We start from the raw sequence: 142,820 nt of genomic DNA on the forward strand, positions 1-142,820 counted from the left end.
TGTGTGTGTGTGTGTGTGTGTGTGTGTGTGTGTGTATGTGAGTGTGCCTGTGTGTCAAGTGTGTAAGGACTCTCCCAATAAAGGCTTGTCAAGTTGTTTTGTCTTTCAGGCACTAGAGGCACAGTGGTCATTAAGCTTCTCACAGGTTCATGCAAAACATGGAAACAGGAAAACATTTAGAAAACTACAAAAAATAAAATATAAATACTAAATGCTAGCAGATGTAACATTATATCATGGAAACTAGCCATGTTCTTACTGGGTAACTATAAGATGCACTTAGATAGGATGTGGGTTTGTTGGAATATGTCTGATGTGGTGTGAGGTAGTCAGGGCCTCTAGAGGAATGAGGGCCCTGGCCCCCCCGGGGTGGGTCAGAGTCCTGGGCAGTATCCCACAGGGATAGAAGACAGGGCTCACCAGCAAGTTGGAATGATGGTGTCTACTCAAGGGACTGGGGGAGTCAGAGCCACAACCAGAGCTGATACAGGCAGGCTAGTTGAAGGCAGGAGAGAGCCCACAGGAGGGGTTGGGGCCCTTGAAGCAGGTACACACAGGCCTCAGCCACCCAGGTGACAGGCTCCTGTGATTCTGTGGAGGTAGTGATTTTGTACAAATAAGCAAACGATACCCCCTTTTTAATTCATTTTATTTTCATCTACCGGCAAGTTGTTGTAATGAATACGCAAATCTTCAATGTCTGTGATAGGAATGGAACCCAAAGTTTGTGCACTAAAGAATTTACACAACTTGATTGGTCTAGGGCCACTCATGGACAGATTGACTGACAGCCGTCTCACTCCAAAAAGGATATAAGGGGACTTACAAACATGTATCACTATAGCAAGAGGAAGTGCATCGGGCAGCTAATGTGGGAAATGAGGCGCAGGGAGAAGAAGGGTGGTGTTAATGCCAAGACCATCATTACATAGGTGGCTACCTTGTAGTGGAAGGAGTCTGGCAATTAAGGAAACCAGACGTTGTGATTAGGATTCCATGTCAGTCTGGAACCTTGAAGTGTGCTGGTGTGTTCTCTGAGGGTGGCCAACTTGCATTTGGGGGTTGCCACTCATTGCCTTCAGCAGGGCCTGCTCAGGGGCAACAGGGATAAGGGATGCAAAGGAGCAAAGACCCCATTTTGGGTGAGGAGGAGGGCCTCATCTTGAAGAGGGAGCTCAGAATGGGGAGCAAAGTATTCAATGAGTATATATTGAATGAATGAATGAGTGAATGGACATAGCCCTTCCTCTTTATTAATTCTTAAATAAACTCGCTTCTCTCAATATGCATTATCATTCCCCAGTTCAGGTCACCATCAACTTTCTTTCTTTTTTTAAATTAACCCTCACCTGAGAATATTTTTCCCATTGATTTTTAGAGAGAGTGGATGGGAGACAGGAAGGGGGGAGGGGAAGAGAGAAAAACATCAATGTGAAAGAGACACATCAATTGGTTACCTCCCAACCCACCCCGACTGGGTCAGGGATTGAACCTGCAACCCAGGTATGTGCCCTTGACCAGGAATCGAACCATTCAGTGTGCGGGCTGACATTCTAACCATGGAGAAATGCTGGCCAGGGCATCAGCTTTCATCTAGACTCTACAGCAGCCCCCTCCCACTCACCTCCAGGCTCTGTCCCCTCTTCTCCCCCCACCCCTGCAGTAGGCAGACTGGGTGCTCTTCCTAAGTCCCAAATCAGATCCTGTTCCTCCCTGACCTTAACTCTGTTATTATTATTTTAATACTCACTGGAGGATATTTTTTCCATTGATTTTTAGAGAGAGTGGAAGAGAGAGGGAAATACAGAAAGAAATGTGGATGTGAGAGAAACACTTTGATTGGTTGCCTCCTGCACACGCCCTGACCAGGGCCTGGGATGGGGAGGAGCCTGCAACCTATGTACCTGCCCTTGACCACAATCGAACCTGGGACCCTTCCGTCTGTAGGCCGACGCTCTATTCACTAAGCCAAACCAGCTAGGGCTTTATATATATATTTTAGGGCTTTATATATATATGATTTCAGAGAGGAAGGGAGAGAAACATCAATGATGAGAGAGAATCACTGATCAGCTGCTTCTTGCACGACCCCAACTGGTGATCGAGTCTGCAACCTGGGCACATGCCCTTAACTGGAATCGAACCTGGGACCCTTCAATCCACAGACCGATGCTCTATCCACTGAGCCAAACCGTCTAGGGCTCTGACCTTAACTCTGGAGTGCTGCTTGCTACCCTCACCATCATACTTAAACCCCTTTTTGTGGCCCATGAGGTCTCAGGTGATCTGCCCCTGAGACCTCTGCAACCTCACCTCTCATTTCTCCCCTCTCCTCTACTTCTACTGGCTTCCTGACATTTTGATAAGGCCTGAAAAAATAGCCAAACCACTGAACTTCCAACCTTTTAAACAGTAGCTAAGTCAGATGTCCAATAGTTATCCCCAACTCTCACCTCATCCTCACCCATTTCTAATCCCCACCCAGCCTCAATTTGGGTTCAAGGCTGGGGAAGGAGGGATGGGCAGGGGGTGCAGAGGGCTTATGTATTGTAGTAATAATAATTTTAAATGTATGCTTTACACTCTGTGCATCAAAATATCAAGATTTGTAAGCGCCATACCTAACTATCTTCTGTCTTTCTGGGCATGTGCACTGGTCTAGAAGTTTCTTGCCCACAGAAGGCAGGAGGGCAGGGTGAGGAGGCAAGCCAAAGTCTAAGCCCGCTGTGTTGACCATGAGGGCCTGCCCTGGACCTGATGGGTAATTATAGCTCCCGAAGGCCCTGGACCGCCTCTCTCCACCCTGTACTGGTAATGACAGCCCAGCTTGTGCTGGCTCAGCTGACTTAGCTGCAGGGACCCATGGTGGAGGCACCTGGGAGGAGACTTGTAGCCATTCTGTGGGGCCGGCTTCCCTTTTGCACACACCAAATGTGTGTGTGTGTGTGTGTGTGTGTGTGTGTGTGTGTGTGTGTGTGTGTCTGGGGCAGTCTCTGGGAACACACTTGGCCAGTTCAGGACTGGCCCCACAGGCTCCTGGGGATGTTACCAGATTCTCTTTTCCTTCTCCGGGTCCAGCACCAGGCTCTAATTCTGAAGCAGTAGGGCCACCACTAGGTGGCTCCACACAAGCTGCACCTCCTGCCTTCTGCCATCCGCCTGGAGTCAAAGCTCTGGGTCAACTGGGACACACCTACCTTTTCTTGGATCCTTAATGGGAGGAACTTGGGAGAGGAGGGTTGGTCCCTTAGTCCAGTGAATGGCTGTGTGCTGAATGTATTGATGGGTATAGATGGTGTCAACATACACATTTCTCTCTGTGTGGCATTGGTTAATCCTGGGGACTCTGCTCTGGGGAATTCCATGGAGGGACCAGGCCTCCAGCTGCTGTGGTGGTTGACAGGACCTACAAGAGTTATCAGCAGTCAGATAGGCCTCAGTGCCAAGCAGTGGAGTCTGTCCCTCTCCCCTTCCCCAGGGAGGGATCACAGGTGAATGGAGAAGGCATGGGTTAGGCAGGCTGAGGAGACCTCTGTTTAAAGGGAAGGCCTGCACCCACCTGCCCTTCCATTCATTCAGTACCTTCCACCCAGTGCAGATATATTTTGCCATCTGTTCTGAAGAGACATTCCCTTGGGACGGAGGTGATAGGAAGACAAGTCTAGCCTGTTTGGAGGAGCCATTGGCCAGTGATGTCACTTAGGGACAGCATGAAAGTAGGGCTTCATTTGCTATGCTCCTAGCCATGCTAGGGTCAAAGGTGGCCATCCATACCTGATCTTGAGCTTGAGGAGGTGCTCTAGGATTGGGACTAGACAGGTAGCGCCTCCTACCAGAAGCCTTTCCCTCCCTGGACAAGGTTGCTGTGTGGGTCTCTGTTCTCCTGCTAGTTTTCCCCACTACATAGAGCTTCTTTGATATTCATGGCCCCCGAATCCCCACCAGGGCCTCAACTGTCCCCAACGAATGTTTGTGGAATGAATGTATGAATGGACGAACACAGTAGAGTGATTACCAGAAGGGAGGTGTGGCTTTGTTTACACAATGGATTTGGGGAAAAGGAGTGTAACATGGCTGTTCAAGGTGGCTGTTAGTTCATTCAGTGACACACAACTGGTGTGTTTAGTGAGGTCTGCTGGAGGCCACAGTAGTAAGGGGTGTTCATGCATTCATTCATTTCTTCCTTCCTTCCCTCCCTCCTTCCTTCCCTCCCTCCTTCCTTCCCTCCTTCCTTCCCTCTTTCCTTCCTTCATGTATTTTTGTTTCCCACTCCCTGTTGAGGTCCTGGGTAACAGGCTCTTTGCTAGAGCTGGAGACACAGTGATGAACAGGACAGAGGCAGCTCCCCTCCCCGGGAAGGGAAAGTGGTGAAGGAAGTAGATATGGATGATGCCAGGTGGCATTCATGAAAGTCATCCATGAGGAGCTATGGGGTCTATGTGGGAACCTGGCTCAGGCTGGGCCCACAGAAGGCTTTCAGAGGAAACAAGCTTTTGGGAGAGAAATGTTCTAGGCAGGAAGAATGACATGGAAGGCCAAGGAACTTTGAAATGCCCAGGGTGCCGGAGCATCGAGTTTGAGGTTGCACGTGATAAGAGAGGCCATCAGGGCTGAATAAAGGGCATTGATAGCCTTGGTGAGATCTGTGCCCATTCTGGGGGCAGGGACACCTTTGAGGGGTTCTATATAAGGAAATGACATGATCAGAATCACACTGTTAATATAGCACTCTGTTTGTGGAGCGCAGAAAGGACAGAGGGAGTTAAGTCGGAGCTGTAGGCCAGCGTGGATGACCCAGGTGAGAGATGGTGGTGTCCTGAATTTGGGCTATGACTACAGGAATGGCAAGCAGTGAATGGATTGGGATCCTCCAGGGAAGAGCTACAATATGGGAATGTGGTGGGGGAGAAGATGGAAATAACTGTGAGATGTTGATTTCATGTCCCAAGGTAAGGAAAATGCTGGAGCAGAAGCATTTTGGGTGGTGTTGAGTAGGATATGGGGAGATAATGAGGTTGCCTATTGAGTGGCCACAGAGAAAGGCTATGTGGGTCTGCAATGGGCCTGGGCTGGAGATTCATAACCAAGAGTCATGGATTTACAGGGGTCCAGTACCCTGTGTTGGGCATGAAGGAATGTCAAGTATAGTGCGTGGAATGATGGCCCCTAAAAAGATATGCCCATGTCCTAATACCTAGTCTCTGTGAATGTGACCTTATTTGGAAAAGGGACTTAGCAGATATAATTAAGTGAAGGATCATGTGATGCGATTATTCTCATTACCCCATGGGCCCTAAATCCAATGAAAAGTATCTTTATAAGAGAAGAGGGGGTACAGACACTGAGGAATGAATGGAGTCCAGGACTCTGAGGCCCTGTGGAGGCCTTAGTCAGACCTTTGACAACTGCTATGTGGAACGAGGCATTAAGGAGACACCCATCCCTCCACGTAGGCAGCAAATTTTTATTTGTGGTAGGGGCTGGGGATATGCTGATGGACAAAACCACATATAACTATGTACTCCTGCAGCTCCCAGACCAGTGGTAGTGGGGTAAATATTAATCAATCATTCAACTACATAAAGGGTGGCAAGTCTTACAAAGCACACAGGGCATAAGCAGCTATTCTAGGAGGTTCTGATCTGGTCAGGGAAGTGAGGAAAATCCCTCTGAGGGGATCAGAAAGATTCAGTAAGGAAGGAGGGAAAAGTTTCTAGACAGAAAGAACAGTATAGCCAAGGCCTGGGAGTGGGTGGGGGAAGAATGGCCATTACAGGGACTGGAGGAAGGACAGTGTAGCTAGAGAAGTGGGAAAGGGCCAAAACACTTTTAGGGTTGTTCGAAAGGGCGGTGCAATTTACTAAGCTGAGAGCAACTGGTTCAAGCCTGCATTTTGAGGACATCACTGTTGCAGCAGTGTGGAGGGGAGGTGGGAGGAAACAATAATGGAGGGGGGCGGCCCGCTAAGACACTGTTACAATCATCCAAGTGAGAGAGGATGGGCAGAAAGGGATGGATTAGAGAGACATAATTTAGGTGGTAGGATTGAATGGATGTGGGGTATGGAAGGATAGGGTCTGGAGGTGAGGCAGAAGGCATGACTCCCAGGCTTCCGGTTAGGTAACCGATGGGAGAGGTGTGGCTCCATCAGTGAAGCAGGGAATATGAGAGGTGTGGAGGGGCAGAGGAGAGAGCATGAGCCCAGTGTTGGACATTTTGCCATTGAGGTGCCTGGGGACACTCAAGTGGAGATATAGACCCTGCAGTCAGTTATATGAGTCTGGAGCTCAGGAGTCAGGGCAAGGGTAGAGAGACATTTGTGCCACCTGTGTATAGGAAGAAACTATAGACAGAGAAGAGGAAAAGAGAGCCCTGTAGGCCTGAGCGTTGAGGAGCCCCTCCTTTACTGACTAATGGGGAGAAGTGGAGAGGAGGATGTGCTTGGGGGTAAGAAGCCTGGGCAGAGGTGGCCAAAGAGGATGGTGGGAACCAGGCGACATGAGTGTTCCAGGGAGGCAGTGGTCAGATGTTGCTGGCATGTCAGACACCACTGGGGGCTTTGACAGATGAGGACTTAAAAGTAGTTATTGAATTTAGGGACTTGTAGGTTACAGAGAATGTTCTGAGACCTGGTTTGGTGTGGTGAGGGTGTTGAGGGGTGGGAGAGAGGTGAGGATGAGGAGACAAAGGGCTCTTTCAGAGAAATTTGCTGTGATTGAGGAGAGAGACACTGTAGCAGTTGGTGGGTTTGAATGAGGGTTTTTTTTTCCCCCCATAGTACAGGCTTGAACATATTTATAGGTCAAGGGAAGGATCCAGTTGAGAGGGGGAGCAAGATCCTCAGGGCAAGCTCCTGAGAAGGAGAGGATGGAAGGATCTGGGCAGAGGGAGCGTGGCCTAACAGGATGCAGCAGATGCAGGAAGGTTTCTGTTTGGCTGAGCTGAGCTCTGGCAAGAGGCTGACTCAGGCCAGAACAGCGGCTCGTTCTGTATTTTATGTGCTTTGTGTGTACTTGTGTGTGTGCCCTTGCCTTCCCCAGACCTGGGCTGCCAGCTTGGACAGTGTGTCACAGGGAACATCCCCAGGGCGCCTGGGCAAAGGCTGCGCCCCTCCCACTCTGGGCGAGCTCCCTGATGAGATTCTCAGATGAGTTTCCCCTCATTCATGACCGGGGAGGTTTATAGAGCAGGCGTGGGAACCAGGGCCTCCTCCAGCCCAGGCTGAGGTTTGCTGCGTCCCTGCCTTCATTCCTGCCCGGACTGGACGGGCTGAAGGAGGCATCCGCTGTTTTTGGCCTGTGTAGTATGGAAGGGTTTGGGCAAACCGAGGGTTGGCCCCAGTGTACCCACACCTACCCTCCCTCTTCCCCGTTAACCCATCACCTACACACACATCAGGAGGAGTGCCTAACCCAGGAGCGGGGGACAGTCTGAAACCCTTTGGGAGCATGGCCCTGGGGGTGGGCACCAGGTCCCTAGTCTTCTTTGCGGCCTTCTCCCCTGGTCTGTCCCTTCCCCTGATACCCCGCTCCGGCCCCAGGTGACATTCCCACCTCACCCCACCCCTCCCGTACACCTGCCAGTGGTGAGGATGGGCAGGGGCCATAGGAGAGCTGTGTCCCCTGCAGGACCTCCAAAAGGAAACGGGCACACTGAGGCCAGGGGAGTGAGCCAGCATCCAGGGACGCCCCCCACAGCACGGGGCCGGGATGGGTCGTGGGCCCCGCTGCAGCCGCCCTGGGGCTGGGGAGGCGGGAGGCGGAACCCCCACGTGGAAGTCGCCAGAAGGTTGCGGGCGCGGAGTACGTGCGGTGGACGGAGGGCGGCATGAAGGACGCGCAGCCGGCTCCCGCTGCCCAAGGCCCGCTCCCGTCTCCCGTCTCCCGTCTCCCGGCTCCCGGTTCCCGGCTCCGAGCGGTCCGGCGGCCGGGCTGCGCGGGGGGCGCTGGCGGCGGCGACCCTCGGCCGAGAGCCTCCGGGCGCGGAGCCAGGGGCCGGGCGGGCTCGGGGCGGGAGGTGGGGACGTGGCAGCGGCTCAAGCGGGCGGAGCCGGGCCGGCGGCCGGGGAGGCGGAGCCGTCGGGAGGAGGCGCCGAGCGGGCCGGGAGCCGCCGCGGGAGGTTCTAGAAACGCCGGGAGCGGCGCGTGTCCAGGTGAGCGCAGTGCCTGCCCGGCCCGGGCCCGCCTCACGCCCCCCGCCGCGGGGCTGGGGCGCAGGCCGGGGTCGCGGGGCCGTGCGTCCTGCCCCCGCGGGGCCGGGGGTCCCGTTGCCTCTGCGCGTTCGCAGCGCAGCCCCGCGCCCTCCGCCCTGTGTCTACACCCGTCTGGGTTCCTGTCCGCCGCCTGCGTCTCCTCCCCGGGCTCGGGGTGGTGAGGTCAGCGCGCCCTTCCTGCTGTCCCCTCGGCGGCCGGCCGGGCGGGGAGCTTGGCCGCCCTGCGCTGTCAGGCTCCCGGGAAGGGGCGGCCTGGCCGAGGCTGCCTGAAGTTGGTCCCCGTGGGGACGCTTCTCGGTAGTGAGGGCCATCTTCCTCCCTGCAAAGGGCAAAGGCTGGAGTCTGTGCCCTGACCCGCCGGCTTGGTGCTCATTAAAAGACGGGCTGTTGTATAAGAAAGTTGTGTGTGTTTTCTCCCCCCTCCAGACATCTCTTTAGAATGTTTTTCCTCAACAGCTGCGGGAACCTGTGATAACTACCTAACTCAACAAACGGACCCTTCTGTGTCAGAAACGGTAAGGAGCTGCTAGCCCAGGGGCAGACCAGCTGGGCTGGAAGACTGGGAAGTCCAGGCCCAGAGCAGTGTGGTGAGCGCTGTGCTGGGAGGGAGCACCGGCTGCGGGTAGTTGGTAGAGGACGGGATGCTTCAGGTCAGAGGGCTTCCTGGAGGAGGTAACTTATTAAAGGGAATGGTCAGATGAAGGCTGAATATACCATAGGATAACCTGGACAGAGGAAGAGCCTGTGTGAGGGAGCAGCCCCCGGCAAGGTGATGGGGGAAGAGACACTTGGGGGTAGCTGCCCATGGACCCCGTGCCTCGCACTAAGCCTTGGAGGGTGCTCAGTGAGCCCTTGCAACAGGAGAGTGGACCAGGGCAACAGGGGCGGACCCCTGGCCTCTGCATTCCAATCGGACGTCTTTAAGATGCTATAGAACAGCAGAGTCCCTTCCAAGGCTGAGATCTGTGCCTTCTGCTGGAGAGTGACACCTCAGGCTTGCGTTTCTTGATGGAAACCATCGGAAGCCTGGCAGCCTCAGTCCTTCTGCAGGAGATTCCTGGCCCTGAGAACGAGGGATGGGGAATGCCACTTGGTAGCTTAGGGCTTGCTCAAGTGTCTCAGAGTTTGCAGAGATCCCCTGTTCACCTCAGCATTTATAGAATGTTTTTGCAAGCTGTTGCTTCTTCTCAGCCCGTGCCACATCTGGGGCAATAGATTCCATAGTTTAGTTCTCTATGAAATGAACCAAGATGTCCTCTGGCTTGTGCTTAAACTACTCCTGAAGTGTCCAGGGTGCAGTGCTCTCACTGTGGTTCTGGGCCTCAGGGCTCAGCTTCTTTTTTCACCTCTTCTACTCACCAGATCTTTGGGCTGTGAATCCTTTTCTTGTAGTGCCTCCTTATTCTCAGACGGCCAAGCGTGTCCACTATGTGGCCCTGCCAAGGAAGCCACGTAGCAAGGATGGAGTGAGTTGGCTGGGGGCCTCATCCCAGAGATGCTGTCATACTGGGCCACCGTAGGTCTCAGCAGGCAGACATGGTGATGACTAGTCTGTGGCTTCTGATAGGCCCCTCTACCCTGTTGCAGGCTCTGAAATGGGATGCCCAGGAGAGTATTTACTTTGCTGGTTTAGCCTGGCCATAGCTGATCTCTGTTTATTCCTTGAGTACATCCTGTGTGCTTGGCTTCTGCTTAGAACATGCCTGGGGCCGGAAAGAGAGTGGTGGAGGAGGAGGTGGCAGCACTATTCTTGCCCATGGGTAGCTCATAATCTCTCTGAGATTGTTGCTTCACGCTGGCAGCTGGCCATGTGCCAGGGGAGGAGCCCAGAAGGAGTGCTTATCAGAAGGAGAGACTGCGAGGGTGCAGCCCTGAGGAATGAGTGGGGTGAGGGAATCTGGGATCTACTCATTTCCTGAGAGAGCCTCACTTTTTGATTCTGCCCTCCTACATTATTGGGAGGGTGTGAGGCCCATTTGTGGCCACGTTGGCTGATAGTGTGCATTGGGCTGGTGGGTGTGTCCCTGGATCCTGGGATCTGTCAAGAGTTTAATTTTATGCAGATGGGGTTGGCAGGAAATGCTGTGATGCAGGCACGTGCAGCTGGATCCAGAAAGTTGCTCAAATCTAGCAATTTGGACTTTAGAAGTGCTCCAGGCTGGGACACCAGCCTGTTCTAGAGCTGAGAGGGCTGGTTGGTGGCTCCTGTGGCCTTGGGTTTGTGCTGGGGACGTGGAATGAGGGATATAGTTTTTATTCTTAGAGCAGAAGGGAATGAAAAATATAGCCTAGACTTCTTGGAGCTGTGGAAGAGAGTTTTTAAGTGGTATCACTGCAACGCAGAGGATTAAGTTAAATGTTTGGGTAGTGACTACTCCGGCTCAGGTAGGATCCGTCTGAGCCTGATCACAGACCAGCCACTGATCTAACCCTTTCAGCAAGTGCTTGCTAGAATATAGCCTATTTTGTACCCAGAACTCCTGAGGGCCAGGGTGTGGCCAAGATCCTTAGGCCTTGTACTTGTAGGAACTTGGAGTGAGCAGGTCTGAGGCATAGAAATACATGAGCTCCTAGAGTATTGGCCCAGTGCCCTACCTTTTGCCAGAGAACTTCCCTTCCTTGGTGAGATATAGAGCCAGTAATTGACCAGTTCCAGGGTTATTCCCTGTTGGCTAGTGTGCTGCATTACCCCTAACTCCCCTCTTTCCTAAACGAATGTTTCCTCTCTTTTAGTACTCCTGGGACCTGGAGATTGCCCAATTTTTGCCTTGTTTTCATCTTCACTGATCCCTAGACTGGACCTTCTTCCTCTCCAGGGATCAGCTGGACAGCTGGCTGATTCAGGTCTACTGATGTTCCTGCAGTACCCTTGATGCTGATGACTGGTATAAATTGTGCCTGGTGCTGCTGGGCTGCCCACTGACCTCTGTCATCTCATTCAATCTTCACAACAGCCCTGTGAAATGTAGGTCCTAACATGATCACCATTATATAGATGGGAAACCTGAGGCTGAGAGACCCGTAACATTATGGTCACAAAGCCAGGAAGTCATGGTGGAGCTGAGATTTAACTTGGGCTGTCTGGCCCCAGGATGGGTGTGCCTGCCTACTGGACTATGCTGCCTTGCCCTGAGCTGGGCTGGCTGGTCATTTGTGATGGGTGTCTAGGGCAGGGGTGTCTATCCCCTGCACTCAGGGCACCAGGTTCCTGTCTTTTGGGTCCATGTTACTGTCTGTCACAGATGTCATGAAGTTGCTTTGTGGGTCACAATAAAGTCCTTGACCAGAGCAGGCCTGCTGTACCAGGGCTAAGTGTGGCTCCCCTTTTTGCAAGGCCCTTGTGCTGTAAGCCAACAGATGTTACTGAGGAGGATTGAATGGCAGCAGTAGCTAGTGAAAAATATGTTTTGGGTTTGAGTCTCAGCTCTGCCAGTGATTTCCTGTAGCATGCCAGATGTGCAGGAAATGCTTAGCCTCAGTTATCTATCTACTAGAGGCCCGATACACGAAATTCGTGCATGGGGGTGGGGGAGGGTGGGGGAGGGGAGGTCCCTCAGCCCTGCCTGCACCCTCTCACAATCTGGGACCCTTCACTCCTAACTGCCCGCCTGCTTGCTCCTTACCGCCCACCTGCTCGCTCCTTACCACCTGTCTGCTCGCTCCTTACCGCTTGGCTCACCACTCCTTAGCGCTGCTGTGGAGGCAGGAGAGGCCGGCTTCTGGCTGAGCGGCGCTCCTGCTGTGGAAGTGCACTGACCACCAGGGGGCGGCTCCTGAACCGAGCGTCTGCCCCCTTGTGGTCAGTGCACATCATAGTGACCAGTCATTCTGATTGTTCCGCCATAAGGGTTGCTGGGCTTTTATATATATAGATAGCTGAAATGGAGATGATAATCTTGTTTACAAGATTTGGGTGAGGATTAGAAGGTAGAGATGAAAGTTTTTGGAAATAAATATAGTGGTTATCTTAGCCTAGTTCCCAGAAACCAGCCCGAGGCAGAGCTTAAGTGCTGAATGCTTCATTGGAAGGTGCACTTGCAGGGCAGCCAGAGTGAGGGAAAGGCAACTGAGGCAGCAAAGGATGGGAAGCAAATTCAGGATGGTGCTTTAGCAAGCTACCCAGTCTGCACAGAATGGCACCAGTTGTTCAGCCATGTGGGCCATCTCTGGGCGAGCTCTACAGAAAGTCCACGTGGCAGAACAGTTTCTCAGTGGAGGCCTGGAGAGGAAATTCATCTGCTGACCTCCTCTGTCTTCTGCCCTTCACTGGTCAGAGCTGTCTCATGAGGAGTTAACTCCCTCTGCTCCTGGGGTGCACTACCAGGGCCCTCCAGCAGCCACTGGGAAGGTGGATGTGGCATGTCATTGGAGTCCCAAAGTAGTGGGAAGAGCCAGAGATTTGGAGCCTGACAGTCTCCTCCACTTGGTCAGAGGCGAGTCAGTGGTCCAGGAGCTAGGTGAGGCCAAGAGAGTTTGAGACAGTATGTCAGGTGCATCCAATACAGTGGCATGTGGATTGTGTCCTTGTGTGGAGTTCCTTCTTGGGAGTTAGTCTCACCTAGACTGCCAAGTCTCTGCCAAGATAGTGACTGAATAACCAACTGGGCTTTTGCAGGTTGATTTTTACAGCCTTCTCTGCTGCTTCACTGCCTGTTTACTGACGCAGGAGACGGTGGTGTTGATGCTTCCCAAGTGGGAAGTACGCACCTGCATGTTCATGGACGGGATAGAGAAAGTGTAAAGATAGATAGAGATGAACACCTAGGCTTCATTAGGTTCTCTGTGAAGGACAGTATTTTTCCTGTGAGGTAGTAGTTGAAGGTATGAAACCTGGAGTCATGAGATGGGGCTGGAGAAGGCAGTGGGGCCAAGTCACACAGAGTTCAAAAGGCTCTTATGGCTGAGGAGTTTAGACTTTATCCTGAGAGAGCCTTTGGAGGGCTCTTGGGGAGACTGAGACCAAAGGAGGGGCTGCAGTAAATCATGCTGGCTGCTTTGTAGAGCAGAGGTGGGTGGGAGGCCAGATGAGATGAGAAAGCAGTGCAGGCCGGGGCCAGCGTGGCAGCAGTGGGGATGGCTCAGACTAGGTGATGACTGAGGCATGGCATCAGGTAAGGAGAGTAGGATGCCTCCCATCCTTCCCTCGGGTGCCAGTGACAGCAGCTCGTGGGCCTGGCGGGGTCTGCTGGAACCTCTGCACAAGTCTAGGTTGAGCACGCCTGTCCTCTTGACTTTTCCATCCCGGAGCTGGGAGGCAGAGCCACTGGGGGGAGCCCTGTTCAGGCAGGTTTGGCTCCTTTACAGAAGACAGGCAGCCTCTTGTTCAGTGCCAAGCAAGACCTGTTCTCAGCAAACCCATGTTCTGTCTCTAGGCTGTTAAATATATTGTTAGAAGGCAAGCTGTTGCATTTGGGCTGCAGCTGAGAGCTTGGCAGAGGTTTCTGCCTGATGAGGTAAGGGGAGAAGCTAAGGACGCTCGCTGCTGGTTTGCAGCTGGAAACATCTTTCCACAGCCATTTGGCCAGGTTGTAAATGTCCTTTCCAAAGAGAAGGCATGTTGGGGACTCTGATTGTATGTCTTGGAATTGCCTTGTGCTTACAAGCAGTGCCAGTCATCTGGTGGGTGGATCACTGTCACTGAGGTGTTGGCAGGACTTGGAGTACCTCCCTGTGGGGGTCCAAACTTGGGTTGCCAGTTTGGAGTCCATTGGAGAGGGCCTGCTTTGTTTTCTTTTCATTTTAAGCATATTAGAAAATATGTTTCAAATTTCCCTAGAGCTCCTTGTAGAAAGTTTAGGTAATACAAATAAGCATAAAGAGGAAGATAAAAGTATTTCTCCAAGATACAATTAGGTTTATGACTTTCTTCTTGCATATATATGTGTATATTTATAAATTTACATATGTATGCGCGCACGCACACACACACACATTTTTCCTTGTAAAATGAAATCATAGAGTACATATGTTTGGGAGCCTGCTTTTCTCACTTAACAGTATGCTTTGATCTTCACTCCATGCTAATATGCATATGGTATCCATTCTTATGCAATCCACAACAATGCATTGTAGGGAAGAAATGCACAGTCTTCTGTTGTGGTAGTTTCCTAACTTGAACAAATCTGCGGTGAAGTATTATTTGTTGAGTACCTGATATGGGCCAGACATGGTTCTAAACTCGGGATGCAGCTCAAATAAAACTCAATGTTGGTTTTCTGTTCTGGCTCAGCGCCACTTTGTTTTTCATAAAAAGAGGTTTCACATTGCCCATTTCCAGGCCAACATGGATTTCTGAGGGTACCTGGGAGGGCTTCCAGCAGCCCTGGACACGTGGTGGGGGCACAGGGCAGGCACACAAACTCCTACCTACTCTGTCCCAAGTAAGCTCTGAGTACAAGTATGAGATGGGATGGGCTGGCATGTGGGTGGTTGGCCTTGCCCACACTGTGGGACACAGCCTGTCTTGGATGTTGCTTCCTCCCAGCCTGACCCTTTTTGTACAAAGCCTTTAGTGTCCAGGGGCCTAAGACCAGGAGAGATGGTGGGGCTCCAGGGTACCCATGCCTGCGGTGGCAGTGTTGATTGTAGCAGATCGGGGGCGTCTCGCTCTCTGGGCCAGCAGAGTCGTTGTCCCCCTCCTCCATCAGAGCAGGACTTTGCAGGCTCTTGGGAAGCTATTTCCCAGAACCCTATCTGATATTCTTTGGAGCTCTGCCTCCAGGCTGGGATTTGTGGATGGGCTCAGTCTAAGCCAGGCAATACATTCCAGAGAAATGACAGTTGGTATTTACATAATGAAGGAACCTGGGTGCTTCTTCCTATGTGCTGTAAAGCATGAACCATGGACAGTATCACCAGGGCGGTTTGAAAAGAATGGAGAAGCTTCTCCCTCCCTTGAACTTGTGCAGCTGTCAACACACAGGGGAGAAGCGCCGGGGTCCCTCACTTCCAACCGTGTCTGGTCTGGTCTCCTACAAACATACAGAACGTGCTCTCCTGAGCTAGTCAAGCCTCTTGAGAGATAAGGGACAGACACCACGCCTGTGGAAAGGACTTGTGTAAGCAACAAGAAAGGCCTTCTGGAATCCTGGGGCGGAGATGCAGTATGGCAAGCCTGGGTGCAGACCTGTGGCTGCAACAGGAGGACCCGGACCCCACCTCACAGCTAGCCAGTCCTGCTCCCCTTCTCTCTGTGATTTGCTTTCCTCTGCTGCCCTCACATGATGTGCCCCTTAGCATAATACTCCCTACCCGACTGCAGATTCTGGGCTGAAAGCTCTTGTCCCGTGTATCTCTGGGCCCCCAACATGTAGGGCACTGATGGGCGTGCTGCTGGCTCTGTAGACATTGGGCAGGGACATGAACAAATGACATCATTTACTTCTCTCCTCTTTCTGATACAAGAACCCGTTTGGGGGTGGGGGTTGTGGTTGAACTTCTTGGAGCCTAGCCTGGAGCTGTAGTGGAATGGAATGTCTTCTGAAAAGGTGAGGTGAGGAATGGTGGGTGTGATGAACTAACATTAGTCAGCTCAGACTTAGAGATGTTCGATGAGGCTTACATTTTGGAGGGGAAGCATTTTTTTGTTGTTAATTGTCACCCGAGGATATTTTTTCCATTGATTTTTAGAGAGAGTGGAAGTGGGGGAAGAGACATAGAGAGAAACATCGATGTGAGAGAGACACATTGATTGGTTGCCTCCTGCATGTGCCCCAAGTGGTGCTGGGGATCAAGGCTGCAACCCAGGTACGTGCCCGAGACCAAAATTTCTTCTGAAAAGGTGAAGTGAGGAATGTGTAGACGATCTAACCACTGAGAAAACTGGGTAGGGCAGGGCAGGGAGGGAGCATTTGTATCTTCTTTATTTTCCTTGTTTGCTTTAAGTAAATTTCCTGTTGGGCTTGGCCGAAATAGAGCAGGAAGAGGAGGGACTGGCAGTTGGAATTTACATAATGTATGCTCAGATGGGTGCTGGTCCTCTGTCATGCCTGGGTGTCCCAATTATGCCCCAATTAATTGATTATCTGTCTAGACTTAGTGGGACAAACGCAGGTGACCAGGAGTCAGCAATAACGGCCTATCCCCTGGTACTTCAATGTCTAGACAGCTGAGCCGAACCGGAACACATGACACACAAGACAGAATTAGTATGCAATCACACGGGGTTTATTTACCTATTTCTAGTGGGTCCTAGGCTCCAGCAAAGGCCACCCGGCGATGCACGCTGAAGGACAGACGACGAAAACAGAGACAGGCAGGCGGCTGCAGTTGGTTCAGGCTCACACAGCAGAGCAATCGGGCTTGTCTCTTGGAGCGACGTGGAGTTCTCCTCTTATCGGGCAGGAGACCTCAACTGAAGATGGTCTCAGGGTTATATAGACCATGGTAAACAACTTGTGTCCTTATCAGTGTGGGCCAGACGCTGTGCCTTATGCTGGGAGCAGGGCGTTTACACTTTAAGGGCTCAGAGCTTTTACATCAAGATAGTGGGGTGTTCATTAATTTTGGAAGTTACAGAGTATTGGGGGTTTCCATACAGCAAACATTCCATACAATAATTATTTCATACATTAGAGGGGTTCCATTATTATAACACTGGGGCTGCGTGGCTGAGCTCCAAACCGAGTCCGAAGCTGCTGTGGTGTACTTAGGTCCACTGCCCGTGGGGCTTGCCCCAGGTTGTGCCTGCTGCCTTCAGAGCTGGTGTGGCTGTTCTGGGCTGATGAGGAGGTAGCAGCTGGCCTCTTACCCAAATCAGCAGCACAGCCCAGCACAGCCCAGCACAGCCCAGCACAGCCCAGCACAGCCTAGCACAGCCCAGCACAGCCTGGGGCTTTGGTCCTCTGTGGCTGGTCTGTTTTTGTCTCCGGTGTGCCTAGTTCAGTGCCTGGCATATGTGAGTTTTTAATAAATATTTGTGAATGGTGCCTTGCCAGTGAGGACAGCATCTGCCAAGAGTGCCTGGTCCCAGACTGCTCTCGCCGTGGCCAGGTACAGACTGGCAGGGGTCAGTTTTTATTCCTCTTCTGGCCAGCCATCAGCTGTACGCTTCATTTTGGGTGTGGGTCCCTGGAGTAATATTCTGTCAGTGTCTTTTTCTGTCATCGTCTCTCCTCTGATGTCATTCCTCTGTGGGCAGGGGCTGCGTGTTAAACTTGGGTCCCCAGCACCTGGCACTGTCTTGGTACATGAGTTGGAAGGAAAGACAGAAATAGATAAGCAGTCTGTGAAACAAGAAGGTGTGGGCCAGAATCTCAGACTCACAGATTGTTAGAACCAGAGGTGACTGTGCCCCATGCAGTTTAGCTTTCCCGTATTGCCGATGGCTGCCAGGAACCAAGAGGGCAGAGTCTCTCCCAAGGGCATGTGGCCCTGGTTTACCCCCTGATGGTCCTGAGTATCCTTAGCTACTGTGTGCTAATCAGGGTTTTTGCATGTTTGAATGTGTATGTGTGCAGTGCACATGTGTATGTGTCTCCTCACCTAATTTTTTTTTTTTTTTTTTTTTTTTTTTACTGTTGATCCAATGCCTGTCACTGAATACCTTGCAGACACTACCCTTTGTGACCATGAAACTCCAGGGGTCTGTGTTGCTGGTGGCCTGGTTTGGTGTCCTGGGCTGTGTGCAGGCTGAATTCTTCACCTCTATCGGTATGTGCCAACAGGACTACCACCTACCTGAGCAATATTTGGCTCAAGTGCCAGGGTGAGATGGCCTCACCCACTGGCTTTGACCAGTTCTAGGGAGAGTGGGACTTTCAGAGTTGCCACTTCCTCTCTGAGGCCTGATGGCCTGGTTGTCCGGGAGCCAGCTGTCTCAGCTGGGCCCCCTCCCAGGGAAGCGTAGGCTCCTCCTGGGCTGCCTGGTCTTCCTATCTCTCTCCCAGACCAGAGAATGGTTCTGAGCAGAGAACATTCTGAGGCTGGTGGATCCAGCTCTTCTCCTTCTGGCCTAAAGACTCAGAGCTTGTTTCTATGTGATGAAGCCTCCAGGATGTCCATGCTCCAGTGACATGACCCATCTGTGTGATGGTGAAAGAATGAGATTTGGGGTTTCTTTCCTAAGGCACCCCCAGTGCATCTACCTCACATCCCCTAGGGCCACACCTCTCTTCCTGAAGCTGGGGCCCAGGACCATGTGAGTGCCTAGGTCTCCTTTAAGTCCAAGTCCCCATGAGAGCTGACCTGCTCGTGGCCCAGGGACTTGCCTCTGTGAGGATGTTCTATGCCCCAAGGAAGGGGACTGGACGTCTCTCAGCCATTTCTCACTGGCCCTTTCTCCTCTCCCTTGCAGGGCACATGACAGACCTGATTTATGCAGAGAAGGACCTGGTCCAGTCTCTGAAGGAGTACATCCTTGTGGAGGAAGCCAAGCTCTCCAAGATTAAGAGGTGTCCAATGTCCCAGGTCCCCACAACTACCCTGAGTCAGCCCTCCTGCCTCCCAGGGGGTGCCCATAAGAGGAAGCCAGGCGGTTACTTCATGCCAGTCCTCCAGGGTGGCTCTAGTGGGCTGAGGACTCTGCTTTTTCCTTTCTATTTAAGAGTATCTTTGTATACCTTGGGGTCCTCAGATTTTATCTAGATTAAGGGGCTGGAAGGATTGTGGGGAGTTATGTATTCATTTTTTTTGTTGTTGTTAATCCTCACTGGAGGATGTTTTTCCATTGATTTTTAGAGACAGTGGAAGGGAGAGGGAGTGACAGAGGGAGAAACATCGATGTGAGAGAGACACATCAATTGGTTGCCTCCCTCACATGCCCAAACTGGGGCCAGGGATGGAGCCTGCAACTGATAACCTAGGTACATGCCCTTGACTGGAATTGAACCTGGGACCCTTCATTCTGCAGGTTGACGCTCTATCCACTGAGTCAAATCAGCTAGGGCTTCATTTAAAAATATATACATAATTTTTTTTATTGATTTCAGAGAGGAAAGGAGAGGGAGAGAGAAAGAGAGAGAAACATCGATCAACTGTCTCCTACATGCCCCCTACTGGGGATTGAGCCTGCAACCCAGGCATGTGCTCTGACTGGGAATCAAACTGTGACCTCCTGGTTCATAGGTCAGTGCTCAACCACTGAGCCACACTGGCTGGGCTGTATTCATTTTTTATTGCCTCTTGATGAAAAGCATCCTAAATCTCACCAGGAAAATTACCACAGGTCAAGACCCGTGTGGGTGGGTGGGTGTGTTAATCTTCCTTTTCCTCTGGTTCCACAGCTGGGCCAGCAAAATGGAAGCCCTGACCAGCAAGTCGGCTGCTGACCCCGAGGGCTACCTGGCCCACCCTGTGAATGCCTACAAACTGGTAAAGAGGCTGAACACAGAGTGGTCCACGCTGGAGGACCTTGTCCTGCAGGACTCGGCTGCAGGTGAGGGGCAGTGAGCAGGTGCTTGGGTGAGCAGGCATGTTCGTGTGCTCGCGCCTGGGGAGTGTGTGTCTGAACGTGTCCTGGGACTGGGTGTGGGTGGGCATGTGCAGTGTGTGAACATGTACCCTGTCATCTCACGACGCTCTTCACCTCTGCGGGACCTGGCAATTGGGTGTCTTTGTTTTTTTTATATGTACTAGTAATCAGTTCCTGCCTTTTCCTAGTGTTTTCACTTCTCTTTTTGGGTAGGATTTTTTTTCTAATTATACTTTAGTAATACATTTTTATAAAAAAGTTGGGAAATACACAAACCATCACATAAGGAAATTATATTTCTTAATCCAATTGCCTAGTGATAAGCACTCAAATTCCAGTGTTTTTACACATGCATATACTTGAAAAAAAAAAAAAAAGGAGCCATACATACTAGTATATGCCAGGGATGCAAGCTCACTTGCTCTGAAGGAACAAATGATCTAAAAGAAGTGAGTCAGGGGTCAGGGGGCTGGGGCCAGCTCAAGCCTCATCTAAATTCATTCCCATTCATATCTTTTATTTTGTTTTTTAACTTTTCCTTCTTCATTTGTATTTTTAGATATGAAACATATCTTTTGACGGATTTGTGACATAAGATTATACTGTTTTCCTGAATTTTGCAGCTTCTCTATATGTCCTTTAAATGTTCTTCTGAAACATCATTTTAATGGCTGGGCAGTAATGTGTCATACTGATGTTGTGTAAACTGGTCAAGTCAGTGGACGTGCACTGTTTCCAAATCATCAGCTGTCTTGCACATACATCTTTAGTCATTTTCTTAGGATTCATTCCTACAAGTGGTATTTGCAGGTCCATGAACTTCTTTAAAGCTTTAACTGTGCTTTGTGCTTTCACTGTGATAGAACTTTCTCTGCTTTAACATTTTCCTCTCCACAGGAGATGGTGGGGTGGGCTCTCCTGCCTCCCAGCCCTGGACTCAGCCTCTAGGACTCTGCCTCTTCTCCCTGAGTTGGGAATGCTGATTAACTTCAGTCTACTTGTTTCTCTGGCTGAGGCATTTCAGTCCATGTGGCCAGACTGGGTTGGGCTTGGCTGGAGGCAGGGTGGCCTCTGGGGAGAGATTGGTGAGCTCAGCCGGGTTGGAGCCGTGCCCAGTGAGCTCACTGCTTCCAGAAGCTGTGGCTGCCTTTCCCAGACCCCTGCCTCCCAGCCTGGGCCTGTAGCTCAGAACTGACTGTTCCTCTGCACTGTGGAAGATTAAGCCTGCTTAGATGACCACCTGCTCGGATGACCTCCTGTCTGCTTGGATGACCTCCCACTCTCCATTCTTGTTTTCCATGCCCCACCCCCACCATCAGCATCTGTTTTCTTTGGAAAATCTTATAATTACCTGGAGGAGACAAGATAGTTATAGAGTGATAGGTTCTTTTCACCTCTACCTTTCAGAGTTCCTGCCCCTGAAATGAGGGGGCATGTTGACAGTGTGGCTTTTTTGGGGGGTATTTTTTCCTTTTACTAGATTATAAACTAGTGTCCCTGACCGTGCAGTCACGAGGAAGACAGCATTGCAGCTTCCTGGCCCTGGGTCCCCAGGCAAGGCTAGGAGTGGATGTTTGAGCCTGAGGCTGTGAGAGTAGATGGCTATGGGTGCTGCTGCTTTGGGGAAGAGGCTGGGAAGAAATGGCTTTGGAGTTCCCCTCCCAGTTTCAGGTCACAGGCAGAATTGCAACCCTGCACGAAGGGTCTTCCTCCTGCTGGAGTCCTGAGGTTGCAAGAGGTGCAGATCTTGCTTTACAGTGAGGGCTTGCAGTCCCAGAACAGCCTCCTTGGGGTACTTCTGAGGTCAGGAGCTCTCCCAGCCTCCAGGCTGTGGTCTTGAGCACTACAGTTGGGGAGCTCCTGCCCTGTGGTCACAGCAGGTCTGGGCGTGGGGGAGTACCCTAGAGAGCATAGCAAGGCCCAGGGTGGTCTCGGAACCATGCTGGGCTGGTGCAGCCTCACCGGCCTGGCCTGCCTACATGATACCTGGTCCCTCATCCAGGGGGTGCAGATAGTACCATGCCTCTAGGACTGTCCTCATCATTTTTCTGGATGATAAGAGCCAGTGGTCAGTCATGAGTGGTCAGTTGGGCTCCCTAGTAGACCTCCTATATTCCTGGATCCAGGTTTTCCATGTGATTCATTTTCCCCTGAGTTGCCAGCAAGGCCTCCCTGATTCCCCTCTTAGTTGCCCGCTCTGGCCTCCATCTCTCCGTGTCCAGTGGTCTGACTGAGTGCTCTGGAGCCAAGACTCCCCCATGTCAACCAATGTATGAGGCCATCTTTCTGTTCAGTTCCAAATGAACAGCACTACAGTGAGGAGCAAGAAAGGAGAGGTCTCCATGGACTGGAGCCTTTGGGAGGGCTTCCTGGTGGAAGGGAAATAGCCTTTGATGGAGGAGTAGGGAAATGGCAGAGACCCTCCAGTGAGTACCTTTCTGGTCCCCGGTGGAATTCTGCCCCTGGATCAAGGGTAACTTCTTGTTCTCACTCTCTCACTTGGAAGGTTTTATCGCGAACCTCTCAGTACAGCGGCAGTTCTTCCCCACTGACGAGGACGAAACGGGAGCCGCCAAGGCCCTGATGAGGCTTCAGGACACATACAAGCTGGACCCAGACACGATTTCCAAAGGGGAACTCCCAGGTAACTCGCCACTCTGGGCTTTGCCTGTCCGGTCCAGCCTGTGATTCTGCTACGGTGTCTGGGCCGGGTTGGAGCCACTGCCCGCTTGTGGTCTCTCCTCCCAGATGGACCGTCACCTCTGGCGGTGAGCCTCTCTTGGGTTTCCAGTTGGTGCCAGTCTCCCCTTCCCGTGGAAGCCGTCTCCCCAGAGCCCTGGCTCACAGCCTCCCTCCCTGTATTGGCCCGTTCCTCTCCTTCTGTACCTCAGAGAAAGCTGAGGCTGCTGCCCACACCCACTTCTGCCCCCTCCCTTTGATTTCTTATTGCTCAAGACTGATGTCTTGACTCCCAGACCTGTGTCCCACGTGCCCTCAGTTGTGGTTCTGTCCCTTTCATTCTGTGTGTACCGCTCTGAGCTCTGCCTACCCCTGAGCTCACACGCAGCTCTGTTCTAGCTCATCTTACTAATCTTCCCTCAGGATCCAAGGCCCTTCTGAGTGTCTACTGCTGATCTAGTTCTTTTCCCTCCTAGTGAAGCTGCTGAACAGACATCTAGTTTCTCTCCACTTCCTTGATTCCCATGCCCTCCTGAACGCACAAAGTTTGGCCTTCCCATCCCCCCTCCTGTCCACCAATCCTGTAGCTGTAAGGTCACCAGTGGCCAGTCAGCCTGTAAAACCAGAGGACAGCTTTCAGGCATAATGTTCTTTAACTTTTCTGCGCCATGTGAAACACCGATTGCCTCTTTCTTCCTGATATTCTCCCTTCCTTTGGATTCTGGGACACTGATCTCTGCCCTTTCTCTTTTGTCCTCTATGTTCATAACCTGTTCTCTCTCTCTCTCTCTCTCTCTCTCTCTCTCTCTCTCTCTCTCTGTCTCTCTCTCTCTCCCCCCCCCCCCTCGCTTCCCCCTCCCCCCTCAAGGCCTCTTTCCCACTGATTGCTCCAGTGTATTTATAAGAAGATATAGAAGATATATTGGGTTTGGGGGGGCATTAAAGGCCAATAATCCCAGGATTCAGTTAGACTCCATTAAACCTTGGATGCCACCTCACCCAGGGGGACCCTGGAGGAGGTACGAGCACAGGAATCATGGTTTGTGGGAGAAGGAGGCTCTCTATTGTTGGGTGGTCAAGGCCTAGAGCCCTAGTACTGAGGAGTCTGTGAACCAGCATGTTGGGGTGTAGGCTTCTCCTTAGACACCGAGGCCACAAGACCAGAGAGAAGGCAGTTCATGGCACCTGTGAGAAGGATTGATGAGAAGAGGGAGCCACCCAGGCATTGATCTTCACATGTCCCAAACTAAAATCTTCATCCTTTTTACAGCTGTCTACCCCTCTCCCTCACCCTTTATCTCAGCAAAAAGCACCTCCATCCAGACCTCGAGAGTATCATGCTAAGTGAAATAAGTCAGTCAGAGAAAGACAAGTATCACATGATCTCACTCATATGTGGAATCTAATCAACAAAATAAACTGATGAATGGAGTGGGTCCAGAGATAGGGAAGCATGGAAGAGAGTGTGGAATCTCAGAGGGAAGGTGGGGGAGGGTGGGTGGGAGATAAGCAACCAAAGATCGTGTATTCATATATGCATAACCCATGGATGCAGACAGTGGGATGGTGAGGGCCTAGGGTAGGGTGTGTGGGTGGGCTGGATGGGGTCGATGGGAAAAAAGGAAACATATGTAATACATTCAACAATAAAGACTAAAAAAAAAGAAAAAAGAGCCAGTTTTCTCCCATCAAAAAAAAAGCACCTCCATCCATTGGCTGCCAAAGCCAGAATCTAAGGCCTGTAGGTTCCACCTCCCTAATATTTTCTGTACTTGGAGGCCCTGACTTCAGCCTCTGATCACTTCTTTCTCAATTGTATTGTTGAAGTACCATTGTGACTTGTGTATCTCCAGCTCACTCCTACGCGTGGTCAATTCAGGGCTAAACCTAAATTCCTCCTACGTGTGGTGTTTGAGGTCCTGAAGGGCCTTATCTCTCTGGCCTCCTTGCCCATTGACTGTACTAAGCTTCCTCACCACTCAGCTCCTTTGTTCACCCCATGCCCTCTGCAGGAACACCTTTACCCACATCAGCAGGGCTCCATGCCTGATTGCCCTCAGTGCTCAGTCAGCTCAGCTGGCACTCCAGGGAACACTCTCTAGGGAGCACTTTGCAGGGGGTAGATTTGAGTTGGCTTCTGGGGAAGATGCTGAGTATCTGTGAATCATTTGTTACATTCTTGGCATCTGTGAGACATGTTGCTAAAAGCTATAGATAATTATAATCCTAGGGATCATAGGAGATAACTTCATACGTAATTTCTTTGAATTCTTGGCACAAATCCTCTAAAATCGATGCTATTATCTCTATTTAGAGTTAAGAGGACTAAGACTCGGAGAGGCTAAGTAACTTGTCCATAGTCACACGGCAGGTGGGTGCCAGAGTGAAACCCACCCTGTCCCTGACCCAGAGCACCAGCCCTCTCAGCTGTGTTATACTGCCTCCATCAATGCGGCTTCCTGGGCCTACAGAGCCAGAGGAGCTCTGTGGAGGTCCGTGGAGCGTGGACAGGGGCTCAAGGAACCGCCTGCCCTAACACAGAGGCTCTGGCCTGCCTACTAGCTCCATCTTGTATTTACTGTCCCCAACTTCCTATTCCACATTGTTCCTGAGCCACCAGGGCGAGCAGGCTCTGGTCTCTGAAGCAACCAACCCTTTGCAGCAGGGGTCTCATTCCATGCAGAGCCCCATCTTGGACATCAGGCAGAAAGAGCCCACTAAGAGGCGGCTCTTCCATGTCATCCGTGTCCCAGTTACTGTTAGCAGGGTTGTAGGGAAGCTCCTTGTTTTCCAGGGTGGGGACGGGGGCCTGTAGGTTCCACCTCCCTAATATTTTCTGTACTTGGAGGCCCTGACTTCAGCCTCTGATCACTTCTTTCTCAATTGTATTGTTGAAGTACCATTGTGACTTGTATATCTCCAGCTCACTCCTACGCGTGGTCAATTCAGGGCTAAACCTAAATTCCTCCTACGTGTGGTGTTTGAGGTCCTGCAGGGCCTTATCTCTCTGGCCTCCTTGCCCATTGACTGTACTAAGCTTCCTCACCACTCAGCTCCTTTGTTCACCCCATGCCCTCTGCAGGAACACCTTTACCCACATCAGCAGGGCTCCATGTCTGATTGCCCTCAGCGCTCAGTCAGCTCAGCTGGCACTCCAGGGAGCAAGCTCCTTCTTGCTCTCCATAGGACCTGCTTTCATTGTTCTCTAAGGAACCACCCACAGACCCTCCCACCTTGCTCCCACCTTAAAGCCTGCATCTCCCCATGGCTAACACACCACATCTTCTTCATTTTAAACTATTTTCATGGTCACTTTCCAGGGCTCAGCCCACAGTGGATGACCTGTGGTCACAGGACCTGCTGAAATGATGCTCAGCAAGTTCCCTGCCACCTAACGGCCAAAGCTGGCACTGCAGCCTTGGCTCTTGGCCTCCCTTAGTGTCTGTCTCATGGCTCCTGCTCCTTCTTTTTCTTTTACCTCTTAGGTCCCGGTGTTATTCTTTCTCTGTCCTTTCTGTATAGGTGCACCCTGGGGATCTGGTCCTAGCTACCTTCTCTACTCTTTCTCAAACTCTTCCTGGAAGCAGTTATCCTCATCCATGGCTTTAGATGCCACCTAAGTTCTGTTTTTTATATTCAACTAATTTTTTTTACTCTCCAGACTCACACGTCCAGCTGCCCAGCAGATACCTTCTGTGTGGCTCACAGGACATTCATGCTCTCCTGAAAACTACTTCTTGGTGGGTTTCCTGGGGTCCTCTGTAGCAAAAGCCCCTTCCCACTGGGGAGAAGGGGAGTCTGAGGCTAGGATTTGGGCTGTGAACCCCAACCCAAGGTAGGGCCAGCCTGGCTGTGCTCACTGTAGCAATGGCCCTTTGAGGTGTGTGGTCTGAAGCCCTGGTAAGGCTCTGCTGGGATGATGCCCCCGGCCAGCGGCCTGGGCTTCCTCGATGTGGCAATCTCTGTCCCTAACACAGAGGCTTTTTGGTGCCTGACTGTTTGCCTGTCCTGCTGCAGGAACCAAGTATCAGGCAGTGATGAGTGCAGACGACTGCTTTGGGATGGGCCGCTCAGCCTACAACGAAGGGGACTATTACCACACGGTGCTGTGGATGGAGCAGGTGCTGAAGCAGCTGGATGCTGGGGAGGACGCCGTCACCACCAAGGCCCAGGTGCTGGACTACCTGAGCTACGCTGTCTTCCAGTTGGGCGACCTGCGCCGCGCCCTGGAGCTCACCCGCCGCCTGCTCTCCCTTGGTAAGAAGGTTCTAGGGGAAGGTCAGATTGGGGTGGGCAGCTCGCAGAACTGGTAACTCTACTGGCCACTACCTGGCCATCTCCTAGGGTTGAACCTGTCCACTGACAGTGACTAATGCCTCACTGCTTTTGGACCCAGCCCAGCTACCAGCTAGCTCCTTAACCATCTCAGTTCTGTTTAGGGAATCCTCCTTCATTTTAGGAATCCGGTGCTGCTATTATGTGCACCTGCTATTATGCATGATGGAGGTTTCATTGTGGTTTGAGAGTAAGCTGTACTCCAGGGTTGCTGCAGTGACAATGACCTGACCCTATAGTTAGAGGCCTGAGGCCTAACTGGTGGACTTGCCATGGCATTAGTGTTTTATGTGTCTTGTACTATGGGACTGAAGGAGATCAAAAGCACTGTTTTTGCCCTGGCTGGTGTGGCTTAGTGGTTAGAGGGTTGGCCCACAGACCAAAGGGTCACAGGTTCAATTCCTGGTACCTGGTTGCAGGTTGATCCCCGGCTCCATTTGGGGCGTGTGTGAGAGGCAACCAGTCGATGTGTCTCTCTCACATAGTTTCTCTCTTTCTTTCTCCCCCCCGCCCCCCACCTCTCTCCTCTTCTTCCCCTCCCTCTCTCCCTTCACTCTAAAAATCAATGGAAAAAATATCCTGGGGTGAGGACTAACTTAACTAACTAAATAAAGCATCCTTTTAGTAACATGTGGGAACATCATAGTCTGGAATTTCACAGACCAGCAAAGACTTTCTTATGCTGATGCTTTTCACGAGTCTGATGTCAACTAGCATAGGAGTGTCCAGCAAGACTGCTGTGGGAAGAGAGCTTTGTAGATTCTGTCATGTTAGTAAGAGCCTCGGTCAGAGAGTCAGGAGACCTTTGGGCTTGAGTTTCCTCGTCCGAGGAGGGGCACAGTAATCCTGCCACGCGTGCGCCTCGTAGTGTCACGTAGCTATTCTTCTTGCCAGTATTTCAGCCTGCCTTCTAGCTGTGCCAGCATGTGATATGGTCACCAGGGATGGATGCACTCTAGGGGACAGATGTCACTGGCACACAGCCAAGTCAGGAGAGGAGGCAGGACTCTGGACCTGTGTGCTTGGGACCTCCAGGGAGGCCTGAGAGGACAGCCCCCTCGATGGCCAGCCAAGTGTGCCCCCTTTTTGCTTCTTTCTCGTCACTGACCAGAGCAGAGAGGACATCTGTTGGATTTTCTGCTCTGACTCGCGAACCCTGGTGAGGTGCTGTGGAAGGCAGGATACTGCATGCGAGTGAGCTGCTGGGAGAGACGCTGCTTATAAAATAATTTCTCTAAATGACCTAACAGATGTTTGTGGTTTCCTTTTCCTTCTTGTTCTTTGCCTTTTCTAGACCCGAGCCATGACCGAGCTGGAGGGAATCTGCGTTACTTTGAACAGTTGCTGGAGGAAGAAAGAGGAAAAATGGCATCAAATCAGACAGAAGCTGGGCAAGTGCCCCAGGACAGTATCTACGAGAGGCCTGTGGACTACCTGCCCGAGAGGGACGTCTACGAGAGCCTCTGTCGTGGGGAGGGCGTCAAACTGGTGAGACACGTGGGTGGGTCAGGGGCCCAGGCTGTGGACCCGGGCTTTGGCTCTGGACAGGCAGATTTGGGGAGGAAGTTTCTCTATGGGTTATTTTTCAGCATCTTCCCTAGTTCTTTGTGGTATCTGCTGAGGGTGATGTGTGGTCGTTCTTTGAGATATAGGACAGGAGACTTTCTCCCCTCATATCTCAGGTAGATTTTCAATCCTCTAAGGTATTACTGAGCTTCCCTCCCACCCCAACATGCCCAGTTTCTGTTGGGAAGAAAACCCTGAATGTGGACGTTGCTCAGGCCCCAAGGAAAGTCCTGGTCTTTGTAGTAGAGTCAGGACAGTTGCTGGAACTCGGCAGTTGCTAGAATTTGGTGTCAGTATCACTGGCCTTGAGAGCCCTGGATCCCAGTGCTTCCTTAGAGAGGCTCAGGTGTGGGCAGTCTGGGCCTTTTCCAGGCCTGAGTGCCTCGCTCCCACTGGCCCTGCCTCCTGGAAAGGCTCCCCATGCCCCAGCCCTTTAAACCTACTCACATCTCTGTGAAAAAGGTCAGGGGTCACCCTGTGCCACAGAACTTGGGAAAGAAGAAACATTGCCTGATGTTTGGGGTATCATTTTATGCCCAGCAAGCTGTGGAGTTTTGTTTTCTTCTGTGGTGAGGTGGGAGGGAGCCGCTGCTGAACACAGGGTGTGAGACCAGTGTCTGCAGCCAGCCAGCCTGGAACAGGGACTAGGACTCACTCAGCTCAGGGCTGTTGCTCTGTGCTCCCCAGACACCCAAGAGGCAGAAGAGGCTTTTCTGTAGGTACCACGATGGCAACAGGACGCCACAGCTGCTCATCGCCCCCTTCAAAGAGGAGGACGAGTGGGACAGCCCGCACATCGTCAGATATTACGACGTCATGTCTGACGAGGAAATCCAGAGGATCAAGGACATCGCAAAACCCAAAGTAGGTGTCTCTGCAGGTCCTTCTTGGGTCAGTCATTCCTGGTACCGTGGGGCAGTTGGTCGCTTACCCAGCTGGCCTTGGCCGGTGTCCAGCATGAGTCCGCTGTGGGGGTGCTGAGGTGCTGCAGACTCAGTGTGACCTTGTGGGTCCAGTGGGGAAGAAGATTGAGGAACCGATGTGGACAGCCAGGTCAGCTGAGCAGAGCACAGCTGCTAGGATAGAAGGGCACCCAGGGGCCAGGGCAGGCGCACAGTGAGGAGTGTCAGCTTACCTGACACTTCCGTGTGTGTGGGTGAGATTTTAGGAGGTGCTGCCTGGCTGGGTCCTGTGGAGCTCCTGATCGGGACTGCATAGGAGAAGAGTGATCATTTTTACAATATTGAGTCCTCTCACCTAAGAGCCTTCTGGGTGTCCTCACTGATTCATATCTCTTACCGTTGTCTTCATAAAGCCCTGCATATTTCTTCTTACGTTTATTCCTAGGTATTTTTCTTGTTACTGTAACTTCACTTTGTTTCTTCGTTGTTATATTTTTACTGGTTGCATTGTTATATTAGTTTACGATGATATGCTAAACTGTTGATTATAAAGTATATTTCATAGTAATAGCTAATTATTGACCGAGTTCTTGAGTGTGACAGGCCTTGTCCTAAGTGCTTAGGTCTGTTAAGCAGGCTGTGTCCTTATGTTCCTCTTCCCCACGCGGAAACTGAGACTTGTGCAGGTCACAGCTTGTCACTGAACTTACTCCTTATTCCTCTTTTGGTCTTCAGCTGATTCTCTTGGGTTGTTCAGATAGTCGTATCACCTGCAACTTAGAAAAATTTTGTCTTCTTCTTAATATTTATAGTTCTTTTGTTTTTAATGCCTTAGTGAGCTGCCCAGAACTTGTGGAGCATTGAAATAAGAGGCATCCTTGTCTTGTAACTAACTGGAAATTCTTCTGGTATTTCACTGCTAAGTATGCAGTTGGCTATTAGTTTTGTATATGTGTCATCATATGATAAAGTTACTTTTCTATTTCTAGTTCATAAAAGATTTGCTTCCATTTGACATCTTTCTAAGAGAACTGCTTGCTGCCATATCCCCACCGCTCCCCTGTCACTGGTGATGAGCAGGGAGGACTTAGCTGGACCCGCTATTGCTCTGCTCCTAATAGAATCGTAGTGGCCAAGAGGAAACCTAGGTTCCTGCCCCGCGCCCTGGACCTCATCTTGGAGTGACCTTGATTTGGGGTACTAGCATCAGTTGTATCATTGATGTGGCCGAGGGAGGGTCTAGCTCTAGCCAGTATGCGTGGAGAAGGGGGACCAGGACCTCCTCCCAACCCCCCTCAGCACTCCCCGCATCAGCTCCAAAGCCCTCCAAGGAAGTAAAACACTTTCCCGGTTGCCGGGTGAAAGCGGCACTGCTCTGTCAGAATCTCCTGAGAAATTCCTCACATGTTCCTTAGACCCAGGCAGTGAAACGTGTGTGTGTGTGTGTGTGTGGAACAGGGTGCACACATGCACGTGTGTGGCAGGCAGGGGCAGTGGAGGGGATGTTGAGAAAACTTGTCTTTGAACAGAAGCCATGTGAAGAGCCACACATGCTGACCGCTCCTTTTCCGGAGCCTGTGAGGGACAGATGCTATGCCGGCTTTGAAGTGGGGCCGACGAGCTTCACTTGGCCTGTGGGGAATGCTTGGCAGCTGCCTGGGAGTCCCCAGTCTGTTTTCAAAATAGCCCTGTCTGTCCTGGGGAGCAGAGCACAGCTGTCCAGGTCTCCTGTGGGTGTCAGGCCAGCAGGGAGGCTCCGATGCTTGGATGGGGTCTAGCTGCCCCCACAGTTGTCATCAGGGAGGAGCCGTAGGCAAGCGCTCAGGGAAGCCCTCCGCCCGGGTGCACTGGCCGTCTTACCAGAACATGCTAGGGCAGCAGAGCGTCCAGGTTGGTTGATCGCACCTCCTGACCACCGCTGGTCCATCTGCTCCTCTCCATCCCTTCTGCTACCCTTGCCCAGACTACCAGCATCTCTTGCCCTCACTTCTGCCTTGACTTCCCCTCTGGCCTCCTTGTTCCCACTGTGGTTCCTCCTTACTCAACTTTGCACTTGGTGTCCACAGGGATGCTTCTTACATTCAGGCTGTGAGTGTCCCTACCCTGTATGAAAGCTGTCCCTGTTTGTTATTTGCCACAAGGTCACATCTAGACCCAGCCACCCCGCCCCCCCACACACACTTGCCTCTTTAGCCTATTCTCTTATGTCTAACTTATAACCCACAGACATAGTGCCACACCCATTTTCATCCCTGGCCCTCTGCATTGCCGTTCCTTCCTCCTTCCTGTAATGCTCCCCACTTGGCTAGCTCCCACTGACATTAAGCATGCCCCCTCCCAGCTCTTCCATGCTGTGCTGGAACTACCCAGCTAGTTTTCTGCCTTCCTCACTTGACTGAGTCGTATGAGGGCAGGGGCCACGTGTTAGTTACCCAGCATAGTGCCAAGCATGTAGTAGGCACTCATGAGGTGTTTATTGCGATTAAGGGGAAGTTGGGGTGGGATATCTGGGTCTGTGGTCCCACCCATGTGAGTTCAGTAGAACAGTCTACAGCTGAAGCACTGGGGGCTGGCTGTGGGCAGCAGGTCCTTCCTGGAGTGTATCGCTGCACCTGTCTATGGAGACTGGGGAGAGGTGCGGTAGGTGAGGGCTGTGCGTGTATGTGAAGTGTACATGTGTGTATGTGAGGTGGCTGGCTTCCAGGCAGCAGTTACCTTATGTCTCAATTTTATCATCTGACCTTTTGAGACTTTACCTAAGGGAGTGGAATCCGTGCCTCCTGTATGTGCTTCTGCAGCAGCAGGAGCCAGTGTAAGCTGGGGTAGCAGGAGACAGTTTAGGTAGGTTTCTTGGCAGAGGAGGCCACTGAGGTTCAGCAAAACTGTGGGCTTGACCAGGTTGAGAGGAGCAGGCTGAGACGCAGGGATGCTGGCACAGTCTGAATGGCAGGAGCAGCCACGTGCAGGCTATGCTTAGGCAGGGGTGGTACGTAGGCCTGGTGAGAAAGGGGGCTGTCTGGGAGGATGGATGGATGGACAAGCCTACTCCATAGGCATAACTCTGCAGACAGCACCAACTTGAGTGAAAACAAAAGTGGGTGGGGATGGAGCAGGTCAGTGGCCAGAGACTGACAGCAGAGCAGAAATGTGGAAGCTCCAGACGACTTCACTGGCCTGGCTTCAGGATCATGGGGCCTCGGCTAGAGCCATTGCCTGCAGAGCTGCTTCCCTCACTGGCCAGACTGGCAGATCTGGTCCCAGTCTCTCGAGGAAAACACTCAAGGCAAAGAAGGATAAGTCTGTCCTCTCTTTCTGCCTTCCAGCTTGCACGAGCCACTGTTCGTGATCCCAAGACAGGCGTCCTCACTGTTGCCAGCTACAGGGTTTCCAAAAGGTCAGCAAAGGTGATGTGGCAGGGTGACTGTTCAAGCCCCAACTCCAGGGCCTCCCAGGCCCTACCCAGGGATTCCTTGAAGGAGGGTGGCTTGGCTTGTCCTACCTGTCCTACCTCCCCCGCTTAGAGCACTCACGCACGCTGCCTCTGGGGAGAGTGTGCAGGACCTCATCCAGGCCTGGCTTCCCTTCCTCTCTTTCTCGCCCTCTTTTGCCTTAGCTCCTGGCTGGAGGAGGACGATGATCCCGTTGTGGCTCGAGTGAACCGTCGGATGCAGCACATCACAGGGCTAACAGTAAAGACTGCAGAATTGTTGCAGGTATGGCTGGTCCCTGGGATCTGGGATTGGGTGGGGGTATTCCTGGATACAGGGGCTCCCAAGGTGCCCAGGGCCAGGCTGAGGGAGGCCTGTCCAATAAACTGTATGATTGCATAATGCTGTGAATATGGAGTGACGTCACATTGGGAAGCCAGAATTAAGCATGCCTGCGGCATTCAGCAGTTAACATTCAGCAAATATCGATTGTCTTCTATGTGCCTAGGAGCTAGAGGTCAGTGGTGGGCCTGGCAGGCCCATTCATGTCTTCTTGAATACAGAAGCTGAAACCCTGAGTTGTTCCAGGGACACCTCTAAGAGAGAGAGCTATAAATACCCTCAGAGGGCATGGGGCTGAGCCCGGTCAAAGGTTCTCGGAGGTAAAGTGCTCTGTGGTATACTGATAGAAGTGAGCAGCCTGGACCAGTTGGCTGGTGAAGGTGGAGTGCTTTTCTCTAAGTGCCCGCTGTGGAGCCCTGGCTCCCTGCCCATTGCAAAGGTGATTGTGAAGACACGTGGCAGCACTTAGCTGGAAAGTTTTGGGTGAAGCTCCTAATAATGAAACCTCAGTCTATTGAGTTCAGGTCAGCACTGGCCATCTTCTGAACATCGGAACTTGTGGGTTCTCTTGTATAGTGATGGCCTGAGACACTGTCCGAGAAATTTCACTGGCATTTTTCTCAAATCTCCTGCATCTGTTTGGCCAGAGTTTCTACATGTTTAAGGATCTCACTCTTCACTTGTAGGCTTGACATTTGGGTCTGATCAGTCAGAGAGCTTATTAGAATATTTAACTGAAGATTATTTGGAAAAGATTCTCTGAACTTGTGCCTGGACACACCCAAGCAAATTTATTCTCTCTCTCTCTTTCTCTCTCTCTCTCTATCTCTATCTCTATCTCTATCTCTATCTCTATCTCTCTCGGCAATTAGAAAAACAAATTTGAATGTCATCTTCATGGATATGTATGAAATCAACCATAGTTCTTAAATATATTTTTATTGATTTTAGAGAGAGAGGAAAAGAGGGGGGAGAGAGATCAATGTGAAAGAGAAACATCGATCAGTTGCCTCCCATACACATCCTGACTGGGGACCGAACCCACAACCTGGCCATGTGCCGTGACCAGGAATTGAACTGTCAGCCTTTTGGTGTACAGGGCGACACAACCAACTGAGCCACCCAGCCAGGGCCAGGCGGCATGTTTGTTTGCTTTGTTTTTTAGTGCTGTCTTGGCATTTCCTTTGCCAGCCAGCAGTGTTGCAAGCTTTGATCCTACATGGTCTGGGGGACAGGAACCTGGGCTTCAGCATCTATCTCTAAGTGCTTATTCCACGGGGACCACCTGCAGTGTGATAAATGCACAGCAGGGTCTCTGTGGAATGCTGCAGGCTTCTGGAAAGGAGCTGGTTCCTCTGCTACTTGTTGACATTTTTTTCAGCTGTAGTTGAGTGTTTGCTATTGAGGTTTTGGTGTTAATTGGATGAGGGCCAAATGGAGGAAGAGAGGCTACACTGCTAGAATTCTCTGAGATTGAAGACACTTCTAACTCAATGTCTCAGCCTCACCAAAAAAAAAAGGGATTTCTAACTTTAAAAAAAATTGATTTCAGAAAGGAAGGGAGAGGGAGAGAGAGAGACAGAAACATCAGTGATGAGAGAGAACCCTTGATCGGCTGCCTCCTGTACACCCCACACTGAGAATTGAGCCTGCAACCCAGGCATGTGCCCTGACCGGGAATTGAACCGTGACCTCCTGGTTCATAAGTTGACATTCAACCAGTGACTGAGCCATGCCTGCTGGGCTCTAACTTTTTTTTTTTTTTGTCTTCACTCTGATCTCTGCATCATAAAAACCCTGATCTTTCAAATGACTGACTCTCTAAAGGTTCAAAAGACTACCTCCTCACAGGAATCAGTTTTGATGTGCAGTTTCTTGTTATTAAAGGTATGAGTCTGGGGACCGGATTTTGCCCAGACCGTGAATCTGATTGCTGCAAATCCAGAAGTTTCCATGACACTTGCACTATTTGGGAATAGTATTAGGTAGTGTAGGTACAATAGCTGCAGCACCATGATCAAATGTGGTTCCCCAACTGTTAAAAGATAAGCCAGCCAAAGCAATGCAGCTTCTCTCCCTCCCTGGGATGCGAACACGTAAGCACTCCACCCAACAAGTGCAAGTGTTGGGAAATCAGTCCTGCTCCACAGCTCCAGCGACAAGCGTGATGGAATTTTCCCACATGCAGTGGCACGGTGATCACAGTCACGTTTAAAATTTTCTCTTAAGTTCTCAACAAGTGTGGATCCACAGAAAAAGCATGTGTACTGTCACTTCATCAACTGCTCTAGCATTTCCCTCCTTAGAGGCACCTCTAGCCTTCGGGCCACCTGTTGACTCAGCCTCCTGCACCAACAACAGGATTTCCAGGTGTTTAGGGTATGGGGATCTTGAAGGCTGAAGCAGTGGATGACAGCATTTTTTCATCCCCTGATTCTTCATATCAAAGTTTTTATTTTTGTGGAGACCGAAAAATCATGCTGCCCAAATTCTGCACTTCATTCCATTAGACAGATATTGTTTATGCTCCAAACGGACGATTCTCTCTTGTAAAGTCCACCCTCCCGGCCCTCCCCCAGGTCTAAGGGTCTCCGTTGTTGCTAACTGTGCAGCATTTTTCACCTGACGGTTGAAATCGCCGAGAAGAATACACTAAAAGTACCAATTTTCTGAGGACTGATAACTGAGCCCACAGGTTTTTTGGGTTTCAGCAAGACACAGTAGCCAAGTGTTCCCAGATGGACTTGGATGGTGCCACTTGATCGATCAGCTTTCAAAATGAACATATCCTGAAGCTAAAATAACTGTTGTGATTTAGGACTTACATTGTGCTGATAAACTATTCACAAAGACATTTACTGTTTCTAATCCCAGTAATGACACCTGGTGGTTGCTGCAGCGAGGTGGCTCAGGTTCTGTTCCAGGCCCAAGCTCCTGCAGGGGGCACCGAGGTCCGGCAGCAGCTCTGGCCACCTGCAGCTGGCTACCCATGTCCTGCTGCTTCACTTGGAGGCAAAGTACTCCATGCAGTGGACAGCTGCGGGATGGAGGAATTCGTCCCTCCGTGGGCATGGTGACAGACGTGGCAGGAGCAGCGCCAGGCACTGAGAAGCTCCCAAACTAGTATTAAAAAAAAGAAATCCCAATCCTGAGTTTGTTGTTGGCTTTCCTCTGAATTACCTTTTCATTATCTCCCAAAGAGGGCTTGGGCCGGGGCCTGTCTCAAGGGCTCCCTCTGCTGCCATCTGCGTGTCCCTGCAGGGCAGGAGCTTCTCCACAGTGGCCACATGCAGGTGGCCCATGTTCTGTTTGGGAAACCACATTTGTGCTGCAGCCTTACTCTCCCTCTAGCGGTAGACATGTTTGCAGCCTTTACTCTGCCCGTGCTGGCCGGGCATAGTTACCTTCTACGTTAGAGAGGCTGGACTTGTGGGTTCTGGTTTTGGGGGTTCAGGTGGTTCTAGTTGTTACCTGGGAAGATAGTACCCCTGGGGACATGGGCTGCTTTGGGCTGTTCATGTTGCTGATGAGGTCCAACGTTGTTATTTCCCACCAGGTTGCTAATTACGGAATGGGAGGACAGTACGAGCCACACTTTGACTTCTCTAGGGTAAGGCCCAAATCACCGGTGCTTTCAGAGGGACCTGTTCCAGCTGGTTTGAGAAGGCTGGAGCTTCTAGAAGCACTTCAGCCTCCGCATCAGGCTCTCCGCCACCCATCACCACCTCCCCACTCCTCCTCCTCCCCCCCCCCCCCCTCCGCCTCACCAGGGCCAACTCTTTGTTACTGGAGAAGCCCAAGTCTGGAACCAGGGGCCTGCAGAGCCCTGGCTGCTTCCCCTGGGATGTGGGGGGTGTTCTTCCTGCCCATCCCTGTCATTCTCTGCCCTGACTGTCCAGCAGAGGACCTCACTAGGTCTCTGTGAAAGCTGATCCTGCCCCCTCCCCCATGCCCTCCCAGGGTTTACCAGCAGCCTTGGCCCATGGTCCAGGCTGATTGGTGGAATGCACACTTACTACCTTCCCCGACCCTTTTAGCCCCAGTGGGGGAGGTGGGCGGTGAAGTCAGTTGCAAACTTGGGTGAAAGTTGTTGTTTGTTGCAGCGACCTTTTGACAGCGGCCTCAAAACAGAGGGGAATAGGTTAGCGACGTTTCTTAACTATGTAAGTATCGGGTCCAGGCCCGCCTGTTTACTCTCACTTAATTTTATAGAACGATGAGCAAGATGTTTTCAAGCATTTAGGGACGGGGAACCGTGTGGCCACATTCTTAAACTACGTGAGTATGATGTGTGTGGTGTGTGAGCCTTAAGAGGAGTCTGGGTCCAAAAAGCTCTTAATATCCACTCCTGTCAGGGCTGATACCACCAGCGTTGCTCAGTGGCTCGGCCCTTCTTGGCTGGAGTAGAGAGTTGGCCTTTGTTTCCATCTATGGGAACCCCCCTGACCCCCAGGACCTTCACATCCCTGGCTTCTTTTTTTTTGGTTTGTTAATCTTCACCTGAGTATATTTTTCCATTGATTTTTAGAGAGAGGGAAAGACAGAGAGAAACATAGATGTGAGAGAAAAACATTGATTGGTTGCCTCCTGCATAAGCTCCAACCAGGGCCCAGGCCAGGGAGGAGCCTGCAACCAAGGTGTGTGCCCTTGACCGGAATCGAACCTGGGACCCTTTGATCCGTAGGTCAACGCTCTATCCACTGAGCCAAACTGGCTAGGGCCCTGGCTCCTTTTTTGATGGGCCAAGTGCTAGTCTGGAATTTTGGGGTAGCTGCCCCCAAAAGTTCTCCCCTTGGCAGCAGAGTGAGGAAGTAGCTGTGAAGTGCTTAGGTGAAAGCTGCCTTTGTTTCCCCAAACTTGGTGTCCTGTCTCCCACAGGCTACTTGCACTCCAGCCTCAGGCCATTGGGTTTTCCTCACATGAGCAACAGTTTCCTGCCCCCTCTGCTGAGAGGGCTGGCCCTAAAGAGGCATAGAAGCTGTCAAGAAATTCAGAGACAGATGCCTGTGTCCATATTTCCCTCTGGTTTCTCATTTAAGTTTTTATTGTGTGGCTTTTATGTGCTGGGGACTGCCATGAACACGCTGGTGAGCAGGACAAGTGTGGTCTCTTGTAAGGCTGACGGTCTAATAATACAAGGCTTACCTTAAACAGAGGAGAGGTAATGGTTTCATTGCCATGGTGACAAGTGCTTTGAAGACAGCAGCTCAGGGTTGGTGCTCAGAGAAGCCTCCCTTGGGAAGTAACATGTCAATATTGAGACTTGAAGGTTGAGTGGAAAATAGTTGGTGGAACTTGGTTTCTGGCAGAGGAGAGAGGGTGTGGAGACCTGGAAGAGGGAAGGAGCATGGGATGTTGGAAAAATAGAAAAAGCCTGGTGGCTTGGAGACATCAATTGATAGTGGCTAGAGCGGTGGTTCTCAACCTTTCCAATGCCGCGACCCTTTAATACAGTTCCTCATGTTGTGTGACCCCCAACCATAAAATTATTTTCATTGCCACTTCATAACTGTAATTTTGCTACTGTTATGAATCGTAATGTAAATATCTGTGTTTTCCGATGGTCATAGGCGATCCTGCTAGTGGTTCTCAATCTGTGGGTTGCGACCCACAGGTTGAAAACCACTGCTGTAGAGCCTAAGACCATCGGAAAACACAGATATTTACATTACGATTCATAACAGTAGCAAAATTACAGTTATGAAGTGGCAATGAAAATAATTTTATGGTTGGGGGTCACACAACATGAGGAACTGTATTAAAGGGTCGTGGCATTGGAAAGGTTGAGAACCACTGGGCTAGAGGGAGAGGCTGGTGAGATTGACAGGGCCTCCGGGTTCTAGAAAAGAGTCTGGATTTGATCCCCAGGGCTGTTACCATCAGGGGTTTTCATGTTATTCATTTCCCCTGTCTGTTGAGTGCCCTTCAGTCTTGTCTGGTATGTGTCCTGTGGAAATATTTATTAGCTGCAAATGCTATTACATTACAGGCAAAAACTTGAAGTGAGAGAGCCAGATGAGAAAGAAGTGGTGCTTTGGGCGTGAGTTGAGGCACACTTTGTGGGCATGAGTGCAGGCTCCCTTCCATGAAATTTGTGTTCTGGTCAGTTTGAGGTCTCACCATGGGAGAAAGCAGGGCCTCTGGAGAGACAATGCCCTACCTTCCCACCCAGTGGCCCGGGGAAGGTGCATGTCTAACTAGAGCAAGTTTTAGAGTCAGAGGCCACAGTGGGGGCCGCAGATGGTGTTGGAAGCATCAGGGAGCTCCTGGTCAGGGTAGCTCATGGGTATAGTGGCTTAGGCAAGGCCCAGGCCTAATGGGGATGCAAGGGGTGGAGGTCAGGCAGGCATTTTCTGAGATTTAGATTGTTACCCTCTGAGGACAGCTGGGATATGAGACTCCCCTACAGCTCTTGCGTGCCCATGGCATTGATACTGTCCTGATGAACCATACAGATTAAGCAGGGTTTAGGGAAAAGCTTTTCTTAGCTGAAGGGCTGGCCGTGGAGCAGAGCCTCCAAACTGTGTTGCTCATGTCTAGAGGAGGCTGATCTGCATACCTTGTCATGTCCTTTGTGGCTCAGTTGCTCTGAAATCCTTGGGTAGAAGGTCCAAGCTCTATGCCTTGTATCCCCAGATGAGCGATGTAGAAGCTGGTGGTGCCACCGTCTTTCCTGATCTGGGGGCTGCAATTTGGCCTAAGAAGGTAAGTTCTGGTTCTTATGGCTCTGATGTTGAAGCTGGGTTTTATGTTCCCCAGTCCCATTCTTTGGCCTGCTTGACTCTCACTGGGAGGGGCCTTATCCCCTTCTTGCCTAAACTCTGATCTTGTGGTCTCAGTTTCCATCTGGGGAGAAGGGATAGGGAGGGAGGTCCCTTAGGGGCAGGTAGGTTTGCAGGCATCCACTCCTGCCCCGTGAAGGGTAGGTGCTTTCTGGGGAACTTTTCTCTCTCATTGGAGTCCCAGAGCCCTGTCCCCCTGTGCACGGGAAAGAGAGGGTGTTTCTGCTCAGGGAGGGGCTTTGGGGTGCTCAGAGTCAGGTTCTCCAGCCCAGTCTCTAAGAATGTTGTCTCATAGGCTGTTTCTTTTTCCCAGGGCACAGCAGTATTCTGGTACAACCTCTTGCGGAGTGGGGAAGGTGACTACCGAACGAGACACGCTGCTTGCCCCGTGCTTGTGGGCTGCAAGTGGGGTGAGTGGCTTAAGGAGTGGTGCTGGTCTTGGTGGCCTCGGCGGGCTTTAGTGTTCGTCCTTAGACTCTGAGCTGGGAGACAACTGCTGCCAGATTTTCACAAAGCCATACTGTCCTCCTTTTTGAGTCCCCCCCTCCCCTATTATATCAAGAATACATTAGAGGAACTTACAATACAAGGCATGTCTTGGGCAGAAGCAGGAGCAAGGGTGTTTTTTAAAAAATTTTTTTTTATCCTGCTAACTGATAGTCCCACCCAACCATTCAGCTGGGTATGTACCAAAACAACTATTTGAAGTCACTCTCAGAGATGCCAAGAGAGCCGAGGGAGCCCTGAGAAAGAATAGCTAGACAAGCATCAGAGGTCCAGGATGGCTCCCCAGAGCGATGGACTCTGACAAGGGTTGAGAGTGGGCCCTGGGGGACAACTGGAATCAAAGAGGGGAAGGGGTGTCCCAGGCAAGCAAGGCATGCGGAGCAAGGCACAGGCTAAAATCAGCACCACAGGTGTGGGAACTGGCTTCCTTTGTCACGTGGATAAGGGGAGGCCTATGGCACAGGGACCAAGAGATGAGGCTGGAGTCTGGGACCAAACTGCAGAGGCTGAAGCTTGAGCAAGCAGCTGTGGTGAGCCATGGAGAGGCTTGAACCAGCGGGTAACAGGAAGTGATCAGAAAGAGATGAGTTTATAGCCCTCCTGGGGAGTTTTAGAGATAAATAGTGATAGGTTCACAGAAAATTGAGCAAATGAAAATGAAAATTGAGGCAGTTGCTGACCAGGGGGGGGGAAAAGTTGTACGAGAAAGGAAATATAAGCATAATCTATTAGGTGGCTCATGTGTGAGCAATATTTACATGCCATAACAATGTAAATACTGAATATTAATGTAACTAAAACCTGTGATTTAATTATATTAAGTATATAGGAGGTAATAAGTATGTGTTTTAGAGGTAATATAAAAGAATTCTAAAATCAAAAGTCAAGAAATAGCACTATAACCATGTTATTTAGGAAAATGAGGATAAATATCAGAAGACAAATGAGGAAGTTGAATGTCTAATGGAAGGGGGGATTGGTAGTGGGAAGGGGTAGGAAGAAGATTGCTGTTTATAATTATAAGCTTTGTAGACAATTTGATTTTTAAAAAATATGTTTTTACTGATTTCAGAGGGAGAGAAAGAGAAAACATCAATGATGAAAGAGAATCATTGATCAGTTGCCTCCTGCACACCCCCCACTGGGAATTGAGTTTGCAACCTGGGCATGTGTCCTGACTAGGGATCAAACCATGACCTCCTGGTTCATAGGTCCCTGCTCAACCACTGAGCCACGCCAGCTGAGCAACAATTTGATTCTTTTAAACGAAGTACCTATATTACCTTACGGTAACATATTTAAAATGCTCTACGAATTCTGTAGTGCACTGGAATAAATTTGTTGTATTCATTGTGAAAGAGACTGTGTTGACGAATAAAATCATGGTTCATGCGAATTTGAGACACAGCTTTAGCTGATCACTTGGCTACCCCCAGCACCCATATGGGATCCGCTGGCACACAGCTCCTGATGTTGACTTCCAGGCCCTCCACCATCTTGACAGGCTTCCTCTCCCTCTTCTCTTACCTCTCAGTTCCTACCCACCAATTTCCAATAATATCAACTTGGCTGGGATCCTTATCACACACCAGGGTGTTTCATGCCTTGATGTCTTTCTCAGCCTGTTCTCACTTCCTGCACCCTCTTGATATGGGAACCATCATGGTCTGTCCATTTCTTCCCTGGATAACTCCTATTCAGCTTCATGCCCAGCTCTGTGGTCTCTTCTTCCCTCATATGGTTAGATGCCCTTTGGCTCTGTTTCTATGGCAACCTTACATGTAACTTCTGTCACTGACAGACTTTTGTACAATGATCTGTTTATACACATGTCTTCCTCACTAGCTCCTGAGTAACTTGAGACCTGAGACCATGTCATACATCTGAATCGCGGGTCCAGTGTAGGATTCATCCTGAAGGAGTCATTAATTTGGGGGGCTGCTCCAACCAACAGGATTGTAACATGGTTTTTATCTGTTCACAGTTTCCAATAAGTGGTTCCATGAACGAGGACAGGAGTTCTTGAGGCCATGTGGATCAACAGAAGTTGACTGACATCCTTTTCTGCCCGTCCTCTTCCTGGTCCCACAGCCTTTTGTCTTCAAGTTCAACGTGACAAACACCTTTGTATGTCCCAGCCCCTGTCAGGCGGGTCTTTGGAGAAGTGAATGTTTGTTTGGAGCAGACCAAGAGGATAGGGGAAGGTCCTGGGTGACCTCAGTCCCGAGCCTTTCTGGTCAGCTTGTTCTATCTCGGGTCAGAGCGGCTGCAGCAGAGTCAGGCTGCCTGGCGCCTCGCAAGGTGCCTTTGTACCTCAGATGCTTTAGGTGTGAGATGTTTCAGTGAACCAAAGTTCTGATACCTTGTTTACATGTTTGTTTTTATGCATTTCTATTAAGGTGGCTTTAACAAAAAAAAATAAAATGTCCCTGCCAGAAGCCTTAAAGAGCCTTATTTGGAGTATTTTTTAAGACATGGGAGCTTTTATCAAGTTCACTATTTCCTATGCCTCTCCTCTGTGGAAGCAGAATCTGGGTAATAAGTACTTTAGTGGCAAAACCCTGACCTTGAGTACTAGATCTGGTGTCAACACTTACAACTCCTCCACACTTCAGCGTCCTTTCTGGAAACTGAGAGAAATCATCTCTCTTGGTCTCCCAGAGAGCATAGAGGTCATGTATGTTCATAACTGTGATGCTGTTTATTTTTAAATTTTGAGATATATACACAAAATTGTTCGTGACTCACAGATGTACAGTTTAAAAATATGAAGGTAGTAAACACAAGCACCCATGCCACCACCACCCAGATAATTTTCAAACCCACACCCCAGGATCTCCCTGTGAGCCCCTTCTGGGTCATGTACCTTGGTGGTAACCATATTCTAATGATTTGTGGGAGTCATTTCTTTGCTTTTCTTTGTAGTTTTACTATCTGTGTCTGCTTCTCTAAATAAGCAGTCATTTTCTTTTCCTGGACTTTGAACTTTTTAAAAACAGAATCAGTACGTGTGTGTGTGTATTTATATATTTATACACTAGAGGCCCAGTGCACGAAATTCGTGCATGGGAGGGTGTGTCCCTCAGCCCAGCCTGCACCCTCTCCAATCTGGGACCCCTCGAGGGATGTTCAACTGCCCTTTTAGGCTCGATTCCAGTAGGATTGGGCCTAAATGGGCAGTCGGCATCTCTCTCACAATCCAGGACTGCTGGCTCCCAACTGCTCGCCTGCCTGCCTTCCTCATTGCCCCTAACTGCTTCTGCCTGCCAGCCTGATCACCCCCTAACCACTCCCCTGCCAGTCTGATTGCCCCTAACTGCCCTCCCCTGCAGGCCTGGTCACCCCTAACTGCCCTCCCCTGCAGGCCTGGTCACCCCTAACTGCCCTCCCCTGCAGGCCTGGTCACCCCTAACTGCCCTCCCCTGCAGGCCTGGTCCCTCCCAACTGCCCTTCCCTGCAGGCCTGGTCACCCCCAACTTCCCTCCTCTGCCGGCCTGGTCACCCCTAATTGCCCTCCTCTGCAGGCTTGATCACCCCCAACTGCTCTCCCTTGCAGGCCTGGTCCCTCCCAACTGCCCTCCCTTGCTGGCCTGATCGCCCACAACTGCCCTCCCTTGCAGACCTGGTTCCTCCCAACTGCCCTCCCCTCCTGGCCATCGTGGTGGTCATCTTGTGGTGGTCATCTTGTGTCCACATGGGGACAGCCATCTTGTGTGTTGGAGTGATAGTCAATTTGCATATTACTCTTTTATTAGATAGGATAGAGGCCAGGTGCATGGGTGGGGGCCGGCTGGTTTGCCCTGAAGGGTGTCCCGGATCAGGGTGGGGGTTCCCTTGGGGTGTGGGATGGCCTGGGCGAGGGGCCTGTGGTGGTTTGCAGGCCGGCCACGCCCCCCGGTGACCCAAGCAGAGGTCCTGGTATCTGGGATTTATTTCTCTTCTATAATAGAAACTTTGTAGCCTTGAGTGGAGGCTAAGGTAGGCCAGGAAGCTTGGCTTCCTCCATCACCGGGGGCAACCCAAGCCTCCTGCTCTCTCCAGCTCCATGGCTGCTGCCATTTTTGTTGGGATTTATCTTCTATAATTGAAACTTTGTAGCCTTGAGTGGAGTCTAGAGCCGGCCAGGGTGTGCGGGAAGCTTGGCTTCCTCCATTGCCAGGGAAACCCAAGCCTCCTGCTCGCTCCGTGGCTGCAGCCATCTTGATTGGGTTAATTTGCATACTTGCTCCTGATTGGCTGGTAGGCGTGGCTTGTGGGTGTAGTTGAGATACAGTCAATTTGCATATTACTCTTTTATTAGATAGGATATTTTGGTGTTTGGCTTTCTTCATTCAATGGTTGGTTTTAAGATTCATCCATGTTGTTATAGTCTGTTTTAATTTGATTCTTTTTTCATAGCTACTATATCTTTTTTCATGCTGTTGAGCATCTTTACCATTATGACTCTGAACTCTGTTTCAGATAAATTTCTTATCTCTGTTTCATTTATCTTTTCTTCTGGAGAATTCTCTAGTTCTTTCATTTGGGGATTGTTTCTCCAAAACAATCCCTACCTTCACCACACTATCATCTGTGTCCATGGGTTATGCATATATGTATATATGTACGTTTCCCATTTAATATCTCCCCACCCATCTCCCCACCCCTGCCTTCCCTCTGAGATTCAACAGTCTGTTTCATGCTTCTGTGTCTCTGCATCTATTTTGTTCATTAGATTCCACATATGAGTGAGATCATGTGATACTTGTCTTTCTCTGACTGGCTTATTTTGCTTAGCATAATGCTTCCCAAGTCCCTCTAAGCTACAAACGGAGGTATGTGCCCCTGACCGGAATTGAACCCGCAACCCTTCAGTCTAAGGGCTGATGCTCCATCCACTGAGCCAAACCAGCCAAGGCCATTCGTTATTTTTATTTTTATTTTTTATTTTTTTATTTTTTAATATATTTTATTGATTTTTAACAGAGAGGAAGAGAGAGGGATAGAGAGTTAGAAACATCGATGAGAGAGAGACATCGATCAGCTGCCTCCTGCACGCCCCCTACTGGGGATGTGCCCGCAATCCAGGTACATGCCCTTGACCGGAATCGAACCTGGGACCCTTGAGTCCGCAGGCCGACGCTCTATCCACTGAGCCAAACCGGTTTCGGCCATTCGTTATTTTTAATAGGTTCTAATTCTCTGTGGAATTTATTTCTTGCTTTCTCCATGTTTTTCTTGAACTAATGAATCAGTTATTTAAAACTTCTTGTCTAATAACTTCATGATTTATATTATCTGTAGATCTCCTTCTATTGTTGTTTTTTCCTTAGTTTCTGGTCATTTGGTCTGTTGATATGCCTGGTAATTTTTTATTGAATGCTGGACACTGTGTATGACAAATTGTATTAGCTTAGGATGGTGATAACCTCCTAAACAAAGGGTTCACCATTTCCTCTACTAGATAGAGGTGGGATTGATCACCTTAATCCAAATCAAAAGCCTGAGCCAACTTAATTAAGGCTGGGTTGCAGTTTTCTTAAGACTCTACCTCTGGTTTACCCTTATTTTCCTCTTTACAGGTAATGTCCCCCAGGGGTTTTCTAGTTGAAAGCCTAAAATGTTCACTGGATCTTTCCTCTCACACCCCACCCCCAAGTAGTTCTGCAGCTCTAATCCTTGTATCCTGAGTATCTAGACACTGTCCCCAAAATTCATTTTTTTATTCAAAGGTTTTCTGCTTAGCTTCTTGACCTTCCATTCTGCACAGCTTCAGAATTCAGAAAATATCTTAGTGAGTAAACAGGCTGAGTGGTTGACTAAGCTCTTCAACCCTCTCTCCTATTTAATATTCTAACCAACTACAGTCTAATTTTTATCTTTCACTGCCGCTTGAGACTGCCAGGGTTTCTCTGCCTCTTGGCAGTTGCTCATTGCTTGAGTCCTTTATCTAGGTCCTCCGTCTCCTACCCCATGCCTAGACTCAGAAAATGATCTAAGAATAAAAGAGGCTACAGACTTTTGGCTCATCAACCCAAGATTCATATTCCCCAGAAGCTTGATGCACAAGCCTTTTTTACTAGTACTTCAAACAGACTTCTCAGAGATTTTATTGAGCTTTTATGGTTGTTTTTTATTGGTCTACCTTAAGCAATTCTGTTTTAGCTAGGAGTCTTGTTCATTTGAGTTTTAAATTTTTTTTCATGTGAAAAATAGATACAGAAAATCTTGTGTTTAATATCTTCCTTAGTTATCTGGTATAACATGTTCACCATTCATCTTGGATATTTCCTGCATTAAGCATGGTGTGTTGGTGCCTGCATATGTGTTGGTGCCTGCATATCCAGTGTGCTCCTGGAAACAAGCACAGAATAACCTTAGAGATAGGGCAATGTTTTCAGTAATCTTTATTAACCAACTTAGCATATTCAATATGGCACCAGAGTTGAGCATTTCAGTATGCTTTCGGTAGTGTACCAGGGATGTTACAGTCTGTTCCGAATTCACAACAACTCTTTAGAATAGGTGATGAAAAAGCTGAATGTCAGAAAGATTAAGCAATGTACCTGAGGTCATATAAGGTCTCATTGCTGTTTAGTGAAAGACCTAGGAATCAAACCTGGGTCTGGCAGTTTCTCAAAGCCTTTGCTCTAAAAAAGTAATTTATATTTTCATTAATTCAGTAGTTATTAAAGATCAGATGTGGATGCAATGATGATAAAATATTACCTTTACCTTTGAATAATTCAGAGTGATGAAAGAAATTCATAAATAGATTTGTGAAATGTGAGAGATCTAATAATTGAGGAACTAATGCTTGAATAAGAGAGAGGGTCTGGAATTTTGCACTATAGTAGACAACATTAGATCTGGGTCTTGAAGCATAAATAGAAATTTGCTTTCCCTGCTATCCCAGTTTAAAATGCATGCACACCCCACCCTGGGGATCAAGCCCTCAACCTGGGAATGTGCCCTAATGGGGAACTGTGACCGCCTGGTTCATAGGTCAGTGCTCAACCACTGAGCCACACCAGCTGGGCTATTTTGAATTTTTAGCTGAAGAAGTTACTTTCTATTAATACATGTGATTACAAAAAGCAGCCTTTTCAAAAGTCTGATGACTTAAAATCTGGTGTCATGTTCCATTTGAAGTAGTTTTAAGCAGCATATGGTATCAATAATTCATTGTATAAAATCAGAATTGAGTTTGGATCCTCTAAAACTGATTCACAAATTTTTCTTAATTCAATCTTACCCAAATTTGGAAGTGTTAGATAGTACAAGGATCTCCAGGTCTGGGTGATTCTTACTAAATCCTATTCTGGCTATATGAACTTGACCCTGACTCTAACCACAACTGTTAAGTTTAGCCAATGCAAAGAAGAAATCAACATGTAAGTAAACAAATAATGTCTGTAAGCAATGGCTAAGCCTTCCTTCAAGGAGACAGAGCTTTGGATGTGAATCCAGTCTGCTTTACTTGCTCAAAGTAAATGAAACTACCTAATGACAATCACAACTTGTTCTTTTAAATATGTTTTTCTAAATTGATTTCAGAGAGAGAACGGGAGAGGGAGGGAGGGATAGAAACATTAATGAGAGAGAATTTTTTATTGGCTGCCTCCTGCACCCCCCCTACTGGGGATGGAGCCTGCAACCTAGGTATGTGCCCTGACTGGAATGCAACCATGACCTCCGGGTTCATAGGTTCACACTGAACCACACACTGTGTGTGGGCACAACTTATTAAATAGAACACACCAAGCAGCAAACCCTTTGAGTTTGGTAACAGAAGTGGTCTAGGGAACTTTTTAAAAACAGTACCAGCCACAGCAGCATCCTACAAAAGTTTCAGTAAACTGAAGTTAATTAAACACTGTTTAAGATCTCACTTGATCAAGAGAAGTAAATTTTGAAAAACTTGATGAGTTTGCTTCTAAGAAAGCCAGGAAAATAAAATTTATAGTAAGTTTTATTTTTTGTTATAATGTTTAAACTTAAAAATAATAAGAATTTTGCCCAGCCAACGTGGCTCACTGGTTGAGTACTGACCTATGAACCAGGAGGTCATGGTTCGATTCCCTGTCAGGGCACATGCCCAAGTTTCCGCCTCCATCCATCCCCAGTAGCCGGTGTGCAGGAGGCAGCCAACCAATAATTCTCTCGCCTCATGGATGTTTCCCTCTTTCTCTCCCTTCCTCTATGAAATAAAAAATACATATATATTTAAAAAATAATATGAATTTTAATATACCAACTTTTCAACTTTAAAATATTTCAAACATTTACTATTTTGGGAACATTAACTATTTAAAAATACACAAAAATATGTATATAAAGGGCACGTTTCCTTTTGTCTCAGGCTGTGATGTGGCTTGGCACAACATTGCTCTTAAATTTTCAAACTTGGCATCTAAACCCTAACATTAAACTTGCCAGATTTAGCAAATAAAAATACAAGACAACCAGTTACACTTCAATTTCACATAAACAGCAAATACTTCGGCTTGTGATAGTACTAAAACTTTTTTCACTGCTTACCCCACTGCAAATTTAACTGGCACCCCATATATTATCCGGCAACGCTAAACATGAACCTACGTACTAGAGAAAGCTGCCTGCCTCTGTCCAGTTTCACTCTTCCACCCACGCAGCCCGGTCCCTCCGGCCAGCGATCAAGCAGCTGCGAGGCAGCCGCCCACGTGGGCAGTCACGTGGCTCCCGACGCACGCTGAGCACGTGCGGCATGTCCAAGCCGCACCAGCTCTGGACCGCGCATGCTCCCCCCTGCCCCCGACCGGTGGTGCACAGCTGGTGGAGGAGAGCACCCTCCGCTCCACCGAACTCGTCCCCGCCTCGGGGACCTCGGCTTGCTGCTGCCTCTGCTTCCGGTGAGTCACAGTCTCTGCCCTCAGGCCCTTCAGGCTGACCAAATGCCGCCTGGTCCTTTCAGGCCTTTCATGGTCCACGTGAAGGATCCGTGTTCTCAGTCCCCTCAGGATTGCAAGGCTCAACAGTTCTCCCTCAGTTGACCTGTAGATTCAATACAACTGCAATGAAAATGTAAGCACACACAAAAAGTAGTTGTAGTTGTATACACTAGCAATGAATAGCTGAAAACAAAAGAAATTAAAAAGATAATTCCATTTAAAATAGCATCAAAAGGAAAAAATGTAATCAAGAAAGTACAAGACTTATATACTGAAGATCAATGTAAGAAACTGAAGGCTTAAATTTAAAAGACTTCCCATGTATATGTGTTGGAAGATATTGTTAAAATTGCAATACTCCTCCCCCCGCCCCCCTCCCCCAGATCCACAAATTCAGTGCAGTATCAATCAAAATGTCCAATGGCCTTTTATTTCATAAACAGCTGATCCTAAAATTCATAGGGAATTGCATGGAAACACAAATCATCATGCTTCAACATGAATGAGTTTGAAATATTATGCTAAGTGAAAAAAAGCTAGACATAAAGACTACACATTGTATGATTCCATTTTTATGAATTACCCAGAAGAGGCAGATCCATAGAGACAGAAAGAGGACCAGTGGTTGCCAGGGGTGTGAGGAAGGGGAAATGAGTGGTGACTGCTTAATGAGAACAGGGTTTCCTTCTGAGTTGATGGAAATGTTCTGGATGGAACTAGATCATGGTGGTGGCTGCACAACATTATGAGTTTACTGAATGCCGCTGAAGTGTACACTTTCAAAATGGTTAAAAGAATAAATGTTATTTATATTTTACCACAATAAAAACATCTCATCACAATTTTGTTTGTAGAAATCAATAAGCTTAATATGGAAAACTAAAAAAGCAAAGATAGCTGAAACAAATTTGATAAAACAACAAAGTTGGAGATCAGAAAAAGACCTATATATCCTACAGTCAATTTATTTCAACAATGTTTCAAAGGCATTTCAATGGGAAAAAAAATGTGTTTATTAAGTGGTGCTTGAAAAACAGGTCATCCATGAGGAAAAAAAATGAGCCTCAGTCCTTTACCTCACTATATGAAAAAATAGCTCAAATTTTATCATAGACATAAATGTAAAATCTAAAATTATAAAATTTCTGTAGGGAAATATAGGAGAAAATCTTTGTGATCTTTAAGCAAAGATTTCTTAGATATAACACAAAAATCATTATCCCTAATAAAATGGGTATATACTTGGAGAAGATACATGTAAAACACATCCTATATAATAAAAGCCTAATATGCAAATTGTCCCCTTGACCAGGAGTTCAACCAGGGGGTGGGGCCAACCGGCCAACCACGGGAAGGGAGGCCCCAGCCAGTGGTGACAGCAGACAGCCAGGGGAAGAGAGGCCCCAGCCAGCAGCCAACAGCCGCTCGGGACCCTACCCATGCACGAATTTTGTGCACTGGGCCCCTCGTATATGATAAAAACCTGCATCCAGAATATGTGGAGAATTTTATAAGCTCAATAATAAGAAAATAAACAATGTAATTCTTAAATGGGTAGAATAATTGAATAGACATGTCACCAAAGAAAACATGCAGAAGGCAAATAAGCCCTTTAATCACCAAGAAAAAATGGAAATTAAAACCATGAGATACCAGTATACACCTATAATGCCTTAAATAAAAAATAAAATAACAAGTGCTGGCAAGGATGTAGGGGGACTAGAATTCTCATATGATGCTTGCAGGAATGTAAAGTCATTTCGAGAAGTTTGGGCAGTTTAAAAAATAAATATACAAACAGTTATATGACCCAATAATCCTGCTTATTGGTATTTTCCTAAAAGATGAAAATTATGTTCAGATAAAAACCTGCATGCAAATATTTATAGTGGCTTTATTCATAATCATTAAAAACTGGAAACAATGTATATGTCCTAAAACTAGTGAATGAATATATAAATGATAGTACATCCTTAAATGAAGTATTAGTAATTCATTAATTAAAAGAAACAAACTCCTGATACAACATGGGTAAATATCAAATTCATTAGGATATGCAAAACATGCCAGATTCAAAAGGACACATTCTGTATGCTCCATTTATTTATTATTTATTTATTTTCATTTTAAAATAATTTTTATTTTTCAATTACAGTTGACATACATATTATATCAGTTTCAGGTGTACACCCCAGTGATTGGACATTACATAATTTACTAAGTGAGCATCCCAATAAATCCCACATCCATCTGACTCCATACATAGTTATTAAATTATTATTGACTATATTCCCTATGCTGTACTTTACATCCCCAAGACTGTTCTGTTAACAACCAACTTGTACTTCTTAAACCCTTCATCTTTTTTACCCATCCCCACTTCCCCCCTACTCCCTATCAGGCAACCGCCAAAATGCTCTCTGTGTTTATGAGTCTGTTTCTGTTTTGCTTGTTTGTTTATTTTGTTTTTAAAATTTAATTGTTGATAGGTATTTATTACCATTTTATTGTTCATGTTTTTAATCTTTTTTTTTTTTTCCTTCTTAAAGAAGATCCTTTAACATTTCTTTAATACTGGTTCAAGTGATGATGAACTTCTTTAGCTTTTTCTTGTCTGGGAAGCTCTTGATCTGTCCTTTGATTCTAAATGATAGCTTTGCTGAGTAATCTTGGTTGTGTCCTTGCTTTTCACCACTTTGAATATTTTTTGCCAATCCCTTCTGGCTTCCAGAATTTTTGTTGAGAAATCAGCTGACAGTGTTAAGGGAGCTCCCTCACGGTAATTAACTGCTTTTCTCTTGCTGCTTTTAAGATTCTTTATCTTTAGCCTTTGTATTTTAATTATTATGTGATTTGGTGTGGGCCTCTCTGGGTTCATTTTGTTTGAGACTCTGCATTTCCTGGACTTGTATGTTTACTTCCTTCATCAGGTTAGGGAAGTTTTACTTCATTATTTTTTCAAATAGTTTCTCAGTTTCTTTGCGCTCTCTTCTTCCAGCACTCCATCATGTGAATGTTGGTACACTTGAAGTTGTCCCAGAGGCTCCTTATGCTGTCCTCCTTTTCTTGGGTTCTTCTTTCTTTTTGCTATTCTGATTGGGTGCTTTTTGCTTCCTTATATTCAAACTAGAGGCCTGGTCCACAAATTTGTGCACGGGTGGGGTCCCTCCACCTGGCTAGCGATTGGGGCCAATCAAGGCTGTCTTGCCCAGTCCTGATAGGGGCTGATTGGGGCTAATCAGGGCTGGTGGCCAGGGAGGGCTCCAGGGCGTGTCCAGCCCCATCTCACCCAATTGGCCAGACCCCAGCAGCAAGCTAACCTACCGGTCAGAGCATCTGCCCCCTGGTGGTCAGTGCACATCATAGCAACCGGTCAGTTGACCGCTCGGTCAGGCACTTAGCATATTAGGCTTTTATATATATAGATTGCTGATTTGACTGTCATCTAACTCTACTGTTGATTCACTATAAACAATTCTTCATTTCAGTTATTGTAACCTTCATTACTGACTGGTCTTTTTTATGCTGTTGATGTTCTCCTTAAGTTCACTGAGCATCCTTATAACCACTGCTTTGAACTCTTCATCTAGTCGATTGTCTACATTTTGTTTAGTTCTTTTTCTGCAGTTTTGTTCTGTTCTTTCATTTGGGGCCTATTTCTATGTATCCTCACTTTGGCAGCCTCCCTGTGCTTGTTTCTATGTATTAGGTAGAGCTGCCATGCCTCACCCACCTTCTCCTACTGCTAACAACTTACACAACCATGCTATATATTTTTTTAACTAAGAAATTAACATTGGTATATTATTACCTTAAGATCCAGACTTTATTCAGATTTCAGCAACTTTTCTACTAATGTCCTTTTTCTGTACCAGGATCTAATCCAAGATACACAGTATCCTTAGTCATCATGTCTTTTCATATATTCTTTCCTTGTTTTCAATAGCTTTAACAATTTTAAAGAGTACCAGTCATATATTTTATGGGCCACCAACTTAGGTTTGTCTGATGTTTTCTTATGATGAGACTAAAGTTAAGGGTTTTAGAGAAGAATATGCACTTCTTGTTAAATCATTTTAGATGCACATGACATCAACATGACTTATGGATGTAAACCTTGATGAGTTGGTCAAGGTCAGCACATAACTTTTGGTATATTGTGTTTTCATTGAAATTCAATTAAAAATACTTTCTCATTTCCTTTATGACTTCCACATTGACGCACGAGTTATTTATGTTGCTTTAATTACCAAATGTTTTGGGGGTTTCCAGATATCATTCTTTTGTTTGTTTTTAATTCTAATTTTATTCTTTTGTGGTCAGAGAACATAGTTTTTATGATTTTGGTCCTAAGTGTTCTTGATGATTGGTTTATGGCAAAGAATATGGTATACCTGGTGAATATTTCATGTAGACTTTAAAATAATGTGTATTTTGCTGTTGTTGGGGTGAATGTACTATAAATATAAATGTCAACCAGGTAAAGTTTATTTAGATTTTCTATATCCTTATTTTCTATTTGTTCTATCAATTATTGAATGTTGAAGTCTAACTATAATTATGGATCTTTCTGTTTCTACTCGGCTATGTCAGTTTTGGCTTCATGTGTTTTGAAACTTTTGTTAGGTGCATACATTATTAGGATTGTTATGTATTCTTGGTTAATTTGCCCCTTTATTATCATGTAATGTCCCTCTTATACCTGGTAATATTTCTTGTCCTGAATTCTATTTGTCTAATATTAATATAGCCACTCCAGCTTTCTTTTGATTTATGTTTTATTTTATTTTAAAAAATATATTTGTATTGATTTCAGAGAAGAAGAGGGGGAAAGAGAGAGAGAAAGAAAGAAACATCAGTGATGAGAGAGATTCATTGGTTGGCTGCCTCCTGCACGCTCCCCACTGGGGATCAAGCCCGCAACCCAGGAATGTGCCCTGATGGGGAATCACAGTTTTTATAGGGCAGATCTGTTTGTGGTGAATGATCAGCTTTTATTTATCTGAAAATATATTTCAGACGTTTGGTTTCCAGTCCAGGACATAAGGAGCTTAGAAGTTGTCATTCCATCCTAACAATGAGTAAAAAATCACTGAACTAACTGAAAAATCAACTCTTTTTTAGATCCATCAGAGAAATGAGGTCACAGGGCAGAACTCTTTACCATAAATTGGAGAGACAGGTAGATAGAATCACAACTTACTGGAGCAGAAACCCACCTCTGTGGAAATGAGTACTGGGATAAAATATTAAAAACACTTGAACTGCGATTATCAAATTGTTGAAGACTCGGTGTGAATAAGTTTGAGAGTTTAAAACTCAAAGGGATCCCAGTCATCAGAAGGCTTCTACACTTTTATGAGTTTTGCTTTCAGGAACTCTACCAATTTCCACAGTAAGGATCACAGAAAAATCTTCTCATGGATTCAGCAGGTGTAAAGAAAAAGAAACCGTTTTGAATTAGGCCAGAGCATTCTATCCTTAACTAGAGGCCCAGTGCACGAAATTCGTGCACGGGGTGGTGTCCCTCAGCCCAGCCTGCACCCTCTCCAATCTGGGACCCCTTGAGGGATGTCCGACTGCCCATTTAGGCCAGATCCCTCTCACAATCCAGGACTGCTAGCTCCTAACTGCTCGCCTGCCTGCCTTCCTGATTGCCCCTAACTGCTTCTGCCTGCGAGCCTGATCACCCCCTAACCACTCCCCTGCCAGCCTGATTGATGCCAAAGTGCTCCCCTGCCAGCCTGTTTGCCCCTAACTGCCCTCCCCTGCAGGCCTGGTCACCCCTAACTGCCCTCCCCTGCAGGCCTGGTCCCTCCCAACTGCCCTTCCCTGCAGGCCCGGTCACCCCCAACTTCCCTCCTCTGCTGGCCTGGTCACCCCTAACTTCCCTCCCCTGCAGGCCTGGTACCCCCCAACTACTCTCCCCTGCAGGCATGTGTCCCCTGCAACTGCCCTTCCCTGCAGACCCAGTCACCCCCAACTTCCCTACTCTGCCAGCCTGGTCACCCCTAACTGCCCTCCCCTGCAGGCTTGATCGCCCCCAACTGCCTTCCCTTGCAGGCCTGGTTCCTCCCAACTGCCCTCCCCTTCTGGCCATCTTGTGGTAGCCACCTTGTGTCCACATGGGGGCAGGATCTTTGACCACATGGGGGCAGTCATCTTGTGTGTTGGAGTGATGGTAAATTTGCATATTATTCTTTTATTAGATAGGATAGAGGCCTGGTGCATGGGTGGGGGCCAGCTGGTTTGCCCTGAAGGGTGTCCCGGATCAGGGTGGGGGTTCCCTTGGCGCGTGGGGGGCCTGGGCGAGAGGCCTGTGGTGGTTTGCTGGCTGGCCACGCCCCCAGGCGCCCCAAGTGGAGGCCCTGGTATCTGGGATTTTTTTATCTTCTACAATTGAAACTTTGTAGCCTGGAGCAGAGCCAAGCCTTCTGCTCAGTCTGTGGCAGCAGCCATTTCTGTTGGGATTTATTTATCTTCTATTATTGAAACTTTGTAGCCTGGAGTGGAGGCCTAGGCTGGCCTGGGCTGCGGAAGCTTGGCTTCCTCCATCGCCAGGGGCAACCCTACCCTCCTGCTCTCTCCAGCTCTGTGGCTGCCGCCATTTTTGCTGGGATTTATTTATCTTCTATCATTGAAACTTTGTTGCATTGAGTGGAGGCCTAGGCCGGCAAGGGCAGGCGGAAAGCTTGGCTTCCTCCATTGCTGGGGAAACCCAAGCTTCCCTCCTGCTCTCCGTGGCCGCAGCCATCTTGGTTGGGTTTATTTGCATATTCCCTCCTGATTGGCTTGTGGGCATGGCTTGTGGGTGTAGCGGAGGTATGGTCAATTTGCATATTACTCTTATTAGATAGGATAAGTCCTGCCCTTAGAAGAAACTATTTTATCAGAGCATAGCATGCTGAGATATTAGTAAAGCCTAACCAATCTGGGGAAAGGGAAATACCCAACTCCAGCCCCCTCTAGCCAACCTCTCCCACTCAGGGAAAAACTGAGTAATTGGTGAAGTTCACAGTCCGGGGGCACGGGTTCACCAAAAGAGTTGAGATCAGTCATCTATACTAATAAAAGGGTAATATGCTAATTAGACCAGAAATCTTCCGGATGTCCTTCTGGACAAAGCCATGGTGATGGGGGCTGAGACAGAGGAGGTTAGGGGCAATCAGGCTGGCAGGGGAGAGCAGTTAGGGGTGATCAGGCTGGCAGGGGAGCAGTTAGGGGCAGGCAGGCTGGCAGGCAGGCAGGCAGGCAGGTGAGTTTAGGAGCCAGTGGTCCTGGATTGCGAGAGGGATGTCTGACTGCCGGTTTAGGGATTGGGCCTAAACTGGCAGTCGGACATCCCCCAGGGTGTCCCAGATTAGAGAGGGTGCAGGCCAGGTTGAGGACACCCCCCTGCCCCGGTTCACAACTTTCATGCACCGGGCCTCTAGTAGGACTATAAAATGCTTCCACTCTCTCCACACCTTCCTACTATATTACTAAATGCCTACTAACCAGAGTTCCTTTACTCAATACATTACATCCTCCTTTTAACAGTCATACTGAAAGGAAAAAACACAATTTAAATAGACATAGCAAACATCAAAATTAGACCCTGATATGGCAGGAATGTTGGAATTTGAAACCATAATTTTATTTTATTTTTTCTTACTTATTTCTTTTTTTAATAAATCTTTATTGATAAGATTATTACAGTTGTCCCTCTTTTTTCCCCTCATAGCTCTCCTCCACCCAATTCCCACCCCACCCCATGCCCTTACCCCTGCCCCACTGTCCTCATCCATAGGTGTACAATTTTTGTCCAGTCTCTTCCTGCACCCCCCACAACCCTTTCCCCCCAAGGATTGTCAGTCCACTCCCTTCCTATGCCCCTGATTCTATTATATTCATCAGTTTATTCTGTTCATCAAATTTTTTATTCACTTGGTTTTTAGATTCACTTGTTGATAGATATGTATTTGTTGTTCATAATTTTTATCTTTACCTTTTTCTTCTTCCTCTTCTTAAAGAATACCTTTCAGCATTTCATATAATATTGGTTTGGCGGTGATGAACTCCTTTAGCTTTTTCTTATCTGTGAAGCTCTTTATCTGACCTTCAATTCTGAATGATAGCTTTGCTGGGTAGAGTAATCTTGGTTGTAGGTTCTTACTGTTCATCACTTTGAATATTTCTTGCCACTCCCTTCTGGCCTGCATAGTTTCTGTTGAGAAATCAGCTGACAGTCGTATGGGTACTCCCTTGTAGGTAACTAACCGTTTTTCTCTTGCTGCTTTTAATATTCTCTCTTTGTCTTTTGCTCTTGGCATTTTAATTATGATGTGTCTTGATGTAGTCCTCTTTGGATTCCTTTTGTTTGGGGTTCTCTGCACTTCCTGGACTTGTAAGTCTATTTCTTTCACCAGGTGGGGGAAATTTTCTGTCATTATTTCTTCAAATAGGTTTTCAGTGTCTTGCTCTCTCTCTTCTTCTGGCACCCCCATAATTCGGATGTTGGTACACTTGAAGTTGTCCCAGAGGCTCCTTACACTATCTTCATATTTTTGGATTCTGTTTTCTTTTTGCTTTTCCAGTTGGGTGTTTTTTACTTCTTTGTATTTCAAATCTTTGACTTGATTCTTGTGATCCTCTAGTCTGCTGTTGGATCTCTGTATATTATTTTTTATTTCAGTCAGTGTATGCTTAATTTCTAGTTGGTCCTTTTTTATATCCTCAAGGGTCTCACTAAATTTATCGGCGGTTTCTAGAAAATTCTTGAAAAACCTTATAACCATGGTTTTGAACTCTATATCCAGTCATTTGCTTTCCTCCATTTCTTTCATTTGTGATCTGTTTGTCTCCACATTTTGGTTGTTTCCCTGAGTTGATAGAGTGGCTTTGTGTGCTAGGTGTCCTATAGGACCCAGTGGCTCAGCCTTCCCAGTTACCTGAGGTGGACACTCTTGGTGCACCCCTTTGTGGGCTGTGTGCACAGTCTTCTTGTAGTTAAGCCTTGATTGTTGTTGGTATCACTGGGAGGAATTGACCTCCAGGCCAATTGGCTGTGAGGGTCAGCTGTGTCTATGCTGGGAGAACTCCTGTGCTGGAGACACCCTTATGAGATAAGACTTGCTTCAGTGGGGCTTTGGTGCTCACTGAGTCTGCCCCTGAGTGTGTCCCTTATGGATCTGAGGAGTTGTAATCTGGATGGTCCCACTCTGACCCCTGGGTACACTGGCTCTTGGATCTCCAAGGAAGTGCTAATTTAGCCTCTGCCTGAGGCCACCCAGCAGGAGCTGCAGAGAGATCTGCAGATTCCTCTTCTTTGTTTGGGGTTTGGAGGTGCCTAGATGAGGCCCATCTGAGAAGCAGTGCAAGCTGCTGTGGGGCCTTGGGCCTTCTTTTGGATGTTCTGGGTCTCTCTGACTCAGCTGCAGTTTGTTAGGTAATTTTAGATTTCAAAGGACCAGGCCATTCATATGCAAAAGCCTCTGCGCACAGCTTGGGTGGGGCGGGGTCTCAGGGCGGAGTAAACAGCCATAGCTGATCCTCAGCCCTGCCCTAAGAGGCCCCTGGGTCTCAGTGTCCCTTGGTAATCGCTGCAAGCACCTCTGAGAGAAAGCCGCCCTTGAGTTCCGCCTGCTGCCAGACAATTCAGTTTCTCCCCCTATGAGTCCTGGTCCCCAGAGTCTCATGGAACTGGAGTTCAGAGCAGTTGGGAGCATGGCTGATTGAAAGACAGCCATGTACTCAGTTGCCAGCCCTTTCCACGCGCTTGTGCCTCCGTACCTCTGCACTTTACTTCTGCAGCTCCTCTGAGTCTCAGTGTTCGTTTCTCTTTCCTTCTAGTTGTAGAATTTCCACTCAGCCAGCCTTCCTGTGGTTCTGGGTGATGTCCATTTTGTCCCCTGGTTGTAGTTTTGAAATGGTTGTGCGAGGCAGCAAGTTCTGGTGTTTACCTATGCTGCCAACTTGGTTTTTCTTCAAAACCATAATTTTAAAGCAATTATAATTAATATGCTAAGAGCCCTAATGGAAAAAGTGGACAATATGCAAGAATAAATGGGCAATGTAAGCAGGGAGATGGAAACTCAAAAAATCAAAAGAAAATGCTGAAAATAAAATAATATTGTAACATTAATGAATATCTTTGATAGGCTTATCAGAATACTAGACATAGACAAGGAAAGAAACAGAGAGTTTGAGATTATTTCAGTAGAGCCCTGGCTGGTGTGGCTCAGTTGGTTGGAACCTTGTCCTATACACCAAAAGGCCACGGGTTTGATTCCCAGTCAGAGCACATACCCAGGTTGTGGGTTTGCTCTTCAGTCCAGGCATGTGTAGGAGGCAGCCAATTGATGTTCCTCACCTCTCTCTCTCTCTCTCTCTTTCTTTTATTCTCTCTCTCCCCCTCCCTCTATCCCTCTCTTTCTCTAAAAATCAATAAAATAAGATAAAAATTAAAAAAAGAAAATATTTCACCCTAGCTGGTTTGGTTCAGTGGATAGAGCATCGGCCTGCAGACCAAAAGGTCCTGGATTTGATTCCGGTCAAGGGCTTGTACCGTGGTTGCAGGTTCCTCCATGGCCCAGGCCCTGGTCAGGGAGCATGCAGGAGGCAACCAATGGATGTGTTTCTCTCACATTGATGTTTCTCTGCCTTTCCCTCTCTCTCCCTAAAAATCAATGAAAAAATAACCTCTGGTGAGGATTAACAATAACAACAAACAAACAAGATAAATACCAAAAAACTAATAGTCATATCATAACCAAACTGCAGAAAATCAAAGATAAAAAAAAAATAAAAGAAAGAAGCCAGAGGAAAAAGAGTACCTTACTGTGACATAGCATAGTGTTACTTGAAAGTAGACTTGATTACAAACTTTAGGGCAACCACAAAGAAAAGTTCTTAAAAAGGTAGTTTATCAATTATACCGCAATAAAGCTATAAACAAAAGTATAATTAATATGCTAAGAAAGAAAAGAAAATAGAATTATTTAAAATAGGTACGTGCTGCCATACTCTTCATTGGTACGTACCTGTCAGCAGAAGTAAAGGTATTTGCCTTGCTGCCTGGCTCCCAAGTATGCTTTGTGTTCTGCCAGGACCCCTGATTTTGGGGGCTCACCTTATTTCTAACAATTTGGGGGCTTGTCTGGGATTCTGTTTGTTGTTATGGGGGCAATTGGACCTCTCTCCTGAGGAGGTGTGCCTGGTGAGGAGACAGCTATTACCTCCCAGGCTGACTATGAGCTTGGGATCAAGAGTTAGCCAGCAATGCAGTAAAGGGCCCAAGCAAGCAAGAATCGTGGCAATCAGGTAACCTCATGCATGAGCCAAGGTGAATTGGACTTAGTACTACTTTGGTGATTGGGTATTCTCGGAGGTCAGGTATATGTGACTGGGATGTGTCTTGGACATGAAGCGAGTGAGTTCTTATCTGCAGTTCCGTTCTCCTGTGAGGGAAGTGGCTAGAGAGAGACGAAGCGGATCTTGGAGAGTGTGAGAAATCTCCAATATGGGGGATTGAGCATAGTGCAGGAAATCTCCATTATGGGGGGAATTGAGCACAATTCAAGAAATACCATTATGGGAGGTTGAGTACACAGTCACAAAGGACTTTCTGAGGATGAGAAACAAAATTTCTAGGCCTAGGGGAATGGTTTCCCCAAATAGTCCATTGGGAGAATGCTGAGGTTCTGGGGAAGGGCAGTCCCCAAATCAGGGACAGAAGACTTTGCTCTGCTTGGGTGGTGTTCCTATGAAGAGCATTCTGTGGTGTCTGTGGGTCATGCACGCCTATATAAGAGTATTTCTGTTGATGTTATGTGTCTCTTTGTTGGTTGGTTTAATTTGTTTAAAGATGGGGCATGTCTCACTTTGGGGAAAGCCCAGTTATGTGGCAAGGCTGAACATGTGTCAAAGATGCAGAAACATCTCAGCAGCTGACGAGAATTCTTAATTTGGGGGACTCTTCCTGCTTTCTCTCTTAGGGCATCAGAAACTCTTAGCTAGTGAGATTTTTGTTTGTATGTATGTAATGTAATTTTGGTTACTGATTTATTTTTCTTATTTTCTATATTTCGGGGGACCTAGTTTGACATGGCAAAGTAGGGATTATAGGGGGAGTAAGCAATGCAGGTTAGGGTGGGACTCCATTGCTTGGGCAACAAGGTTAATGTTTCCATGATGGAGGGCAGTTCTTGAATGAGAATCCAAGGTTGACTCCCAGGTCCCAGGGTTGTGCAATTCCCAGATTTTTGCTCCTAACACTGGGAGGAGCAGATTTGCAGAAGTACCCTCCAGCAGGCTATAAAATAGCAGTGGGGGGCCACTCCCACTTTGTAAAGAAGAATAAGCCTGTGAGTAATCCATTACAAAACTTGTCAAGATAATGCCTTGGGTAATAATAATTGGCTTTAAAATCTCAAAGTTGTTAAGAATATATTGCTAATCTGAGGAATGTTAACTACTTACATGTCACCTAAAGATAAAGTTTCTAAGGGTTAAGAGTTCTAATTGGAAAGAAATTATGGTTTTGTGTCATTTTTAAGGAAAAAGTGGGTTCTGAAAGTTGTAAGGTTTGTGAGGAACTGTAATGTTTGTAAAGAGAAATGTTGAGAGGAAGTTATATAAATGACACATTCCAGTAAGCCAGGATAAGTAGAATAGGGAAACTGAGATGGTTAAATGGCAATTTGGAGCTACCTAGTAAATCCCATCTTCCCTAAACCAAGCACCCTTAAGAGTAAATGATTTGCATTTTGCCTCCCTAACCAGAGGGCAAATAGTTTCTTAATTTGTCTGCTCTAATTCTTATCTTTGCCTCTCTGTGTGTAATGTGTTTCTTTTTTCTCTTACTGCCTTCAAGATTTTGTCTTCAGTTTTCAGCAGTATGAATGTGATGCGTTTAGGCATAATTGGTGGGGAGATGTTTGTCATATTTGTGATTTCTGAGCTTCTTGTATCTCCAATTTATATTTTTCATTATTTTCTGAAAATTCTTGGCTAACCTGTCTTTAAATGTTTCTTCTGTTTCTTTAATTGTATTTCCTCCTTCTGGGATTCTAATTACACATATGTTAAACCATTTGTTATTGTCTGACAGCTTCTGGATACTCGCTGTTCTGGGTTTTATTCACACACCTTTTTCTTCTCTTTCACTCGGAGTAATTTATGTTACCCTACCTTCAAGATCCCTCATTCTTTTCTTGGATGTGTTGAATCTAAAATGATCCTATCAAAGGCATTCTTCAGCTCTCTTAGTATATATTTTTATTTCTAGAATTTCTGCTTGATTATTTCTTTTTTAAAAAAATATGTTTTATTCATTTTTTACAGAGAGGAAGGGAGAGGGATAGAGAGTTAGAAACATCAATGAGAGAGAAGCATCAATCAGCTGCCTCCTGCACACTCCATACTGGGGATGTGCCCGTAACCAAGGTACATGCCCTTGACCGGAATTGAACCCGGGACCCTTCAGTCCCCAGGCTGACGCTCTATCCACTGAGCCAAACCGGCTAGGGCTTGATTATTTCTTAGGTTTCCATATTTCTGCTGAAATTCCCCATCTGTTAATATATGTCATCCATATTTTTTTCACTTAAGCCTTTAACTTATTTGCCATAGATATATTAAATTCCCTGTCAGATCATTCCAATATCTGGCTTTTCCCTGATTCTGTTTCAGATAATTATTTTGTCTCTTATCTTAGCAGTGCTTTATTTTCTTGCTTTTTTTATCTTTTTGGTGTGTCTTGTAATTTTTATTACATACTTAACCTTATTTGTAATATATTGTGTAGATCATGATATAAATAGGATTTATTTTTCTGGAAGTGTGCACAATTCTTCTTCTCCTAAGCCATTAATGTGGAGAATTGAGTCAATTTAGTTAGCCAAACTGGGTTTTTGTTTTGTTTGTATGCTGCCTTCAGTGTACCTCCTCCAGCTTCAAAACATTTTGCTTAGGGTAGAGGCTGAGTTTCCAGAAGTTAAAAAAAAAAAAAAATTCCAAGCCTTAACCGGTTTGGCTCAGTGGATAGAGCGTAAGCCTGAGGAATGAAGGGTCCTGGATTTGATTCTGGTCAAGGACACATGCCCGGATTGTAGGCTCGATCCCTATTGGGGTGGTGGCGGGGGGTCGCATGCTAGAGGCAGCCAATCAATGATTCTATCTCATCATTGATGTTTCTATCTCTCTCTCCCTCTCCCTTCCTCTGTAAAATCAATAAAAATATATTTAAAAAATTAAAAAATAATAATATTCCTGGTCCACCTGCAGCTTGGAGACTGCCAAGGGCATCTGCACCTCAGATTTTCTTGATTCACTCTTGCTCCTCCCAAGCAGTAATCTTCTGCTGCCTGGTACTCATGCTTGCTCGTGGTGGATACCAGGGAGGAGCCTTTGTTGTCCTGGTACAACTTCAGTCTTAGACAAGCTGAAAACTCTGTTAGTAATGTCAGGGAATAATCTGGCTCCAGATCTTTAAAAGTGTTCTACCACTGTGAGAAGGCATAATGCTCTCTTCTGCCCCAAACCCACCAAAGATAAAAGGAAGAATATGACTATCATAGAGAGGAGAGTCAGGATGATTGAGAAAGCCAGTAGGATAGAGGACCAGTCTTTCTTGTGAGAACTCAGTGAAGTTCTATGGAGAAAAGCAGGTGAGAGGTGTGAATTTCCCTTGTTGGGGACTCCCGAGAGTCCCATACTCTCACATAGCCCATACTTCAGCTTTAGAAATTTGTTTAAAAATTTTATGTGTGCCCTACCTAGCCGGTTTTGCTCAGTGGATAGAGCATCAGCTTGTGGGTTCGATTCTGGTCAAGGGCATGTACCTTGATTGTAGGCTCCTCCCTGGCCCAGGCTCTGGCTGGGGCTAGTGCAGGAGGCAACCAATCGATGTGTTTCTCTTTGTCTTTCCCTCTCTCTTCCACTCTTCCTAAGAGTCTATGGGAAAATATCCTAGAGTGAGGATTAACAACAAAAAAATGTGCATTTTTCTTACCTGCTTCTGTGTTGCCCAGTGTTTCTTTTGTCTTCTGCCACAGGTGAATCTGTGCTCATGTTCTATCTCTCTTTGGTGACACCTGTCTTTCCTTAGATTTCATACTTTTTGATTGCCTGCCCTCAGATCTCTGATGGGAGGAAAAGATACAATTTTGTAGTTTGTCTGGCTATTATTATTGTTGTTGCAAGATGTGATTAATACTCTTCCCAGATTTCTACATCCTGGAATTAGTTCTTCTTTGTGTTTTAAGAAATTTTGTTGTAATCCATCCATATGTGTTTAATATGCAGCATGACAATTGATGTTTCCTTTTATTTATTTACAGTTTTGATTTCCTCTTTGACCTACAATTATTTAGATAGTGACTTTTTAAAAAATTTTAAGGTATTTGAAATTTTTATTTAACCTCTTGATCTTTATTATTATTATTACTAGTGGCCTGGTGTACAAAATTCATGCGGCGGGGTGAGTGTCCCTCAACCCGGCCTGCACCCTCTCCAATCTGGGACCCCTCGGGGGATGTCTGACTGCCGGTTTAGGCCCGATCCCTGTGAGATCGGGCCTAAACCGGCAGTCAGACATCCCTCTCACAATCTGGGACCGCTGGCTCCTAACCGCTCACCTGCCTGCCTGCCTGATCACCCCTAACTACCCCCCTGCCAGCCTGATCGCCCCCAACTTCCTCCCTGCCAGCCTGATCTCCCCCAACTGCCCCCCCCCCACTGGCCTGCTCACCCCCAACTACCCCCCCCTGCCGGCCTGCTTGCCCTCAACTGCCCCCCCTGCTGTCCTGTTCACCCCTACTGCCCCCCCTGCTGGCCTGCTCGCCCCCAACCGCCCCCCCCCTGCTGGCCTGCTTGCCCCCAACTACCCCCCCTGCCAGCCTGCTCGCCCCAAACTGCCCCCCCCCCCGCTGGCCTGTTCACCCCCACTGACCCCCCTGCCTGCCTGGTTGCCCCTAACTGCCCCCCCTACTGGCCTGCTTGCCCCCAAATGCCCCCCCGCCGGCCTGCTCACCCCAACTGCCCCTCCCTGCTGCCTGCTAACCCCCAACTGCTCCCTCCGCTGGCCTGCTCGCCCCTAACTGTCTCTGCCTCGGCCCCGCCACCATGGCTTGTCTGGAAGGTCTCCTGGCAAGTCTGCCAGTCTAATTAGCATATTACCCTTTTATTAGTATAGATTATAGCATTATAGTCAAAGAACATGGATAATTAAATTTCCACTCAATTTTGTTGAGGTTGTTTTTATGGCTTTTTGACCAGAATGTATATTCGGTATTTATGGGACATAGTGTTTCATATCTCTATAAAACCAAGTTTATTAATTATTGATAATAGTCAAGTTCTCTATATCCTTGTTTGCTTGATCTGTTAAAGATGGAAAAATATGTTAAATATATTCATTATAATGGTTTTGCCAATTTTTTCTTGAATTACCTTTCTTCCTGGTTGTCTTAGTTATTTTGTGAGCTGTTATTCAGCCCAAAATATTTATGAATGTCTTCATTTTGGAATATCATTAAAAAATAACCCTATGATTTCATTTATGAAGTGCTCACCTTCTCCTGTCTATGGAAGACAGGGAAGTCCAATCCCTACACTGTGTCCAACCTGGTGCTTCTTTTGCCCACTTGCCAAAGTGGGGCTTCTCATTAATAGGAATGGAGATGAAGGTTTAACCCAGATATCATCAGCATTACACTGTTCCACTATTATGAGTTTGCAATACCTGTTCTGCATCACTCCATTTTGCTAATACATCTCCTTTGCTTGGACTTTTCTGAAAACATTACTTGTACAAAGTTTTTGTGTGTGCAGCAGGTGCTTGAGAAGATTTGAGATATCAAAGGTGTTTTATGCCCTCTTAACTTTATCTGTCATGAGGACTTTCTTTTTCATGTGTTTGGTAATGTTTTCTGCTACCAACCTCTCCATTATGCATATTTTTCTACTCTTTGGCAAACTTTGATCCAAACAAATAGGATAAATTCAACCTAGAACTAAGCTGGCCAATGCAATAGCCAGTAACCATATATAGCTATTTAATTAAATATGACTTAAATATGAGTTAAAAGGAAAAAATGTAATTGCCTTAATATTTCAAGTACTCCATAACCACACATGGCTAGTTGCTTCTATATTGGACAGTGCAGATATATAACATTCTCATCATCACAGAAAATTGTACTGAAATTATTTGTATAGAATAATACTGCCAAATTCCAGCAGGACCATCCAGGTGTATGTATGTAGGTATTCCAGTGCAAGTTTAAGTTCTTCATTGCCATTTGTGAAGTAGATGTACCTCTTTTTTATTTCAGTTGTGTCCATCTGGTAAGTATTAGATTAGACAAACATGTACAACACAACACATTATTATGTAAAGAAGTCCCCTTCTTTTAAAGTGTGGCCCTTTTAGGCCTGTCATAATAAGAATATAAACCCATTTCTGAATGTCTTTCATTTAATGGCAGATCACTTAGCTCTGAAAGGATACAGCAGAAGCTTTTCTTACCTCTTTTAAGAGCCTGATGAAGTGCTCGCCTCCTCAGTCTCTGGAGGTAGAGGCAGGAAGTCTCAGAGTTGAGAAGGCCTTCTGAGATACTATAGTCTTTGTCATTTCACACCTTAACCTCAAAGGAAGTCCTTTTTTCTGGGATGGAGCACTTCAGTTTCCAAAATTCTGAAGTCATTATAGAGTGGGTGTAGGGAGTTGAGGATGATACTTTGGTCTGAACTTTTTGGGTAACCTTAGGAGTAGATCTATGGAAATCAGGGTTTTTTCACACCACCCCCAGGATTTCACTTCCTGCAGATGTGGTACCTCTAACCATCTCGGCCTAGGCCTTTGGACCATGCCCTGGGAGGGCCCTCCTCTCTACCTTGAACTCCTTTTGTGCCCTTCCAGTGGAAATCTGGTGGGTAGGCTCTTTCATCTCTTACTTGGTTAACTGAAGTGGGAATTAGGATTATTACTCCTGTGGGTAAAAGACATTTTGCTCCATGTTGGAGAAAGAGGTAGATAATAGTTTCATCTGCCTCTAATACCCATGGGTGTGGATAGAACCACTGCTCTGATGTAGACCTCTCCCTCTACCCATGGTCCTTTTGCAGCTCCTATTTTGTTTTGACTTCTACTCACTCCTTTTTCTGACCCTCACCCTTCTAGCCACTGCCCTAGGCTCAAGTTTTGCTGTGGAGGACAATCTCTCAAAGTCAGGGCAAAGAGCCTAGGGGTTAGAGGTGATGCTGAGAGGCAAGGTAAGGACATGGGAGAAGCACACAGACTGTCTGAATGCAGGTACATGCCTGCCAGGACTGGACCTTTCATGTATGGCCTTCCTTCCTTTCTGTCTTTGAACTTCTTTCACAGAGGAGCCCTTACCATCTGACCCCTTGACTGTCCAGTACCTTCTGCCTGCCCTCTGTCTCCTACTTGTGGTCATTCAGCTGTGCTTTAGGAGAAATGGCCCATGCACCTACCGTCAGGGGCCAGAGAGGTCCATGAGTATGGCAGCAAGACCTAGGCAGAGACATGGCAGGTGAGCAGAGACATGTGGAGTCAAGTCATCTGTGGTCCAGAGGATCCCCTGCAGAGGGAGCAGGCTCTAAACTTTAGCCTTTGTTTAGCCAACTCCTAATGATTTCATTAAATTTTTTTATTTTTTGTTAATCCTCACCTGAGGGTATGTTTTCCATTGATTTTCAGAGAGAGTGAACTATAGCAGCTGGGATTTGAACCTGAAACCCAGGTACATGCCCTTGACCTGGAATTGAACCCACGACCCTTTGTGTGTGGGCCAACGCTCTATCCACTTCAGCCAGGGTGTAAAATTTATTTTTTTAATTGCCCAAATGATGCATGAATACATTCTCTTCTTGTAACATCTTACATTCTCGTAGCATCTTACAAGCATATGCTCTTCCTGTAAAAATAAAAAAAAAAAATAAAAAATGAGAGAGAGAGAGGGAAAAGAAACTTATTTAGTCTTAAAATCGTGAAATTATAAAGCTAAGTAAAGTGCCCTTTGACTGCCTTGCCTGATCCCAATCCTCTCTCCTAGTTCACACAAGTAGTCACAGTTCTCAAGTAGGTATGTATCTTTCCAGATCTTTTTCTATACATTTACTTATTGACCCTATTTATCTATAGAAAATAGGTAGGATTATTTTGTGCTTTTCAGTTTTTCTTTTTCATAAAGATATACTAATCACTCTGCAGTTATAAACAGTGACATCTCTTAGAGATCTCTCCATATTGGTTCAAAGGAACCATGTGCATTTTGAAATTGCTACACAATATACTCTAGCATGAATACACCTCAGTTTATTTATTCATCTCTGGTTGATGAACATGTCATCTCCCAAATTTCATTATTGCAAATAGGCTGCAATGAATATTATTGCATATACTTCATTAATCACAGGATCAAGGATCTTGCTTAGGTAGGTACAAGAAATTACAGATTCATAAGTATATTTATTTACATTTGAATCTGTCAGCTTGAACTGTAGAGAGAAGTTGGACCCACTAACAGCCACTGACATTATTACACATCCACTAACAGCCTGTCGAAACCACTGTCTTGATACTATCAAGTGTTATATACAGAATTTCTGACTGTTGCATTTCTCAAGTTCCTTAGTGATGCTAAATATCTTTTTATATAGCTATTGGGCATTTTTGTTTTTTCTTCTGTTCATTACCTATTCATGTCCTTTTCTTTAAGTTGTTAAGGTTTACTTGTTAATTTTTTATAATCTTTATGCTCTGGATATTAATTGTTGGCCTGTTATAAATGTTTTCTCCCAGTGTCTCACTTGTATTTTATAATATATTTTATTGTACCAAAGAATTTTATTTTGATGGAATGAAATGATCATTTTTTTAAATGATCAATTTTTAAAATGACTTAATTTTTTGTATCTTATTTAAAAAGACTTCCAGATGGTGGTGGGGAGTTGTTGTCACATGTGCGGTGGGCACGCCCTGCAACTGTAGCCTGGCCATGGCAAGGCAACTCTCCTGGGAGCAGAGCATTTTCTCAGTTGGCATCAACAGCATTTTATATCAGTGTGGCATTTATTGGTCTGAAACCTTTACTCGAGTGCAGAAATATGGTCTCACCTTGCTTGTAATTACTGATCCTGAGCTCATGAAATAGCTAAATATGTGGTGGAACAACTAAAAGACTGGTTATACCAGTGTTTAGTTCAGAAACTGGTGGTAGTCATCTCCAGTATTGAAAGTGATGAGGTCCTTGACAGATGACAATTTGATACTGAGTGTGACAAGACTGCCAAAGATGAGCATACACTCAGAGAAAAGTCTCAAAAAGCTATCCAAGATGAAATTCGCTCAGTGATCAAACAGATCACAGCAACCGTGACATTTCTGCCCCTGTTGGAAGTTTCTTGTTCACTTGATCTGCTGATCTATACAGACAAAGATTGGTTGTACCTGAAAAGTGTGAAGAGTCAGGACCACAGTTCATTAACAATTGTGAGCAAGTCTGTCTGCATTCCTTCTCTACTACAATCCACAAAGTAAACAGCATGGTGGCCTGCAAACGCCTGTCCAAGACTGGCTATGAGGCCAGAACAATAATGAAACTCTCAGATGTGTTTCCTGAAACCAAATCAACTATAGCTCATGTTTTATTCCATGATTAATTTTTAGATGCGGAAAACTTAACATCATACTTTACTGAATTGTACATAATTGTTCCGTTTTTTGGTACCTGATTAACTTTCCATAGGGTTGACATAATTTTTTACACACGTTCAAAAGGGAAGCAGCAGATTACATCAGCACTGTAACGTCAATTCCTTTAAAGGTGGTATCTGTAGATGGAAAACTTTTTGCTATAAAGCTTAATTGCCTTCCTAAATCAGACCTTTTTTCTTTTATTATAAAATTTTTTAAAATATATTTTTATTGATTTTAGAGAGGAAGGGAGAGGGATAGAGAGATAGAAACATCAATGATGACAGAGAATCATTGATCAGCTGCCTCCTGCATGCCCCCTACTGGGGATCAAGCCCACAACCCAGGCATATGCCCTTGGCCAGAATCAAACCTGGGACCCTTCAGTCTGCAGGCCGACGATCTATCCACTGAGCCAAACCGGCTAGGGCCTAAATCAGACCTTTTAGTCAAGTAGCTTGACTCGAAATATAGGTAAATATGAAACACAGCAAAAGAAGTCTGAATATCCAGAATCTTTGTTTAGGTCCTAAAGTAATTGATATCCACAATCACAAAATATTTCTATGGTCCTTTTGCCATTTATTTCATTTGTATAGTTTCCATACTAAAAAAAAAAAAAAATCCCTCTGATTATTTTATTTTAATGTATATAATTTACACTTACAAAGCTATTTCTGTGACTATTTACATTCCAGTGATGTAGAACTACTAAAAATAAACTTTTGTGTTAATGTGGAAAAAAATAAAAATAAAAAGACTTCCAGTCTCCCCCAAGGTCAGAAACATTATATTTTCTACTATATTTACTCTTTATATTTAGGACTTTAATATATCTGAATTTATTTTTGTGAATGGTATAAGGAGGGATTAGTTCTGTTTTTCCTCTTAGGTGTTAACTGTGTGGAAACTTTGTTGAATACCTCCCCAGTTCTTGTTTTTGCTCTTCTCTTGCTAACAGTATTCTGAATTTTCCAGTTGTGTGGTTTGTATGGGATTGCTCTTACCCTCACCTCTTAAAGTGGATCCTGCTTGGTTTAAGACAATCAATACATCCCATCCTCTGGCTACAAGGCTTGAATGGTTCAGATGGGTAAATGACCCTTTAGGGCCAATGATGCATGAAGTAATGCTTGTTGGGAGCTTCTGAGAGTTTTTTTGGTGTTTTGTGGTTTATTTGTTTTTTTAACTGTTGTCTCAGTTGCCACTGACAAATCATCTTACTCCCACAAAGGAACCTAGTCTTAGGATGAACTAGTACAGTGGAAGGCAAAGAAGAGAGAGCAACAGAAATTAGGTTCTTATTGACATCACTGATCTGGGGATCGATCGTGTTATAAAATCCAACCTACATTTCTTTTACATAAGCCAGTACGTTTTTGTATAGTTGAGTTGAGTTTTATTTTACTTAAAGTAAAAGTAGCCAGTGTTTCTCAGTGGTTAGAGCATTAGCCCGTGAACAGAAGGGTTATAGGTTCGATTCCCTGTCAAGGGTGCGTGCCTGAGTTGCAGGTTCCATCGCTGGCAGATTGGGGGGCATGCAGGAGACAACCGATCAATGTGTCTCTCTCACATTGATGTTCCTCCCTCTCTCTCTCTCTCTCCTCCCTTCTCTCCCTCCCTTCACTCTCTTTAAAAATCAATGAAAAAAATATCCTTGAGTGACATTTAACAACAACAAAAAACACGAAACAAAACAAAAAACTAAAAAGTATTTCTAACCAATTTAATGACAGTTGTCTCAATATTGTTTGCTAAAAGATTCATCTGTTTCATACTGATATGAAACACAACTTGTGGTCGGCTCATCCTACTCACTAAAAGACCCAGAATAAACATGAACAGAAAATTACAAGAATCTACAGCTAGGTGAGGATAGGTTTCCCAAAATACTGGCAACATGAAATTTCAACACCTAGAATATACATATTAGGCATGTGTGATACAGCTTACTGAGAGCAGAATTATTGTCTTATTGGTCATGCTGACATGGGTGAGACTGTAAAGGCAGTGAGTCTCTCTGGGCTCTTCTGACCTGGTGGACATCTCACTCTATGCAGACTGCCAAGTCTGTTGAACTTGGGGGTTGCCTTTGTGAAAAAGCAAGAAAGGCAATAGGAAGCCACAACCCCCACATGTCCTCATCTCACAAATATCCTTTGTATCCTAATTATTAACTACCTCAGGAGTAAATAAAAATAAAAGCAAACTTCGAGAGAGTTCAAGTCAGCATTTTCACCTGTCCCTTTATTTCACTCCATAAATCTCATAAGTATACGAGTCTGTTTTAGGATTCTTTGTCTGGCTTATTGATTTATTGTTTATGTACTAGTACCATACTGTTTTAATTCCTGCTGTTTTATAACATTTAAAACAAGTTTTTATTGATTTTCAGAGAGAGGGGAAGGAAGAGAAAGAGAGAAACATCAATGTGAGAGAGAAACATCAAACGGCTGCCTCCTATACACATCCTAACTGGGAACTGAACCTGCAACTTGGGTATGTTCCTCAACCGGGAATCAAACCAGTGATGTTTTGGTGCATGGATGATGCTCAACCAGTTGAGCCACTCTGGCCAGGATCTGTTTTATAACATACTAGGGACCCAGTGCACGAAATTAGTGCACGCGGGGCAGGTGGTTCCTTCAGTCCAGCCTTCACCCTCTCCCTTGGGGGATCTCTGACTGCTGGTTTAGGCCTGATCCCACAGGGACTGGGCCTAAACTGGCTGTAAGACATCCCTCTTGCAATCTGGGAAATCTGGGACCGCTGGCTCCTAACCGCTCACCTGTCTGCCTACCTGATCGCCCCTAACTGCATCTCCCTGCCTGCCTGATCACCCCTAACTGCCCTCCCCTGCCGGCCTGATCTCACCCCCAACTGCTCTCCCCTGCCAGCCTGATCTCACCCCCAGCTGCCCCTGCCTGCCTGATCACCCCCAACTGCTCTCCCCTGCCAGCCTGATCTCACCCCCAGCTGCCCCTGCCTGCCTGATCACCCCTAACTGCCTTCCCCTGCCAGCCTGATCTTACCCCCAATGGCCCTCCCCTGCCGGCCTGATCTTGCCCCCAACTGCCCTCCCCTGCTGCTCTGGTTGCCCCCAACTTCCCTCCTCTACTGGCCTGATCTCACCCCCAACTGCCCTCCCCTGCCAGCTTGATCTCACCCCCAATGGCCCTCCCCCACCAGCCTGGTTGCCCCCAACTGCCTTCCCCTGCCAGCCTGATCTCGCCCCCAATGGCCCTCCCCTACCAGCCTGATCTCACCCCGAACTGCCCTCCCCTACTGGCCTGATCTCACCTACAACTGCTCTCCCCTGCCAGCCTGATTGCCCCTAACTGCCTCTGCCTGCCTGATCGCCCCCAACTGCCCTCTCCTGCCGGCCTGATCTCACCCCCAACTGCTCTCCCCTGCAGGCCTGATCTCGCCCCCAACTGCCCTCCCCTGCCAGCCTGATCTCACCCCCAGCTGCCCCTGCCTGCCTGATCACCCCCAACTGCTCTCCCCTGCCAGCCTGATCTCACCCCGAACTGCCCTCCCCTACTGGCCTGATCTCACCTACAACTGCTCTCCCCTGCCAGCCTGATTGCCCCTAACTGCCTCTGCCTGCCTGATCGCCCCCAACTGCCCTCTCCTGCCGGCCTGATCTCACCCCCAACTGCTCTCCCCTGCAGGCCTGATCTCGCCCCCAACTGCCCTCCCCTGCCGGCCTGATCTCGCCCTCAATGGCCCTCCCCTGTCAGCCTGATCTTGCCCCCAACTGCCCTCTCTGCCTCGGCCCCCACCACCATGGCTTTGTCTGGAAGGAAATCGAACATCTGGAAGATGGCTGGTGGACCCGGTCTAATTAGCATATAATCTTTTTATTAGTATAGATAGATTATATAGGATAGGATTGCTTAAAGGGGGGGTGCCTTTTTCAGCAGGAGGAGATGCTCTTGGCAGACAAAAATATATAATCCCTATATTTGGACTGATAGACAGCCATATGCACTATGCTGCCAACTGGTCATTAAAAAAATTGAACTGCTTTCTTACACCTTACACCAAATAGCTGTTGCCCTTAAAACCCCTCCTCAGCCCCCACCTTAGGTTCTGCCTTCACCCAGATTAGGTTCTGATTGGTCGGTTTCTATGCCAGTCATTGTCAAAAGCTCCACCTCCTAGGCAGCCATTGGCTCCTCACAGTTCACCCAGATTTGGTTCTGATTGGTCAGCTTCTATGCCAGTCAGCATCTCTGGGCCTATCTCTGGGCCTGATCAGAGAGGCCGGGCTGATCAGCAGCCCCAGCAGAGGCCTGGAGAGAAAGAGAGGCATGGCTGCTGGCCAGGCCCTGAGAGAAAGAGAGTCAAGGGCTGATCAACAGCTGCCACAGAGGCTATGGATGAGATCCTGCTTCTCTTTCCAGGCCTCTCTCCGGCCTGATCTGCAACCCCCTTGGCAGTTAGTGCTGGGTCACTGCGCCTGCAGTGGCGGCAGTCAGTGCTGCATCACCACAGCAACCCAGCACTGACTGCAGGACTGACTTCCAGTCAGTCAAGCCTTCGGACCCTGGGTGGGCTTTTTGTTGTTTGTTTTTAATTTTTTTTTGCATTTTAATTTCTTTATTGGTTAAGGTATTACATATGTGTCCTCATCCCCCCATTACCTTCCCAACCTCCCCCTCCCCCTCTCATGCCCTCACCCCTCTAGTGTCTGTGTCCATTGGTTAGGCTTATATGCATGCAAACAAGTCCTTTGGTTGATCTCTCCCCCTTACCCCAACCCTCCCCTACCTTCCCTCTGAGGTTTGACAGTCTGATCGATGCTTCCCTGTCTCTGGATCTGTTTTTGTTCATCAGTTTATGTTGTTAATTATTTCCCATAGATGAGTGAGATCATGTGATATTTATCTTTCTTTGACTGACTTATTTCACTTAGCATAATGCTCTCCAGTTCCATCCATGCTGTTGCAAATGGTAGGAATTCCTTCTTTTTTACCGCAGCATAGTATTCCATTGTGTAGATATACCACAGTTTTTTAATCCACTCATCTGCTGATGGGCACTTAGGCTGTTTCCAAATATTAGCTATGGTAAATTGTGCTGCTATGAACATAGCGGTGCATATATCCTTTCTGATGGGTGTTTCTAGCTTCTTGGGATATATTCCTAGAAGTGGGATTACTGGGTCAAATGTGAGTTACATTTTTAGTTTTTTTGGGAAACTCCATACTGTTCTCCACAGTGGCTGCACCAGTCTGCATTCCCACCAGCAGTGCAGAGGGTTCCTTTTTCTCCGCATCCTCGCCAGCACTTGTCATTTGTTGATTTGTTGATGATAGCTATTCTGACAGGTGTGAGATGGTACCACATTGTCGTTTTGATTTGCATCTCTCGAATAATTAGTGACTTTGAGCATGTTTTCATATGTTTCTTGGCCTTCCTTCTGTTATCTTTCGAAAAGTTTCTATTTAGGTCCATTGCCCATTTTTTGATTGGATTGTTTATCTTCCTTTTGTTAAGTTGTATGAGCTGCCTGTAAATGTTGGAGATTAAACCCTTATCAATGATAACATTGGCAAATATGTTCTCTCATGTAGTGGGCTTTCTTGTTGTTTTGTTGATGGTTTCCTTTGCTGTGCAAAAGCTTTTTATTTTGATGTAGTCCCATTTGTTTATTTTCTCTTTAATTTCCATTGCCCTATGAGCAGTATCAGTGAAGAAATTCCTTCGCCATATGTCTGAGATTTTGCTGCCTGTGGATTCCTCTAGTATTTTTATGGTTTCCCTCTTATGTTTAAGTCTTTTATCCATTTTGAGTTTATTTTTGTGTATGGTGTAAGTTGGTGGTCTAGTTTCATTTTTTTGCATGTATCTGTCCAATTTTCCCAACACCATTTATAGAAGAGACTGTCTTGACTCCATTGTATGTTCATGCCTCCTTTGTCAAATATTAATTGAGCATAGTGGTTTGGGTCGATATCTGGGTTCTCTATTCTATTCCATTGGTCTATATGTCTGTTCTTGTGCCAGTACCAGGCTGTTTTGAGAACAGTGGCCTTGTAATACAGCTTGAAATCTGGTATTGAGATCCCACCTACTTGTTCTTATTTCTCAGGATTGCTGTGGCTATTCGGGGTCTTTTTTTATTTCAGATGAATTTTTGGAGAGTTCTTTCTAGGTCTATGAAATATGCCATTGGTATTTTAATGGGGATTGCATTGAATCTATAGATTGCTTTGGGTAGTATGGACATTTTGATCATGTCGATTCTACCAATCCATGAACACGGTATGTTCTTCCATCTGTTTATGTCTTCCTCTATCTCTTTTTTCAGTGTCCTGTAGTTTTTTTCATATAGGTCATTTACCTCCTTAGTTAAGTTTATTCCTAGGTATCTTAATTTTTTTGGTGCAATGGTAAATGGGATTGCTTTTTTAGTCTCTCTTTCTGTAAGTTCATTATTGGTGTATAGAAATGCCATAGATTTCTTGGTGTTAATTTTGTATCCTGCTACATTGCCAAATTCATTTATTAAGTCTAATAGCTTTTTGATGGAGTCTTTAGGGTTTTCTATGTACAGTATCATGTCATCTGCGAATAAGGACAGTTTTACTTCTTCTTTTCCAATTTGGATGCCTTTTATTTCTTCTTGTCTGATCACAATGGCTAGTACTTCCAGTACTATGTTGAACAGGAGTGGTGAGAGTGGGCATCCCTGTCTTGTTCCTGTTCTTAGGGGAAATGGTTTTAGTTTTTGTCCATTAAGTGTGATGCTGGCTGTGGGTTTGTCATATATGGCTTTTATTATGTTGAGGTATGATGCTTCTGTTCCCACCTTGCTGAGAGTTTTTATCAAGAAAGGGTGTTGGATTTTGTCAAATGCTTTTTCTGCATCAATTGATATGACTGTGATTTTTATCCCTCAATTTGTTTATGTGATTTATCATGTTTATTGATTTGCAGATATTGCACCATCCTTGTATCCCCAGGATAAATCCTGCTTGGTCATGGTGTATGATCTTTCTGATGTACTGTTGGATCCGATTTGTTAGAATTTTGTTGAGGATTTTGGCATCTATGTTCATGAGGGATATTGGCCTATAATTCTCTTTCATTGTGTTGTCTTTATCTGGTTTTGGTATTAGGGTGATGCTGGCTTCATAGAAAGAGCTTGGAAGTGTTCCTTCCTCTTGAATTTTTTGGAATAGTCTGAGAAGGATAGGTTTTAGTTCTTCCTTGAATGTTTGGTTAAACTCCCCTGTGAAGCCATCTGGCCCCGGGCTTTTGTTTGCTGGGAGCTTTTTGATGACTGCTTCAATTTCTTCCATAGTTATCGGCCTATTGAGATTTTTAGAATCTTCTTGATTGAGTTTTGGAAGGTTGTATTTTTCTAGGAATATGTCCATTTCCTCCAGGTTGTCCAGTTTGTTGGAATAGATTTGTTCATAGTATTATTTTAACAATCCTTTGTATTTCTGTGGGATCTGTTGTTATTTTGCCTCTATCATTTCTGATTTTGTTTATTTGGGTCCTTTCTCTTTGCTTCTTGGTGAGCCTGCCTAGAGGTTCATCAATCTTGTTTATCCTTTCAAAGAACCAGCTCTTAGTTTCATTGATCTTTTGTATCGTTTTTTGGTCTCTGTTATTTATTTCTGTTTTAATCTTTATTATCTCCTTCTTTCTGCTCACTCTGGGCTTTTCTTGTTGCTCTCTTTCTAATTCTTTGAGTTCTAGAGTTAGATGATTTACTACCATTTTTACTTGTTTTTTTGAGGTAGGCCTATAGAGCTATAAACTTCCCTCTCAGGACTGCTTTCATTGTGTCCCATAGATTTTGGATTGTTGTGTTTTTATTGTCATTAGTTTCCAGGATGTTTTTAATTTATTCCTTGATCTCATTGGTAACCCAAACAATATTTTAATAGAATGCTATTCAGCTTCCAAGTGTTTGAGTGTTTTGGATTGTTTTTATTGTAGTTTATTTCTAATATTATGCCATTGTGGTCTGAGAAGATGCTTGGTATGATTTCAGTCTTCTTGAATTTGGGGAGACTTTGCTTGTGACCCAATATGTGGCCTACTTTTGAAAATGTCCCATGTGCACTTGAGAAGAACTTATATTCCGCAGCTTTGGGGTGAAATGTTCTGAATATGTAAATTAAGTCCATCTGATCTAGTGAGTCATTTAGGATTGCTGTTTCTTTGCTGATTTTTTGTCTAGAGGATTTATCCAGTGATGTCAGTGGTGTATTAAAGTCTCCTACTATGATTGTATTGTTGTCGATCTCTCCCTTGATATCTTCCAGGAGTTTTTTATGTATTTGGGTGCTCCTGCATTGGGTGCATATATGTTTACCAGGGTTATATCCTCTTGTTGTATCGATCCCTTTAGTATTATGAAGTGGCCTTCCTTATCTCTTGTATGGCCTTCACTTTGAGGTATATTTTGTCAGATATAACTATTGCTACCCCAGCTTTTTTTTCATTTCCATTTGCCTGAAAGATATTTTTCCATCCCTTCACTTTCAGTCTGTGTGAGTCCCTTGTTCTAAGGTGGGTCTCTTGTAGACAGCATGTATATATATGGGTCATGTTATTTTATCTATTCAGCTACTTGATGTCTTTTGATTGGAGCATTTAGTCCATTTACATTTAAAGTTATTATTGAAAGGTACTTTTTTTGTAGCCATTTTTATTTTTTGAGCTTGTGTTCCTTCTTACCTTTTTATTTCTCCTTTTTACAGCATTCCCTTTAGCATTTCTTGCATTGCTGGCTTGGTAGTGATAAACTCCCTTAGCCTTTTTTTTGTCTCCAAAGCTCCTGATTTCCCCATCAATTTTGATTGATAGTCTTGCTGGATAGAGTATTCTTGGATTCAGTACCTTGCTTTCCATCACTTTGTATATCTCCTTACATTCCCTCCTAGCTTGATATGTTTCTGTTGAGAAATCATTTGATAATCTGATGGGGGATCCTTTGTAAGTAACTCTCTCGCAGCCTTTAAGATTCTCTTTGTTGTTAATATTTGCCATTGTAATTATGACGTGTCTTGGTGTGGGTCTTTTGAGATTCATCTTGCTTGGGATTCTCTGTACTTGTGTAACTTTTTTCTCCCCATATCAGGGAATTTTTCGGTCATTATTTCTTCAAATAAATTTTCTAATCCTTGCTGCTCTTCTTGTCCTTCTGGCAGCCCTATTATACGTATGTTACTTCATTTTGCATTGTCCCAAAGCTCCCTTAGGCTCTCCTCCTGCTTTTTAATTTTTTTCTCCAGTTGCTGTTCAGATTGGGCTTGTTTCTGTACTTTATCTTCTAACTCACTAATTTGGTCCTCTGCTTCTTCTAGTCTACTGTTGAAGCCTTCCATGGTGTTTTTGATCGTAGCTATATCATTTTTCATTTCTTCCTGATTTTTGCATAGGTTGTTGATTTTCTCATCCATCCGGTGTATGAACTGTATGACCATTACTCTGAATTCTTTTTCTGTCACGTTGCATGCTTCCATTTCACTAATTTCCTTCTTGGCGATTCCTCCTTTTCTTTCCTCTGGGGGTTGTTTCGTTGTCTCCCCATTCTGACTATCACCAGAAGGTTCAAATGTTGAGTTGCGGGGGCCTGGGCCATGTGCAGTGGGAGTTTTGCACCCCCAAAGTGTCACTGAAGAGCTCTGACACCAAGATGTAGAGCTGCTGTGGGTTGGTGGGAGCCACACTCGCCCTGGGTCAGAGTCACAGGCACTTAGTGTGGCCTTGTGTGCGCACCTAAAATCTGGAACCTTGCCTGTGCCACGCTGAAACAGAAAACCTGTTGGCGTGTGCCAAAAATCAAAGTCCCCTAGTGCAGTGGTCGGCAAACTCATTAGTCAACAGAGCGGCAAACCACAGCTCGCGAGCCGCATGTGGCTCGTGAGCCGCAGTTTGCCGACCACTGCCCAAGTGCGTGTCAGGAGTCAAAGGCTCCCTGTGTCCATGCCGAGAATTGAGTATCAGAGTCTCTGTTGCTTGGTGCAGCCTCGCGCCGAGACTCAGGGTCCGTGTGTGTGCATGCACCAAGAATTGGAGTCGCTGGCTCTTAGTGTGAATGTACTGGGAATCAGGGATCCCAGGCACATGCAGTGAGAAACAGAGTCTAGTCACTGGTGCTCACTGGTGCCTCTCGCATGGAGATTCAGGTTCCCTGATCTGCTTGGGAGACCGGGTTGCACAGTCGCACTGTGTCGGCAGGAGGTCCACTCCTGCTCTGCGGAAAACAGCCTTCTGTGTGTGCATGCCCTGAATCAAAGTCAGGTGGCACTGCTGCCCAGTGTGGGTGTGGGGTCTGGTCACGTGGGTGTGCACTGCGGGAAACAAACTCCCCATGTCCATGTACCCAGGCTCGAATTCAGTGCTGCCCTCTGTGTGGGCACGGTGTCTGGTCATGGGAAACAAACTCCCCGGGTTCGCGTCCCCAGGCTCAACTTCAGCACTGTCTCCCTGTGTGGGCATGGGATCTGGTTGTGGAAAACAATCTCCCCAAGGTCACGCACCTAGGCTCAAATTTAGCACAGCCTCCCTGCCTGGGTGTGGAGCCTGGTCGCGGGAAACAAACTTCCCGTGGCCGCACACCGAGGCTCAAATTCAGGTAGAGCTGCCGCTGCTGTGTGTGGGCAGAAAGCCTGATTGTGCGGCTGGGGTCTGGCAGTTCCTATGCCACTGCCGTAGGGCCAGCGGGAAGGGGGATTGGCTTTGTGACTCACAGAAATCGCGGCTGGGGTGCCTGGAGTCTTGGTGTCTCTGGGTCTGCAACTGTGGTCGCAGGTCTTTTACCCCAGTGGCTGTAGGGTCCCGGTTTGCTACTGAGACCAGACTGGGTGATGGCGAGGCTAGGATCCTAGTCTCAAGCAGTTCTGTTCTTCCCCCTGGGTTTTTATATATTAGGATTTTGATATTACATAGGGAAAATCTTCCACCATAACTCTTTTTCAAAAAAACCTTTAATATTCTTCCATATGAATTTTAGAATTAATTTCTGAGGATTCATGAGAAGTTCTATAGGAATTTTTATTTTTATTGAATTGGGATATAATTTATTGACTAACTGGAGGAGAAATGACTTTTGTGGTATTTGGGAAAGCTGCTGATTTTGTTTGTTGACTTGTTTCTGGTTACATTATTCATCACCTGGTATTTTGTGTAGAGAGTCTCACTTCATCAAAAGGTAATATAGTCCTGTGACTAATTAAGAACACAGATTCTGAATTCAGACCATTTGGGTATAAATTCTGGCTCTGCCATGTACTTTACTTGAATGAGTTAAGATAGGTAAAGCGTCTCATAAAGCAAGCAATAATAACAATCATCATCATCATCATCGATTTACAAATTACAACTTTATCTTTTTTTAATCCCCATAGCTATTGGGACTTCAGTACAGTATTGAATAATAGCGCAATTAACAGGTATTTTTGTCTTGTTTCTGACTTTAGTGGAGTTTCTTCTAATGTTTTAATATTAAAATATATTTGCTATATATTTTTGGCATAATCCTTAATTGTCCTAGTATACAAAGAGCTCACTGAAACAATGAATGAAGACTAAGCGCTAAGCACTAGGATAACCTGCTCACAGTTCATTGGGCATAAAAAAGCAGAGCCACAGAGAAAGAGACTCTTGCAGGCCCTGTCTTCCTCTCTTGGTGAGTCCCATGCTTGGAAGGGGCATGGCAGAGATGTGCTTGAACTCCGCAGCAATGGAGAAGTCTCTGGCCTGCCTGTGCAAGCGCATATGCGGAGGTGTATACATGTGTGTGTGGGTGCACATGTGTGCTCAGGCTGGACCTGGTCCCTGCAGCAGCAGCCCTTTGGGGGACCGTCTGGCTGTCCTTTCTGCATTTGGGGGGAATGGGTTTATGTATTTGGGGGGAATGGGCTGTATCTCTTTTGGAGCCCAGCCTGTATTAAAGTATACACTGAGTGGCCAGATTATTATGATCTCTGAACGCATAATAATCTGGCCACTCAGTGTACTTCTCTTGAGTACCTTATTCTATTTGATATCAAGGATACTATAAATCGTGCACCTGATCAGTTTTCCCCTTTGCACTGGCTGATAGAAAGCTCAGGGCAAATAGGTGGTTGATCTCCAGCAAAAGTCTAGAATACTTTTGGTACCCGTTTGAGATACAAATACACTGAGTGGTCAGATTATTATGCATTCAGAGATCATAATAATCTGGCCACTCAGTGTATATTAAAAAAAGAAAAACTTCTTGATTGTTTAAAAAGAGGCACTCTAGGTGATGACTGAAGCATCAGACCTGTGGTTTCCTTAACAGGAAGTGATTTAGATGCTGAAAGCTAATTTTAGATGAGTTGATATGGGGATTTCAAAGAATGTCTCAGGGGTGCTTTAATGCTCATGGCTCAAACCCATGTTCCTCTCACTACAAGAAATTAGCAACTTCCCATTGTCCTTGTCCCTGTCTAGCTGGGTGAGCTCATGCCCAGCTGAGCAGAGTTCTCGGGTAGAAAGCCAGGGTTGGTTTTCTTTAGATTCCAGGCTGCCTAAATCATTATTTTTGACCTTGAATTCCAGGCAGACTCTTGTGACTCAGCATAGGCTGGCTGTAGACCAGGCTTACACAGGGCCTTATTCCTGGTGAGGACTGCCAAGTAGCTCCAAGGATCCTGTCAGGACAGAGCCATCCACCCCAACCCAGCCGATGCCTGGGCCAGAGACAAGATGAGGCTTCTGGGCAAGAGAAGTGTTATCTTAGATGGCAGGCACTTAGGTGGGGTGTCTTCTCCATGTCAGCCCCTTCCCAAGCCTCTTAGAAGGGAAGACACTCAGACCTATTCTGTGTGCTAGAGATCCCATCACTGCTTCTGCCCTGAAGGTTGGGGCTCCCACTGGTAGCAGCAGACACAAAAGCTGCAGAGGAATAGGCACAGAACTTTCAGAGTCTGGTCTTCCTGAGCTGAAGCCCCACTGGTTGGCATCCTCAGAGCTGAGTGGTTTCTATCTCTGCCAAGACCTGCTCACCTCCACAGGGGCCTACAAAGCCCATTTTCATCTGCTGTCCTGTCCCCTAGAGCTTCCATAGCAGCCCCTGTAGCAGAGAATGCTGCCCCCCATTCTCAAAGAAGAAGCTGGGCCTTGCCCCACTAAGAGAGATGGCCCAGGGTTACAGTTAGTACAGGCAGCTCCATACTACTGATGGGATGCCCAGCATTGAAGGAAGGAGCTCTGTATGTCTGATCCAGGCAGCAGCTGGCCATGAGCCCCTACCATAAACTTTGGGCCTCTGGAAAGCTGAGGAAAACATAATTGAGGTCTCTGCCAGTGCCTAGTCTACCTCTTGCCTTGCTTTAAGGTGAAGTGTAGCCTGGGAGATGAGGCCAGGCCTCTAGGTCTTGTTGGGTAGTTAAGAGGAGACACTTCTTGCCCTGGAAACGATGTAGACAGACATTTCCAGGGGCAAACGGAAGACAGCTTCCTCTTTGGTCAATCAGTTCCCTGAAGAGGACCAAGCAGTTCCCTGAAGAGGACCAAGCAGGGCAGCCTGGAATCCAAAGAAAACCAAGGCTGGACTCAGATCCAGAGAGGAGAGCATTCTCACAGAAGTTCCAGTGTTTGCAGCCTAATGACATAGTGTTAGATGGTGTGAGCTAAGTCCTGCTTTGAGAGTTCCATAGAATGTGTCTTTGACCTATTTTCAAGGGCTGTGGTGGCAGGAGGAATTTTTGGCTACATCATAAAGAGTTTTGTGGCCACCTCTGATAGACCCAGCTCAGGAAGTTGTAATTTTCCACAATTAGGTTATTAGTCACCAAAATAATCCCTGCCCCCAGATCCTGGTTCCTGTGCTGCAGCAGGCTGACAGAGGTTGTCAGTGCGGCACCAACTCCTCAGGTTAGGCCTCAGCAGCAGGCCAGAGCCCTGGAGGACTTCAATGCTCAGGTAGGGCCTTCTGTGTGCCTGCCATGTTCGTAGAGCCTCTGAGCCCCATTCCAAGACTTAGTGCTTTGTCCTCCCCAGGAGGCCTAATTTGGGCAAGAAATCCCTTAAGATTTAAATGAAGGAATGTGGGTGGAGAGTAGCTCCTAGAAAATCCACTCAAGGTAAGACCAGGTACTCTACGGTATCAATAACGCTGAGGGCGCAGTCCATGACTTTCTGGGTCATTTTTATTTTAAGGTAAGAGAAAGTTTTAAGCCAAATGAATACATTAATAGAGGTATTTCATAAAGCACTTTCAGGAAACCAACAAGACCCAGAGCTCCTCACTCATTAGAAAGATGGGGGATCACTCCCAGATCCCCAGGATGGGCTTCACTCAGGGAGACAGCATTAGGTGCAGCCCACCCCTCTGTGGCGATTTTACCTAGTTAGTCCCCCTTCCACACTCCTGGGTTGTCTCAACCCAGCTCCTGGTCCCAGCAGGGTTCCCTGAGGAGCACCCTGCTCCTGGAGCTCATGGAGCACTTCCAGGCTTAGGGCCGAGAGAGCTGGCCCTGACCTGGGCCCAAAGCCATGGGAACAGGCATGTACCTCAGTTGCCAGCCGGTGGCATTTATCTAAATGGAAAGGGCCTCTCCTCCCGCAGCCTACAGCTGTCTCCCGCTTGGCCTCTGTGATGATCTCTCAGTCAAGGCAAGTGTGTGGTGGACAAGAACACAGGGAAGCAAGAGCTGCAACTTTTGAAGCAGCAGGATGGCTTGGAACTAGAGCAGCCTTGGGCAAACTACAGCCCGCGGGCCGGATCCGGCTGTTCTATCCGGTTCTCTTGCTCTCCCCTCGGCTCCTTTACTTTGAATTTATATTAGTTCACACAAACACTCCATCCATGCTTTTGTTCCGGCCTTCCGGTCCAGTTTAAGAACCCATTGTGGCCCTCAAGTCAAAAAGTTTGCCCACCCCTGGACTAAAGGACCTGGACTTCTTCTGGTCTTATTCCTATCAGAAGCAGTCGCAAAGTGGCCACAGGTGATTGTTTGTTTGAAAATAATCTCTCTTTTTCTGAATCCTGAACACTGCCTTGATTCTGGAGGGACCAAGGATAGGCCAATGTCCCAGAAATTTTGGAATCTCCAAGGGCCCTTTACACAACCCACCACCCACCCTACCCAGGCCCCTGGTGCTGATGTGGGTCAGAGGAGGGATCTGAGAAATAATAGCCTCCAAGATTTGGATTGTCTTCTCAGGGTGTACAGTCTTCTCAAGGTACAAAAGTCAGGAAAAGCGTGGCTTGCTACATATGGGGAAGGGGAAGTAGCAAATGAGCAGGCACTGCATTGAGGGCAGGTTTAGAGGAAGGCTTGTCAGGTGAATGGTGGTTCATGGTCAAGCTACGGAGAAGAAATCAAGAGGACTATTAGGTAGGAATTAGGTGGCCACTCTGCCCTTAGAAAAACGGGAGTATGAGTTCACAGGGAAGTGACTATTAAATAACACAGGTGGGCAAGCCCCAGGCATTACTGTAACCTTCTTTCACAGATTCCTTTTCACAGTGTTTCTCATACCCCTCCCCACTCCTTAAATAATGGTGCTGACCACAGTTGATGTCTTTTGAGGTGACTCAGGGTCTCTGCTGAGGCTGGCAGTTGTGCATTGAGTCTAGGCAAGAAGCAGCTGCAGTGGGAGGTGGGACCAGCCTTGAATGGGCAAAGGACTACAAGTCAATCTGTTTTCGGATACTTTGCCTTATTCTTTCTGAGAGACTGATCATTGGAGTCCAAGAGAACTGGCTCCAATTCCTGACTCTGCTGCCTATTTGTAAGACCTTAGACCAGTAGTCGGCAAACTGCGAGCCGCCGTTTGCCGCTCTGTTGACTAATGAGTTTGCTGACCACTGGGATAGGGGCTTAATCACAAGGAACAACAACAGCCTGTAATTATTGGAATCGAGAGTCTAGGTCAGTGGTCGGCAAACTCATTAGTCAACAGAGCGGCAAACCGCGGCTCACGAGCCGCAGTTTGCCAACCACTGCCTTAGACAGTTTCCTAACTCCTCATTTTGCCCCTGTTTATTTGTTCATTAGTTCATTCATCCATTCACTGAACATATATTGCCTGAGCATCTTCTATGTAACAGGTACTAGTTTGGGTACTTGGGAGTCATCAGTAGAGGAAACAGAGAAGTATTTCTGCCTTCAGAGATGTGTATCATAGCATGAGAGGCACAAAATAAACAAGCCTGATAATGTGTTAGAAGGTGATCAGTGCTGTAGGAAAAAAATAGAACAAGGTAAAGGGGATTTGGGATGCTGGGAGTGGTGGTAGAAAGGGCTGTAGTCTTAAAGATGGTGGACAGGGCAGATCTCTTTGAGAAAATAACATCTGAGCAGAGACTTGAAAATGGTGAAGGAATTAGGGAAGAGCTAGTGCAAAGGCCCTGAGGCTGGTGTGTTCAAGGAACAGCGAGGGGGTTGGCATGGCTGGAGTGGCATGAGTGAGTGGGGAATGGCATAGGAAGAAGTCAGGTGATGGAAAGATGAAGGGACAGATGGTATTGAGCCTTGTAGGCCATCATAGACCATTTTGTTCTGGTAAAATGCAGAGCCACTGGAGAGTTTTGAATAGAGCCGCATGATCTCACCTAGATGGCAACAGGATCACCCTGGCTGCTGAGTTGAGAACAGACCCCACAGCAGGGCACAGGTAGAAACAGGGAGATTAGCTAGATATGTCCACTGATGTATCTTCCAGGCAGAAGATAAGCGTGGCTTGACTCACCGTGAGTGCAGTGGAGGTGGTGAGTAATGGATTCTGGTTATATTTTGAAAGCAAAGCTATTAGGATTTGCAGGTGGATTAGATGTGGAGTATGAGAGAGAGAGAGAGAGAGAGAGAGAGAGAGAGAGAGAGAGAGAGAGAGAGAGAGAGAGAGAGAACCAGTGTAAATCATGACTTCAAGGGTTTTGCTCTGGACAGCTGGAAAAGAAGACTTGACATCACTTGAGATAAGGAAAGCTATGGATGGGGCAGGTTTGAAGGGGAAGATCAGAAGTTCACTTTGGAAATGTAAAGTGAGATAATATTTACTTCCCAGGGCTGAAGTGAAAACTAATTAAGATCATATATGAAAGTGCTTCAGACTAACACATAACTAGTGCTCAGTAAGTGTCACTTCCCTTTTCCTCTCTCATACAGGTGGGTGAAGTGTAAGCAACTGGAAGTTGTCCAAACCAATTCAACTAATTGCCTTTCTGTAGAAATAAGCCAATCAGATGCCAAAACAGTCTCCTCACAGGAGGTTTTCTCACCCTTCAGAAAACTTTCACTGTTGCTAAAAGGGTCTTTCGGTTTGTCAAAGGTTTCTCCCCATTGTTGACACACTGGGGTGATATGAGTTTCTGCATTAGTGGCACCTGGGGCCCAGGCAGCCTGTCATCTGTGTCGCCCTTTCATGGAAGTCATTCTGTAGGTGTCAGGGGAGCAGCAGGCAGGACCTCCCCATAACAATGAGATTAAGGGAAGGAGTTTCTCCCCAAGCTACACTTTTTAGTTAGCTGATCCCTCAGCAATGCACATTTACAGTCACTAATGGAATGTCTGATGAAGTGGACTGGTCATAAAATTCTAGGGAACTCCGTCCTTGGCTCCACTCCACTTTCTAGCTATGACACATTTAGGTAAGTCACTTAACTTTTCTGATTCCCTCATTGAATGGAGGTCCTAACAGTATGTGTATATCATAGCACTGTTTGAGGATTAGAAGGTATAACACATGGGACCTGGCATGAGGTCACTTCCACGAGAATGTAAGCTCCCTGGGGAAGCTGTTTTCTCAGAACCTATAGCATGCCTGGTACACAGAGAAGCTCAGTAAATATTTATTAAAGGATTTTTTAAACCCTAGCTGGTTTGGCTCAGTGGATAGAGCGTCGGCATGTGGACTGAAGGTCCCGGGTTCGATTCCGGTCAAGTGCACATGCCTGGGTTGCGGGCTCAATCCTCAATAGGAAGTGTGCAGGAGGCAGCTGATCAGTGATTCTCTCTCATCATTCATGTTTCTATCTTTCTCTCCCTCTGCCTTCCTCTCTGAAATTAATTAAAAAATATGTATCTATTAAAAAAGAAAAACTTACTGATTGTTTAAATAATTTCATGGTTAAGTCTTATTCTTACCTAAACAGTCAAACGTAGTGCCTTGACCAAAAAAGAAGAAAAAAAAAGAAGTTAGCTGTTATAACATTAGTTCACAACCTCCTCTGAGCACCTTGAATCATTTGACTCAATAAAATTGCTGGAATGTGGCACATTACAAATGCAGAATGAACGAAACAAAAAAGGTTATAACAGGTATAATAAGAAGTTTTTTCACAAAGTGTGTAAATGTGTATGGTGGAGGAAAGAGAGGTGCCTGAAGGATGCTAACCAAAGGGTACTCTGTATATGGGATGCTTTGTACTTTACTTGGTTGGATTTTTAACAATAAACATCATTCTTAAGACAATAGAGTAATTAGAGTAAAGACTCTGAAATGTTCGAGTAAGATTTGTGTAGAGCCTGTGTGATGGATCAGCTTTCGTGTGAGATGATTTTAGTGGTTGCATTGCTTCATCTGAGGGAAAGCCTGGCCCTGCTGTAACCATAATGAGACAGGCCAAGCAGGGGCATGTGAGAAGGTGACAGCTTAGGAAAATAGATAACCTTCCTCAGAAGTGCCCAAACTTCCTTCTTACCCTGAAGTTGTTGGCTACCGAGACCCAGAGCGCTGCTCACTCTTAGGGAGTCCCTTTGCTCCAGGCAGAAATGTAGGAAAAACCCTTTTTTATTATGCATCTATATACTAGTTGATGGTGGGAGGGCTCCAGGTAAGTATGGGACATCTTTGACAGCGCCAGGATAACAAAATCTTTGTGTCTAGAAGTTCTTTAGGGCTGCCAACAGGACTGGCATATGCGAGAACAGTGATCTCATCCTTATTCTAAGTTCTGGAGATTTGGCTTGTGAGCACTTGCCAGTGTGGGCATTAGCAAATGAATACCAAATGCACAGGCTTCATTGGCCTGTGAAATATAGGACAAGAGAAAGACTTAAGTTTCCACGAGTTCTCTCAAGAAAGCTATCAGATTGTGCAAAGCAGAGCCTTGGGGTCCTCTAGATTAGGAGCCCTGGCATTGTCCTGATCCAACAATATTTCCCCGGGGTTAATTCTTAAGAGCCCAGAGCAGTTCAGTTCTTGAAAAGTTATACAATTCTCATAATCTCTGGCCCTTGGAGTCCCACTGCAGGATGCTCAGGGGCGAGGGGCAACATCACTGAATGGCTCACAGAAACCCTCCCGTCCCCAGCAAGCGACTTAGTTGTGCAGATGGCAGTGAGTTTTGGCAGCGGACCACTTTTGCCCCAACACTGACTGCCCACACGGCACCTGATGTTGCCATTTATGCAGCAACTATCCTTGCTTCTGTTTCTGCCCCCTTCCTCTTGACACCCAGCCCTCCTGCTTTGCTATCTTTGGGGCTTAGATGCTGAGTGAGGAAGAAAGCTCTCCTCTGTGGTGAGCAGTGGTGTGAGTAGGTGGTGAGCCATGAGCCTCTGCTGAGTCCTCCTACTGGCAGCCTTCCCTTCACCACCATCCCCACCCTGGCCTGGTGTTGCTAACCTCTCACTCTCCTCTGCTCTCCCATGGCCAGGAGCTCAGAAGCTATTCCAGGCAAAGAGGATGCTAGTTTGAATGCCTGATGACCAACATGCTACAGCCTCAGGGGGCATTACTCTGGGTGTCATCCTGGATCATAGTCAGGTTAAGGTGCTGTGGCAGGTAGTCAGTGGGCAAGCAGGTATGGCATTCACCCCTCAAAGTTCTGGCAGTTCCAAATATGGAAGGGTAGTTGCTGTGTCTAATTCCTCATGTGACTAGAATCAGGGGGCCCTGGAAGTGAGGACAGAGCCCAGCTGGATCAGGCCCCAGAACTCCCTCTCCATCTGTCCCCACTTCCTCCTGGACATTTCCAATTCTGTCCAAGGGCATTTGGCAGAGGCCTTCAAGAGCCCAGGTCAGCTGAGAAGCAGAGTGTGAGAAAGTTGAGGCAAGGAGCTTCCATCTGCCTCTCTCCTGTGCTCCATCCTGTGTCCTCTATTTCCTGTGACCCCACCGCCCAGTTCAGGCCATCATCCTGGCAGGACAATTATAATAACCTTCTCGCTGATCCCCCTACTGACACATTTGTCTGGCACAGTAGCCTAAGTCATCTTTTAAAAATGTAAACTCAGCCCTCGCTGGTTTGGTTCAGTGGATAGAATGTCAGCCTGCGGACTGAAGGGTCCTGGGTTTGATTCCATTCAAGGGCACATGCCTGGGTTGTCGGCTTGATCAGGTAGGGGACGTCCAGGAGGCAGCCGATCAATGATTCTCTCTCATCATAGATGTTTCTTTCGCTTTCTCTTTCTCTCCCTTCCTCTCTGAAATCAATAAAAACATATTTTTTTTTAAAATAATAAAAAATAAAAATGTAAATCCAGCTCCTTCTTATCAGTCAAGTCTCAATCCAATGTCACCTCCTCAGAAAGACTCGAGTTGATCACTTCCATGTCTCCATGCCATCATCTGTTTTATTATCTCCATTGTTCTGATCTCTGACATTATCTGGAGAACCCTTTTGTTTACTGATTTACTGTTTGTCTCCCCCACTAGAACGTAAGCATCAAGAGGGCAGAGAATGCCTGGCCAGTGTGGCTCAGTGATTGAGCATCAATGTATGAATCAGGAGATCATGGTTCATTCTCGATCAGGGCATGTGCCCGGGTTGCAGTCTTGATCCCCAGTAGGGAGTGTGCAGGAGGCAGTTGTTCAATGATTCTCTCTCATCATTGACATGTCTATCTCTCTCTCCCTCTCCCTTCAATTTTTCCCTCTGAAATCAATTTTTAAAAATCCGTATTTTTTATTTTTTTTAAAGAAGGTAGAGAATATGTCTTGAATCAATCCATTCATCTATCTATCCATTCTTCACAAGAACTCACTGGGCTGAGTGGAGAAGAGACAGCCTCTCCTTGGTGGTGAACAAGCACGAGACTACTATGACCAGGGGAGATGGGGCAAGGGCCTCTTGGCAGGATGGCAGCCAGCCAGTAGGCCGTGTCTCTTTAAAAGCAGCAGGAAACCAGGCTCTGCGATAAGAAGCATGACTGCCAGTGTTGATAAAGGTGGGGAGAGGGCCAGAGGGTAGAGAGGTGAGGCTGCTCCGTGGGGATGCCCAGGCCTCTGTGGCTGGCCAGGCAGCGCCACATGCTTCCTGTGGGGAACAAGGAGAGGAGATCCCCTCTGCAAAGGCCCTGAAGCTGGGGCTGCCCCAGATGCCTCACCCTGGTCCTCACTGGGCTGGCTGCTGTCCCTGTCTGCTATTCACGGACACTTGTGCTCTTGGCCCTGGCTTCCTGTGCTCCTCTGTGTTTTAGTCTCTCTGTTGGTAAAATGGCTCCACCACTCTGGTGGTTGTGAAGAGTCTTGGAATGTCCAGAGGAGGGACTCTGGAAATGGGGGGCTGGAGGCTCAAGGGGGAGTGAGGCTCCCTCTGGAAGACTGAGACATGAGGTATGAGAGCCAGGCAGTGGGTGGAGGATAAGCCAGCCAAGGCTCAAGCTCAGGGTGTGAGGCAGGCATGGGGCAGACACTTGGAGGCCCAGGCCTAGCTAATCTCCTGATGCTGAATAACAAACACCTGGCATTCCTCTCAGTGTCTTATCCTGACTAGTTCCTGCCAAGTGGCAGGGAGGGTGATGGAAGAGCACCTGGCAAGGAGTCTTGAGATGAAGATTCAAGTCTCATCTCTGCCAGTGTGGCTGTGTAGCTGGGGTTAAGTTATCGTATTTTTCTGTGTATAAGACACCCCCATGTATAAGACGCGCCTCATTTTTCCAACCCAAAATTAAGAAATTGATATTTTAAACATTTTGCTGGTTTTCCTGTTAAGGCCTTCTTTTTTGGCATCTTTAGGAGTTGTTCTTCCTGTTTTCTCCACTGTCTGATCATACACTCAGTGGGAGGAGGTCCAAATTGTCTCTCCGCAGCTCTATTTCTATGTTCTTTTGCATAGCTGATTGTATTTAGTTTGAATTTTGCAGAGTAAGACAATCATGATATTTATCTTTTTATTTTTTGACATCTTTATGGGCTCAGAACATTGGGTCCTGGTTGCATCTGCGCACTCTCCACCTCCACCTCCAATTATGGCATCAGTGGACGTCATTAACAATAAGGCTCATGATTGGAGGAAGCCTGTTTGACCAGGTATGGGCAGCTACGCACCCTCTCGCAGCTCCCTCCTCGGCTGACTTCCGTGTATAAGACGCCACTCAGATTTTCAGTCTAACAATTTTAGAAAAAAAAAATAGCATCTTATACACAGAAAAATACAGTACTTCTCTGCTCAGAGCTCCAGTTACACCATCTGTGAAAGAGAGGGTCATGGTCTTTCTCTCACATGGTTGCGGTGAGGATTGAAGAAATGAAGTCATTCAGTGATTCTATGGGTTTCAGCACCTACTCCTACCAGGGCCTCCTCTGAGGTGGGGATAGTAAAGGATCAGTGGACACAAGTGAAGGAAGCCAGAAAACCGCTGTCCTGACTCAGTGGCTTGCCCCACCCTGGCCTCTGGCCCAGATTCTCGAGGCCTTAGTCAAGGGGTGGGGGTCAAAACTGGGGTTTCCCTGCAGGTCCCATGGGGCAGAAGCATTATAGTTCTCTGTAAAGTCTTCGAAACAGCAGGATATGGCCCTGCTGGAGAAGAGCTTGGCACTGCCAGAATGGAGGGGTGGAACAGTTGGACCCGCCCCCTGGGGAAACCCAGGCATGAGCTGGCACCTGGACCTGAGCACAGTTTCGGTCCACCCTGCCCCAGCAAGGCTCTGGGGAAAGCTCCGAAAAAGGGGCTGAGGTGATCTGCAGGCCAAGGGCTGCTCTCACCTGAACCCTGCTCAGCATCCAGCCTGTCCAAAGACACCAGCTCCAGTGCCTGAACTATCCAGGCCTGTTCCATGCACCCTGAAGCTGTTTACCCAGAGGACCTGGGTACCTGAGAATAGCAGAGTGAGGCCCTTTTCTGGGCTTACATGTCACAATAGGACTGAGGCTTAAGCTAAAGCAATAAAATCTTTTTTTTTAATTTTAATTTTTAATTGATTTCAGAGAGGAAAGGAGAGGGAGAGAGAAAATGTCAATGATGAGAGAGAATCATTGATCGGCTGCTTCCCGCACATCCCCTACTGGGGAATCAAGCCTGAAACCTGGGCATGTGCCCTGACTGGAAATCGAACTGTGACCTCCTGGTTCATAGGTTGATGTTCAATCACTGAGCCACCAGCAATAAAATCTTAATGGGTGATTTCTAAGCACTAGGCTTATGACACATTTGGCCAGGAGCTGGTTTTGCGCATGGCATTTTGAAGGTAGTGGGTTAATGCTATGATGTGCAGCTCAGACCCCCACTTATGAATGAAGGTTTTATTCTACCAGCTGCTAGGAGAGCTACCAGAAGACAGCCTCAGCTGCAAGCCCTCTTTGGGACTTGCACCTACTGAAGAACATTGACTTGTGAAAGATCACACCTGCTTCCATCTAGGGCAGGGGTGGGGAATGTCCAGTCCTCGGACAATATAAGGCCCGTGAAATCATTTGGTCTGGCCCTGCCAAGGAATTAGGGGTGAGTTAATTAAATGTTTGACCAAATATAGTAGGCTAATTTTTAAGTTGATAATTTTGTATGGCCCGAGAATGATGTTATAAATATCCAAATGGCTCTTAGCAGAAAACAGGTTCCCCACCCCTGATCTAGGGAGTTCACATCTAGTGATTGAAAGTGTGAGGGCATAATAGGCATGGCTCCCTACTCCATTGTGGTGACACTCTGAAGAACCATCACAGGAGAGCTCTTTGGGCTCAGCGGGAACCTTTGTTGGAACTGCATGGCAGCTCAACCTCTCTCTAATCCTGCTTCCAGCCTCTCTTTTCCATAGGTGTTGATCCCAAGAGCTCTTCCGAATAAAGGTCCTGCATACCAACCTTTGACTCGGAGTCTGCTCACAGCACCTAATTTATAGTGTTTGGTTCCAGGAGTGATTTTTTTTAAAAAAGGAGATGCTAAGATAAGATTTTGGAGCTAGATTACGTGTCTGGCTGCCAGTGAGGACCCAGCCCTTCCCAGTTGACAGGTGAAGCACAGACAGCCTCTGGCACAAGGTAGTAGTGCAATTATAACTTTCACTCCTGTTGGAAGAAAATGCATTAGCTGGTGCAGTTTACCAGGTGTTTGAGAAACATGGGCGGAATTAGTACTCTAAGGACAATGAAATTGGGTAATTATTGCTAAGCCTGATGACCCTCAGGAAAAGATAATGAAAAGGTTAGAGTGATTAATTTTCAATTACAAGCTAAGGATGAAAGCCCTAGGTCTCTGTGGTTCTTAAAAAGAGCTCTCATCTCTTGCAGTGGAAGACAAGGAAAAAGCTGAGAACCAAGGTCAAAGTAGTGAACTCCAAAGAAGGTTAAACTCCAACCAAGACAAGTCTTCTGTGCCAAGGTCAGGGCCCTAGTTGGGAAAGAATGAGACCCTCACACATGGGGTCTCTTTTGCACCTGAAAATCTTGAGTCATCAGATTCCACAATCCTCTGAGCCTACGTAAGTGGCCCATTCATCCCTATTAAGAGCTAGGAACTCTAACTCTTGCCTAACTAAAGATGATGCAAAGTCCTCTGTCTTGCAAAACATATTTTCTCTTCCTCCCAGGATCTGTTCCCACCCCCACTCTTGGCCACTAAGCCAGTAACTAAAGTTAAGTCACAGCATAGCCTGGCCATAGATGTGCTGGACCTGCTAAGGGAGAAAAAGCTCATTACCTCAAAATGAATGCAGGAGCTAGCCCACAAGTGGGAGCAGGAGTTGGGAAAATATATAGAGGACTGGATTCTGGATCAAGAGGGTCAAACAGAAATTTGGATAAAAGAGTTTATGGATATGGGATCACTCTCCAAGGTTATAGTGTTTAAAACTGTGGCAAGGACCCAGGAGATGGTGCAAATACACCATTATAATGGCGCCTAGAAGCATCCTATATAATAAAAGAGTAATATGCAAATTAACCATCACTCAGCTACAACCACAAGCCACGCCCACAAGCCACGCCCACAAGCCAATCAGGAGTGAATATGCAAATAAACCCAACCAAGATGGCTATGGCCACAGAGAGCAGGAGGGAGGCTTGGGTTTCCCTGGCGATGGAGGAAGCCAAGCTTTCCACCTGCCCTTGCGGGCCTAGGCCTCCACTCAAGGCTACAAAGTTTCAATGATAGAAGATACATAAACCCAAACAGAAATGGTGGCAGCCACGAAGCTGGAAAGAGCAGGAGGCTGGGGTTGCCCCCGGTGATGGAGGAAGCCAAGCTTTCCACACACCCTGGCCAGCCCAGGCCTCTGCTTAAGGCTAACAAAGTTTCAATCATAGAAGAAACATAAATCGCGGCCACCATGGAGCAAGCAGACGGCTTGGCTCCGCTCCAGGCTACAAAGTTTCAATTGTAGAAGATAAATAAACCCTAGATACCAGGGCCTCTGCTTGGGTCGCCAGGGGGTGTGGCTGGCCTGCAAACCACCACAGGCCCCTCGCCCAGGCCGCCTCACACCCCAAGGGAACCCCCACCCTGATCCGGGACACCCTTCAGGGCAAACCAACTGGCCCCCACCCTTGCACCAGGCCTCTATCCTATCTAATAAAAGAGTAATATGCAGATTGACCATCACTCCAATACACAAGATGGCTGCCCCCATGTGGTCAAAGATCCTGCCCCCATGTGGACACAAGATGGCCACCACAAGATGGCCAGCAAGGGAGGGCAGTTGGGAGGGACCAGGCCTGCAAGGGAGGGCAGTTGTGGGCGATCAAGCCTGCAGGGGAGGGCAGTTAGGGGTGACCAAGCCGGCAGAGGAGGGAAGTTGGGGGGGGACCCAGGCCTGCAGGGGAGAGCAGTTGGGGGGGACCAGGCCTGCAGGGGAGGGCAGTCAGGGGTGACCAGGCCTGCAGGGGAGGGCAGTTGGGCAGGACCAGGCCTGCAGGGGAGGGCAGTCAGGGGTGACCAGGCCTGCAGGGGAGGGCAGTTGGGCAGGACCAGGCCTGCAGGGGAGGGCAGTTAGGGGTGACCAGGCCTGCAGGGGAGGGCAGTTAGGGGCAAACAGGCTGGCAGGGGAGCAGTTAGGCATCAATCAGGCTGGCATGGGAGTGGTTAGGGGGTGATCAGGCTGGCAGGCAGAAGCAATTAGGGGCAATCAGGAAGGCAGGCAGGCGAGCAGTTGGGAGCCAGCAGTCCTGGATTGTGAGAGGGATGTCCGACTGCCCGTTTAGGCCGGTGGGATCGGGCCTAAACGGGCAGTCGGACATCCCTCGAGGGGTCCCAGATTGGAGAGGGTGCAGGCTGGGCTGAGGGACACCCTCCTCCCCCGTGCACGAATTTCATGCACCGGGCCTCTAGTGGAAACATAAGTGAGATGTGCCAGGATTGCTGTGGCAGACTTTGCAGGAAGCAGGTGTACAGAAGTAGATATATTAAGCAAGGTTGGAAAACTCACCCAAGGGCCCAGAAGATACCAAAATAATAAGGAATGTGCTGGAAAGAAGGGCACCAGCATTACTAAGAAGTAAAGTTGTGGTTGTCCTCTGTAGGTCAGGCAGTGGTGTAAGTAGCTCTGCCAGGTGAATCTTCAGACCTTGAGGTTTTTAAAGGTATCAGTAGTGGGAAAATACGTTGTGTCCCTAGGTGTGGCCTGTAGCTACCCTAGTGGACAGCCCGGCGTTAGTATCTGCATTGGAGAATTATACTTACCTTTTGAAAACAGCTCCTGTTATACTACTGAACGTTAGTGGAGCTGGAGGGCCTGATTGAGTGACCATGCCACTAGAACTACTTGTGATGGGTTTGTTTTGTCAGACCTACTAAGCCATTAGGTCAGGTGGGCTTAGCAACAACCTATTATAAGATGGAATCAAGTGTGAGCAGGATTGGAGGGCACAAGTAAGCTGCACAAACAAGTAACACAGAACCTATGTAATCACTTCCATGGCACTAGAGCCTCTCCCCTGTCTCACACCTATGACAATGTGTGTGATCCCCAAGGACCAGCTAATGGAGGAGGTTCACAAACAGGTCACATCAATATGTGAGTCAAGCCAAAAATAGTAACTATACTACCGCCCCACTCAGGAGTGACCTGGAAAGTGAGGAAAAATCTAACAGGCTAGAACTTCAGGTGGTATACCTGGCCATTGACTTTATATGGAGAGGTAGTCTGAAGTTAAAATACATGTGGACTCATGGGCAGCGGTAAATGGCTTGGCTGGTCAGGGACCTGGAAGGAGAAAGACTAGAAGACCTGGGACAAGAAAGTCTAGGATACAGACACGTGATGGAAAAATGTTAGTGGCGTGAAGTATGGAAAGCTTCATATTGCATGTTAATGCCTACTAGGAAGCATACTGCAAGGGAAGAAGTACAGTAATGGGGTAGACATAAGGACTCTTCCAGTTGATACTATCCAGCTTCTGTCATTGTAATCCCAGTGCTGGCGCAATGGGTAAGTAAATGTAGTAGCTAATGAGGGCAAGGATGGAGGCTATGTAAGCCCAATACCATGGACTCTTAACCACAGTTCATCTAGTTACTGCCACTCATCTGTCTAGACTTGCAGCCACAGAGACCAATCTTGAGCTCCACAAACAACACTGTGCCTCTTGGAGGTCAACAGGTCACTTGGTTGCCAATTGACTCCATTGACCCTCTTACACCCTGGAAGGGCCAGTGATTCATTTTGACAAAAATAAATACACATTCCAGGTATGGGGTTGCCTTTTGTATCTGCTGACATTAGCCAAATCACTATCCGAGGGCTTTCAGAATTTTTGATTCACTAGCATGAGATCTCATAGAATATCTTGTCAAGCCAAGGGATTCACCTTACATCAAAGAGTATGGAGGAGTAAGTCTATGACGGGTCATAGCACATACTGCACCATCCAGGAGCTGTCAGCCTTCAACAGCTGTGTCATCTTGGAAATGGTGCTTTATGAGGATAATGAGCCATCATCCTGAACACAGTTCTCACTGCAAGTCAAAGACCCATATATGGAACCATGTCCCAATAGGTATTATGCAAAGGTCTGAGAACCAAGAGATAGAAGCAGGAATGGCCCCTTTTACCATGGCCCCCAGTGACCACCTTGGGGAATTTATGCTTCCCATCTCTGTGGCTCTGGACTCTGTGGATTTAGAGATCCTTCCACTGGGGGCCACTGTGAGAGTTCTATTAAACTACAAGACTGCTGCCAGGGCACTTTGACCTCCTGTGGCCGGGGACCGGCAGAAAAGAAGAGTAGTCACCAGCTTAGCAGGGGCACATGAGCCTGACATCAGAGGAGGTAAGGCTACTGCTACACAGTGCTACACAATGAGAGCCACTTGGCTGCCTCTTTAGTACCCCCTCCCCCAATTTTGGCAATAAAGGGACAAATGCAGCAACCCCAGGCTGAAATGGAATCAGACCAGGAAATAGACCCCTCAGGGACTGGGTCATGCCACCAGAGAAGCCACCAGGATGAGCGTATGTGCTAACCAAGGGGGAAGGAGAATCTGGAATAGATAGAGGAAGAGGTGAGTACCAGTTGCTGCCCTGAGATCAGCTACAACAGTCCATCTCACCAAGTTTCCTGCTGGAAGAGAAGCACTAGTAGAGGGTTATTCGCCCCGCTTAGGAGTGCTGCTGGAACACAGCTGTCTGGGGATTTTCTTGGTTGAAAATACTTGTCATGGCTCCTTCCAGGGACAGCCTACGTCTAATTACGGGTCAACATGAAGGAATAAAGGCCAGGACCTTTCAGACCCTCAGATATTTGGGCCCTGGAGGTATGGGGGTTAGGAGAAAAACTGGCCAATTGGAGCTTAGCATCCTCTGGTAACCACAGAAGCACAGGACTGCAGCCTCAGCCTGGCACTGTCCACATTGTGCCCACAGAGACTGGACTCACAGTGATCCCTAAGAAGACCTTTTCCAGGACAAGCAGGCCCCTGGACCTGCTTGGTGGCCCCAGGAGGGATATGGGGCAGCCTTTCCCTACCCCACAAGGCTGGGAAGGGGAAGCGAGGACAGGGGATTGGACTGCTTTTGAGTCTGGCTTTAAGCACAGTGAGGGCCTGCTCCCTTCTTGGAGACTATGGTGTAGGGGCAATTATTGCCCTAGAAAGAGTCCCTCTAAAGCACAGTGCCAAGAGGGAGAAACTCCATAAGCCTCTGGGCTGAGCTCAGAACAGTACTGCCACTTTCCACCCTGACCATAGCAGCTGTGTCTTTGTCCCCGCCAAGGACTCCAAGTCTGTCTGTCCATCTATGTCTCTCAATCTGTCACTGCCACTGCCACTGTTTCCGGCTGGTTGCTGTTCCTTCCAAGCTCTGTCTGAATTTATCTGTCAGTGCCAGGTATTCTGTCAGTGTCTGTCTATCTGATATGATCAAGAGCCCTGAGCTGTGTCTGTTTGTCTGTCATTGTCATGGGCCAACCTCTCTGCCTCTGACTTGTGGACCTTTGGACTGGCTGACTCTAAGGAAAGATGCTCCTTCCCACTGTGGGGGTTCATGATAACTAGAGGACCCAGGATCAGGCCATTCCTGGTGTTTTTTTTTTTTTTTAATAAATCTTTATTCAGATTATTACAATTATTTCTCCTTTTTCCCCCCATAGCTCCCCTCCACCCAGTTCCCACCCCACCTTCTGCCCTTACCTCCCCACCACTGTCCTCATCCATAGGTGTATGATTTTTGTCCAGTCAGTTCATGAACCCCCCCCAAACCCCTTTCCCCCTGAGAATTGCCAGTCCACTCCCTTTCTATGCCCCTGATTCTATTATATTCACCAGATTATTCTGTTCCTCAGGTTTTTAATTCACTTGATTTTTAGGTTCACTTGTTGATAGATATGTATTTGTTGTTCATAATTTTTCTCTTTACTTTTTTCTTCTTCCTCTTCTTTAAGAATACCTTTCAGCATTTCATATAATACTGGTTTGGTGGTGATGAACTCCTTTAGCTTTTTCTTATCTGTGAAGCTCTTTATCTGCCCTTCAATTCTGAATGATAGCTTTGCTGGGTAGAGTAATCTTGGTTGTAGGTTCTTGCTATTCATCACATTGAAAATTTCTTGCCACTCCCGTCTGGCCTGCATAGTTTCTGTTGAGAAATCAGCTGACAGTCGTATGGGTGCTCCCTTGTAGGTAATTAACTTTTTCTCTTGCTGCTTTTAATATTCTCTCTTTGTCTTTTGCTCTTGGCATTTTAATTATGATGTGTCTTGGTGTGGTCCTCTTTGGATTCCTTTTGTTTGGGGTTCTGTGGGCTTCCTGGACTTGTAAGTCTATTTCTTTCACCAGGTGGGGGAAGTTTTCGGTCATTATTTCTTCAAACAGGTTTTCAGTATCTTGCTCTCTCTCTTCTTCTGGCACCCCCATAATTCTGATGTTGGTACGCTTGAAGTTGTCCCAGAGTCTTCTTACACTATCTTCAACTTTTTGGATTTTTTTTTTTGCTTTTTGCTTTTTCGGTTGAGTGTTTTTTGCTTCTTTGTGTTTCAATTCTTTGACTTGATTTTTGTGTTCCTCTTGTCTGTTTTTGGGTCTCTGTATAATATTTTTTATTTCAGTCAGTGTATGTTTAATTTCTAGTTGGTCCTTTTTCATATCTTCGAGGGTCTCGTTATATTTATCGGCCTTTTCTAGGATATTCTTAAAAAGCCTTATAACCGTGGTTTTGAATTCTATATCCAGTCGTTTGTTTTCCTCCATTTCTTTCATTTGTGATCTGATTCTTTGATGCCGCATTTTCACTCTTCCCTGAGTTGGTAAGGTAGATTTGTGTGCTAGGTTTCCAATATGGCCCAGTGGGTCTGCCTCCCCAGTTAACCTGAGGTGGACACTCTTGGTGCGCCCCTTTGTGGACTGTGTGTACAGCCTTGTTGTAATTAAGTCTTGATTGTTGTTGGTATCACTGGGAAGAATTGACCTCCAGGCCAGTTGGCTGTAAGGATCAGCTGTGTCTATGCTGGGAGAAGTTCGGTGCTGGAGACAGCCTTATAGGATTAGACTTGCCAAATTGCAATAGCCTCTTTGCTCAGCTTGGATGGGGCGGAGTCTCAGTCTTGGCTTCCTGTCAGCCTTACCCTTGCGCGCACGTGCGCGCCTTCAGACCTCCACCTTCCCTGGCTCCTGAGTCTCTGCCCGAGAGTCCAGACTCCCCCCACAAGAGCGTGGGTCCCCAGGGGCTCACCTGGAACCGGGGTTCAGTGCAGTCAGGAACCTCCGACTCCCTTCCACTAGGGAAAGCCTGTGGCAACCTCCGCAGCCTTTGTGCGCACTGGCGTGCGCACGCGCACTTTCAGTCCTCCGCCTTCCCCGGCTCCGGAGTCTCCGCCCGAGAGTCCAGACTCCCCCCACAAGAGCGTGGGTCCCCAGGGGCTCGCCTGGAACGGGGGTTCACTGCAGTCAGAACTGAGGCTCAGTGCATTCAGGAGCCTCTGACTCCCACTAGGGAAAGCCTGTGGCAACCTCTGCAGCCTTTGTGCGCACTGGCGCGTGCGCGCTTTCAGTCCTCCACCTTCCCCGGCTCCCGAGTCTCCGCCCGAGAGTCCAGACTCCCCCCACAAGAGCGTGGGTCCCCAGGGGCTCGCCCGGAACTGGGGTTCAGTGCAGTCAGAACTGGGGTTCAGTGCGGTCGGGGGCTTCCTTCCCCCTTCCGCCAGAGAAAGTCAGCCAGGCTCTCAGCCGCCCTTCCTCTCTGCGCGCACAAAGACCCTTTGCCGTACCTCCAATTCTCTGTGAGCTTTTCTCTTTCCTTCTAGTTGTAGAATTTTCACTCAGCCAGCTTTCCTGTGGTTCTGGATGGTGTCCGTTCTGTCTTTTAGTTGTAGTTTTGAAATTGTTGTGCATGGCAGCAGTTTAGGTGCTTACCTATGCCGCCATCTTGGTTTCTCCCATTCCTGGTGTTTTTATTTGGTCATAGAGCCCAAGGTTGTATCACTCTGTCCTTGAACTTTATAGGCACAGGAACCTGTGGGGTGACAGTGGCCCAGGGGCATGTCCTGGGACTCTTGCATCTTCCTCTGATCTCTACTTGGTTTCTGACACTGATTGGTGTGCATTTTCAGGGCTTAGATTGGTAAGAAGGGGTGTTAATATCCATCTGAGTCACAGCCCTTGTGACTCTGGCCTGGGTGTAGCTGTGCCCCGGCCCCAAGGAGGGCTAGAACTTCTGTTTCATTTGAGGACCCGGGAGGGGCCCTCAGCAACTGCCTCAAAGAGATTCTGGTGGGAGATGGAGCCGAGGACTATGCAGGTCAGTCAAGGAGAGCTTCTGGGGTTGGGGGGCCAAGGGGAGACTGAATTCTCGAGTAGCTTCTGACTTGAAGCTGTGGCTCCAGCAGCGGTAGCTGTTTTCCTGGCACATAAACGGGCCCTATCCTTGTCCAGCTCCGCTACCAGGAAAACTTGGGGCTGCCCCAGGCTGTGGGCTGGAGGAAAAATGACACATTGCCAGGAGCTGGGCTTCCTTCCCTTCTGCTTCCTTTGAGATAGTTCCCAAATTAATTAAGTGGGAAAGGGAGCAGGCAGCTATGCTGCTGTTGGGCTCCCAGTTCCCCTGGTTCCTGGTTGGCCCACGGTTATCCTCTTTGCTCAGCTCTCAGATGCTATTGTTGAGAAGTATCATGATCACACCCTTGGCTATGTAGTGAGTACCTTATAGCTTGGTGCTTACCTTTGCTCCACGGAGCATTCTCTCAACTTTGGTAAATTCACGCTGCCTTTCCATCCTAATTTCCATTAAACCTGTGTGTTTTTCTTTTAATCAGAGGTGAGAAGAGGCTTACTTTCATCAGACCCTGGACACAGCTGCTGCTGGCATCTATGCAGTGAGGGGTCCTCCGCAGATCTGGGGAATAGAGCAGGGATCAGAGCAGACACTTCACAGCACCCCTGAGACCCAGGACATGGGCAGGCAAGCCCCAGAATAAGTGTTGAGGAGGAGGATACCCCTTTAGAAGACATGTCCACCCCCCACTGGACTCTGGCCTATCCCATTGCGGGGGCCAGATATCAATCATGTAGCTGGAATGCATTCCAGGCACAGGGGCCAGGGGATGTTAGGAGAGCTGTGGCTGGTTTATGTCGCTGGAGCCCAGAGCTGCTGTGAGGGAGAAGGAGGGTTGTGAGCAATGAAGCTTGGGGGGTAGGTGGGTGGGTGGGTGGGTGGGAGGGTGTAGGGGCCATGGGGCCACAGTGGCAAGGCAGGGCCTTAGACCAGACCAAAGGGCTTGGAGTTCACACTGAGTCAGCAGGCAGCCCATATGGGATACAGCCAGACAAATCCTCTAAAATGTAAGCACTTCAAGGGTGGGTTTCCTACTGAGTCTGGCAGAGTTCCTGCTACTTCCCAGTCACTAAGTAAATATTTGTTGAATTAATTAATCGTACCTTATAGCCTGGTGAGAAACCTATCTGGTTGCCAGGGGCAGAGAAGCAGGAGGGGTATGCTAGAGACCCCTGTGGGGCATTGGAGGTGCTCACCTGCATGGGAGAGTGGATTGGGCCACGGCAAGACTATAGGATGGAGAGAACTCCAGATTTGAAAGGGGCCAGGAAGATGAAAGCACTAAGCACATGGTGGGGTACTGACTAGGGGACTGAAACCCCAAGAAGAACCCAGATCACTACCCAGGGCTGAGCCCCTTGGCCTGGTCTCTACTAGGATGGCAGCCAATGATAGTTTCCTCACTGCCTCCAAGAAGCTCAGAGGCCAGAGACTTGTAGACAAGGGCTGTACTCCACAGTGCCCTGGCAAGACACCATCCACATCCATGTCAGACTGGGCCTTCTTGCGCTAACTCCCCCAAAAAGGAGACGCTGGAAGTGAGGCCGTCCCTCCACAGACTTGGCAGCACGGGGAACTGACGAGTGATAATCTGGCTAATTTCCTTTTGTTGAGCAGACTTCGCTGCAGCCTGTCTGAGCCAACCTCCCCAAGGGCAGGCCCCATGACCCTGTGAGCAAGGTCTGACCTCCGCCCAGGCTTAGTTGGATTTGGGTTTTGTTTCCCAGCATTTGGGTGTCAGAATGTGGACAATTAGGCAAGACTGAACAATGTAGAAAAGGCTTTCCAATAATGATGAGGACATTTGGCAGTCAGCGTCAGGTCACGTGAAGGGAGAGTAGGGACCTAGTGTCTGATGGGTAAGCAGTGTCTACAAAAGCAGGAAAACCAACAGCAGTGTTGTTTTTAAAAGACTTTTCCTTGGAAAAATGTTTGGCAGTAGCTAAAATATGTATATCCTATGACCCAGTAATTCCACACCATTCCCAGCATTTTCAACAGAAATGCATACGTATACTTACCAACATACGAGTACAAGAATGTTTATAGTAGTTTTATTTATCTCACCCAAAAATCAGAAACAGCCAAAACAGGCCGTAGAGTGGGGAAATGCATCGTGGGACATGGGATAATGCCCAGAAATGGAAAGAACAGACCACAGCTACATGGGACAACTAGAAAGAGTTGTACAGACATGACATGAGCAAAGAAGTTAAACATAAACGAGAGCACAGTCTATGATTCCACCGAAATGAAGTTCAAGACTGGGTAAAAGGAATTATGGCGATAGCAGTTGGAATGGTGGCTGTGCATAGAGGGATGGTTTCTGACTAGGAAAGAGAAAGCTTAGGAAGCCTCTGGGGTGCTGGAATAGGTTCTCTGTCTCTCTCTGGGTACTGGTTATGTAAGTTTAAAGACACACACACACACACACACATATATAAATTCATTGAACTGTATACTTATGTACTTTATTGGATAATAATTCAACTAAAAATAACATTTTTTTAAAAGAACTTTCCCCACCTTTAGAAGAACTGCAGGATTTTGAAGGAAATACTGACCTTCCCCTTGGGTGAGGGCCCAGAGGTGTGTTTGAGGGCAGAACCTGGGGAGTTTATGCTCATCTTCCCTTGAATTGAGAAAAAGGGAGAGAGATTTTCAACAAATCATCTCTCAGGTTGAAAGAGCAGGTCTAGGCCAGAGATAACATCAGTGGCAAGAACATGAAACTGTTTCGCTGCTCTTATCTCAAACCACAGTGAAAAATAACATGTGAAGTTGCATCTTTCCTGGCAGCCATAGCTCAGGGTCTCCTCACAGGAGGGAAATTGGTCAGCTCTTTCCGAAAACAAAGACTATGCCCAGCAGCCCTTCTGAGGGCCCAAAAAGGGGGCTTCTGTGGGGCAGGCCTGATGATTCTACCTAGCCTACCACCTGGATGGTCCTGAGGAAGTCCCAGGACTCTCTGGCCCGGGGGTGGGGAGCTTCCAGCACTGTAGGAAAGTGAAAAGGCCCTGTCATATCCCAGCTCCATCTTGTGGGCTGGCCCTGCTCTGCCCTGCCCTGCAGACCTGGATGCTATGAGCATTCTGGCCTCCCCTCTCCTCAGAGGGACAGGGAAATCGGGGCACTCCCAGCAGAGACAGGTTTCCCTGGCTCTCCCCCGAGGCCCAGGCAGCAGGGCTCTGCATCTGGCTAGGCCTTCTTGTGTCAGGCAGGCTGGCCTGAGGCTGGAGCCTCTCTGTTCCTGCCATGATCCCACTTCACAGATTTGAAAAGCAGACCGAGAAGAGACCTGCAAGCCCGATTTGTTATTTGCAAAGCCCATGTAACAAGCTTGGAGGTTCCAGGGCAGGAGCTATGGGATACAGAGCGACCAGCCATGGGCTTTCAACACAAACAGCAGCTTGCTCAGAAGCTCAGGCTGGTCCATGCAGCCCCCGTCTTCCACTTCCAATCATACAGACCCCAAGTTCCCAAGCACGTACATGTGCAGACAGCCAGGAAGCAAGAGGAGTAAGGGCTCAGGAACATGGCATATGTGGGTTCCAGGGCCAGGCCTGCCCACTGGGGCTGTGATGCAGGCTGGTTATGTAGCCTCCATCTGTGACTCCAGCACAATGACAGTTGTGAGGTTGGGTGAGGATGCCTGGATAACACTTTGCATCCTCCAGGCCCATACTGAGAGCTGCCCTGCCTGCTGAGGAGGAGCAGACAGGCCTCTTCTGCTGTCCATGCTATCTCTGAAAGAGGGTACCAGCGTTCGGGGCTTTGACGTGAGCAGCCCCCATTAGCTAATCACTAGCATGTTGGCTGAACAACCAACTTGGGGAATCAGTCGGTGTGATGTGAGCCACCATGAGGACCCCCACTTAGCTGGGGACACTGAGGATGCAAATTCTCTATAAGCAAGGGGACTGACCACATTATACCCACTGACCTTGGCACTTAGCCTTTCTTCTCAGGTCATGCCATGGCCACATTTAGGGCCATCACAGGATGGAAAATCCAGAAGAAAGCTCCCTGCCATCCCTCCACCCAAGTCATTATCCCTTTCCCTTCCAACCCTGAGGTCACACAGGGTCACCCCAGCATCAGTGCCATTCTGGAACTTTCACAGGTGCCTTGTCATGTTAGCTTCATGTCCATCATTTCATTCCATGGACTGACCATTGGCTATTTCTGTGGATGAAACTTTTCTCCTTCTGTGTGATCCCTCTGAATATGAACGTTGAGTCAAAGGCCGTGCTATGGCCCATACAGAGACTGCCATGTGGCTGACAAGGGGGCTGTTCCACTTCACAAGGTCTAGCATATGAGAGAGGGCTTCCCTGCTGCTTTAGTGCACACCTTAGATTCCTGGTTCTACTGATTTCTGAGGGGTGGTGGGATGAGCAGGCAGAGGAGATAGAGAGTTGAGGTGGTTCCTGGGGAGGCCTCTGTGAAGGGAGTAGGAGGGACTGTTTTACTGTCCTGGGAAATCTTGATGTGTGAATGAACCCGTTCCTCAGGCCACCCAGCCCTCTTCTCCCTCCTGGTCTAGAGATGGGCCTAGCAAAGTTGAGAGTTTGTCCTCAGGGTCAACATGGGCCTTCCTCAGGCCTGCTCATGGTTATCTCCCATGGAGAGAGATAATTTGGACCTGCTTCCTGGCCTTCTAGGAAAACAGGGTATCCAGAGCCAAGCCCAGACAATTGGGGGTCAGGGCCTTGCCTTTTGTGCCCAGGTTTCCAGCCCAGAGTTCCAGGCTTCCAAAGTACCGGCCTCTCCTTAGATCCCAAGGCAGCAGTACCAGTAGGCTCCAAGGAAACTATGAGCTCAGAAACTGAGCACATGTCCCCCCGCACCCGGTTCCAGCCCCCAGCAGGTTCCCCACTACCACTGTCCAGGTCTGAGCCTGGTTGAAGGGTAAACTAGGGCACATAGAAAAGGTTATCAGGGAGATGAAGGCAATTTCTGAGTGTGGTATAGCCACCTTCCCACCTGGACCTTCCCAACTTTCCTGTTTCTCAGGAGAGGTACCAGAGGCTCTGTGTCAGCCTGTTTCCCTAAAGTTGAGCCAGATGCTTTGAGGCCTCTAGTTTGACCAATACTTTGAACATTGGCCATGGTCTGGCCTCTGGGCTAGAGTCCACCCCACCTTTGTGGATTCTGGCTGAGAGACTGAGGCACCTGTCCAGGGTCACACAGCAAGCTAGTGGCAGGCCAGGCTCGTGCACATCCTGCTGTCCCAAACACAACAGTGAGATGACAAGGATGTACATGCAAGCCTCTAGCCCTCTACCATTAGGTGCCTCAGGCCAAGAGGAGGCTGGGTCAGTGAAGTGGCGGGTCTTCCTGCCAATGTGTCTCAGCATGCATCCCCAGACCCTGCTGCCTGTCAGGGAGGAGTGGTCTTCAGAAGCCTGAGCACCCAAGGGACAGGAGCTCACAGCCGCTGGGGACTGGACTGTGGGCTTTCTCAGGGCTGAAACCACTCTTGACTCCTAGTCCCATACTGACCCTGACACCAAACCTGAGTCGCAGGGCCACCCTCCATGTTCTGAGATAATATGGCAGCTTCACTCAGTCACACTTGCTGACCTCCAGCCTGATGTGGTGCCAAGAGGTGGAGTGGCCTAAGACTCCTAGGGCCAGGGAGGGGGTGGGCAAGGTGGTGGTGGCCTGTGTGCTGGCTGCAGGCATCATCTGAAGTGTCACAGCTTAGCAAGGTCTGTCAATGGGTAGACAGTGCAGACTCTGTAGGTCTGGCCTGGACCACGTTGTGTTATAGCTTGATACCTAATTATATTCCAGAACAATCCATCTTTGTCTTTCCTGATTTGGTGAAGGAACCCACAGTCTGAGAGGTTTAAATTGTAGGAAGTTGATTGTGGGGTAATCTCACTTCCAATAAACGGTTCAAATGATTAGGTTAGGGTTAGACTTGAGGGTGGAGGATCAGAGCATGGAAGCACTTCAGGACAGGGCAGGGCCTTGTGCTCTGGGGTGTTAGGGCATTAGTAGTTAAGGAGGGCTCCAGTTGTGCAAGGAGGCACTGGAGCATGTGTGAGGGGCCCTGTAGGCCAGGCGAGGGGCTTTACTTTCAAGTCAGGTCTGGAAGAAGCTAGGAGTTTGGAGATGCCTGGTCCTTGTGGGCCCCCCATCTGGTCCAGGTCCCCGGAGCCACTCCCCAGGGCTGACCCTTTGTGGCCACACTGAGCCCTCAGGGCGTGGGGGTTGAATTAAACTTCAAGCTCCCCAGGAGCTGTAGTAGAGACCAAAGGAGGGAGGACCTGGGGAGGGGGGTCTGGGCAAAGATCAGACTTGAGTTCTGAAGGACACAGAGAAAAGTGGGGGCAGTAACAAGCTGCACAGACCTTGATGGGGCCCCTACTGTGTGACTACTGGCACTGGAGTGGGTAGCACTGGGGCCATGAGGTGGGTTTCCCACTTGCCCTCCTGGGCCTCCTCCTGGGAGACCTCTGGGCCCTGGTTATGGTGCCACCAATCCCAGCCCCCTGCCTCTTTCAGTCCATCAAGGCCCAGGGAGACTGGACTCTGTCACCAGCGTTTCCATGCCCCAGCTTTATTGGAGCAGCAGGCGCTAATATATCAGTTACAGAAATATTTCTTCAGGCACAGCCCCTTCATTACCACCCTCAGCCTCCTCTGCCAGCCCAGGGCTGGTACCCCCCACCCATCCCAGACGTCAGTTGTTCCCGATGCTCCTCCATTCCCATTTTCTGCAGCTTTAACCATATATACCAGGCTCCCATGAGAGGACAGAGTCTCAGAGGCTACCCTCAGTCCTATTACATGATTTCCATACTTCTATGTACAGAATAACACTCTTTAAGGCGTCCTTGAACTGTGTGAAATCACTGTACTCAGAAGTACAGTTCTTGGGTGATCCTTGCGGCTAAAAAAGAAATATATATTTAAGTCATTGCAGCAGAAAAAATAAAAGGGTCACATGGTAAACTCCCCATCTGCTAGGAGGTAACTTAGCGTCTGTCTTAGGGAGGGCACTGGGGCCCATTTGCTGATTGTGGAGCCCAGGGCCTTGGGGAAAGAGTCAGTGGGGTGTGGGCAGGTCACGGCTGCCCAGGACAGGGACACAAGGATGAGCAGGGGACTGTGCGCTGGATAAAGAGAGTGGAACACCTCAGTCATTTCCCCACAACACCTCCCCCCCGCCCCACAACCACTGCCTGGCAGGGATTGGCACTGCATGGCCCTTTCCTCTCCCCAGGCTGAGTCCATGACCAGACCTGTCTCAGACCTACTCCACACTGACCCCTGTACACGGGGGCTTGGCAGAGAGCATGACAAACCTCCAGAACAACCCCGGGGTCCCCACTCCCACAAGCCCAGCCCACATCAGCTAGTGGGCTTTTGCATTGGAAAGTAGTTCCCGAGGCCTCCGGTGTAGCAAGCCGGGGCCATAAGAAGCCCTTTGCCCTGCTGGGCCTTTGGCTGTAGCGAGGAAAATAATGTGTCAGGTTCCCCCAAGAGCAAACAGCAACTTACTTGAAGCTTTGTGCAGATTTGGGTAAGATGTTTCATGTTCTCGTAAACCTTTTGTAGGTGTTCATTCTTGTTATCTTTCAAGAGGTTCTTCAGGGTGGAGATGAAGTCCTTTATAAACTCCCCATAGCAGGACTCCTGAAACAGGGTTGGGGCACTGGGATGATGGTGGTGCACAGCACAGCACCAGTTGACCGCCAACCTCATCCATCCCTGTCACCCTGGCCAGAGGAGCCCTGGGCTCCAATTCAGGCCCTGCCCTGATCCTCCCACAGGAGGCCTCTGAGCACTGCGAACTGTGCAGTGGGTCCCTGGTCTCTCCCCAGGCCCAGGGCTGGTCTGGGATGGTGATCAGAGAGCCCGGCAAAGCTCAGGACCTGGCCGTGGCTTCATCTGTTGGCTTGGCTGGAGGCTCCATCCTCAGACTCTCAGCTTTCTCCCCAGATTTCTCTCTCCAACATCTTTTCTTTTTATCTCTTCCCTAGGTGCCGACTGGGGTGATGGCCTTTGAAATAAGGTCCATGTGGTAGCTGCTCCTTACCTCGCTGGTGTTCTGGGGCCTTTTGAAGTAACCCTGGAAGCAGGAAAAGTTGGTCAGAAGCACAAAGGGCCACCAAAAGCCAAGTGATGTTTGATTGAAGACCCAGACTTACGTTGTATGTAGTGTTGTCAGCCGAAAGGTCCTTCTGAATCTCAGCACAGACTGCCGTGTGATTGTCATAGAGAGGCCCGCAGGTTATCTTCATCGGCGTGGAATGGCTCTCCAAGCACCAGAGCACACAAGCCAGGAGCACGAGCAGGTACATGCTGTAACTTAAAAGCAATCCGAGCCCTGGGCTTGGCGACATATCTGTGGGGAGGGATACCTATATATGTGGGTCTAAGGAAATGCTAAATCTCTTATCAGTCATCACCGCCTTAGGTGGAAGATAGAGAGGACCTTATCACCGGGCAAGATGTGCTTTTCATGCATTTTATATGACCACAGCACACTGCATGGATTCTTGTCTTCGTTGAAATGCAGGTTTGGTTCAAGAAATGTTATTCATACTCACATTTTGAGTCATGACCCTCCTGCCTATGTGTGGGGCAGGTCTTTGGCCAGGACTGGTGCTATCTGCAGGTCTGACCAGAGCACAGAGAGTGGATGGGGTGGAGAGAGAGCCAGCAGGGGCTACAGCTGCACCAACCCAGCTTCCCCAGACTTACCTGTTAGGGGGAAGACTGGCCCTGCTCCCACCTGACACCTGGGACACACCCACTTTCTCATAGTCCACAGGAGGGACTTGGGGGAACAGGAGCAAGGAAGTCTCCAGCCCTGCTGGCAAAGCAAGGGGAGAGAAGACAGCTGTTACGTTCTCGTTCTGACGGCCATGAATTTTAGGAGAAAGCACCTGATACAAAACTTCATGTACCAACATTCTGACTCTCAAAGATTAAGATCACCCATTTTGGGGAAACTTCAGTAAATACACTGAGTGGCCAGATTATTATGATCTCTGAGTGCATACTAATCTGACCACTCAGTGTATATCCTATATAATAAAAGGCTAATATGCAAATTGTCCATTGGACCAGCAGGCAGGCCGGCCAACCGCCCATGTCCCCTCCCCTTGGCCAGGCTGGCCGGACCCCACCCATGCACGAATTCATGCACCAGGCCTCTAATATATATATATGTATGTGTATGTATATGTATATGTATATGTATATGTATATATATGTATATGTATATATATGTATATATATGTATATATATGTATATATATGTATATGTATACACACACACACACACACACACACACACACACTGAATGGCCAGATTATTATGTGTTCAGAGATCATAATAATCTGGCCACTCAGTGTATGCTGAGCACTGATCCCTGTGGTTTGGTTTCTTTTCCCCAGAACAGCTAGACTACCTGCTGGTTTCCCTTAGGAGTGGTGAAGCCCTGACCGTGAGACAGGGTGTGGCCTCTGAGAGGCACAGGTGGTTTGCCTGATGCTAGTGGGCCTGTCTAGTCATCACCCAGCCAAGCCAATCAACCCTCAGGCCTGCCCAGGAAGGAGGATGCCCCTTCTCTGGGGCAAGTTTCCCACTGACTGGGTCCCTTGGATTTTTAAGTGAACCTGGAAACCTCTCCCTAGGATGGGAGCCCCTGTGCATCCTGGGAAGCACATCCAGGTGTGCTGAATGCTGCACCCAGGCCTCTCTCCCCTCCCCTCTACTCTGACAGTGCTGTCCACAGACAATGCTTGACCGGCTGCAGGCCCCAGCCCCTGCCCCCCCTCCCGGGAACCTTCCCCTATCCTGTAGGGAGGGCAGCACATTAGCATTTGCTCATGGTGAAAACAAACTGCAAAACTACACAAATAAGAACAGAATTTTAATAATTTATTATTATGGTAAGATATTTTGAATAAATACTAAGTAGAAGCATAAATAAATAAATAAATATTAAAATACATAAATATATAAATAAATATTAATGGTCCCTGCCAGTGTAAAAATCCTCCACCCAGATATGGGTCAGCATGGCTCAGTGCAAGTCCGTGGCCCCATGGCCTGGCCCATCCTGTGGCCCCTCCAAGGTGGAGATCCTGAGTTTTGGCTCTTTGAGGGTAGGAGGGCAGCGATCTGCAAGGTAAGCTCCCAGGGCTGGCTCCTGGACTGGCCTGCCTCATTTCTGGACTGGCTTCCAGCAGTCAAGAGGGGTGGTAAGTAGAAAAGCGTTCAGGTCCTCTTTGAAATTTTCAAAAGTGGTATTCTGGATTGCACAGAAAGTTTCCTTAAAGGAAAAAAAAAGAGAAAAAGAAAACTTGAGTCTAGGCGTGAGTGGGTAATGTGAGGGGGGGGAGAGGGGGGAGCACCAGCGTGTTTATGTGTCTCTTAGGACTCAGCGGTCAGAAGGCCCATCTCGGGCCTGCCTGCTGACTGGATAAGGTGACGTGTGTCACCCGAAGTTGGGGCCAGGGACCTGCAAAGTGCTGGAGGCTGGTCTGCTGGCAGTTTGGCCACTGGCTCTTTGGTCCCAAGCCAGGACAGAGCAGCTTGGCTGAGGCTGGCTCCAAACACCCAGAAAGGGCAGGAATACACAGGTCTGTTCCCACAAGAAAGGAATGGTTGGACTTTGTACATCCGGATATGCTTCCATCCTTGCTCCCATGCAATCCAGGAACCCCACCAGGGCCCAGGGAAGGTCCCCTGGGAGGTGGCACTTGGGCTTCGAAATTTCCTCTGTATCTTTGGCCTGACACAGAGTTTCCTTGGGTTTGCCTCACCTCTGACAAGAACAGAGAAGCTGCCACTAGGGGGCACTGTGGACTCTGGAGCTCCAGACTTGAACTCCTTGAGCCTGAAATGAGCTGGGCTGCTCTAATTACAAATCTGTTAACACAGATTCCCTTTGGTGTCCCGAACAGCCACCCCCAAAGGCCTCCCCTCTGCAGTCCTCCATCCTCCTAGACCAAGACCTTCCCGTTCGGGGCCCTGACACAGGCACTCACCAGGGTAGGGGGGCAGTGCTGTCTGTAGTGGCTGGCTATCAAGGTCAAGGAGCCCTCGAGCCTGGTGAGGCTGCCCCGAAGGCCCTTCATAAACACCTCCAGGCGGGTCTGCAGGCACGTCGGTTCCTAAGGAAAATATCCAGGCCTTGGTAAGCAGTGGTCAAGTGCCCTCCCCATCACTTCGTGTTCTCATCCCTGTCCCCTAAGAGTAGAGCCTGGGATGTCCCAGCTAGTCTCAGGCAGGTCCAGTCATATATGCTGCCCTGCCCCCTATCCACTGCAGGCACCAATCTGACTCCACCTCACTACTCAGCTCAGGCCACCCTCAGCCCGCACAGCATATTCCCTTGGCCTGGCATCTCAAGAGGGTCCCAGCCCCTAGGAAAGGAGGTCACTACCCCACTTTTCAGGGAAAAGGGGGCAGGGCATCACCTGGACCCCTCTGTGCCCCTCTGTAGCCATCACAGTGAGTGCCCCAAGTCAACAGTCCCTGCCTCATGACCAACCCCTGCTTACCCACCTGTCCCTGGTGACTCCTGGCCCCTTGAATGCTAGGTCTGTCCATGGCTGCTCAGATAATAAGGCAGCTCACGTGACTGCCACAGGGGCAAGGCCAGTGCCTTCTGAGCACACCTCCTTCTGGCAGCCAGCTGACTGGAGGGGAAGTGGACCACCTTGTGAGAATCCATCTAACATGGAGCCACCCTCTCCCCCAAAGGTCTCTGGGAAGGTGTGTCAGAGAAGAGCATCTTACCTGGGGGTTAAACATTTCAGAGACGACTTCTACTGTTTCATCCTATAGAAAAGGAAAATGCAGTGTTATGAAGCTGACAGGCAGGGCTCGTCCAGGCCAGGGGGGTTGGCCGCAAGGTGGCCCAGGCACAAGCCTCACTCACTCACCATCACAGCGGCAGGGTCATTGCTCCGTCCCAGAAAGCTCAGAGCTTCTTTAATGGCTTCCACATGTAGAAAGGGCCGGGTGACAGGGCTGGGTGGGCGGGTGGGTGCGGAGATGCTGCAAACCACAGTGCCCAGGAGCAGCAGGTTCTGCAGCCACATCCTCCTGAGGACTTTAGCCTTTCTCTCTGAATACTGGGCTCACTGGCAAAAGAGCTTTTATATGCACCGTTAGAGGAAATGATTAATGGTGACCACAAAACTCCCGGGAGGTGGGGGAACTACCTGAACTGTGGAATCTCCTGGCTCTTATCAGCTTCACATGGGAAAGGTGAGCCTTTCCCCAGGTGGTCACCATCAGGGGTTTTCATTAATGAGCCCTTCCAAGAATTCGTAGCCCACCCACCTGCCTCCTTGAGCACACTCTAGCCCTCCCTAGGCGGTCTGGCAGCCCGCTGAGCCTACCCCTTCTGTCTGAGGGACTCCAGACACAGCTTGGACTTCCTGGCCTGGAGTGACCAGAGGAGTCTCTGGGAGACTCTGGATCTAGCTACTACTCCCAAGCTCCCCATCCTGCCTGTTATCCTAAGAGGCATTTGGGCTGGCTGTGCCCACCCTGGTGTCCATTCCAATCCCAGCCTCCCCTTCAGCCCCTAGAGCCCTCTCCTCTGGCCACAGTGAGAGATTGAGTGTAAGGAGAACTCTCACTGCCCCACTCTCCACCAGGCAGATTCCAGTCAAATTGCTCACCTCAGTTCCAGCCGAGGGCCCAGAGCAGTTGATAAGCTCTGCTCAGCTAGGGTCTTCTTCCCTACAGACCCTGTGAGCAGAGGAAACGACAACCATGTGCCTGTCCAGCCAGCGGGACTGCAGGGTGTTCCTTCACAGTGAGATCCCGTCTTACAGCCAGTCCTGGTTTATGCAGCCCACACTGAACCCCAAAGCTGCAGAGGTGAGCTGGGGCTCTCAGCTGGGATGGGACCCTGAGTATGAATCCTGGCTCCAGCACACCGGGCTGAGTGACTCTTCGCTCAGCACGGTGAGCCTCACCTCCCTCCGAGGTGGGCAGTACCTTCCTACCTATTCCCCGCAGGCACCAGGAGCTTCTGGGGCTGGCGGTGGGTCGTGGCTGCATACACACCAGGTACAGGGAACAATGTTCTCTCTAACAAGGTCTCCCAGGCTTAATTTCCTACATGGCCTCCAGCTCCGGGGGCCTCTCCGTGGAACAGGAACTGTTTCTGGAAAAGCCACAGGCTCTTGAAAGGCTGACAAGTGTTTGGTTTTTCACAATGAAGTTTGGAGAGGATAGCACGAGGTTAGTTTTGTGGGTGTTTTTTTTTCCCAGTTAAAGTATAGTGGGCATATAATATTGTGTTCGTTTCCGATGTACAGCCGTGATTTGACATTTACAAGCCTTATGATGGGATCGTAACACTAAGTCTAGTACCCATTTGGCACCATACAAAATGATTGCGATATTGACTGTATTTCCTATGCTGTACATTACATCCTGTAACTTACTCTATAACTGAAAGTTTGTCCCTCTTATTTCCCTTCACCTTTTTCATCTACCTCCCCACCACCTCCCAGGACAGCATGCATTTGTGTTTGCTGCCCACACTGAGTTTCATGGCCGTGGGGGTGGTGGGTCCACATGTGTACATTTCTGGGTGTCTGTGTGCCTATGTGGTTGGAGGTGTCTGTAAATACAGGTGCATTGGGGGGGGTGTATTTTATAGGCGATCATCTGTGTGAGCCCCCATGCCATGCCACTCTGATATGGAAGAAGCTCCCCACACTGGGTGTGATGTTTCTGGGCCCCAGAGGCTGATTTGGCCTAGACTGATGGGGTCAGACACAAGCCAGAGCAACATGCGGGACTCAAAGGGCAGCCCTTGACAGCAGGTAGAACGCATAGTCTGAGTACTGCGGCCCAGGAAAGTAACTATGTGACGGGATAGTTGCTACCTTTGCATGGGAAAGCCAGGTCTTAGTCCTCTGGACCCCACTGGGGTTCCTGCCAGGATCTGGGGGCCACCATGAGGCCAGCCCTGTCTTTCTGAGCCTGGTGGAACATCCTAGAGGGCCAGGCTGGGGGTGAGAGTGGCATGTCTAGGCCCTGGCCCTTCCTCCTCTGAGGCCTCTGCTCAGCCCTTTCCAAGGAGCTCTCAGGGGGCACAAGGGGAATCAAGGATACTAGATGCCATAGAGTAGAGGTCTGTGTCAGACAGAGCCCCGGAGGCTCGGTGGTGGGGAGTGGGGTCCACAATTAGCAACTAAGCTGGTGACCAGGGAGGCAGAGAGCTGGTGTGGTCCCTCTGAGATGGAAGGTCACTTTTCTCCAGGAAATGAGTTGATAGTTAGTCAACAGATTTGTCCAATCAGCACCAGCCCCTGTTCTGGTGGGAGGTGGATGGGACTTTCCCACTGGTCCTCACATCTGGCCCTGGGGACCTCTCAGTCTGGTGAGAGAGACAGACAGCAGTGGACACTCCCATTGTGTAGTGCAGGCTGGGCGGGGGGGGGGGGGGGAGTTCAGAGCTGAGGGATCCCCAGGAAACCACTTCTCCCAGCTTGGGGGTCCAAGGGCACCAGAGAGCTTCCCAGGAGATGCTGTCTCCCACCGCACCCTGAAAGGGCAAGCAGAGTAGGTGGGCAAGCCAGGTTGTGGGAGGGAGGCGAGGATAGGGGGAAAGGACTTAGGGCACAGAAAAGCAGAGGGTTTTAGGAGCAGGTGTGGTTAAGATCAAGCAGGCTCCAGAGAGATTTAGAAGGTAGAGTTTTGATAGGACATGGTGGTGTAATGGACTCATTCATTCAGTATTTACTGAACACCTACTAGGTTCCCAACAAGGGAGGGGGATACAAAATGGTGGAAAACTGACAGAGTCCTGCCTTTATGGACTTTGTAGCCCTGTCGATGAAGGAGCAAGATTAATCTACTCACCCCCCTCCCCAAAAGTGCTTCTGGATATAACGAAGAAGAGTTAGGCCTGGCCTGCATGGCCCAGTGGTTGAGCATCCACCTATGAACCAGGAGGTCACGGTTCAATTCCTGGTCAGGGCACATGCCCGGGTTGCGGGCTCGATCCCCACTGTGTGTGGGGGGGTGTAGGAGGCAGGTGATCAATGATTCTCTCTCATCACTGATGTTTCTATCTCTCTCTCCCTCTCCCTTCCTCTCTGGAAAAAAGTAAGTTATATAAAAAGAGTTAGAACCACTGTCTAAGTGCCTAACTTGGGGACCCAGGGGACAAAGGAGTGGGTCTGCAGGGTCTAAGGGCCCATGAAAAGGGTTAGTAGTAATTCAGAGGCTGCATGTGCAGGGCCAGACCTGGGTCCATGTCCAAGCGGTCACTAAGGCCACAGAGGGCTATTCAGGAAGAAGGCCAGAACAGGAGTAGGGGCCTGATAACTGGTCAAAGGGCTGCCAGCGGCCAAGGCCCTGGGTGGGCAGGACAGGAGGGAGCACAGGAGCCATTGCAGAGGTCCACGCCCACAATGTGCCCTACCGGCGCCAAAGTCAGCACCGAAGGATAGAGGCAGGCTATGGGTTTGGCGCTGAGGTTCGTGGGCAGCCACTTATCTTTCTTCTGGAAAGATGACATCAGGGTTGAGGCCATTACATGGGCAGGCATTCCTAGATTGCACCGCATGGAAAGAGGCGGTGATACCATCTAGCGGGTGCACTGACTCAGGGGCCCCAGTGGGACTGTGGGAGGGCGGGGGCAGGACCATGATGGGTAGGCAGTGTGACTCCTCTTAGGCCCCCTTACACCAGGGCCAGGAGAAAACCCTCTGGAAGGGTTTTTTTAATGAATTTCCCTCCCACAGGCTCTAGAGGAAACAGGGGCTTGTGGCTACCCCAGGATCCTTATCACAAAGGAAGCTATCATAAGGGGAAGGAAACAGGCCTCCGAGTGCCTTGTGTCCCGTGGGACCTCTGCACGGGCATTCTCAGCTGACCTCACTCTTCCTGGGCCTGCCACCGTTCGGTGGGGTCCTGGTACTGGTGGCCCTCCCCGTCCACGCGGCCAATGGTGCAGACAGTATTTGAGCCTATATCCATCCGTGCTTCCCCAATGTCTTCTGTTCTCTCAGGGACCAGAAAACCAGGGAATGCTGGTCACCTGGCTAGACCAGCAGAGGGACGTCCCCCTCAGTACAGCTGTAAAGGGCGACTGCTCCAGGTGTTGGCAGAGAAGCTAGAGGGGCCTGTGACTGTCCCAGGGAAGCCCAAAGGCAGAATTTCCACAGCAGAGCCTGCCACCCAGGCTTCTCTCTGCCTCAGGCCTGGGCTCTCCACCACTGATCCCTGAGTAACTCAAGAAAGTCCCTCCTCCCTGAGCCTCTGCTTCCTCATCTGTACAATGGGTTTAATTATCACTGCCTCACAGAGGAAACTGTTGCCTGTATCATGAAACTTTGTGGGGAATCCTCCCAGGGAAGAGGCAGTGCTTCAACCTTTCCTCTCCTCTCCCCACCAGGTTGAGAGGTGTCTGAAGCCCAAACATTTTCAGGATCAGCTGCCCCTTGCCCAGCGCCAGGCTCAGATAGCATCTTTCTGGAAAGATGTGGTGGAGTGGAGAGCTCAGCCTGCAGCCACATTTGGGTCTCATGGGTTCCTGCCTCACCCTATGAGATCCCAGTGCAGGGACAGTACCACGAATGGCTCATCCTTCTCTGGGAGGGGGTTCAGGTCACTCCAGGCTACCCCAGACACATGAAGCAACATCTTTGGCCTTTGTGCTAGCAGCTCCAGGCAGACCCCTCCCACATCTCCTCTGTCTAGGTCCCCAGAGGTGCACCTCCAAAAGGCCAGGCTGTAAGACCAAACCCCAGTTCTGGTCCTGCTCACTGAGTATCCCCAGACCATGGGACTGGTGAGTCCTGACTGGTCTGGGAGGATCTGAGGGTGATTAACTCCCAACCATGTGTGGACTCTGCGTCCATACAACCAAGCCTCCAGGAAGCCCCACCACGTGCCCCACCTCACAGCACCCTGCATTCAGAGCTCACATCTGGTGGTCACTTTAAGGAGGGGACAGGGAGGACAGGGCCACAACTCCTCCCTGTCCCCTCCTTAAAGTGGGGCTCCCTGTGCACACCTCTCCCCAGTACCCCAGCACCTATACACAGTGTTAAGGGCACCACCCAGGGTGTACACCTAGAATGCACAGTCAGGGTGAGTGGTCATGAAATGAGAGAGACCCAATATAAGAGAAGGCCATGAGGAAACTCATTGATTGTGTGGGTTTGAGGCAGGAGGTGAGGAAGGAATCTGACAGTGAGGCCGTTTGCTGTGATGGGGAGGCTCAAGGTGGCACAGGGTTAGGGAAGTCAGTCCAGACTGGGCTGGATGCGGCAAGTTTGGGAGGTCACGGGACTTCCAGGAAGACAGATGTGGGACATTGGCCCAGAGGTCATGTTTCGATTCCTCATCAGGGCACCTGCCTGGGCTGCAGGCTCTATCCCTGGTAAGAGGTGTGTAGGAGGCAGCTGATCAATGATTTTCTCACATCATTCATGTTTCTAACCCTCTCTCCCTCTCCCTTCTTCTCCCTGAAATCAATAAAAACATTTTAAAAGAAGTTAAAAGAGGGGAAAATCATTAGACCAGAAGCCTTTACAACCCAGAGTCCTGCGGGTGCTCTCCCTGCCCTCTGTTGGACTGGAGTCCAGGCCAAGGTGCCTCCCTCTGGAGCTGATAGGCCGGAATTAAGGTTGCAGATGTGGGTTTTCCACTCTGGGCAGGATGGGTGGTTCTGGAACGAGCTTCCTTCAGGACTTTCTGAAGTGCCAGGCTCCCTTGAACTCTCCCTGGGGCTCTGTTCGGTGGGCACATCTCTTCCTTCTGGTTCGTCAGGCCCCAGATGGCCCTGACCTTGGGCCTGGAGGCCACATCTGCTCCCTGTTATGTACCTCTGCCTCCGGGCAGAGCCACTGCCTTCTTCCAGCATCTCCTCCGGAGGCCCCCAGCCCCTCCAGGGGTGACTGTCACTCAGGCTGAGAGCCTCGCAGGAGTGATAAAGGTGACAATGAATTAGGGATTTGTGAGGAAAGGTGGTCCACAAAGTGTCTCTGGATGGCTGGATGGGTCCCTGGGGATCTCTTCTTCCAGCCCAGGGCAACCCACTCATATCCCTCTCCCCCTCACACAAACTCATTCCCACTCTCCCAGCCATGTCCCAGTAGGGGTGTGCCCAGCTCCTTGTGTAGCTTCTTGGGGCGACAGCAGCTCCCTTTGTGATGAATGCAGGTTTGGGGGTGATAGGCCTGCCTTCAAGCCTGGCCACTCCTCACTGCATGTGACTTCCGCCTCTGAGCCCCAGTTGGCTCATCTCCACACGGAGGTGGCTTTGTTGGTTGTTGGCGAGTACTGGCCACATGTGCTGTACCCACCCCTACCCCCCAGACTCAGTCTCCCTGTCAATAAGAGAAGGGAGTGATTGATGGGGTCTGGACCAGTCTCCAAAACTTTCCTGTACCCTGAAGATGATGGTGGATTTAGTCTTTCCCTAATGGGGGCTCCCTGTGCACACCTCTCCCCAGTACCCCAGCACCTCCCACACCCAGCCGCAGGAGGCAAACCCTGCAGGGCAGCCTGGATGAGCTAAAGTCGGCTGACTAAGAAATGACTCAGTCACGTGGATTTTCCTGGAAAGAGCCAACTGAGGATACCAGGACAGGGGACTCCCATCCTGGCTGGAAGGAGCAAGTAACCATTGAGTCCAGCCCTCGGCCTGAGGAGAACAGGGAGAAGCAGGTGGGTTCACAGCCCCTCCAAGGGGCAGCAGTGGCTGTCCATTGTTTATTATCCATGCTCAGGAGGGCGCGGCCTGGCCCACAGGGATCGGGGCAGAGTCTGTGGAAGGAGGTGGGAAGAACACCCACCACCATCACCTGTGTGGGCCCTCACTCCCAGCGCTCTGAGTCCATAGCCCACTCTCCACTCCCAGGTGCTCATACAACTCTGTGCTGTGACTGTCCCTCTGAACCTGCCCTGGCCATGCCTTCCCTCCCCTCCAGGGGGCCTCCCTCCCCATGCCTCTCTGACACAGGCCCCCTCAGGGTGCACATCTTCAGTGTCACAGCCTGCTGTTCCTGGCTGCACCTGGGTAGGCTCTGGCACAGCCCCCATGTCCTCCAGGACAGGGCAGAGCAAGACAGTCCCCAGTGTCTGCTGAAAGAAGCCCCAGGGGCAGCCAGGGTGGAGAGTGCCTCTCTGCAAAGGTGAGAGGCCTCAGACTAGGATTCCATGGACCCCCTGGAGTGCTCCTGGGAGAGAAGTGAGGTGTCAGCATCAGCCAAGGCTGGAGGTAGAAGCTGAGCCTGGGGTCTTTGAGAAGGTGGGAGGGAGGAGGCCTTGACTACAGGCAAGGCAGGTGATGGCTGTGAGACTGTGGTCCCTCTCATAAGCCCCATGAAGTGTGGGGATTCGGCCAAGCTGTGGATCTAAGCCCCAGTGTGGGTGTATGGGGACTGTGCTGGGTGGGGGAGGGACAAATGGCATGTAGAGGAATTTGATGATGAATGTATGGTGGTTTGGTAAGTGGGGGCTGGAGCTGAGGCACCAAGGCTGGGCTGCTGTCCTTAGGGCTGGAACCAGGAGTCTGTGGAGCCAGCAGGTACCTCTGAATCCAATCAAGGGGAGATGCCAGGTGGGCCCTGGGCCAGACCTAAAAGGCTCCTCAGCCTCAGTGGGCATTGGCCAAATCACTGTGGTTTAAGGATTCAGAGGTTCTGGAGTTAGACTTCCTTAATTTCTTTGTGCCTCGGTTTCTCTGTATGTAAAATGGGGGTAATAATAGATTTCATCGGGTCATTGAGAGGATTCTCTGAGTCCCTCCTCAGCTCAGTAGAGCAACAGCAATTTTGCCTGATACATCTTCACCTCCATTAGCCTGACCTAAAATTTCCAAGAGGAAATTGAGGCCCCGGCTCCCGATGACAATTCACTCAATCCTCCACTCTGTGCCACATTATCTCTGCCTCTCCCACACTCCCATTATGGGCCCAGGAATCCCTTTCTGCTTGGCTGGGCCCTCTTTCCTCCGGCATCTTTCTCCCTCTGCCCTGGCTCCTTCCTGTTGGCTTTAAACACAACCATCCTATCCCTGATATGGCCCCTTCCTACCTCCTGGTCTCCACAGTGGCCAGGCGGGATCAGGGAGGGAGAAATTGGAGAGGGAACATGGCTAAATCCAAAGCTGCCTGTGGCCCAGGGTGGCGGGCCTCTAGGAGCAAAGGCAGTGACCTGGGGTGCTCTGGGGGCCTGCCTCTCCTGGCACCCACACGCTGACCCTATAAACTGCCTAGACTCTCTTATGCCCCTGCTTGCCCTGAACTCTTAGACCTCCACATCCTTGCCTCCAGTGCCATCTGCCTGGCACCCTTCTCTGTGCCTCTCTCTGCCTGACAGACTCCTACTCCTTTCTCCTTGGTGCATCACCTTCTGTGGGAAGCACCTCCGACGAGATCCACAGCCCTCAGCCACCACCTTGTTTATAATAACCTCCTCCACATTGCGCTGGGCCAACTGGACAAGTGCCCCAGCCTGGGTAAGCCATGGAGGATCCTCGGGGTGTTTGCTGAACTGAGTCAAATGTGGATTCGAGGCCAGGGTGGGAGGGCAGAGCCCCTTCCTGGAGCAGGAGGCTTCACATGGTGGTATGGGCTGGCGATGCCTCTCAGTTCTCCTCTCCTTAGGCGCTTCCTTCCTGGCAGTTTCTCTTTGCTCTGCTTGTCTGTATGTCTAAGTTTTTTCAGTTAAAGAGCATATATGCTCTCTCATATTTTCCTCCCAGTGAAAAACTAATATTTTCACAGCTAAAATGAAAAATAAAATTCCTGGTTGAGGCAATCTACTTTTCTGCTGAAGTGGGAGGAGGGAACTTTGGCCTTCAGCCTGCCCTCCTCTGGACCATGAGGCTTTGCTGTCCCCTTGTGGCAACTGGGCTTATACACCTGGAGCTAAGGACAGTCTGGGTAGGCTTGGAGGAAAGATGTAAAACTGATAGACCTGCAGGGGGAGTCATCAGCCCTCCCAGACTGATGACTGAACACCTCTGGGGCCGCAGCCCAGAGCTGTGCTTGGGCTGGGTTGTGCTGGCCCCAGGCAGAGTCTGAGGTTTGGAGTGAGCCCTCATGGGCCAAACCCATATTCATCCCCGTCCAACGTGGAGTGGACTGGACTGCTCCATAAGAAGGGCAATGAGAGCCCCAGAACATCTGAAAAGGCCCATCTGCCTCTGAAGCATGTCCTCTCCACCATCACCCCCACTCCTGCGGTGGGTCCTGCAGGTGCTGATCTCTCTCCCACACCTCTGATCTTCCCACACCAGGTCTGGGTCTGACCTGACCCCTAATGGCCTCCTGCAGTCATCGGTCACTGACACAGGGCTTGGGCCTGATGCGGGAGGGAGAGAGACTGAGGGAGAGTGGTAGGCTCCTCCCAGAATTCCCCACCACAGTTCTCCCTTTGTTCCAGGAGTGCTCTCGCCTCTTTTAGTCTCCAGATCCCTGCACTGGCTGTTGTTCCCTCTGTCCTCCCTAGTTGCCACGTGGCTGGCACTTTGTTATTCAGGTTTCAACCTACATGTCACCTTCTCAGGAAGGCCTTGCCAGACCACTCAGTCGAAAGCAGCCTCCCTGGACCCCTTCCATGTCCCCAGCGACTGTACAGGGCCTGACATGGCGCTCAGCCGATGTTTGCTGAATGTATGGACTGCAAGTCAGGAAAGAAATGCAGTGTCGTCCAGCCTGGGGAGTGGACAGCCCAGAGGTAGGCAGCGTTTGAGTTGGTCTCTGAAGTAGGAACTTCACCATTCGAGTCAGGATGGGGGGCATGCGAGGCAGAGGTGACAGTGTGGGGGAAGGTTTAGAGGCAGGAACTGCTGTGTGGTTCATTTAGGAAGCCACGGTGTGTCTGTTGGCTGGAGCCTGGAGGGGATCGGTAGCTATGGGAGTAAGGGAAGAGAAGCACACGTGGAAGCAGGCCTTTGATGCTTTCCTAAGGAGAAGGACTAGTTCCAGACCCGGAGGATTGGAAAATTAAGAATGGAGCCAACCTGGTTAGATTTGCATTTTCTAAAACTGGTTCCCCAAGAAAACACAGATTGCCAGGATGTGAGTTCTGGGCCATATTGGGGGGCAATGAGGCCTGAAGGGCAGGGCAGGGCAGGGGGAGGGCGGGGAAGGTGGCTAAATTATCAGGCAAGAGAGCACCTAAGACCTGAGTCAAACTGAGACATGGGCAACAAAGCAGTTGTTCACAGTGTGGTTTATTTTCATAGATGTATAGAAACTGGTTCAAAACCTGAGGTACAAATGATCATGTCCCCAAGTCCCCTCCTGATCTTGTTCAGAAGGAGCAGGGCATGGCTCCTCTGCTAAAATAAATACAATTCACATTGCACAGTAATAAATAAATGCATACATAAATAGTCTCAATAGGATAAAAATTAGAACATAATTGCAACAGAAATTAGATAAATAACAATTCATCGGACTTTGCTGGAGAAAATAAAATCCTCTGGTCCTGCACTGTATGAGACACCTCAGAGTCTTCAAAGGCTTTGCTGCTTCGGACGTCCCAGGTTCCTTTAGTGAGAAGGCCCAGAGGGATCTCCATGTCGGACTGATTATTCTACTAAGGGATCCAATTCGTAAGGCCATACAGATATTCATTCAGTTTCCTCCTGAAATCTCCCCAGTTCCCCATCTTGATACTGATCGGGTCTTCCTGTGAAGAAACCGGAAAGGTGATATTAGATGAGGCTGGGTGGCAAGGCAGATGACAGGCTGAGGGTCTGGTCGTGGCTGATGGCACCACTTGCAGGGGCGTCATAGGGGGCAGCTTACCGTGGATGTGGCGGCGGGCAGGACTGTCTTGAATTCCTGTGGGAAGAGACCAAAGCAGAGCGTCAGAGCCTCTCCTGGGAAAGGAGCAGGCCCTGAAGAGGTTCCCCAGAGGAAGGACCGGGCCGAGCGGGGAGCCCAAAGCCCTCGACAGCCTCACATACCTCAAGAAGTGTCCTGATTTTGTTTCCCCTCTCTGTAAAATTATCGGAAGCATTCAGGAATGTTTCCAGATTTATCTTCAGAAAGCTTTTATTCTAAGGGGACAAAGAATACATGTAAGAGGGGGGGACCTTGGGGAGTGTCTTTCCCATGACCAGGCTGAAGTCCTCCCCAGTTTTCCAAGACTTCTTCACGGACACCCTTGGACAATGCCCTCCTCATCCCCTTCTCACCCAGGTTATTCCCCAAAGGACACAGGCCTAGATGTGTGAGCATGGCCCAGGAAGGCCCACTCGCCTCCCACCGGAGCCCCTGTCTCCATGCGAGCTGCATGGAGGGCCCCGGTGGACCCTTCTGCACTTGGGGAGAAAGCGCTGGCCAAGGGACATTCTTGCAGCTAAGAGGGTAAATGTCCCGACTGCATTAAGAGCTCCGAGGAATCAGGAAGAAAATCCAGCCCTCCCCTGTCCCCCCACCCCCCGCCTCCCCCGCCTTCCCCCGCCTTCCCCTGCCCGGCTGTCATGGAAATGGGCACAGCATGAAAACTCTGAGTGCCTAGAGGGGAACTGCAGGCAGCCAATAAACTCAGCAGAGGTTTGATGCACCCCCCCCCCCCCCCCCCCCCCCCCGCCCCGTGCACTTAAGATGACATAAGTTCCCATTTAGGAGAAATAATTGTGAATGATAATACCCATGGCTGGTCAGCGTGGAAAACCGAACTCAGTTTTTTAAGGGAAAGGAAAGAAGCAGGCATGTTCGGGGCGGGGGGGGGGGGGGGGGGGGGGAGCGGGGGCGGGTTTCAATCTGCCAGTCCGGAGGCTGCCCCCTGAAAGCTGAGCTTACGGCCTTTGGTATTATTCACCTACAGCTGCCTTTTCGTTTTGTAATGAAAACAGAAAAATGTCTGTATTATAGCCATGGCTGGGGAAATGTCCTGGACCCCTGATCTGGGCCCTTTATGCACAGTGGGCTATTTAACTCACAACCACCCCCCCTCTCCCCCGCCGCGAGCTAGGTGCTGCTAACCCTATTTACAGATGAAAAACTGAGATTTGGCAAAGTGGTGTGACATGTCTGAGGTCACCCAGGCAGGAGTGCACCCAAGTGTGGGGCTGAGCTCTTACCCTCAGGATGAATTTCTCATTGGAGTTTAAGGGGTCCTGTGGGGGAGAGAGAAAGTGAGCCCATGAGTCCCGTTGGCCTGATCATTGCCGGCCCTTCCCTGCCCCATGCCAACCTTATCCCGGCTACTCACTTGTGAAGGCACCGGCGGCTCATTGAGGATCGCCTTGATTTCCTTGATCAGCTTGGAGTAAGTCCTTAAGGGCTGCCCCTGTGCCTGAGGGGCGTGGAGTGCGAGCAGGAGCAGGAAAAGGGGCAGGACGGGGAGGCTGCTCATCTTTGGGCTGGCAGGCCGCATTCGGTCTTGTCCTGGTCCTTCGTGCTATTCTGAAGTGCTCGAGGCAGCCTCCTGCCTTTTATTAGCAGCAGCAACGTGCCAACCACGGTGGTGAAGGGGCGGCATTCGGAAGAATCTTTTATCTTACATGGAACCTCTATTGCCAAACCACAGACTTATCACTTTCTAGTACTTGAGATCAGTGAAACTTGGAAAAAATGTACAGGAAGAGTATCTCCTCATCTTGTCAAGGAGACGAAGAGATTGGCTGATTGAGGGCAGGTGATGGACCTCTCTGTCAGGTTAGGGACATCTGACTCTGACCTTCCGACACAGCCATCCCCTGGACTGCCCTGACCCTCTGCTACCCACCTCTATGGCATGATGGCCTGGTCCTGCATGATGATCTGTCCAGCAACCTGTCACACAGCTAACCATCCACCTGTGAGCTTGTCCCCTGAGAAGCACACCTCTTGACACCCCTCCCAGCACTGAGTTACTGGGGTTAAAGTCCTCAGTGGTTTGCCTCATGAGCCTTGGGCAGCTTCTCCTTGACACTTTCTGGGTGGCAGGTGGAACTCAGACTCCAGACATCCATTCTTTTATTCGTTCGATAACAGCACAGCCCAACTCTGCCCTGTGCTGTGGGACCTCAGCCCCTCCTGGAGGGCTGGCTGCAGGTGCCGGGCATTCCCCCTGATAGCAAGGAGGAGCTTGGCTCAGGCGCCTAAGAGTAGGGATTCTTGAAGAAACTGTCACAGGGGAGAGGGCTGGCTTGGGGAGATTTAGATGGTGGAATTGGTAAGATCTGAGGGGTGAGGGGAGGGAAGAGAGGAGGGCAACTCCCTGGTTTCAGGCCGGTGCTGGGAGCAGTGACCACAGGAGAAAGTGGTGTTAGGGGTCTGGGTCTCCAGTCTGTGCTGGAGCCTGGGTTTGGCAGATGCAAGCCCAATGGGAAGGGTTTGCAGAGCAGGGAAGAGGGCAGGGACTGACCCTGGGGGAGGCTACAAAGGACCAAAGAAACAGCAGCCAGAGAGGAAATAGGAAAACCAGGTGGGTGGGGGCCCCTGCCCCTTGGGGCTGTCAGGCCCTGACAAAGATCCAGGGCAGGGGGGTGGTAAAGGGGTGTGGGTGACAGGGGTGGGGGGAAGAGTTCTGTGAGATGACTAGGCCTGGGTGAGGGTAAGAAGAGAGGAAGGATGGAAAAGTCTGGGGTCAGGAGAGGTTGTGACGCAATCAGCGTGGGGAGATGAGGGTAGGTTATGCTGAGGAAGGGGAATTTGGGTGTTCCGGGCTTCTGAGCAGGATCTCATCTGGTAAGACAAGGATCAGGATGTGGCTGCAGAGGGGCAAGTGAAGAGGCTGGGACACAGGGCAGTGCTGTGAGAACAATGCCTCTAGCCGAATACACAGCTACTAGCTCAGCATGGACCAGGCCCTGGGCTCCAAGATCTGGATCCAGAGCATCCTCAAAAGCAAGTGGAGTGTCTCAAAGGCATGCATGAAATGAGGCCACACGTGGGGAGCCTTAGGACTAGGTACCCTTGAAGGCACAATTCATTCAACAAAATGTTTTTAAAAGATATTTTTATTGATTTCAGAGAGGAAGGGAGAGAGAGAGAAACATCAATGATGAGAGAGAATTGTTGATCAGCTGCCTCCTGCACGTCCCCCACTGGGGATCGAGCCCACAACCCAGACATGTGCCCTGACTGGAAACCCAACTGTGACCTCCTGGTTCATAGGTCGACGCTCAAGCACTGAGCCATGCTGGCCCGGCCAGGCTCAACAAACCTTTATAAGCACTTGCTGTGTGTAGGCACCATGAGTAAAACAGATACACCCCTTAGCTTAGGAAACACAGTCTTGTGGGGAAAGAGACCAAAAGCCTGCTGCTCCCAGCTGGGATCTCAGACCTGAGGTCTTAGCCCAGGTTTTCTGATGAAAAATTGCATTTTGACAAGGTAATCACATGGCATTTAAGACGTTCTGATTGAAAAACTCAGCTTGGGCAGTTGGGGGTCTGGGCCCCAGAGACACGGGGCTTGTTGACTACTCAACTATGGTTCAGTGTTACCTTCTATATTAAAGTTTTGGGAGTCTGTGCACCAAAAGAAAAAAAAGTGATTTCTTATAGAAAAATTCCTCTTTTTTTTATTTTTTTTGGTTTGTTTGTAAATAGGCTTTTTGAGGGTATTTTAAAGTGAGTTTTGAAGTGATGAAGGCTGAATGTGCCTGCAAATATTTCACTAGAAGACCTGACCTGGTGCTGTACTGTAGCAGAGAGAAATCCTGCCTAGTGCTACTGTAGATCTTGATGTTTGTAGGAGAAGGAAGTTTAGGCTTCGGGCTAGGAGCACTGCAAACACTGGAGTTTTCAGCCAGGGAGGAGTGTAGTCCCTGGAAGGTTTGGGTCCAGGAAGCCCAGTCTCACTACTGTGGGGAGGAAGGCTGGCAAGTGGCAGGACAGTAGGGTGGCCAATGAGGGACGGGGGAGTTCTCTGGGCCATAGATGGTAAGAAGGCTGAACTGGGTTGATCCTGGTAGGGATGGAGAGCTAGATGAAGGTAAAGACTCTAGTAGCTAGAGTGGCACTTAGTAAATGTCAGGCACTCAGTTCTTTTCATGGGTTAACTCATTTATTCCTCATAATGAGCCTATGAGGCAGGTACTATTATTATCCCCATTTTACATATGAGAAAACTGAGGTTCAGGGGAACTCCCCCACAGGTCACAGACTTGCCCAACCCTTGGGAGAGGCGTGGCCCTCTGCATGAAAGTGCTTTAACCTCTCAGTGACAGCGGGTGGCACGGGTGGCAGCAGCAGCAGCAGCAGCAGTTGTGTCAGCCCAGCCCAGAGAGAACATCCTAGCAGGCTGGGCTGATTGCATTCAGGAAGGAAAATGAGCTGAGGGTGCCCAGCCCTGGGCAGGCACGAGAGAGGCCCTGCTGGGCTGGGTCAGGAAAGCCCATCCAGGACTGCTGCCTGGGTCTGTAGGAAAGAGACCCTGTGGGTCCCAGGGTGAGTCTCTGGACCCCGTCCGAGGGATCTCTGTAGGCTTGGCTCTGTCCCACCTGTGGCCTGGATTCACTCAGAGTGGGACACAATATCCAAGGTCCTGGCCCTTGGGGCCCCTTCCAATCGTAGGCCCATGCTGGCTCTCTCCCACAGGCCTGGCAGAATTTGCTGGGGTGCCTACCACCAGCAGGGACCCAGACCTCAGTCATCATGACAAGCTCCCCTGCCACCCTTTCCATGGCATCATGTGTCAGATTTAGTCTCCCCATGATCTGTCACGCTTCCGCTGGTGGCCCTGACCACACTGCCTGGTGTTGTCAGTGCATAAGGCAGATCGGGGCTCCTAGCCAGCCTAACAGTGCCATTAGGTGTCACATGTGCACCTAGGCAGAGAGCTCAGGAAAAAGCCACCTTGGTGGGCCCAGATGAAGAGGCCTGGCTTCCTGTTCCATCAGCTCTGTCCTACTTCCTAGGGCCTGTACAGCCTCGGCCTGTGCACCCTCAGCTTTCCATCCCATGCTGCAGGGACGTGGCCTCCTTGGGGCCCATCTGTGCAGAGTGGAGCCAGTCTAATAGAGAAGACAGATGGAGAGTCACAGCATAGAACGCTAAGCCTGGGGGAGAGGGGTGCCCAGAAATGAAATCAATAGTCAGCCCGGACTATCGGGAAAGACTGGAAGAAAAGGCAGCTCAGACCTGGAGGATGGTCTGGAGCCAGGAATGTCACAGAGAAAGTGCTCCCAAGCAGAGTTGGGTTTTGGGATACAAATCTTCTGTCGATCTCCAGCCTACTGGTCACAGCTCTGATACTGGGGTAACTGGGGACAGCCATGTTACTCTTATTGTTATTAATAAATGTGTGGGCATATGGTGCCCGTCACCCTCCTGATGCCTACTTGGAACACAAAGATTTGGGACATGCATTCCTATTGTGTTCATTGTATTTATCTCAGACAAAACCAAGAGCCAGGGGAGGGACAGGCAAAGAAGCCGCCTGAAAACTGAAATGACAATCTTTAGACTTAACACAGTGTTCTAGGCTCTTAAGGAATACTCTTCTAAGTGGTTGAGACTTCACACAGGTTATTACTAGCAGCCATGTAGATGACATTGCCAGGTAAAATCCTGTCTGCTTTGCAGGCAGGGAGCTGAAGACCACCACGGGTGGGCGGCAGGGGTTCAGAGCTGTGCAGGGGATGACAGGAACAGATCCTGGTGGGGCAGAGGCACGGGCAGGTCCTGCTGAGCTGAGTCAGGCTGTCCTCTCCCCAAGCCCACTCTGTCTGGTGGGCAGAGGCTCTTATCTCCCTTGGTAAGTGAGCTAAGACCATTTGAGAATGTTCTTCAAGTTTTACTGATTTTTTTAAAATATGTTTTTTGTTGATTTTAGAGAGAGAGGAAGGGAGAGTGAGAGAGAGATAGAAACATTGATGAGAGAGAAACATTAATATTGATTGGCTGCCTCCTGCATGCCCCCTGCTTGGAATCAAGCCCACACACGCAGGGCTAGTTTTAGCTATCTTGAGTTCCAGACAGTGATGAATACGTTATGTGTTTGTTATGCAGGTTGGGTAAATGAAAAAGGGACTCTACAGAAAGTAGTCACAGGGGGATCTGATTGTAAATTCCTAACTGGGCAGATCATGTGTATAGGCACGCCCCAATCATATAACTCTTCTAGTAAAAGATTGATCTTTGCCTTAAGCAGCCCTGTTTCTTGTTCTTGTGCATTTAGGTTAACACACTTTGAAATAAGTGTAACCACCCTCAAGAGAGCACATAATCTTGTTAGCTATCCTGTAATCCAATCCCCATCTGGCTTTTTCCCACCTCCATGTAACCTTCCTTATGGTCCCTCCTTAACTTCAAGTGAATAAAAGAAATTGTAGTTTGGCCAGTGTGGCTCAGTAGTTGAGCATCAACCCATGAGTCAGGAGGTCACGGTTCAATTCTTAGTCAGGACACATGCCTGGGTTGTGGGCTTAATCCCCAGTGGGGGTATGCAGGAGGCAGCCAATTAATGATTCTCCTCATTGATGTTTCTATTGCTCGATCCCTCTCCCTTGCTCTCTGAAATCAATCAATCAATCAATACACACACACACACACACACACACACACACACACACACACAGGATAGCCTTCGCCACTGTCTGATCGCTGGCCTCACGCTCGCTGCCCGCTGCTTGCCCACCTCGCCCAGCTTGTTCTCGCCCCCACCTCAGCCTGCTCAGCTCGGCCCCTCCCTACCCACAGACATGTCCGAGGTCAAGAGCATTGGCCCCGAGTATGCCTCCTTTTTCGTGATCATGGGTGCCTCGGCTGCCATGGTCTTCAGCTCCTTGGGTGTTGCCTAAGGTACCGCCAAGAGTGACACCAGCATCGTGGCCATGTCCATCATGCGACCAGAGCTGATCATGAAGTCCATTATTCCAGGGGTCATGGCTGGCTTCATTGCCATCTGTGGCCTGGTGGTGGCAGTCCTTATCGCCAACTCCCTGAATGAAGGCATCAGTCTACGGGAGTTTCCTCCAACTGTGCGCTGGCCTGAGTGTAGGTCTCACTGGGCTGGCAGCTGGCTTTGTCATTGGTATTGTGGGGGACACTGGCATGCAGGGCACTGCCCAGCAGCCCTTACTATTCGTGGGCATGATTTTTGCTGAGGTGCTGAGTCTCTACGGTCTCTATGGTCTCATCGTCGCCCTCATCCTCTCCACAAAGTAGCCCCTCTCTAACCAGCCACAGAATATGCTGTAAAAACCACCCTCTCCTCATTCCAGAATGAACAGCCTGACACACATGCACCGGGCAGCTGCCCCCTCTCCCCCCAAGTAGTTGGTCTTGTAAATGGCCTCAGTGTCCTAGAGCCCATCATCTGTTACCCCACACTCCCTGTGCTGTGGACATCTGGGCCCACTCATCATCACCCATCCAGGTCCCCCAACCAGTGAGGATGGTAGCTTCTGGCCAACCCCACCCATTTACCTGCCCTAGAGTGCTCTGTGTAGAGGGATGAATTGCAGTTGTCATTTTCACTGGATGTTTGTTTATAATTTGGCCTGTTCACAGCCCTCCCATCTCCCAACTATAATAATCTTTAGAGTGTTGCTTTGTGGGGTTACTGTGTGCCCTGAGATTTTTTTTTGTATGGAACCACTGTCCTCCAGCCCTAACTATAGGGCTATGAGCTGGGCCTGCCAGGCCCAGAGCCATAGCCAATAAAATTCTTGGATGTGAAAATATTCAGGGGTCCTCAAACTTTTTAAATAGGGGGCCAGTTCACTGTCCCTCAGACCGTTGGAGGGCCGGACTATAGTTTAAAAAAAAAACTATGAACAAATTCCTATGCGTACTGCGGGCCCGGGATGAGTCGGCTGCTAAGCAGGACAGGCAGTGGCACCCAGCGGGCCGGATAAATGTCCTCGGCGGGCCGCATGTGGCCTGCGGGCCGTAGTTTGAGGACCCCTGATAGATAGATAGATAGATAGATAGATAGATAGATAGATAGATAGGAAGATAGAAACTGCAAACCGTCCTTCTCTGAAGCAGTTGAGATCTTACAATTATAGTCAGTTTTGACTCAAATAAACTCATAAAACTTCTCTTTACCATCACCCCATATCCCACCCTGCCTGACACTGGCCTAAAAGAAAGGGTGCAGGCCAGGCCACTTCAGATTTAATAGGGTCAGGGAGGACCACCATGGCTCTCAGCAGGTCAGAGATGTAGAGATCCTCTGCTCTTCCCCCGCCCCCGCCCCCATCCCCACTCTCATCTTCATTCCTCTCAGTTTCCCAAACACCCTGCACTTAGGGTCCCCTGGAACCCAGCCTCAGTCCTACTGCTGCTGGTATATAATCTCTATTATTCAGAATAATCTTACCATCACCCCTGTGAGTACCTGAGGCCATGCTGGGGTCAGCAGCACTAGTGGGTTTCTCTCTCCCTCAGCACCTACTGAAAGTGAGAGCTCAGCCCTGAGGGCCCACTGCCTCCTGCTAGTCACTGCTCTGGGTTTGAGTACATTCGGGTCAGGCATACCTGGAAGGCCACACCCCAGTCTTTTTTTTTTAAATTTCTTTATTGATTAAAGTATCACATATTTGTCCTCATCCCCCCATTCCCATCCCAAACCCCTCCCCACGCATGCCCCCACCCTCCTGTTGTCTGTGACCACTGGTTAGGCTTATATGCATGCATACACACACCCCAGTCTTAACCCTTTATCTGGCATCTTAACTGCAAATACTTCCTGTCAGTTTGGGGTTTTTTTTTTGCCTCCTGTGGGGGTTGTGTGATAAATGTTTTTCCCGAGTTTGGGAGTTCTAAAATTGTATGTTGGCAAAGCTGGCCTCCTTCCCTTTGGGTTCTTCTCTGGTTTAAAAAGTTCCCCATTTACCCAGGCCCCTTCCCCAGCCCACCCAGAGCCAGAAGCTGGGATGGGCCCTCCCTTGACTGAGCTTTGCCAGAATGATCTATGACCACTTAAGGTGCACCCTTGGGGCAGCTCAGTTCTTCCTGAGGCCTGGGGCAGAACAGAAGTGATGAAGCCAAAGGCTGGGGGAGCTGGTAGAGGGCATTGTGAAGGCCTCCCCTTACCTGGTGAAAGAAATAGACATTCAAGTCCGGTAAGCACAGAGTCCTAAACAAGATGAACCTAAAGAGGCCCACACCAAAACACATTATAATTAAAATGCCAAAGGTTAAAGACAAAGAGAGAATCTTAAAAGCAGCAAGAGAAAAGCAGTTAATTACCTATGAGGGAGCTCCCATAGACTGTCAGTTGATTTCTCAACAGAAACTTCACAGGCCAGAAGGTAGTGGCAAGAAATATTCAAAGTAATGAAAAGCAAGGACCTACAACCAAGATTACTCTATGGAGCAAAGCTATCATTTAGAATTGAAGGTCAGATAAAGAACTTTCCAGACAAGGAAAAGCTAAAGGAGTTCACCACCACCAAACCAGTATTACATGAAATGTTGAAGGGTCTTTTTGAAGAAGAAGGAGAAGAAGCAGAAGAAGAACAAGAAGAAGAAGAAGAAATAAAAGATTAAAAATGTGAACAATAAAATGGCAACAGTGGCATATCTATCAACAATTGAATCTAAAAATAAAAATAAATGAACAAGGAATCTAATGAACAAAATTAGCTGATGAATAAAATAGAACCAGAGGAATGGAAACTTGGAAAAGACTGACGAATCAGAGAGGAAAGGGTTGTGGCCAGAAAGATCATATCAATAGATGCATAAAAAGCATTCGATGAAATCTAGCACCCATTTATGATAACTCTCAGGAGAGTGAGAACAGAGGGATCATACTTCAACATAACAAGGGCCATATATAAAAAACCTACAGCCAATATCATACTCAATGGGTAAAAAACTAAAAATGTTTCCCTTAAGATCAGGAACAACACAGGGATGTCAGCTTTCACCACTCTTATTCAGCATAGCCACAATAATCAGACAACAAGAAGAAATAAAGGCATCCAAATTGGAGAGGAGGAAGTAAAACTATCATAATTCACAGATGACATGATATTGTACATGGAAAACCCTAAAGACGCAACCCCAAAATACTAGATTTAATAAATGAATTTGACAAAGTAGCAGAATGCAAAATTAATATCCAGAAATCAGTGGCATTTTTATACACCAATAATAAACTCTCAGAAACAACAACAAAGAAAATCCATTTAGTATTGCAAAAATAAGTAATAAATAAATAAATAAATAAATAAATAAATAAATAAATAAATAAGGTATCTAGGAATAAACTTAACCAAGGAGGTAAAAGACCTGTACTTGAAAAAAACAATAGGACAAATTAGCGGAAAACCAAGATGGCGGCATAGGTAAACACCTAAACTGCTGCCTCACACAAAAATTTCAAAACTACAACTAAAAGACAAAACGGACATCATCCAGAACCACAGAAAGGCTGGCTGAGTGGAAATTCTATAACTAGAAGGAAAGAGAAAAGCACACTGAGACTCAGAGGAGCTGCAGAAGGCAGAGGTACAGAGAGGCACGCGCGGAGAGGACTGGCAACTGAGTACGCGGCTGGCTTTCTCAAGCGGGAGGGAGACACAAGCTCCCGAATGCTCTGAACTCCAGTTCCGGGCGAGACTCTGGGGACCCAGACTCATTCTGGGAGAAACTGAACTGTCTGGCAGTGGCAAAACTCGAGGGCAGCTTTCTCTCAGAAGTGCTTGCAGCAATTACCGCAGGACACTGAGACCCAGGGGCCTCTTAGGGCAGGGCTGATGGGAAGCCAAGGCTGTCTGCTCCGCCCTGAGACTCCGCTCCATCCAAGCTGAGCACAGAGGCTTTTGCAAGTCTTGTCTCATAAGGGTGTCTCCAGCACAGAAGTTCTCCCAGTGTAGACACAGCTGATTCTCACAGCGAATTGGCCTGGAGGTCAATTCCTCCCATTGATACAACAACAATCAAGGCTTGACTACAACAAGACTGTGCACACAGCCCACAAAGGGGTGCACCAAGAGTGTCCACCTCAGGTAACGGGGGAGGCTGAGCCTCTGGGTCCTATAGGACACCTAGCACACAAAGCCACTCTATCAACTCAGGGAAGCAATGAAAATGCGGAGACAAAGAAACAGGTCACAAATGAAAGAAATGGAGGAAAGCAAACGACTGGATATAGAGTTCAAAACCACGGTTATAAGGTTTTTCAAGAATTTTCTAGAAAACGCTGATAAATTTAGCGAGACCCTCGAGGATATGAAAAAGGAACAACTAGAAATTAAACATACACTGACTGAAATAAAAAATAATATACAGAGTTTCAACAGCAGACAAGAGGATCGCAAGAATCAAGTCAAATATTTGAAATACAAAGAAGCAAAAAAACACCCAACTGGAAAAGCAAAAAGAAAAAAGAATCCAAAAATATGAAGATAGTGTAAGGAGCCTCTGGGACAACTTCAAGTGTACCAACATCCAAATTATGGGGGTGCCAGAAGAAGAGAGAGAGCAAGACACTGAAAACCTATTTGAAGAAATAATGACCAAAAACTTCCCCCACCTGGTGAAAGAAATAGACTTACAAGTCCAGGAAGTGCACAGAGAACCCCAAACAAAAGGAATCCAAAGAGGACCACAGCAAGGCACATCATAATTAAAATGCCAAGAGCAAAAAACAAAGAGAGAATATTAAAAGCAGCAAGAGAAAAACAGTTACCTACAAGGGAGCACCCATACGACTGTCAGCTGATTTCTCAACAGAAACTATGCAGGCCAGACAGGAGTGGCAAGAAATATTCAAAGTTATGAATAGCAAGAACCTACAACCAAGATTACTCTACCCAGCAAAGCTATCATTCAGAATTGAAGGTCAGATAAAGAGCTTCACAGATAAGAAAAAGCTAAAGGAGTTCATCACCGCCAAACCAGTATTATATGAAAAGCTGAAAGGTATCCTTTAAGAAGAGGAAGAAGAAGAAAAAGGTAAAGATAAAAATTATGAACAACAAATACATATCTATCAACAAGTGAATCTAAAAATCAAGTGAATAAAAAATCTGATGAACAGAATAAACTGGTGAATATAATAGAATCAGGGGCATAGAAAGGGAGTGGACTGACAATTCTCAGGAGGAAAGGGGTGTGGGGGTGCAAAATCGTACACCTATGGATGAGGACAGTGGGGGTGGGGGGTAAGGCAGAGGGTGGGATGGGAACCGGGTGGAGGGGAGCTATGGGGGGGAAAAAGAGGAGCAACTGTAATAATCTGAACAATAAAGATTTATTAGAAACAGCAAAAAATAAAAAATAAAAATAAAAATAAAACAATAGGACAGCTCAGCCAGTGTGACTCAGTGGCCAGAAGGTAGTGGCAAGAAATATTGGAACCAAGAGGTCATGGGTTTGATTTCCTGTTGGGGCATATGCCTGGGTTGCAGGCTCGATTCCCAGTAGAGGGTGTGCATGAGGCAGCCAATCAATGATTCTCTCTCATCGTTGATGTTTCTATTTCTCCCTCTCCCTTCCTCTCTGAAATCAATAAAAATATATATAAAACAAAACAAAACAAAAACACTAAAGGACATTGAAAAAAGAAATAGAGGAAGCTGCAAACAAGTGGAAGTATATACCATGTTGGAAGAACTAACATCATTAAATTGTCCATATTATCCAAAGCAATCTATAGATTCAATTCAATTCCTATTAAAATACTAATGGCACATTTCAACAATTTATATGGAGTTGAAAAAGACCCTGAGTAGCTTCAGCAATGTTGAGAAAGAAGAACAAATTTGGAAGGATCACCATACCTAATATCAAACGATATTACAAATGCACTATAATCACAATAGCTTGGTACTGCCTGGCTGGTGTGGCTAAGTGGTTGAGCATCAACCCATGAACCAAGAGATCCCCAGTTCAATTCCCAGTCAGGGAACATGCCCAGGTTGTGGGCTCTATTCCCATTAGGGTGCATGGAAGAGACAGCCGGTTGGTCTCTCTCTCATTGATGTTTCTATTTCTCTATTCCTCTACCTTCCTTTCTCTCTAAAATCATAAAAAAATATTTTAAAAAAATAATCTGGTACTGGCACAAGGACAGGCATATAGATCTATTGAACAGAATAGGGAGCCCCAAAATAAACCCACACCTATATGCTCAGTTTATATTTGACAAAGAAGGCAAGAATATATAATGGGGTAAAGATAGTCTATTCAATAAATGGTATTGGGAGAATTGGACAGATACATGCAAAAAATGAAACTGAACCACCTTCTAATACCTTACTCAAGAATAAATTCAATGTGGGTTAAAGACTTAAATATAAGATTAGAGACCATAAAACTCGTAGAAGAAAATATAGGCAGTCAGAGCTCCGACATTTCTCTCAGTAATATTTTCTGATATATCTGCTTGGACAGGGAAACAAAAATAAAATAAAATAAAATAATGGGACTATGTCAAACTCAAAACATTTTGCACAGTAAAGAACACCATCAACAAAATGAAAGACAACATACTGAATGGGAGAACATATTCATAATGGCAAAGGACCTGAATAAATATTTCCTCAAAGAGGGCATACAGATAGCCAGTAGACATATGAAAAGATGCCCAACATCACTAATCATCAAAGAAAAGCAAATTAAAACCACAAGATATCACCTGTCAGAATGGCCATCATCCACAAGTCATTTAAAAAAAACAAGTGTTGGTGAGGATGTGGAGAAAAGGGAACCCTTGTATATTGTTGGCAGCCTTGATCCTCTGGGGCCATGTAGGAGGCAGCAAATTGATGTTTCTCTCTCATATTTCTTTTTCTCCCTCTTTCTTTAAAAATCAAAATATCTTTTGTTGTTGTTGTTAATTCTCACCTGAGGATATTTTTCCATTGATTTTTAGAGACAGTGGAAGGGAGGGGGAGAGACGAAGAGAAACATCAACCTGAGAGAGACACATCACACCGATTGGTTGCCTCCTGCACATGGGGCCAGGGATCAAGCCTGTAAATGAAGTACATGCCCTTGATTAGAATTGAACCCAGGACCCTTCAGTCCGATGCTCTATCCAGGCATCCTCAAACTACAGCCCGCGGGCCACATGCGGCCCGCCAAGGACATTTATCCGGCCCGCGGGTGCCGCTGCCTGTCCTGCTTAGCAGCCGACTCGTCCTGGGCCCACAGTGCGCATAGGAATTTGTTCATAGTTGTTTTTTTTTTAACTATAGTCCGGCCCTCCAACGGTCTGAGGGACAGTGAACTGGCCCCTGTTTAAAAAGTTTGAGGACCCCTGCTCTATCCAGTGGCCAAACCAGCTAGGGCTAAAAATAAAAATATATTAAAAATAATATTGTGAAAAAAATTTGTAATAATTATGTATGATGCTAGGTAGGTACTGGGAAATATCACGAATCATTCTGTAAAGTATATGATTGTGTAACTACTATGTTGTACACCTGAAACTAATACAAAATAATATTGAATGTAAACTAATTAGGAAAAATAAAAAGTTTAAAAAATTTTTAAATACGGAAATAGAGGTCAAAATGGTAAATTTGATTATATCAATTTTTGGTACCCCAAACAAAAACGGAAAGATCGCCAGTATATACATAATAAACAGTAAACAAAAAAAATCTGGCCTGCATGTTTTCTCAATAGAGCCCGAGACTCTTCTGACATTTCCCATCATCTGGATCTCTGAGTGTGGCCACAGGATCCTCAGAGCACCAATGCAAGGCTTCTCTCTACCCTGATCCCTCATCCTTCTCCAGCCTGGGGGACCTTAGCTCCTTACTGACATAATGAATTTCTCTTCATCTTGAGAGTCATTTCATGGTCACTCTTCTGTGTGGCCATCCCAGCCTCCTCAATTACCCAGGGGTCAGTGCCTGCCCCCCTGAATGTCCCTGCTATGTCTGTAAATGACTGTTTATGAGACCATGTGTACCAGACCCAGAAGTTTCCATGGTGAGACCATGGCAGCTTCCTCCCTGTGCCCTAGGAGACCCAGGCGGGTGATAGGGGACTGACTGGTCTGGGAGTCCTGGAGAATAAACACTCTGGGCTCAGACACCAGGCAATAAGGTAGCAAGTAGGAGGAAGCACCATGTGAAGATAGCTGCAATGGATATAGACCTATTGCTCATAGCAGGAATTGGCACAGCCAGCCCCAGCTCTCCTTGCGTATTTTTCTCTTTATGTTTGACATTTGGGGACGTCAGCTATATAGATTTAGATCTCCCATGGAGCATTCTTAGGGTGGGAGGAAGAGAGGCTGGTGGAAAAGGCCGTGGTTCTACCATCTTGCCAAACCCTCTTCATTCTAAAAATTTTTCTAGTATTTGAAGTGCAAGACATTTTATTTTATTAATTTTTTGCATTTAAAATGGAAAATAGAGCACACATACATAAAAAGGTATAAAACGTGTGCATAGTGTAATGAATAATTATAAAGCAATCACCCATGTAACCAGAGCTCATAAAAATATAGGACATTGCCAAAGCTCTGGAATTCACATTTGCCTTCTGATCATGACCTCCGCCCTCTTGGAGGTAACCTATTAGACTGTTGGGGTTTTTTTATGATTATTTTTGGTTTTCTTTTAGCAATATCACCAACATATGCATTCCTAAACAATATAATTTAGCTTTGCCTGTTTTTATTTTATCCTTTTCATCATTTATACAGTTTTAATGTGTCATTTGTATGGATTGAACTTGGTACTATACTTAATAGTGACTCTGCTCCTGGAGTAGTTGACAAAAATGATTAATATTTCCTCTTTAGTCCTGTTTAATCTAAATCATTCCATTTCCTCCTAAAATATCTGGCATCTCAGTTGTGGATTTTAGATGATTTTCTAATTTTCTTGGTCTTGGTTTTTTGGCTTTATCTCTGGACCTCCTAATTAAATCTTTTAAATGTTTATTTTCTTTCTTCTAAACTTGGGCTTTGGCAGTGGGAAGCAGGGTGGACTGGACCTGTGTAAGGAGAAACCAGGGTTGGGGGCTCTGGGGTTAGAGCTTGGAAGGCAGCTGCCCGATTTCCTGGGTGAGTCATTCCTCCATATTGCCAGCTTTGCCTGTTTTTAAAGGTTAAATAAATGATTTGAGTTTTTTCCTGTTTATATTGCGAACAAATCTGCTATAACATTATCCTGGTGCATATATTTATTTGCAAAATAAATACACCCCACCCCACGCCACTCTCCAACTGCACAAGATGTCCATGTCCTAATCCCTGGGACCTGTGCATGCTATCTTATTCTTGCATAGGTGACTTAATTAAGGATTTTGAGATGGGAAGGTTATTCTGGACTGTCTGAGTGGGCCCAAGGGAATCACAAGGGTCCTTATAAGAGGGAGTCAGGTGGGTCAGATCCAGAGAAGGAGGTGAAACAACAGAAGCAGAAGTCAGAGAGAGGGAGAGAGATTCGAAAATGCTACATTGAGCATTGAAGATGGAGAAAGGAGCCATGAGCCAGAGCATGCAGGAGGCCTCTAGAATCTGGAAAAGATAAACAGATTCTTCCAGAAGGAACATGGCCCTAGAGGAGATACCTTGATTTTAACACTTCTCCCCTCCAAAACTGTGAGATAATAAATTTGTGTTATGTTAAGCCACTAAGTTTGTGATTATATTTGGTGTACACACACATATAACTAGGAGTGGAATTACTGGGTAATGGAATGTGTTCAATTTTACTAGATACTGTTTAATGATTTCACAATGTTGTACAATTTATATTCCCACCGGGAGTATTTGAGAATTCCTATTGCTCCATATTTTTGCCAATATGTGCAATTATCTGAAATTGTCAGACTTTTAAAATTTATACCAATAGCCCTAGCTGGTTTGGCTCAGTGGATAGAGCATTGACCCTCGGACTGAAGGATCCCAGGTTTGATCCTGGTCAAGGGCATGTGTCTCAGTTACAGGCTCAACCCCACGCCCTCGTGCGTGCAGGTGGCAACCCAATCGACATGTCTCTCTTTTATGGATGATTCTCTCTCTATCTCTCCCCCTCCCTTCAGCTCTCTCTAGAAATCAATGGAAAATTATCCTTGGGTGAGGATTAACAACAACAACAAAATATTAATAAATAAATTTATACCAATCTGAAAGACATAAATGAATCTCATTGTGGTTTAAATTTTCCTTGTCTTGCCCGGCTGGTATGGCTCAGTGGTTGAGCATTGACCTATGAACTAAGAGGTCACAGTTCAATTCCCAGTCAGGACAACACATGCCCAGGTTGCGGGCTTAATCCCCAATGTGGGATGTGCATGAGGCAGCCAATCAGTGATTCTCTCTCATCATTGATGTTTCTATCTCTCTCCCTCTCTCTTTCTTTCTGAAATCCATAATAAAAATATGTATTTTTTAAAAATATGCCTTGTCTTGGTTACTAATGAGGCTGAGAACCTTTTCTTGTGCTTATTGACCATTTGGATTTCCTCTATTGTGAAGTACCTGCTCAACCTTTTGCCTAGTTTTCTCTGGGATTGTCTGCAATTTTCCTAGTTGTAGGATTAAAGAAAAATATTCTGGATACTAAGGCTCTGTGGATTATGTTGCAAATATCTTCTCCCATTTTTTTTCTTGTCTTCTCATCCCGTGGTATCTTTTGAGGAACCAAAGTTCTTCATTTTAATGTGGTCAAATCTTTTCTTGTTGGGTAGTGCTTTTGTGTCTTGTTTAGGGATTCCTTGAGGCCATAATATTTTTTTGGTATATTATCTAACAACTTTATAGTTTTGTGTTTCACGTTGAAGTCTTTAATTGATCTGGGATTGTATGAGGTAGGGCTCTCCTTTAATTGTTTCC

General features: G+C 48.0%; 2 protein-coding genes and 2 pseudogenes across 11 annotated transcripts; 3 read left to right on the forward strand and 1 right to left on the reverse strand.

Annotated features, from left to right (window-relative positions):
• Positions 1-7,824: 7,824 nt before the first annotated feature.
• On the forward strand, positions 7,825-110,246 carry P4HA2 (prolyl 4-hydroxylase subunit alpha 2; the record flags this gene model as incomplete). 8 transcript variants are annotated; one of them, XM_080675051.1, is made up of 17 exons in its annotated part: positions 8,075-8,152; positions 8,669-8,727; positions 10,946-11,177; positions 17,764-17,863; positions 18,507-18,603; positions 19,435-19,586; positions 22,129-22,266; positions 26,319-26,558; positions 27,931-28,124; positions 28,890-29,066; positions 32,428-32,498; positions 32,718-32,817; positions 36,431-36,484; positions 36,978-37,037; positions 39,511-39,579; positions 39,970-40,066; positions 42,148-42,613. In XM_080675051.1, the coding sequence occupies 14 exons, from the start codon at positions 17,782-17,784 to the stop codon at positions 42,216-42,218; spliced, it is 1,602 nt and encodes a 533-aa protein (XP_080531177.1). In that variant the 3' UTR covers positions 42,219-42,613. The 8 variants fall into 8 exon arrangements, with proteins under 8 accessions (XP_080531173.1, XP_080531171.1, XP_080531172.1 ...); XM_080675048.1 differs by lacking the exon at positions 36,978-37,037 and adding an exon at positions 37,087-37,152 and having other exon boundaries at positions 8,078-8,152; positions 42,148-42,606; XM_080675050.1 differs by lacking the exon at positions 36,978-37,037 and adding an exon at positions 37,087-37,152 and having other exon boundaries at positions 8,088-8,152; positions 11,077-11,177; positions 42,148-42,606.
• On the forward strand, positions 69,076-69,660 carry LOC308250568 (mitotic spindle assembly checkpoint protein MAD2A-like; annotated as a pseudogene). Its single transcript has one exon. The product of its transcript is annotated as a mitotic spindle assembly checkpoint protein MAD2A-like (transcript).
• A 2,090-nt stretch (positions 110,247-112,336) lies between the features above and the next one.
• On the reverse strand, positions 112,337-114,221 carry CSF2 (colony stimulating factor 2; the record flags this gene model as incomplete). The annotated part of the gene is made up of 4 exons (XM_080673414.1): positions 112,337-112,444; positions 113,163-113,288; positions 113,917-113,958; positions 114,063-114,221. The coding sequence occupies 4 exons, from the start codon at positions 114,219-114,221 to the stop codon at positions 112,337-112,339; spliced, it is 435 nt and encodes a 144-aa protein (XP_080529540.1).
• A 17,539-nt stretch (positions 114,222-131,760) lies between these two features.
• On the forward strand, positions 131,761-132,226 carry LOC308252448 (V-type proton ATPase 16 kDa proteolipid subunit c-like; annotated as a pseudogene). Its single transcript has one exon. The product of its transcript is annotated as a V-type proton ATPase 16 kDa proteolipid subunit c-like (transcript).
• Positions 132,227-142,820: the final 10,594 nt, after the last annotated feature.

Source organism: Plecotus auritus (genome assembly GCF_963455305.1).
Source record: "Plecotus auritus genome assembly, chromosome: 6".
NCBI classification, from domain to species: domain Eukaryota; kingdom Metazoa; phylum Chordata; class Mammalia; order Chiroptera; family Vespertilionidae; genus Plecotus; species Plecotus auritus.